The following is a 142,331-nucleotide window of genomic DNA, read 5'->3' as shown; positions in this document are numbered from 1 at the left end:
TGGAATTCCCACCTTGCCCTATTCTGTGCTGCAATAGGGCCAGAGCAGCTTCTTTATTAACCAATGGTATTCACAGCATACGGGGAGAATTCCATATCACTGTGTAGCTTTGGAGCCTGTCCTGGAACTTATTCTGTAGACCAGGCTGGCCTTGAACTCACAGAGATCCGCCTGCCTCTGCCTCCTGAGTGCTGGGATTAAAAGTGTGTGCTACTACCACCTAGCTTGTTCTACTTTTTGAGACAGGGTCTCATTAAGTCGTTCTGGCTATCCTTAAACTTTCAATCCTTCTGCCTCGGTCCTTGAAATAGTTAAGAGTGCAGGCCTGGGCCATCAGGATGGCTGGTAAACACTTCTGATTTCTTTTGTAAAGATTTATTTGTATCTTTTATTTATGTGTCTGTGTGTCATGTGAATATATGCCATATGTATGCAGTACCTAGAAGCCGGAAGAGGGTGTCAGAGCCCTTGGAGCTGGAATTACATGCATGTGGTGGTGAGCTGCCTGGTGTGGGTGCTGGGAACTGAACTCCAGTGCTCTCAACTGCTGAGCCATCTCTCCAGACTGGGATAAATACTTCTTTAATTGAACAGAATACCGAGCCTTCCAGTTGGTTCATTCAGCAAATGAAATTAAATCTCTCTTACAATCATAGGTTCAGAGAATTGAAAAGCTTAATTGCAGGATATTTTCCACCTGATACTTAGATAAATAGGACAAGAATAATCCAATTATAACAGGCTTTGTATTTCCTGAAAAGACAAAAAAAAATGTGAAAAGGAGGAAAATGAGTTTTTCCTTACATAAAGTGAATCTGGGGCTTGTTCATGTGGCTGCTTTTGTATTTCCCAGCTGCCTAGTCTAAGAGGCCTGGTTTCTACACCCCATCTGTATTTGAATATTTTTAGCACGCCTCAGAACTAGTGTTGATTTAATTTACTGTCACCAGGGATTTGTGAAATATTTTCCCAAGTTGTTTTGATCCAAAACAATTCATCCCAGAGGCTAGCAGGTGGTAACTTCAGGGAAGGTGTTTCCTATATGGAGACCCCCCCACACACACACAAATCAAAGTAGGGAGAAGGGGGTTGGGATTCCCTCCTGGCCTGCCTGCCTGCCTGCCTGGGCACCCACTCCAGGCTTCCTGGGGGTTCTCTGTACACCTGCTGTCGGAGACTGCGTCACTGAAGGATGGAGCTGGGAACCCTGGTGTGGCAGGATTCCCTGATAAGTGGATTCTGTCTGTTCCATGCTCAGGTCTGACTTTGCTTTCATGTTCATCCCCCTGGATTCCCCCTCCAGGCCTCAGGAAAGAGGTGCCCAACTGGGTCTAACTGTTCCACTCAGCTTCTCCGTTGAGGCCAATAACCAGCCTCCTTGCAGTTACACTAGGCTCATATCCTAGGAGGTCAGGCCTTTGCTCACTCCCTGTACCCTTTCTCGGCTTCAGGCCTATAACGGCTAGTTTTAAGTTGTCACAGCCTAGACTCACCTGGAAAGAGAGTCTAAATGAATTGTTGGGATCAGGTTGGCTTGTGGCCATGACTGTGAGGGGCTGTCTTGATGTTAATTGGTATGGGAAGATGCAGCACACCATGGGCAGCACCATTCCCTGGGCTTGGTGTCCTAGACTGTGTAAGAGAGGTGGAATCTAGCTGAGCCCAAGCAAATAAGACAGTTAATGTGGATTCGTTTCTCTCTGCTCTTGACTGTGGTGTCATGTGACTAGCTGTTTGAGGTTCCTGCCTTGAATTCCACCCAACAATGAGCTATAACTTGTGATCTAAATAAAACTCTTCCTCTCCTAATTTGCTTTTTGTCAGGGTGTTTTATCAGGCAACAGAATCAAAACTAGGACAAGATTCCCCTGTGCCCCACTAGCCTCAGGCTAGAGACCATGACCTCTCTCTCTCCCAAGACTTAACAAAGGCTCTTCACAGACAAAACCTCACTTTGGTGCTGCTTCTGAGACAGACTCCTGTGATGGGGAATCTTTGCCAACGAATTATATTTCAGAGGTGGGACCGAGTTAGAGTTTGGCTTTCTGGGACCTGAAGAAAAATGACACACACAGGTGCCCTCTCTGTGTGTGGTTCCCTCTCAGCACAGCTGAGTTTTCCCCTTATAATAACTAAAAATAGAATTGTGTTATCTTTTAGCTAGCCTGGTTATTTCCCAAATTGAGCTAACTTCACTCCTGGATGCTCACTGTCCTTCACAGCTGGTATGGTAGTTTGATTGAGAATGGCCTCGGTAGGCTCATATATACCTCAGTTGGCAGAATGTTTTGGAAGGATTAGGAGGTATGGCCTTGTTGAAGATGTGTCACTAGGGGTGGGCTTTGAGGTTTCAAAAGCCCACACCAGGCTCAGTCTCTCTCTCTCTCTCTCTCTCTCTCTCTCTCTCTCTCTCTCTCTCTCTCTCTCTCTCTCTCTCTCCGTCAGTCTGTCTATGTCTCTGTGCGTGTGTGTCTGTCTGTCTCTGTCTCTTTCTCTGCCTCCTCTGAAACTGTAGGCAAGCCAATTAATTGTTTTCACTTATAAAGTGCCTCTGTCATGGGGGTCTCTTCACAGCAACAGATATACAAAATACAGAATACCAAGGCAGCAGTATACAACAGTAACTACGACAGCCAGTATCCCCTCACCACTGTGCACCATGGTCCCCAGCAATCGGGTGCCTGGGCTCCCTGACGAGGAGCTGTTTGATGTAGACCCATGATTACAGTAGTGCCCCTTCTACCATGGAAAACGTTCACTTCCATTTCTGATGTGGGATTCTCAGCTGTATGCTGTGAATAAGTTTTATTGTCATTCATTAATAAAGAAGCTGTTTTGGCCTATGGCAGGACAGCATATAGCAAGGTGGGAAATCCAAGCAGAGATAGAAGAGAAAAGAAGGTGGAGTCAGGGAGATACCATGTAGCTACCCAAGGAGAAGGACACTGGAACCTTACTGGTAAGTCACAGCCTCGTGGAGAAACATGAATTAATAGAAATGGGCTAATTTAAGATGCAAAAGCAAGCTAAAAATATGCCTGAAGCATTGGCCAAGCAGTGTTGTAATTAATACAGTTTTTGTGTGATTATTTAGGTCTTTGTGACTGGGAAACCAAAAAGCAGTCTTCATTTACACATTACCTGGACCCATCCTCTTGGCATTTTTGACACTGAATTTTTCTGTTCGTCAGGAGAGCCCTGAGCCAGGCTCTGTGCCGAGCTCTGGAGACCCAAACATTCAACTTTGCAGCCACTCTCCCCTGGGAGCCACATCAGTCATGACTTTGATGACTCATAATGAGACCTGGGCCCCATGTGTCCTCCACTCTAGAGCCCAACATCTCCCAAGGTTCAGGGTGCATCAGGGGACCAGTGCAGTGAGACCGTGGGTGACTCTTCAGTGCCACATGCCACCTGGGCCTTGACTTCCCCAATCTAAAGTAGGCCATCCTGCTGGGGATGAGCACATGGTCTCTCCTCCACTGTGGATCTGTAGTACTCAGGCCAGTACCAGCAATATCTGGGAAGGGTTACATGACTGAATGTCACAGGGTTGGTGGCAGGAGCACATGTGACCTAAAATACTCAGGGGGGTGGATCTTGGTACCTAAGCCAAACCTGAGAACAGGACCCGGTCACTCTGTGGGGCTTTGTAAGCATTTGCAGAGGGAAAGACGGGACTCTAGCTTCACCCCTATTCTGTCTGTCTGGTGTTCCTGGTGTAGATGGGGTTCAGGAGCTTGGGGAGTATATTCTGTCCTGCTACCATGTTACTTTCAGAGACACTCCCATGCCCCATGGTAATTATTTCCTCTGTTTCTAGGACCAGCCAATTACATTTTATGGCAGCCCCTGGGCAGACACGGCACAGCACTGAAGCCCAGCATTCCGGGGCCTGTGCAAGGGAGGTGCTGAGTCTGAGCGTTTGTCAGAAAATAGCATCCGAATCGCTGAATAATTTATAGCTCACTATCCCAGCTTTAAAAAGCCTCCTTTGCAGTGATTATTCCTCCTCCAGAGTTGCATAGACACGTCCTGCTCATCTGGAAGGCAGCGAGGAAGAGCGCCCCCACCTTCCCTGCTGACGTCTGCCCCCAACGCACAAGCATGTGCGTGTGCACCTGTGGTTGACTGTTGTTAATGTGACCATTCTGCCAGCATCAGCTTTTGTCACCATTAAACCCGGCTCCCCCAGGGCCCTGCAGAATTAGAGATGATCTCCTAAATTAGAGCAATTTATCCTGTGTCTGGGATTTCGAAGCTTTCCTCATGGGGTGTCCAGAGAATGTGTGCCATGCAGGGCCCTTAGGCTATTTGTCACTGGTGGGTGGGTGGGTGCAGAGGCTTCCAGTGCTCGGCTTAAACACACCTTGTCTTAGCTGGAGTATCTATGGCTGTGATAAAACGCCATAGCCATAGGCAGCTTCTGACTGGGAATGAGTTTAATTTGCTCACAGATCTACGTCATAGTTCATCACCGAAGGAAGTCAGGGCAGGACTCAAAGATGGCAGGAACCTGGTAGCAGGAGCTGATGCAGAGGCAATGGAGGTGTGTTATTCACTGGTTTGTTCAGCCTGCTTTCTTAGGGCATCCAGGGCCACCAGCTCAGAGGTGGCATCCCCTGTTGTGAACTGGGCCTTCCCCAATCAATCATCAATCAAGAAAACACACTACAGGCTTGCACACAGGCTCATCTGGTGGGAACATTATCTCAGTTGAGGTTCCCGCTTCTAAACTGACAGGGGCTTGTGTCAAGCTGACATAAATCTAGACAGCACACACCTCCCTTCTACCTGGTCACGTTTGCAACATAGTAACCTCTAGGAAGTTGATTGGTGTCCCTTCTGGAGTAATGGGGTCCTATGGGGGCAGGGTCCCTTCCAAAAGATGCTCTGTTTAAGCCCACAGCCCTGAGGAGATGAGGTGGACAGGCCTGGATGACCCTGTCTCCCAGCGCCCTCATGAGGATTCTCCATGTAACACCTTACCACCAATGCATTTGTTCCTCCAGCATTTACAGTTCCAGTCTGGAGTTGCAGTGAAGAGATCCACACGTTTCCCCCTCAGAAGCTCACAGGGAGCGGGAGGAGAGGCAACTTCCTTTGTGCCATGTCTGGGAGTACTGTGAAGGAGGAGAAGGCTGGGGACGGCTCATACGTGGGGTGGGGATTACAGTCATGGGGAGCATTCAAGTATCCAGGAGTGGAAATGACTTCAAGGGACAGTTTTTAAATTACACAAAGGAGCAGTGCCTAGGAGCTGAGGATGCATTATTTTGAGTGTGTCTAAGTGTGGTTCCAGAGCCGAGCGGAGCATGCGTGAGTCTGCTGGAATGACTGGGAAAGATCTGTGCCAGTCTGGGCAGGTGCTGCCTAATGCCCCAGGGAACCCAGAGGGGACAAAGTTAGCAGACAACAAAGGGGCAGGAGATCCCCAAGCAGAAGGGAAGTGTGTATAACGGCCTTGGTCTGCGGCTGGGCTGGTAGTGTTGGAATCATGAGGACCAATGGAAGGATCACAGAGAGGATGAGGAAGGGGCATGAGGCTTGGTGTGTTGTGTATTTTTATGTCAACTTGACACAAGCTAAAGTCATCTGAGAGGAGGGAGCCTCAATTAAGAAAATGTTTCCCCTGGGCTGGAGAGATGGCTCAGAGGTTAAGAGCATTGCCTGCTCTTCCAAAGGTCCTGAGTTCAATTCCCAGCAACCACATGGTGGCTCACAACCATCCGTAATGGGGTCTGGTGCCCTCTTCTGGCCTGCAGGCAGACACACAAACAGAATATTGTATACATAATAAATAAATAAATATTTTTTTTTAAAAAAAGAAAATGTTTCCTGGTGATCAAGAACCATAGACTAGATAGCCCAGGAACCTAGGGTAAAAATCAAATACTACTGGTCTTAAAGACAAAAATAGTGATAAAATGGCTCCTAATGATATTCTGCTATACTCATAGGTCAGGGCCTTGTTCAACCACCATTAAAGAAGCTTCCCCCACAGCAGTTAGGAACCAATACAGAGACCCAGCATCAGACATTACACAGAGAGTGAGACCTTGGCACACTCGGTCACAAATGGGATGTCTCCATCAGGCCTCCCCCCCAAGAGCTTCAGAAAAGGAGGCAGAGTGTAAGAAGCCTGTAAGAGCCAGAGGGGCTGGAGGACACCAGGGGAACAAGTCCCTCTAAGTCAATATGAGCAAAGCTCATATGAGCTCGCAGAGACTGAAGCAGCAAGCACAGGGCTAACGTGGGTCTGCGCCTGGTCCTCTGAGTATATGTCATAGCTTCCAGTTTAGCGTTTTAATGGGATTCCTGAACGAGTGGGTCTTTGCTTCTTGTGTCTCCTCTTGGGTTCTTTTCCTTCAGTTGGTTTGACTTGTCCAACTTCATTGTGATAGTTTTCTGTTTTATCTTATTCTATTTTATTTTGTTTTATTATTATCTCCTAGAAGCCTGTTCTTTTCTAATAAGAGACAGAAAGGGAGCAGATCTGGATGGGAGGGGAGGTGGGGAGGGAGGAGTAGAGGGAAGGGAAACTGATATCAGGATATATTTTTGTGAGAAAAGAGTGTTTTGTCAATAAAAGGAAAAAAATATTAACAATGAAAAAGAGAGAGATGAAATAGTCAGCTGGGGTTAGCAGCATGTACCAGCTAGTCTTATGTCAAATTGACACAAGCTAGAGTCACCAGAGACGAGGGAGCCTCGATTGAGAAAATGCCTCTATAAGATTGGACTATATGCTAGCCTGTAGGCCACTTTCTTAATTAATGACTGATGGGATGGGGCCCAGCCCTTTGTGAGTGGTGCCATTCATGGGCTGGTGGTCCTGGGTTCTGTAGGAAAGCAGGCTGAGCAAGCCACAGAGAGCAAGCCAGTAAGCATCACCCCTCCATTGCCTCTGCATCAGCTCCTGCCTCCAAGTTCCTTCCCCATTTGAGTTCCTGTCTGAATTCCTTCGGCGAAGAGCAAAGATGTGGACATGTAAGCCACACAAACCTTTTCCTCTCCAAGTCACTTTTGGTCATGGTGTTTCATCACAGCAACAGAAACCCTAACAAGGACACTGGGGAAGAAGTGCCCTGGGGACTTGCCAGCTCATTTGCTGGGGGAAAAGGAACTCATATTTGTTTACTTTTTAGTACTGAGGATTGAACCTGGGCTCTTGGCCACGCTAGGCAAGCCCTCTACCAGGGAGCTACAGCCCCTGCCCTGGTTCTTTAGCTCTTACAGGTCTGGGCATGCCCATAACCTCTCCTGGAGCGATAATTTCCATTTCTTGGCAGCCTGTCTCTCTGTTTCTAGGTGTTTCTCTCTGACTCCATGGGCAGCACTGTGATCTAGTTCCTGCAATGTTTCGGTTGGTTCCTTGGATATTTTTTTACTGGACACTACAATTCCTCACACACTTTTTCAGTCTATAGCTGCTTGTTCTGTGGGTGGCAAACGTATTCTTCCTGCTCCAGGCTGCTCTTTGCACCTGTGTGTAGAGACTTTGCTAGAGCTGAAGGTGATTTTCTTTGGCCATTTTTGCTTTGGGGTTGTTGGCAGAGTCCTGTTCAACCCCAGGGACATGGTGGTAGCTTTCTGTAATGTCTTCCAAAAGCTGTTTGACTTTCCAGTCTGATCCTTAATTTACCCATGATTCATTTTTCTGTAGAGCTTGAGACAGGGTGGGACTTTCTCTCCTTCCAAAGAGAAAGCAATACTCCATCACCGTCTCCTGAGTGCCCCTTCCAACCTTGAGGATGCTTCCAAAGAGGTTTGACTGAAGAGATAGCCTGTGGGTCCCACAGGCTGGAGTCCCAGACTATACAAAGCAGAGAGAGAGAGAGAGAGAGAGAGAGAGAGAGAGAGAGAGAGAGAGAGAGAGAGAGAGAGAGAGAGAGAGAGAGAGACATGGGGAGTGTGGAGCCCCCGCGTCACATTGGGTTTTATTTGTCTTAAATATAAGGTAGTTTCAAAAAAAGTACAAAAGACTCTTGGAAAAAAGTTCAGCAGACCAGGGATGGTTTGGAAAGACACCTTCTGGTGACTCTGTGAACCCAGGAGGTGAAGAGTGGGTGCAGCGAAGATGTGGGCAGATAACATGTTTGGATTTTAACAAGGCAACGCGCCTAACAGCCAGGCAGGGTTGCCTGCACATTCCAGCATGTTCTGTTGATTTATGGTGTTGCTAAGCAACAGAGTACACTGAGGTGGGTGTGATTTTAAAGCGATGGCTCCTGACCAAAGAGAAAATCATTAATGGGGGTGGGGGAGGGCTCAGTGAAGCCTAGAGCACTTGAGATGTTAGAAGCAATTGGAACGGTCTCTACCCCTCCCATCCTCCAGGCCTTCAAGGGCACGTTCAACTCCAGGTAACCTAGAGCTAGCTGCTGCTGCTTCTTGGGAAGGCTCAGTGTTGGATGTATCCTCTATTCTGCAGTAAATACACCCAATGAGTGTCACATTTCTGATGTCACTCCCCAGGGTCCTGACTGCAGCATGTCATATTGACGGGCAGATTGGTGACCGCTTTGCCGTCACCCACAGCTCCCATCCCATAGCACAATTCACAGGCAAGGACAAGGGTGCTGATACAAAGGACTGGCCTGGGGACAGTGATAAAATATATGGAGGTCACAAACCCAGCATGAAGCTGGCATTCAGATTTGGGAGTGAGGGGTCAGACAACAAGGCAGTGGTCCTCAACCTTCCTAGTGCTTTGGCATTTTAATACGGTTCCTCACGTGACGGCGATTCCCCCAACCATAAAATTATTTTCATTGCTACTTCATAACTGTGATTTTGCTGCTGTTATGAATCGTAATGTAAATATCCGATATGCAGGATATCCGATATGTAACTCCAGAGGAGACTCCAGAGGGGTCATGAGAATCACTGCAGTAAGTAAGATTAAAGACCAAAGGGTGTCTTAGGATGTTTGTTTCCTTGTGGTGCTGGGGTCTCAGGCATGCTAGGTAAACACTCTATCATGGAGCCCCACCCCCTGCCTTCTGAAGTCAGTAAAAAGGGATAAATACTAAGTGGTAGACCCTGGTTAGCCCCACTGAGGTGACCCCTGAGGATATCTTAGGGAGATTAAGCCCTGCAGGGACTTAAGAAATAGTGATGGGGTTGAGACTGGGTGGGAATTGGAAGCAAAGAGTACCAAGGCCTGAGGCAGGGCATACATGCTGTGTTAGAAGAATAATGGTGGGGGACAGTGTGGCAGGAATGGGAGGGTCCTATAGGGTCCCCAAGTCACTGTAGATCATTGTCACCTTGACAGGTTGGAACTGCAGTTTTTCTAAATCTATTCCCCTGGATTTGGGGAGATGGCTCAGTGGTTAAGAGCACTGACCCCGGTGTCAGATTTCCAGCACCACATGGAGGCTCCCACCATCTGCACACAGGGAAAACACCCACACATATAAAATAGAAATAAATAACCCCCAAAGTCCAGTTCCCCTACTGGGATCCAGGGCCTGTGGCAGAGGCCCTGACTCTGAAGGGCAGTTGCTCTTCTCCGAATGATCAGGTTGCACCTACTGTCTCTCCAAAATGTGCCATGGTTTGTGGTTCCCAGAAGCTTGGGGGTGTAGGTAGTTCATTCAGAACATATCAGTATGTTCTCAATATAGAGAATGGGGAAGCTGATCCCACCAAGAAGTCTGCAGGAGGCTCTCTATAAGTGAGCTAGCTACAAAGGACAGGTGGGGAGGAACAACTCTGGATCTTCTGGGTTCAGGTTGGTGGAAGGTTGCTATGGAGGCTCTGGCTTTTCCATGGTCTGCCATGCACATGCTCATGACCCAGTGACCTCAGAAATGCCTGGGAGCTGGACATGGAAAGACACCAGGTGTGCTGGGCAGGGTCTGAAGCCTCAGGCCTTTCTTGTGGCACTCCCTTTCTGACTAAACTGGTTCAGACTGCCTTTCTTTCTCTTGCAGAGTCCCCAGTTAAGCATTTTTGTTGTCTCTGGTGCAGCCAAGTTCTGCAACAACGTCAGCAGGTGACACTGACTCACGTTCTTTCCAAGCCTGCTCCCTGAAGGTCAGTTGAAGCACAGCAGGCTGTTGGGCGGTGCTGAGGAGGGACTGAAGCATAGACAAGTCCTGCCCATTTGCCACACGCTAGAGATTCAGGTTTCTGGCCTCAGGCCAGCACCCGTTAGGGCAGCATTAGGTCAGCACGTGTGGCTAAGGTGACCTAACACTGTTAGGCCAAAGTTTTCCTTCAGTGACATGGAGATTCTGAGTCCAACCTGTGGGGTCTGGAGGCAGAGTTAGGGTTGGAGTATTTTCACATTCATGGAGTGGGTATGGTCCTTCAGCCTGGGCCACTTTTCAGACACTGTCCCCTGGGACGCTGAGCTAAGATGGGGCACACCTCATTCTTGGGGATGTATGGTCTATGATGTTTCTTTATTCACTGATCCCTAGCCACCTCCTTGGTTCTATGTTATGGTTGTTGTTGTTTTAATTTGTTTGTTATGTATTTGGTGTGTGTGTGTGTGTGTGTGTGTGTGTGTGTGTGTGTGTGTGTGTGAAGTCAGAGGACAATTTGTGTGAATCAGCTCTCTCTGCTGTGGGATGTGGGAATGGGTCCCATGTCACCAGCTTAACAGTGCACGCGCTTTTACCCACTGAGCCAGCTGCCCTTCTAGCGCTGACCAATCATTTAAAAAGTAAATGAACAAATTAATTCAACCAGGACTTAGCAATGTCTGTGAGCACTGAGGTAATAAAGAAGGGCTCACAGGAGGAAGTGTCCTTATGGATGCAGCTGGACAAAGTGACCACTTCATTGATGGACAGAGTGTGACCACAGATGACAGGCTGGCTCCTCGGCCATGATACCAAGTTCTCAGGAGCCCACCCGAGAGCCTCTCTTTTCTTCCTGACATCACCAGGCCCAGGTGGCAAGTAGAGTGAGCATGGACCTGGAGTGTGGCTCACGATGCCAGAGCTGACGTGGGGGCTCCACGCTTGCTGGGCTGCAAGTGCTGTGAATTATTGATCACCAGAGCGGCACACACAGACGAGGTCACATCTCTTCTAGTCCAAACTGCTCGATCATGCTTAATGGCCAGTTCTCCAAATTTCCCCAGGGCTAGCCTCAGGGAGGGATTAGCTGTGTGCCCATTTATTTTTCTTGACTTGGGTGTGTTGGGGACAAAGGGACACCTTGCACTTTGAGTTTGAAGCCTGGGGGAGGACTGGAAGGGAGTGCCTTGCACATCCTGGTAGGGCAAAGTCAAATGCCCCTCTGCCCCACAAATCCCCAAGTAACACCCACGGCCTCCTTTTCTTCTCAAATAGTCAATTAAATTAACTGTGATGTGCTAAGAGAACAGAATCCCCCCAAAAAACTGACCAAGCTGGGGCTGGTGGCAAGGTCCTTCCACCTTCAGTGGGCAATGAAGGAGGCTTGGAGAGGATTCCACTTGGAGGGGTGATACTGGGATCCCACACGGTAAGGGGAGGGACCAGGGGGCCTGGCTTCCTCATACTCAAAGCTGAATGTGACTTCTGGCTTCTGGCCAAGAAAGACGATTAGGAGAAGAATTTAGGGAACAGCATGGAACCTTCCATCATTCTCCAACAGCTGAACACCAGGCCGACATTACCCACCTAGCCCCGTGGAGCTTCTGAGCTGAGTTGGGTGGGCGAGGGGGTGTCACCAGGCAGATGGGTGGAACGGAGAGAGTTTCTGATGGCAAAGGGCTAGCCTGAGTTCTCTGATGCCCACAAGCACACACTAAGGAAACTACTAAGCCGGAAGAGGAAGCGGAGGGACCCAGGGAATGGTGTGCAGGCTCACCCGACTGAGGACAGCGCTTGCTCTCATCAGCCTTGTGAGAACACTCCCGATTCACAGAGAGTGGGGACATTATTTGGTTCCAGACTCTGGTGACAGAAATTAAATTGTGGAAGATCTGAGTAAATGAGGAGAGATTATTCTAGTGGATTGGAAGGCTGGGTGTTGCTAATATGTCAAGTGTCTCCAGATTAATCCGTAAATTAACATCCAAATGAAATCAGGACAGGACAATTTTTTTTTTAAAAAAGAAACTGACAACTGAATCTAGAAGTCATCGACAAACCCCAGGGTCCCAGCCCAGCTCTAGCTGTGGAATAAAGACACAAAGCCGGAGGACTAACTGAGCCTAGTCACAGACTCAGGTTACTGGTGCCAAGACATAAGTAGGTCAGTGGGAAAGACCTGAGGCCAGAAACAGACGACTCACTTGCTATGGGGCCTCACACACCTGAGTTTCAGGAAAAACAAGAGGATAAAGGCAAGGATGAAGACTTGAGTTCAGATCCCCAGATCCCACAGAAAAGTTGGTGTCCATAGAAACGAGGGAACTGATAGAGGAAGACATTCAGTTTTGACCTCTGGCACACACGTGCACATGCACACGTACGCACACACATATACACATACACGCACACACATACATAGACACACACATGCATACACACAAAAATGATTCTTGTAGTGATATTTCATTTGTACTTTAATAAATAGAACTTGCCTGAAGATCAGAGAGTAAAACAGCCCCACTGGTCAGCCTTACAGACCAGGTAGTGGTAACACACACCTTTAGTCCCAGTAACCACACTAGTTTGCCATAGAAACCAGGTGATGCATGCCTTTAATCCCAGTGGTGCTCACCTTTAATCCCAGCTCTAGAGAGAAATACAAGATGGGAGGAGACAGCTCTCAGACACAGCCTCATTCTGAGATTCCTGGAGGCAGAACCACCATTTCGGACTGAGGTAGAGGTAAGGGCCAGTGGCTGGCTGTTTTGCTTTTCTGACCTTCAGGTTGAACCCCAATTTCTGTCTCTGGGCTTTTATTGTTCATGATACAGATTGTAGATAATATAGAAGAGCTTAAGTACATACTGCGCACTATATAAAAAATGAAATCAAAATGAATCATAGATCTTAATGCAAACCATAAGTCTATGAATGTTCTCATCAGGACCCTTTTCTTAGAGGAGTGGAGTATTTTAGGATTGTGGGTCTTGTGGTCGCTGGTGACTCTCTACACGTCTGTCACAGTGCTGTCAAAGAGGCTGCAGGGAATGCATAAATGGATGGGGACAGCTGCATCCCTCTGACATGCTACAGCTCAGAATAAACAGCTGCCAACAGTTTGCCAGCTTCTGCTGTAGAAGAAAGCTGGGTACACACCTTTGTGATTCTGTGACCTTGAGTTATCCAAATGTTTCTTAGATTCAGTGTTTGAAGCAGGATTCAAATAAGAAGAAAAACCCTAAGAACTTGGACTTCCTAAAAATGAAAAACACTTCACCTTTGGAAACCATAATGAGTAAACAAAAGGTAAGTACGTGTTGGACTGGAAAAAAAATCTTTGCAAAGCTTATATCTCACAGTGAGTTGCATTAAAACTACGGGGAAATCTTTCAAACTCAATAATAAGAAAACAATGAATTAATTTGCAAATGGGCAAAATGCCAGAACTGACACTTTACCAAATGACAAGCAGGAGAAAGGGTGACTGCTTTAGCCACAGAGCAAGGCACTAAAGCCACAGTGAACTGCTCCCCTGACCCTGCTGCAATGACCACAGCGAGAAGCCGGGAACATTGAGTGTTGGCAAAGACGCAGGGAAACTGGAGCCTCTAGCCCTGATGACCGATAGTGTAAATTGTACAACCATCATGGGAACAATTTGGAAAATGGCCTTTGTTGCACAGTACCTAAAAGTGTGCAAGAAAGTTCTTTAGCTGGTTTCCTGAAGACTGACCTGCTAGAAAAACATAGGAAAAGAGACTCCCTAACCAGTATAACTTCTACACCTAGATGCAAAATTCAAAAATAATATCAAAAAGAATCTGTACATGCGTCTATTTATTTCTGTTTTGACCCCTTAGGGTCCTCTACGACTGTGAGGCTGGTTGAAGGCAAAGTTTCTCTCTGACTCACTCTCAAAGGCACATGATCCCAGATACAGAAAAATCCAGTAACCAGACTCTCAGAAAACCAGGGAGTTCAAGGCCAAACCAAATCAACCAACCAAATATTAAAAAAAAAGAAGTAGAGGGGAAATGGGTGGGGGAAGCCTGAGAATAACTCTCAAGCCATTAAAATTATACAGCAAGTCAATACAGATGTTGGTACTGCACAACAGAAACAGGCAGTGCTCCTGCTGGACAGTGGTGCCAATCTGAACAAGTGAGCAGGGGACCTCCATACAGCGGCAACAGTCCCACACAGACTTATCACAAATGCTAAGATCCCGTGTCCCAGCTTTCTGGGAGGTGGTGGGGAGTGGTTCAGCAGGTCAGAGAAGAGTCCCCATCCCAGACCACCTGGCTTCAGGTCACTGCTACTTTCTGGTTTTCATGAATTGTCTAATCACTCTGTACCCCAGTTTCCTCATATGTAGACGGAGATCATAACAATATTTATCTCAGAGAAGAGTTGGGGAGATTAAGTTAGATGTGAAGTTGAACTAAATGCTTGATATTATTAAAAAAGATTCATTTTTATTTTATCTGTATAGGCATTTACCTGCACACTGTATGTGTGTGCAGCGCCCTCAGAAGTCAGAAGAGGGTGTTGAATCTACTACGTGGTGCTGGGAATGAAACCTGGGTCCTCCACAAGAACACCAAGTGCTCTTAACTGCTGAGACATCTTTTCCAGTCCCATGAGTGCTGTTTTTGCTACAAAAAATATCAGATTTGCCGAGCGGTGGTGGCGCACGCCTTTAATCCCAGCACTCGGGAGGCAGAGGCAGGCGGATCTCTGTGAGTTCGAGACCAGCCTGGTCTATAAGAGCTAGTTCCAGGACAGGCTCCAAAGCCACAGAGAAACCCTGTCTCGAAAAACCAAAAAAAAAAAAAAAAAAAAAATCAGATTTAATTGATGGGTATGAAAGAAAATCTAATGAATCTACAGACAGACCATTGCACTGGCTCCTTTTCTATCTCTGTGGCCAAATTCTTGATGAGCAACACCTCACAGTTTGAGGGTACAGTCATCATGGCAGGTAAGGCACAGCACTGGGAATGCGGGGTGGCAGCCACATTGCATCTACAGTCAGAAAGCAGAGAACAAACAGGAAGGGGCCGGGCTACAAAACCTCAAGACCCACCTCCAGTGACCCACTTCCTTCAGTAGGGCTCCACTTTATAAAGGAGTCATAACCTTCCAAAAACAGTGCCACCTAGTGGAGACTTATGGGGACATGTCAGTCAAGACACAAAAGCCATAATCCATGGGATGGGTGATTCACAAGGACAGTTATTTCTTCTTGGCTAATTATAAATTCATTCTGATTTCAATGAAAATAGCAGCAAAATTATTTTACTTTATTATTTTAGAAAAGATTTAGTTTATTTTTAATTATGTGAATGTGTGTGTTTGTGCGTGGGTTATGTGGATATGAGTGAAGTACCTGCAGAGGCCAGTAGAGGGCATCAGATCTTCTGAAGCTGGAGTAACAGGTAGGTGTGAGCCACGGGATGTTCCTGTGGGAACTGAATGAACTTGGGTCCTCTGCAAGAGCAGTGTGTGCTTGTAACTGCGGAGCCATCTTTCCAGCTCCTCAAAAGCACTTGTAATGGGATCTGAATGGTTAGAAATCTACGTAGAGAGTAGAAAGCTCAGGAGTAGTTTAGACAATTCTGGAGAAAAGCCGATATTCAGCCTGTGGTTTATCAGATATCGACTACCATGAAGCTATACTACCTAAGCGGGGTGGTACCGTCATATGAATCAGATAAAAAGATTATTGGAACAGAACAGAGTCCAGAAGTAGACCTATATCTGGTCAGGGACCTCATGCAGAAGGTAAGTGATGTCATAGGTACGTGGGGAAGGGATGTATTGTTCAATGGATGGTCTGGAATTAGGTTCTTTTACATGGGATGTTGGTAGTGTTCGAGATGGAACCCCCCAATACATGTCTTCACCTGTGAACATGGACAGAATACACTCTGCAGACCTCCCTCACAGTCTAGGGTATGGAGAGTATGGACCCAACGGGAGACAGAAGGTGACATATCCAAATGACACTGATAAATTTCACTGCATGAAGTTTAGCATCTTCTACGAGTTCTTGCGGCGGGGACTCATGCCCTGCAGCAGGAGGACATTGTTTCTCAGTGTGGCAACGAGCAAATGTTAAATACACACTTCACTGTTACCCAGAGCCCCCATTCCACATCCCCAAAGCCTTTACCTTTGGGTGTGGGGACCTGTGTGAGAGGCTGGCACTGCAGGCTGTTTGCAGCCCCAAGAGCTTGGAGACAAGCTAAATGCTCGTCAGGGTGAGTGAAAGCAGTGCTGGAGAAATGACAGCCTTCTGTGGCCACAGATAAGCACTCAACCTTCTGTCTGGAGAGAAAAACGTAAACTTGTAGCTTTTACCAGCTCCTGGGATGGAAGTTCTTCATGGTTGCTGATTTCCTGCCAGCCCCATGATGATACTGAACATGGACTCAGTCAGGGTGCACACAGCCAGATATGTCAAGAAGGTTCTCAGAGCAAGTGTGGCACAGACACCATCGACTGCTTCCTTCCTGCACTCAAGATCAACAGGGGAACTATGTAGGGTTGAAAGAAACCATGCTCTGAAGAGGGGGAAGGTAAAAGCAATTTGCAACATGGGGCATGGCTGGGGAGGCATGAGATGTAGAGTTGATGATCCCAGGCCATGCTGACTGTTATGAGGGCCAGACCAGAGGGTGCTGGAATCAGCGGTGAGAACAGTGAGTAGCTGACCCCACAAGCCATGGTAACAGCTCTCTGAAGGAGGCTGGGCAGCAGGAACATAATTCTCAACGCTTAGCATCCGTAGCTGAGCGAAACACCCACAAACCATGCGAGTGTGGAGATACAGGAGACTTGACCACACAGCTTTTAAACCAATAGCCACTGTTCACGCCCATTAAAACTGGGCAGACTGCAGCTCTGAAATGGAAAACCATCCAGCAGAAGCAAGAACCAAAGCACAACTACATATCCAAGAGTCTGAAGGCGTCTCCAAGACATTACAGCAACCAGCAAGAGAGACAGTCAGATGTTGCAGAATATTTGTTTAACTGTGCAATGGAGTGTTGCATCTGTTTACCTTGCCTGCCCAAGGCACCTGATTGGTCTTATAAAAAGCTAAATGGCCAATAGCTACACAGGAGGTATAGGCGAGACTTCCAGGCAGAGAGAATAAGTAGAAAGAGGGATCTAGGCTCAACAGAGATAAAAGGAGACAGAAGGGAAAAAGAGATGCCAGGGGCCAGCTCGTTAGACAGGAAGCACAAAAGTAGGACATACAGAATAAAATAAAGGTAAAAAGCCTTGAGGCAAAACATAGATGAATAGAAACAGGTTAAGTTAAAAGAGCTAGTGGGACAAGCCTAAGCTAAGGCCAAGCATTTATAATAAGTCCTCGTGCCTTTATTTGGGAGCTGGTTGGCAGTCAAAGAAAATGCCAACTACAGTCAGATCCCATAAGTCTGTTTATAGGAAGTCCGCAAACTAGTGAAAGTGGTCAGAAGTCACCCTGAGGTCATCTATGGGGTGTTTTAACAAAGGCCCCTGTCAGAGTAAGCTTAGTTGTCAACTTGACAGAATCCAGTCACTTGGGAGCAGTGAACCTCAAAAGAAAAATTGTCCAGACCAGATTGGCCTGTAGCCTTATCTATGGGGCTTATCTATTAGCCTTATCTATTAAGTGCTAATCGATGTAAGAGGGTCCAGACCATCATGGGCAGTGAGTGCCATCCCTAGTCAGTGGGTCTGGGTTGTAAAAGAAACTAAGCTGAGCGCACGCCTTTAATCCCAGCACTCGGGAGGCAGAGGCAGGCGGATCTCTGAGTTCAAGGCCAGCCTGGTCTATAAGAGCTAGTTCCAGGACAGGCCCTAGAAACTACAGGGAAACCCTGTCTCGAAAAACCAAAAAAAAAAAAAAAAAAGAAACTAAGCTGAGAACAGGGCGGTAGGAGGAAGCACTCCTCTGCCTCATTTTGACCTGGGAGTTTTCTTTTAAATGCTTTAATTTTATTTTATGTAGATTGTTGTGTGGGTTTCAGATTCCCTGGAACTGGAATTACAGACAGGTGTGAGCTGCCGTGCGGGTGCTGGGCACTGAAGCTGGGTCCTCTGGAAGAGCAGCCAGTGCTCTTACCCAATGATCTTCCTCTCCAGTCACAACCTTATCACTTCTTAAAGACCCTCCTCCTGACACTGACAGACAGGTGACTTAGGAGGGACACTCACATTCGGGGCAGAGTGGGTTGGGATAGGCCTAGAGAAGCTGTATCCCTATCCTGGCAGAAGAGTCGGTTACGGAAGAGAGGACACAGCAAGTGTGTCAAGTCACTTTGTGGCTGCCCACTGAGGACATGTAACCTTTGTAGACATTCGTCAACTATAACACGATACCATGGACTGGGTGCCCTCAGCAGTAGAAATGTATTTTTTTCCTAGCTCTGGAGGTTGCTGTCCAAGATCAGGTCCAAAGTGGAGATTTTGGCCAACATAATTCTTCGGAGAGGGCTTTCTTCTTGGTTTGAAGGTCGTCCACATCTCTCACCTGGGGAACTGAGCAAGCTTTTCTGTCTCTTCCTGTAAAGTTGCTATCCATATCATTAACCCTAAGCCTTCCCAAAGGCCCCGTCTGGAGATCCAGGCCTCAGGATAAGGGACACATCTGTTCCCCACCCACCAATGAATGTTCTGGATGTCAGAAGGAACCCAGAGAAAACACATACTGCACAGTTTCTTGGAAGGAGCCATGGGAGAGTTGTGGCAGCGAGAGGGTCAAGGAAGAGGAGGCATCTGTGTAGATCCCTTTAGTGTCGGCCACGAAACGGCTGGAGCTCATGGGTGTATGGAGGCTGCTCTTTATGTGGAGGAGAGGGAGGCTCCAGTGGATCTTGCAGGTGCATCTCTGGCTTAGCGCCAGCTGGCTCTTCATCGTCATGACCCGTTGAAGCAGGGTGTTTATCTGTGCCATTCACGTTCTTCTGTGCCACTATGGGGAATGACTACACGGTAGGCACATAGGGAATAGGGAACATTCGCTGTGAATGCAGAAAGGCAGAAGCCCATGGAGAGAGGACATAGGGGCGCATGCTTCTGCTGGGAGCAGTGATGAACTTGCACAGGAGGAGAAGAGGGTCAGAGGGCTCTGTGGCTGAGAGGTGCAGGTGTCAGGAAGGAGGCAGGAAGGGGAGGTCTGGTCTGAGGGCCAGAGTGTTGTCCAGGACGATTCTCCATGCCAAGCTCGACATCATTGGGGTCCATCTGGGCCTGTTTCCAAAACATCATCCCACCCTGGCTTAGTTGACTGCTGATGTTTCCTCCTAGGAGGGCTGGGAGGGCTATAGGACGCTCATTTGCATATCCAGCTGCCCCTCCCAATCGGCTGTAAGCAATTCTGCTCTAGTTACATATGGCCTTAAGGAATGGAGGTTCTCAATGAGGTGCTAGAGAGTACAAGTGAAAGCTGTGATATTTTATTTGTGCTTTAACAAATAAGTTTGCCTGAAGATCAGAGAAGCAGAGCAGCCACTAGTCTTTACCTCTACGAAATCTTCAGACCTAATTGGGTATCCTGTCTCTAGAAGTCTCAGACTGAATCCTGAGCTCCTGGCTCCTCCTGCCTTATATTCCCCTCTCTGCCCAGCCATTTCAATTCCTGTCTTTACCTCCCTAGTACTGGGATTAAAGGTGTGAGCCCCCACCGCTAGGACTAAAGGATGCATCTCCATCATCTCTGCTGGGTGCAGACCTCCCAGCATGACTGCTTTAAGGTCGCCCACACCCCTCATTCACTGTTCTATAGTTAAGCCTAATACATCTGACAATTCCCAGGGCGAACTTAGGTGGACTCCAACATTTTATCACTGGGGCCTTGGGAGGGGGGATGTGGATGAAGATGTTGCCTAGTCCCCTCTGCCTCCCCCAGGTAAAAATTCTCACAACACCGAGGCAGTGCAAGTGAGCCCTGAGGAAAACAGGATATTGAAGACGCAGAGGGACTGATGCCAGCTTGGAGCCCATGGGAGCTGGGATCTTCAGCATGGCTCAGCTATGGCATTAGATCATGGCAGGCTGCATTCTGTGTGGTCTGGGGCATCCAAGCAGATAAAGCTGGACAGACAGGCAAGAGGGAAGTAGGGATCCCTTTAAGACTAGGGGATAGGGATGGGACACTGTGTGTGCGTGTGTGTGTGTGTGTGTGTGTGTGTGTGCTCATCATGATGGTAAGATGAGGCCAGGCTGCAGAGTAGGGGTGCTAGGTAAGGATATCGAGTGGGCATCTAAGTAGAGCGGGTGTTGGCCAGGGGAGAGCATGCCAGGTCAGGAAGAGACCATGTGTTGTTTGCTAGTCACTTTCCTGTGGGGAGTGAGCTTGTCTGAACGTTTTGGCCCTGACTCTGCACGCAGGCCAGGAGGAAGGCAGTAATGGCCTGCTCCACAGTGGAAAAGCTCAGGCTGGTCACTCAGCAAGCAGTACAGGCCAAGTCTGGTAGTCTAGTCCTCTCTCCAGTACCCTGCAACACTCTGGGGGCTCTTGCTCCACCTTACAGGTCCTCAGCACGGCTTCCTATGGAAAAGAGTTCTGTCTCTGGATGTCTTCATTGTCCAGAAGGAAATTAGAGTCCCTCTGACCCACCCCCTCCCTTTCAGCACTTTCTGGACTGCACTGGGGAGAAGGGTGCCTGGAATCCCACAGGCCACCAGAAACAGCGTTATGGAAAGGGGAACAGCCTCAGAGCCACTTGCCCCAACTTGCGCCCAACGCCTCAGACTCCAGGCCCCTCTCTCTACTTACCCTAGTGCCCAGCCTCTCCCAAGGAAGGCTAAGCTGCTGTACCTGTCACAGGAGGGTTCACTGAGAACCCAGATAGACTAGGGATCAACACTGCTGCCTGCCCACTCCCCCTCCCGCGCATCCCTCATGCACTGAGGACTCCAGATTTCTCAGGGTAGGAGTCAGCTGGAGGTTGGAGGAGGTGGCAACTTGGTAAAAGAGACACCCACACACACCCTCAGGGCCCTGCATATGCCTGGCTCAGGTAGGATGCTGGAAATACCTGAAGGGCTAAGGAAAGGAAGAGGAAAGCAGAGAAGGGGGAAGGGAACAGAAAAAGGAAGGAAAGAAATAAGTACTGAAAAGGAAGGGAAAGGAGGAGAAAGGGGAAGGAAGGAGGGAAGGAAAAAGAGGAAAGGGAGAAGGAAGGAGTACTAGAAGGAAGGAAGGTGAGAGATGGAGGGGCGAAGGGAAGGAAAGGAGAGAGGGCAGAAGCCCTGCTTAGCAGGGGCCAAGCTCAGTCAACCTTCCTTGGAGTGCTCCCATGCAGGTGTCACATCTCACCTGTGAGTAGAAAGGTGGGCAGGACCGGTGACAACTCACCCTCAGCCAAATTATCCAGCTCTGCCTTGTGCGGGTGCTGACCTTCCGCTCCCCAAAGGCGAGCTGGGCAGGGCAGCCCTCCAACCCGCCCTGCAATTGTCAGACCAACCTACATCTTCTTATTAAAGGGACGCGACATCCTCCCAATCCCCCTAAGTCTCTCCTCCCGCCTCCATGTCCCTAATTGGAACACCTGGCCACCAAGGTGGCCTCCACTCAAGATAGGTGCTCTTCCCGGGTGGCGTCCCAGGCTTCAAAGGTGACCGCTGTGGCCGGGGCTCAGTGCATCAGCTCCACCTGCGCTGTGGTTGCGCGGCCGGGGGCGGAGAGGCGCGCGGCGGAGGGAGGGGCCTGCGACACGGCCCCGCCACGGCGCAGCCGAGCTCAGCGCTGCGCGCGTCCCCCTTACCGCCGCTGCCGCCACCGCCAGGCGCTCGGACGCAGCGCGAACCAAGCGTCCGGGATGCGCGCCCCGGCCCCGGCCCGCCCCACGCTGCGGCCACCGCCTGTCCGCCGCACGCTCGCTTGAGCGCGCCGCCCGCCTGTCCCCGGCCACTCGGCCGCGATGCCCGCCCTCCCGGGCCCCGGCGGCCCGCGACCCTGCTAGGCTGCGGCGGCATGGCCCGTGCGCCCGGCGCGACCTCTGCGGATTGCATCGGTGTGCGGCGGCGGGGCATGCCCAGGGCACCGGGCGCGGCCTTCAATGGGCGAGGACACGGACACGCGGAAAATTAACCACAGCTTCCTGCGGGACCACAGCTATGTGACAGAAGGTAACGTACGTGTTGTCTGAGACCCCCTCCGGCCGGCCGCGGCGTGGGGATGCCGTCGCACCGAATGCCCTCCGAAGGTTTGGACCGCGCGCTGTGTGTCGTGTCCCCCCACCCCCACCCCACCCCGACCCCGGGCCGGGAGGGAGGGACCCGGGGGCTCCAACCGCTGCCCAGTGCCCTCTTCCGTGTCGCCCTCGGGAACACAGCTGTCTTTCCCCCGCCGGGTGGCACTGGATCGGGCCCTGACTATCATTTACAAAGCCCAAGCCTGCAACAAATCTGGTGTGGAAATCTCCGGGACGTGGAAAGGCTTAAAAATCCTTCATTTGCCCTTTCAGCCTGACCAGAGCCCGCAGAAATTTCTAGACTGTTCATTCCCTGGAGAGGGACCCAGGGGGAAAAATTCCATTGCCAGATCCTCCAGGGTTCAGCTGCCCTGGCACCTCCCTGGCCTCCAGAGGCGGATCCCCTGCGTGGGAGGGGGAAGGAGCTCGTTCCAGCTACTGTTGTATGCCTGGGTAGTGCTACTGAGACATGAGCTGGGCCAGACCTTCATGGTTTTCCGGAAAAAGTGGGGCATGCTACCCCAAACAGGCTCTGCGTGTAAAACCCCCTAAGTTGGCCCTGTGCGTCAGTCCCCACCAAAGGCTGGTGGGATGCAGAGGATAAGTGCCCTTTGCTAATGTGACAGTAACTTCCGGGGTACCCAGGCCCTGCCTGGCAGCAGAAACGGTGGGGACAGGTCGAGCTTGCAGCTAGGGGCTGGAGGAGTGAATCCTCTGTAGTGGGAGAACTAGACCTGGCCACAGCGGCCCATGGACACCCTGGTGCTGGAGACCTTCTCGGGCAGTGTAGGCGCCTCTTGCTCCGGGGCTGCGGGCCTCACCGGGAGGTGTCTAGGGCATAAGCAGGTGGCTGCCCAGGTGGGAGGGCGCCTGGCACTGAGACCCAGGGACCGGTGTACGTGGGTTCCTGATTCAAGGAACCTACGTGGGCCCGGTTTCCCCCGTGCCTAGCTCTGCCGGAAATGAAGCGGACGCGGCGACTCCCTGCGGGTGCGCGGACCCGGGAGGCAGAAGCTAGGTGTGCGACCCAGGCGTGTGGATGCTGAGGGCGGTGCTCCGCGCTCCGGGGAGAACCGCTGAGTCACGCGTTGCCGCGCGGTGTGCGGGGAGAGGGGGCAGGGCTGTCAGGCCCGGGCTGGGTGGCGGCACTGCTCTAACTCGGCTTTCGGAGGCCCCTGGCGCAGAACTCAGTCCTTTGTCGCCCGGTGCGTGTTGCGGAGGAGGGTCGCACTTCGTGAAGATGATCTTCTGCTCACAGCCTGCCTAGTGGCAGAAGGCAGCCTGTGTGGCTGGCGGTGCTTCGGAGCTTCTTGGCAGGGAGTCGTGCGCAGGGCCAATGTTGGTTGGGCTTTCTTGGGGAAAGCCTCAGCTTTTTCACCTGCACACTAGGGGTGAGTCAATGGGCCTCTGAGCTTATGTGTATCAAACACAAAATTCATGATGCCCACCTCACAGTGGAACAGGCAGTTCAAAGTGTCGCTCTCATGCTCATCCTTCTTCTTCTTCCTTAATAAAATCACCTGGGCAGGGTCTGCAGAGGAGGAAAGACCTTCAGGGTTCAGCAGCTCTTGCTGCTGCTGTTGCGATCCCCTGAATCTTGAGGTTCCAACGCTGGGGCGGGATGAAGGCCCCCTGCCCTCGTCTATCCCATGTTCTATCTGGAAAGGAACCCTGTGGCCTGTGGGGGAATCTCATGTGCCTTGTTTTATCTGTACAAAGGGAGGGAACAAGGCCCTTCCCTCAAGCCTTCAGGCTATGAGAACTGGGTGAAGATGGTGAGGAGGGGCTACCTCCGACCTGTAAATGGTGATCGGTAGCTGAAATGTATTGAGCACCTCTTGTGTCCCAGGGCCAGGTGGAAGTCTCCTCATGAACTCTGGCCATTGAGCAGTAGGGGGCTCAGGCAAGGAGGAACCCCATCAGATATCCCTACCCTTTCAGGGATGTATAAAGTGAGGCACCTTTAGACTCTTTCTGGAAGGAGATGAAAATTGTGGTCTCTCTAAATAAGGACAGGACCCCATACACACACATCCCAGTCACACTAGAGTCCCGACTGAGTTATGCTCGAGTTCAAGGTCAGGCACAGATTTGTCAGCTGGCAGACTGACTTGTGTTCAGGTTCTGTGTATGGTTTACCACCTGCTGAGCTTCCCTGAAGAGTCACTAAACACCCCTGGACTTCAGTTAGCTGCTCTATAAAGGGAAAAGTCACAGTGACCTCTGTCTCTGGATCATTGAGATGTCTGTGGTCCTGAGAGTGTAAAGTGCTCACAGAGAGGACTGGGCATCCTGGAGACATTTCATAAATCACACCAGCTTCTTGTCCTAGGAGTGGATTTTGAGACTGTAAAAACCTAGGTGTATGCCTTCCCATCCCACGTGGAGGTAGGTCCTTACTCACTTATACACTCCAACCATGCGATTTATGGCTATTCCTTAAGCCAGCACTGGCCCTGCACATTTCCTGACTCAGGGGCATTGCCTATCTCTCTGTTCTCTCTGGAAAACCCCTCACCCCTTTCTCAATCCCCAGTTTAGTGTCCTCTTTGCTAGTGAGAACCCTGCCTAAGTTCCAGAGTCTCCTAGTAAATACTCTCTGTCCTTAGAGCAGTCAGAGTTCTGTTAGCCACTCCTCCTGTGGTAAATTGAATGAGAATGGCCCCCAGGAGTGGAACTGTGTAATAGAATTGGAAGGATTAAGAGGTGTGGCCTTGTCGGAGGAAGTGTTTGCCTGAAGGTGAGCTTTGAGGTTCCAAAAGCCCACGCCAGACCCTTCTCGATCTCTGCCTGCAGGTCAGGATGTAGCTATCAACTGCTTCCCCAGCAACATTCCTGCCATATTCCCCACCAGGAGCATAACAGACTAAGTAAGCATTTGAAACTGCAAGCAAGGCCACAGTCAGAGGGCTTCTCTAATAAGAGTTGCCATGGTCATGGTGTCTCTCTGTGGCAAATAACAGCAGCTAAGTCAGAGGTTGGGACAAGGGAGCAAAGTATTGCTGTGACAGGCTTGTCCATGCTGTTTGTTAGAGGACTATGGAGGACTTTGGGGCTTTGGACTAGAAAAGTAGGGCTTAATGGTCCATCCTAGTAGGGACATGGGAGATAATGCTGAGGGCAGTGTGAACTGCAGGGGCCCCGCTCAAGAGGTTTCAGAGGGGAAGGATATTATTAGCAAGTGGCCAAAAGACCATTCTTGTGATATTTTGGCAAAGAATGGGGCTGCTTTTTGCTCTTTTCCTAAAAGTCTGCCTGAAGCTAAATTGAAGAGTTTTTGGATTAACGGTGTTTGCAGAGGAGGTTTCAAGACAGCCAGTATTGACTCTGTCCTGTGGTTATTAGTAATCACTCTTATGCAGACCTATCATGAGAAGAAGCAAGCCCGTTGGAGAAAAATACAAAACGTGCAGTTTGAGGAGAAAAAAAGCATCAGGAGTGTAACTGACCCAAGTGACATTTTCAAGGAGATAAACAGTTTAAAGAAAAGCATGATGCTAAATGGAGTGAAGGGAGTGATAACCTCAGGGCAAGTCCCCCGCTCAGCTAAGGTTCCAACCTGTGGAAAGGAATTAAGGAAAAGCTTAAGCACAGAAGGAAGCAACAACAGAGGGCTGATGCAAAGGTAACTGAACAAGGGAACCAAGATCCAGCCCCAACCAACTGTAGAATTTGGCACTTCCACTGGTTCTGGCTTTAGAGTCAAGGACGCAAGAAAAGGGTTGTGGAATCCTCCTCCATGGCCAAGGAAAGCAGCTGAGGCCAGGTGTGTGTCAGTGGTGTCCCTATAGAGCAGGCCAGCATAGGTCACTGCTTGAAGTTGTGAATGAGAAGCCTGGATCACCTTGGAAACCCTGAGATGTTGGAGATGCCAGAGCTATACCTGCTGAGGAAAACTGCAGGCTGGGTGTGGAACCGGCTCAAGAGAGAGAGAGAAGTGTTTTGCAGTCAACAAATCTGGAAGGAGTGGGAGTTCGGAGGAGCACTTTGACATTGGACATAGAGATTTAGAATTTGGAGTTGGCCCCTCTGATTTTTGGTCTTGCTTTGGTCTAGTATTTCCTCTCTTTTGGAATGGATGATCTCTCCACATAGAGACACCTCACTCAATGATACCAGCAATGTCTCAGTTCCTTTGCTACCCAAAGGTGTGCCTGTTGCCCAAAGAGGAAATTGAATCCTTTGGAACTGGATTTACACATGATTCTGAGCCATATTGGGTTCTGGAAATTGAACCCAGATCCTCTAGAAGAACTGAAAGTGCTCTTTACTGATGATTTATTGCTCCAGCCCCATATTTATTTGTTTTTCGGGGGGGATAGGATCTTCCTGGAGTTTATTGTTAGGCCTGACTAACTTGCCAGTGAACTCCAGGAATCCAACCATCTTTACTTCCTAATGCTGGAGTTACATGTGTTTGTTCCTATGCTGGGCTTTTATGTTGGTTCTGGAGATTGACCTCAGACCCTCATGTTTGCATGCTGACCACTTTATTGACTGGATCATCTTTCTAGCTCCTATATTCAGTTTCTCCCCCTAATTCTGGAGGTCTCTCTACAGACTACTTGGGTCCCAGACCCCTCGCCCAGGGTACATTGTACCGAGACCCCGTTCCAGATGACCCAGTGCTATGGGCCAGCCTGACTAATGAGTCACTGAGAAGAAAACTCATAGCTTTGTGTTGATGTAGCAACCTCAACTCTTCGGAGGAGAAGAACTTTGACAGTCATGTGGCCACTTGCTAGTTAGCCATCAGTGTGGAGAAATCTCAGCTCCACCTTCTCATCTAGGGTAGGAAAGGCAGATTCAATGACCTGTAAGTTCCCTTCTCATTTAGAGTCTCTGAGTCTAAAGTCAGAACCAAAAGTTTTATCTCTTTTTTCTGGGCATATTCTCCTCATCCTTCGTTGGCCAGGACTAGCCTCCAATCCAAATACCTGCCATTTTGTGGCATTCAACTGTGCCCGTGTGCAAAAGATCATTCCAACTGGGTTTGTTGGATATTTATACCCTCGGTAGAGGAGTGGGGAGAGCCTCAAGACCCTCACCTGAGTATCCAGCTGCTCCCTATCCCCTCACTTACTCCCTTGATGTGAATTAGAATAGCTTGGGTGGGTTTTTTAGTGAATGCTTTGAACTGAACTTAGCTCTGTTGAGGGCTGGTGTGGTCCTTGGTTGTGGATGCAGGGCACAGAGAACTTGGGAATAGAGAACTTGCTAGTAGGGCAGTGGAGGGATCTGAGTCTGAGAAAGGGGGCAGGGCTCCAGGATGGAGTACTCTGGGGAGTGTCTCTCTATCAGACATTTTATAGAACTGCATACATCTCTCAAAGGATTCTGCTGGGCTCAGTTTTGAGACAGGCCCAAGACAGCTCTAGACTGAGTAGGATGGGCATGCCCAGGCTCGACCAGACCTAGCTCACCCATCTATTCTTCTCTTTGTGCATTGGCCAGCATAACTTCTGGGTTGTCCACAGAATGCAGCTGTGGTCCTTGGGGCAGGGGTTCAGCCTAGGGGCAGTTCCAGCAGTGACCAGTCGCTCTGTGTTCCACAGGGTAGGTGTCAAAGGAGCATGGTCTCTTATTAGTTCCTGGAATTCCTCAGCCACCATTCCTGGACGCAGGTGTCGCTTTACCTGTGCCCATGTGTTCTGTGTGATGTTAGAGTTGTCTGCCCTTCCAGAACTGCACTGGCTTTATAGCAGAAGGAATAAAGAGGCTCAGGGGAGCAGGGGTCTGGCCGGTGTGTGTCTAGCACATCCACCGAACAGCCAGTGTCTAAGCTGATCCCTCCAACATCCATCTAGCCTTTCTTCGGTGCCTGTGCACCTGTGTGGTCTAGAAGGAGGCCACATACAGTGACTGCACTGATTGGTCCAAAGGTAATTTCATCATCCAACAGCTTCCAGAATGGAAGCAGGAGTTAGTTTTGGAGGATGAATGCAAGATAAAGTACATAGGAAAGGGGCCTTCTTGGCAGAGTACAGAAGACCCACGGCTTCTGATAGCCATCTTGGCACCCTGGATGGGTTGTAACTGCGAGCCTCCATTCGGTCTGTCTTAATACCTGGGTCTGTTTTTAATATCAACAGTAATCTCATTATAGAAACAGGATTGAAGCTGCTTTTCTAACTTAGCATGAGGTCCTGTGGTTTTCCAGGCTTGGCTGCAGGGCTGATCTCATGGTCCATCACCTGGGCAGCCGAGAGGACCCGGCACTAAGTGTGCAGGGCTTGACTACAGGGCTGGTCTCGTGGTACATCGCCTGGGCAGCCGAGAGGACCCGGCACTAAGTGTGCAGGGTGGATCTAGCTTTGCCGTCCTGTTTTGAAATTTCCAAGCATTTCTCTAGGAACTGGAGTTCTAGGAAGGTTGGTGGCAGTGCAGAGATGTCTAGGCCTGATGTCTACCCCAACCCTTCTGTCAGGAAACCTGAAAGAACCCTTTAAGGCTCAGGAGACTGAAGGGAGGGAAACTGGGAGGGGTTTTCACCAGCTTCTTCTTTGGAGAGCCCTCCTGTGTCTCCTGCCGCTTGCATCAGGGCTGTCTGGACCTGGATTTTCCTCCATGGTCCTGGCTGCTGCTTAGATCATTGGGCAGGAGGAGTGTACTGCTACTCATGTACTTTCTGTCTCTATGAGCTCCCACTCACCACTGGGAAAATCATTCTCAATCTACCAGGGCCTGGAGCTCAGGGCCCCCCTCCTAATTTATGTACAGATGAGATATGGCTGAAGCCAAAATTGTCCTCAGAACCCTCATCAAACTGGCCAGCCAAAGCCCCACCCTCACCTATGGGGAAATTGAGTGTAGGTGAGGGCTTAGTGGTACATACACGCAGTCCAGAAAGAGCCAGTCTTTGCTGGATTTATGTTCCCCTTGCTTCTGTTGGAAAAGCTTAGTGAGTCTCGCCAGGCTCCAGGGAGGGGAGCGTGCAGAGTCAGGGTCATGTCCTTCAAATCTCTTTGCCTCTCTGGGCCTCAGTGTCTCCATGCTGCCTGGTATCTCAGGTGTGGTAATACTCAATGAACAAAGTGCCATGTGGATACTCCAGTTAAACTTGGGGAAGACAATCACCGCTCTGGCTTCCTTAAACCCATGTCTAGACCTACCCTGCCCCATGTAGCCCAGGCTGGCCTCTACCTCATGGTGTAGTGGAGGCTAACCTCAAATCCTTGACCCTCCTACCTGTATCTCTGTTGGTACAAGTGCTACCGTCACACCTGTCTCCTGGGTTTCCTTTTTTGAGCTGATCAAGCACAGCTGGTACCTTTATGCCCTTTTTCCCCCAAAACAAGTTCTGATGGATTCCCACACTGGCTCCTAGCTCTTGCCTTCTCCTTCTAGCTTTTGGGTTTTGTCCTTAAAGCTCCAGGAGCTAAAGGACATTTTGCTGAGCGCTGTTCCGGACCTTGGAAAGTGAGCAGTTTTGCCAGGCAAAATGCTGGGGTTCCATGGAGAGGGTAGCAGGTGTGGAAGGTAGGAACTGGCAGAGGAGATGGGCAGAGAGGCTGCCCATGCCAGCAGTCTGCGAGTCTCCGTTCGGTCTGCCTTAATACCTGGGTCTGTTTTTAATATCAACAGTAATCTCATTATAGCAACAGGACTGAAGCTGCTTCTCTAACTTAGCATGAGGTCATGTGGTTTTCCAGGCTTGGCTGCAGGGCTGATCTCATGGTCCATCACCTGGGCAGCCGAGAGGACCCGGCACTAAGTGTGCAGGGCTTGACTGCAGGGCTGGTCTCGTGGTGCATCCCCTGGGTGGCCGTCAGGACCCTGCACTAAGTGTGCAGGGCCATTCTAGCTGTGCTGTCTTGAAATTTTCAAGCATTTCTCTGGGAACTGGAGTTCTAGGAAGGAAGTTCAAGGAGCTGTGGCTTGGGACAGGCTCCTTTTTGTCACTGTCCAGGGTTGTGGACCTCACATGACCACTCTGCTCTCCTACATCAGTGGTTCTCAACCTGTGGCCTGTGTAACCCTTTGGGGATCACATATTAGGCTATTTACATGACAATTCATAACAGTAGCAAAATTGCAGTTATGAAGTAGCAACAAAATAACTGTAATTTTGCTACTGTTATGATTGTTGTTGGGGGTCATCGCAACATGAGGAACTGTTGCAGCATTAGGAAGGTTGAGACCCACTATCCTGCATGGCCCCTTGTAGTATGTCTGTATTGAAGGAGCCAACTCTGCCCCTCCCTGAATCCAGATCTAAACAATTACATTCTGAGACATGAACCCTCAAGAAAACGGCCTTTAAGGGTGAGGACGTGGGATAGGGAGAAGGGATACCCACCTTTTCCTTTTCCCCACACATGAGGCAAGTGCCCCACCTCTGAGCCACGCCCCAGCTTTCTTACTTTTATTTTGAGACAGTTCACCAAGTTGCCCAGATGGGCCTTGGACTCTCAACCCATCCTGACTCAGCCTCTGGAGTAGCTGGGCATCTTTGACTTTAGAGTCCCAACTTTAAACGTCACACTCTGAAGGCAGGTGGGAGAATGGTCCCAGCTTTCTTCCAGGTTCTCCCTGTGGCAATCACCTGTGAATTCTGCCCTCGGCATAGAATGGCCATGGGCCTGCAACTGAGGACCCCATCCCTGGTGACATAACCCACACTGCCCAGCCTGAGCCTGTGGGCAGCCTTTGTTCTGCTACAATAGGCCATTCAGCCCCTGTCCAGGAGGACAATGGCCCTGCTGTGCTAGGATCAGGGCTACCATGGCTCTTTGTGTGTGTCCTGTTCCCTGGGCAGCAGGCAACTGTCTTCTGGGCTCAGAAGAGGAGTCCAGACACGGCCAGGCACAAACACTGACTGTGGACTGGCTGTCCTGCCTGAAGGTCTCTAAAACCTCATAGCCTACTGCACTACCATCCCAGACCTAGGGAATGATGCTCAACCTGCAGCTTCTGTAGACCCTGCCTCCCCTCCCCTTGGCACCTCAGGGACCCTGTCTCCAAGGAGCCCAGAACTGCCAAGTTGCACAGACGGCTCAAACTCAACCTCCTAAAGCAGAGTGTGTAATCAGAAGTGAGCAGGCCAGCTGTCCCTGCCATGGTGGTCCCAGTTACTAAAAGTGGTGGCCAGGCCTGTGGGCAGATGGCTTGCCTGCATTTAAACTCCAGTTTTGCTCCCCGTGAAACTCAAGATGCTAGGCAAGTGCCCACACCCCCGTTTCTCCCTCTGTAAAATGGGGGTATGTAGAACATCCAGTACGATGCCCAGCATCCTGCCTGCTCAATGTGTGGCCACTCAGAATCCTGCAGTTATTGAACTCTAAAGGCGCTCTCCGTGTTTTCAAAACACAAGGGCTGCCGACCACCAGGGCTTCAGTTGGAGGTTTTTGAAACGTGTAGAAGCAACACAATTGTCCCCCAAAACTTCTCGCGCAGACTGACGTAGTGACTGCAGACAGACTGGTTGTGAGACCTGTACTGCGCATCTGCCTGGGCCTCTCTCAGGTGATCCAGGTGGGGAAGCTCTCCATTTTCAAACTGCCGACCTGCTGAAGGTGCCTGATGTGTCTCTGTAACGATCACAGTGCCACCTCCACTGACTCCGGTTCGTGCCCAGTGACTGGATGGCTGGCCTGTCACCAGGAGCTGGTTCAGACCTGCTCAGTGACTAAAGGGGGCCTCTGCTAGGCCACGCCTGGTGACAGCGTTGGAGATGAGGAAGAGTGAGTGTGGTTGACCTCCTCTTGAGGTGTGGTGAGTGCTGTGTGGGGTGACATATGGGACAGGCCTCCAGGGCCTGGCAGAGTGGGGACGAACCATCTTCCTTCCCAGGGTGAAGGCACCACAAGGACCGGTGCCGTAGCCACCTGTGTGTGTTCCTTCTGCTGCTGGGATATCCTTGCCCCAGAACCGTCACTTTGTGGGAACCAGCACTCTGAGAGCCGCAGAAGGGCTCCTGGGGTATGGATGCCAAGGACTCCCCATTCCAGAATGTAGTGATACCATCATTAATACCAGTTCCATAGAAGCCACAGACCCGGCGGCTGAAAACCATGGCTGCCTATGTCCTGATCAAGTCCCTTATTGTCGTTCCTTTTGCTGTGGTAAAACGTTCTGAGAGCCACTCAAGAGGACAGGGTTTATTCTTTGGCTCACAGTTCAAGGTACAGTTCACCTGCTGTGAAAATCAGGGCTGTGGGAGCTTGAAGTAGCTGGCCGCACTGTGTCTACACTGAGAAGGGAGGTAAATGCTGGTGTACATCTAGTCCTTCTAACCCAATGTTGGTGCCTCATTCAGTCCAGGGCCCAGCCCATGATCCCACCCATGTTCAGGGTGGGTCTTCCTTCCTCAGTTAACCCAATTAAGAAAGTCCCTCCCTTGGTTGTTCAGAGACCAGGACACCAGGTGATTCTAGATCCTGTGTAGTTGGCAATTAACTGATCATCACAGTTGTGGCTAGCCTGCTGGTGGGCAGCATGATGGGGTGGGGGGTCCATGTTCTCCTATCTGTCATGCTCCTTCATCCCTTGTATTCTTTGGTTTATAAATACATCTCACTGGCCTCCTAGACGTTTTGGCTCACAAGGGACACTTTTCACTCCCCCCACATTCCATTGGCTGGAGATATAAGGGGAGCTGGACGCTGGAGTCCATGATTAGGTAGCCTGGGTACGATGCTAGTATTAAGAGAGCGTGGATCTTGGTGGGGCAGCCATCTTTGCCACATGACCTGACCAAACAAAACCTCATGCTTTCCCTCTCAAAGGCCCTGTTGAGGATTCCTTACCTCTGGGTATGGTGACACACGCCTTTAATCCCTGCACTTTAAAGGCAGAGGCAGGAGGAGCTCTGTGAGTTTGGGGCCAGCCTGGTCTACATAGTTCCAGGATTGCTAGAGCTACACAGACCTATCTAACCTGCCCCTCCAAAAGAATTTCACACTAGGTACCCTCACCCAAACCCTGCTGGTCTCTGCCCCTGCCTCAGTGCATGGTGATGAGGGGCCAGAGCCGAGATGCAGAAAGTTCCTCAGGAGGACAGGGATGTCTGAGCTGAGTGCTGGAAGGTTGAGCCCAGATGCACGATGATGTGGACACAGGCATTGGATGCGTGGGCGTGAAGGTTGGGAGGGGGCATCCTTGCAGGAGCAGTTTGTGGGATCATGAGGTTTGGGGGAGGCAGTGTAGGAGAGAGACTTGTGAATGGCTTTAAATGTCCCTAATAAGGAGTTTGGATTTCAAACTCTCAACCTCGAGGAGTCACATAGAGGTGGCTCTGTCCTTGCTGGAAAGCATTTTAAATTCTGTTACAATGTCACGAAATATATGTGCATGTTAGCAAAGGTCAGAAAATACAGGAAAAAAGGAAATCCTACTACTGAAAGAAGTTTGGGCTTTTTCCTTTATGTGGGTATTCTCTATCTACCTACCTATCACCTATTGATCATCTATCAGCTGTCTATCTTCCATATCTATCTGTCTGTCCATCCATCCATCCTTCCATCACCTGTCTGTTATAGCTAGCAATGCTTTTTTCTGTTTGTCTCTCCAGTCCGTCTAAACTGAAACATGCTTTTTTATTTTTTTGTCATTTATCAAGTGCTCATGCTGGGTTTTGCTCTTTAAGATCTCCCTTAATAACGTGCCTTGACAGTTCTCGTGTTAGAGGGGCACAGTCTTTGGTCTGCGCCTGCAGATGTGGCCATAGGAAAGTGTTGTGAACAAGGCAGCTTAAACGGTAGCAGTGTACCGGCCCACAGTGCTGGACATGACAAGTCCAAGGTTAAGGTGCTGGGAGGACTGGCTCCTCCAGAAGCTGCCCTCCTTGGCCTATGGACAGGGCTTTCTCCCGACGTCCTCATGTGGTTGTCTCTCTGTGCTGTGTCCTTGCAAGGACACCGGGCACTTTTGATTAGGACTGACCTAGAAGAGCATATTTTACCTCAGCCACCTCTTTAAGAAATCTGTCTCTTCTGAAGGCCTGGGGTGGGGCACAAGGCTTTAACATATGAATTCTGAGGACTCCTTTGCCACTGGTAGGGCTCTTCCTCGGAATTTTAATGACTTGCGGGCTAGTGGGTGTTGTAGAAGCGCCATCTGCTAGGGGTCACGCAGGCCTCCGTGAAGGGCTTCTCTCACTGGATACTGTTCAGGAATACCTTCATGGACCCCCACTTTTCCCAGGAATCTCACTCAGCAGTTCCCCCAGAGCCTGCTCCAGTCAAACCTCCCATACTTGTCAACGAGGCAATAAAGAGGCGGTGTTCTGAAGTGGCTGTGGGGAGGCGAGGCTTCCTCGTAGGTGCTTCCTCACCCACCATGGCGTCCGCTCAGCTGTGGGGTCGTGCACGCCCTCCTCGCCTGTCCGTCTGGTCACCTATCACCTCTGCTGCAAACACAGTTCCTTGCTTTCTCATTTGCTCCTGGTGGTGTCTGATTTTAGGTGGTCACTCATGTGGCTGTCATCTTCTGAGGAAAACCAATAGAACACAGAGGAGGTGACTCTGTGTGGCTTTGAAGGCTGGCTGTGCATCAGGCCAGGGACTGCTCTTTGTGGCTGTTGGGTTTTGGAAGCAGCCATTTTGGGAGGAAGCCCAAGCAGTTTGTGGAAGCTCAAGTGGAGAGGAGCCAGGGCTTCTGGCAAAGCCAGCATCTAGGGTCACTGTGCCTGTGGATGAGCGACCACTACATGAGTAATGATGGCCCTGCAGGAAAATACACTAGCTGAGTCAAATCAGCTGTGTGGGAGGGAAGAGTGGCCCCTGAGGTCTGCCCAGACGACAGATAAATTCAGAGTGACAGATACCTGACCAGTCATGAGTTCTCATACTGAATCCCCTGTCCTGCTCCTCTGTCTCCTCCCACTTGGGCAATAATGTGTGTGGTCTCTCTGTGGCCCTGCTGGCTCTTCATACAACCCCTTCCCCCACTTCCTTCTTCACTTGTGTTAGATTGTGTCAGTTTCTGGTACTGATAACTGTGAAACCCAGGCAAAATACTCAGCTCCCTTAGGGAGAAGTGAGCCACCTGAGGCAGTACTGCAATAGCCAGGGGTCCTGTTTCACACCCTGGCATCAGGCACCATGTCCGCTGGGTATGTCTGCCACCTCTGTACCCAGTTTGACACCTACTATCTACTAGGTCCCAAAACAAGTGTCTGAGGAAGTAGTGAACAAATGGCTCCTTCTCACACCTGGCCTCAGCAGTGCAGGCGAGCTAATTACCAAGTGTCACACTTGCGCCCTGGCCTAATCCCGCAGGACAAGCAGTTGTTCATTTATACGTGAAGTTTTGGTAAATGAGGGTTTCGTATGTATGTATGTATGTATGTATGTATGTATGTATGTATGTGTGTGTGTATGTATGTATGTATGTATGTGTGTGTTTGTGTGTATGTATGTATGTATGTATGTGTGTATGTGTGTATGTGTGTATGTATTATGTATTTGGTTTTTCGAGACAGGGTTTCTCTGTGTAGCTTTGGAGGCTGTCCTGGAACTTGCTCTGTAGATTAGAGTGGCCTTGAACTCAACTCACAGAGATCCACCTGCCTCTGTCTCGCAGTGCTGGGATTAAAGGCATGTGCCACCACCGCCAGGGGAGAATTTCCTTTATAAGGCTTAAATATCACAGTCCTGGACAGCAATGTTCAGAGCTCTCTCAGCAGTGTGGCAACTGAATCATTGCATTAGAACATCCAACTTTGGAGGGCTCCTTGGGCCCTGGGCACAGTCAACCTTTTGGGCCCTTGTGCCACTTCTCTGGCTCCATGTGGAATGTTTGTGTCCTCTGCAAGTTTGTGTTTAGTCCAAACCTCTGTGCCAGAGCTTTTGGGGGACATTTCAGTCCCAAGGGTTAGACCCTGATGAGTGGGTTAATCCCCTAGAGGACTCCTTTGCACCTTGACTTGAGAACACAGTGAGGAGATGCTGGGAATCCAGAAGCCGTCACCAAATGGAGTATTGGCATTGACCTTCCAGACCCCAGACCTGTGAGAAGTCATTGCCACCCAGGCTGTGGCATTTTGTTATAGACAGCCTGAGTGGACAGAAGCACTCCCCTGTGACAACCCCAACCTGCTGCTTTACAAAGACAGACAACTCAGAACAGGAATTGGCTGATGACGTTGCAGTCAGCAGGGCCATAAGGAGAGATGTGCCAGGCTGGGGGATGTCCTAGCTCAGTGCTGGAACACTTGCTTCTGTGTGAGCCCTGAAGAGAGAAGGCTGAAAGTTTGACTGAGTAAGTCAGAGGCTCGGCCCGCTAAGGTGGATGATGGCCTCGAAGTGGGTCATCAGCAGCCAGGGCTTCATGAAGAGAACTCAGGGCTATAAAAAGGAAAATAGTGTGCCCCAAAGATGGAGGTGCTCCAAAGATGGAGGTACCCCCAAGAAAGTGAGGCTGGGGAAAACACTCCATGTTGAAGGAACTGTCAAATCCAGGGCTTTGGGTAGTCCAGGCTGGTATGCTTCCTCTGAGCCCTACCCCATCCAAGTTTAGTAACTTAAGGTACCCCATGAAGTGGGAAGTCACAGTTGGAACCTCACATTGCTCTAGATTTTGAAAGGGGGTCTCCCCAGCATGGAAGGCCTTTTCCTCAGGTTTAACAGCCTGGACTCCAGCAAGGCAGAAGCCAGTGTGGCTTGAACCACTATCACAGCAAAAGGAAGAAAACACTCGACTTCTTGAAATCCCCAGTGTTTTCAATTCTAGTGTCCTGAGCCAAACACAGGGGGTGGGGCAGTAGTTGATGGTGCCAGCCTGCAGTCTCGAACCACTGGAGAGAAGGGCCACTGGGCATGCCTGTGGGAGAGTATTGTGGTTGTATGACTATTGAGGGAAGAGCCTCGTAACCGTTCCTGAGCGGGGCATCCTGAACTGTATAAGATGGAACCAGCACTAGGAAGTCTTCATAGCTCTCTGTTTCTTGGTTGTGTCTGTGATGTGACCAGCTGCTTGGAGTTCCTACTGCCTCACCCTTTAACTGTGAACAGGAATAAACCCATAAGCGGCATTTTGCCAGGGCATTTTATCCTAAGAACAGGAAAAGAAACTAAGCTGGTGGCTCACACCTGTCCTCTCAGCACTCTAGAGACTGAGGCAGGAGGATTGCTGTGAGCACAAGGCCAGGCTGGGTTACACAGACCTTTCTGGGCATCTATCCACCTGCCCCCAATTACAGTGTCCTTAATAAATAGCGGCTTACTTACTAAATTCCCTGTACATTTTAAACAGTCCGGATGAGAGCTCAAAATGTCTTGTTTAAAGGTCACAGGGCGATCGTAAAACGCCTCCCTGAGGGCTGAAATGACCTGGAGCTGAGTTAGGCTGGACCACTACTTCCCCATATTGCTGTGTGAAGGGGGAACAGCAAATGCCCTTCCAGGTGTTTTATGCCACGCAGGAAGGCAGTAACCTCACCCCTTGCCAAAGGCGGCAATTGAAGAGGGTCAGGCATCCGACTTCCTTGCTGTGAACCAATGTGGCCCACAGCCCGGCCCTGACAGGGACTCTTCTGTCCTTCCTTGATGTTCTTGTGGGCACATCCCCTGCCAGGCTGTGCGCTTTGGGCCCATCTGGTGTGGAATGGCCTCGGTGGAGTGGACTGAGTGGTAGCCATTCCTATGCCAGCTCTTCACCAGGAAGATGGTAAAAACACCATGAATATTTCATAGTCCTGAGGAGAGGTTAGGCACTTTATGGAAGTCACGAAAACACAGTCCGTCATCCCGCTCCCCACACTGTCAGGCTGGGCATGGTGGTGGTGGGAAAGTTTTAATTGTACTTCTCTGTAGTCTGTCGTACGATAGAAAGGCTTGAAGGTGCAGAAAGTAGAAAATGGTGCATGTACGGGGGTTAGATATAGCCTTGATTTTACCCTAGAAGCATTGTGTGTGTATTTTGTTTTAAGCCCCCAGATTATAATATACAGTTTTGTTTCTTTTAGAATATTAAGTACACTGTAAACATTCCCCTGTTATGTGCTCACAGTGAACAATTTTATGGGCTGTATAATATTCCATCAAGTAGAGATAGTTACACATGGATTCACTCTTCACATTAATGGGGCCTGTGGTAGGGATGTAGGGGGAGAGTGTACAGAAGGAAGGGTTATGTAGACCTATTCCACAGAACCCTTGGAGACAGAGATGCAGCCGATGGTCCTGATGCAGTACAGTGATTGTGCAGAGGTGCTCAGGCTTGGAGACGGCCTTGAAGCAATTGTGTGGCACAGTAGAAGGGAAGCGGGGGTCTCAGGTGTTCAGGTCAGAGGGACATTGTGTGTGAGGCACACTGGTCAGGATCAGCTGGTGTATCCTCTGTTACGGAGCCATTGCTTGGCAGTCGTGGAGGTCCTGGGCAGGCATGGTGGACTCTGGAGGGATGGAATGGGTGGGATGGGATGGGTGCTTCTTGCAGAAAGCCCCAGTGATGTGTCCTAAACTGTGGTGGAACGGGTGTGGCACGGAGAGCTTTCCCAGTTGGTGGGAGGAGGACCTGAGCTGCCTGGCCTGGTCCTTGCGGAATAGGAGGCCTCAGGCTGGGAAGTATGGGTGCTGCAGAGGAGGGTGGTGCTTAGGCTGTGATCAAAGAGCTGCCCAAAGCAATCCAGGAAAGGGTTTGCCTGGGCTAGCAGTTTAGTTAGAGGTGAACGGTGGGGTAGCTGGTCGCACTGTGTTTAGAGCCAGCAAGGAGAGAGAGAGAGAGAGAGAGAGAGAGAGAGAGAGAGAGAGAGAGAGAGAGAGAGAGAAGATGCTGCTGCTTGGCTCACTTTTTCTACTTTCTTCAGCCCAGGACCCCAGCTCATAGAAACACTATCACAGCTACATCCAGGACTGTTTCCATGGTGATTCTAAGTCCCATCAGTTTGACAAGATTTACTGTCACTGATGGAGAGAGCATCTCCCCTGCTGTTGACGCCCACTAGCCAGCTTTTGCTGGTTTAGATTAAGATATAATGAGCATTGTGGGATACACTGAGCATTCTGGGGTATGCTGAGCCTTATGGGATACACTGAGCATTATGGGATGTGCTGAGCATTCTGAGAAGGTCTATTGGCCTGCGTCTCAGGTGCTCTTAATGTTGCCATTCTAGGAGTGTTGAATCTTGTTAAAAGTGTTGGGTGTGCTTCTTAAGGATTGAATAAAATTGGACATCATGCTGTCCACCACAGTAAACTTCGCTGGCCACAAGCGTTTGTTCTGGGTGTGTTTTAGAGAGGCAGCCCTTTAATCACTATGGCAGGAGGTTATCTGGAGAACCCAGCTGCCCATCTGCCTCTCTGCTCTATCCGAAGGATTAACCATAGCTCTACCACATGGAGTCTGTGGCCATGCTTGCTTTCACTAGGTGGGGTCTTCCGAGGTGGGGCTGGGCTGTGTCCTTGACAAGTTGGAATGTCACTGGCCTGTCCGTAGCTCTAGTTTGTTCTCATAGAAAATGAGTTCGGAGTAAGTGTAACCAAGGATGTCCTTGTATCTCAGTCTCTGCTGCAGAAGGCCATGCCTGTGGTCCAGGCAGAACTTTGGGAACCCTCTGGGAGCTATAGGGGTGGGCCTACTGACACCTAGGCTTTGCTGCACATGCCTGTCTCTCTTCAAGAGCTGTAGTTATTAGGGCTGTGTGACAGGTGATGTCACTTAGCAAGGCAGGCAGCAACCACTTTTTTCTGCCTCCTGGTTCTGAAGGGTCAGGCAAAGTGAGGCTGTCAGTCTTCCCTCTGAAGGGTGCCTGCTGTGCCTCTTTTTTTTTTTTAAAGATTTATTTATTTATTTATTATGTACACAACATTCTGCCTTGATGTATGCCCGCACGCCAGAGGAGAGCGCCAGATCTCAGTACAGATGGTTGTGAGCCACCATGTGGTTGCTGGGAATTGAACTCAGGGCCTCTGGAAGAACAGCCAGTGCTCTCAATCTCTGAGCCATCCCTCCAGCCCCCTGCTGTGCCTCTTTATAAACAGTGGGTGGGCGGGTGATCACGTGGTGGTGATGGTGACGAATTCTGGAGGATCAGGCTGCCGTCCTTAGCGCATAGCTCTAGGGCAGTTGGATTCCTTGGGTGGCCCTTGGCTTTCCAGGGTCAAGGTCATAGGGTCTTCCCTGACTTTCTCAGAAGTCCTGGGTGTTCCTGTCATTTCCCTGGTGTGAGTTGCAGGCTAGCCCTAGTTGAAGGGAATTTAGACTTGAGTCGTGGGGTGGAGGCCAGCTTGAGAGCAAGAACAGACAGGTAGGGCCAGCGATGGTGCTAAAGCCTCTTGGTGCCTTCAGTCTGCCCCAAATGGCCTGGGTGGTGCCGAGCCCTGTCTGACCTTGGACAGGTTCCTGTGCTGTGCACATCCATCTTCCTGCCGAGACAGAAGTACACATCTTTCCCTCCCCATCCCAGTTCAAGGATACTGACAGCATCCCTTAATCCCTCATTAAACATGCAGACCAGGGCAGGTGACTGGAGGCTTTCTTTAGAGGGCAGAATTGACTGGAGACAGTCCCTGGTGTTTCAAATACACAAAGTTCCTGTCCTTACCCTCTCCACTCCTGCATGTTTGGGTGGTCCTCAGATAATAGTGGTCAACGTGAGACTAGGCAGGCCTTCTTGCCAGGACACCTAGTGGAGAGAATGCAGAGTGGGAATAGGTAAGCCAGGCTGGCCTTTCTGCCTCGCTCATCTGGTGCCAGGAAGGACACACTAACCTTCCCAGCAGCAAATTTTCTCAGTGTCTTAGAAGCAGCTTTATTGGAAACCACTCTAGCCCTTGTGGTCCCGCCCCTGTTGTGTTGTGTGAAGCTCCTTCCAAAGAGCCCCAGGGGGCCACATTCTGCTCTGTGGACCTGCTGTATCTCTCCAGGTCATGAGGGGAAGCTGGGACAGGCTTGGGTAGGGTTGGTTCCTGGTCTCTAATACTAAGTCCTCCGGCTTGTCCTTCCACGCACACTGATTCCTGATGTTGTGCATCTGGGAAAGGCTCAGGCCGCCCTGCGGCTCCCTTTCCTCGGTGCACACGTGACTTGTCCTAGCCCCTCCCAGCAGCCCCATGTCATCTTTGGGTCTAGGTTAGTGACTAGAATGTCCTTTTGGGTTCACTCTAAGAACATACAGAGATCATGCATGCCGGTGCTAAGAAAATTCCTCCCCCACGCTGGTCCTTACAGTGGGCAGTAGGATCATGACAGAGGGATGTCTGTCCATGCTCTATAGCCTGTGTAGAAAGATAAGCCGCCCTTCCTCCTGCCTCCCTCTGCAGCCAGCCAGGGTGAAGCTGTGCAGAGGGTCAGAGACAGCAGAGTGTCCCCAGGGTGGGCAGCGACCCCAAAAGCATGGACTGCAGTTAGCAGCTCATCGGCCCCTAATACCCATGTTTCACCTTCTCAGGGAGGTGTCAGACTCAGGCTGGAACCGGTGTCATCCGGATGATATCCCATAGAGTCCCAGACAATCCAACACACAATACTCCAGAGCACTGCAGGTGAAGGGAGGGGCTGACCCAACCCACACACTTTCCTTTGTCCTCCTGCCTCCCTGGCCACCCCATCCTGGGAGGCTGAGGATTAATTATATGTTGTCTCTGTAAGCAGCTGGCTATAAAAACCTATCTGCAGGCCAGTGCCTTCTGCAACAGCCAGACCCGGTTGGATTTATCACCTCCGCCTCCTCCAGACTGTTCAGGGAGGCCAAGGAGGCTCTGCCTGCTGCCTGCCCCCAGTGTGACAGAGCTGTGAGCCATGCAAGACACAAGCCACAGAAGGGAATCTGTGTACAGTAGCAGAGTGTTCCTTGGAGTTGGTCCCCACAAAAAAGGTGACATTATCTGGGTCTGTGTTTGTCTAGGGATGAACAGAAATAGATGTTTTAGGAACAGTGTCTGAGGTATCTGAGGGCCAGCAGTTCCTGGTCATTACATGGGTTTGTCGCTATGGTCTGCAGGGTACCTGGTGCAAATTCCATGTCAAGGGCTTTGAAGGGAGGAGGACTGTGGTAACAGATGTGATTGACAAAGTCTGTGTCCTGAGATGTCCCCAAACAGACTGAGTGGTCAGCACAGGCTCAGTGGAAGGAGGCTCCCACAGGCCAAGCTGCCCAGAGGAAGCATCTCATTTGCCTCGGTGATGGGCAGTGCAGGTCAGGGAGGGTTTCCTAGAGGGGTGAATCCAGGCCTTCTATAGTTAAGCAGGAGACTGGTGTTAAAGAAGAAAAGAGTCCCAAAGTCCCAGTGCCTTCTGGATGAGGGGCCGGGCATAGGGTGTGGGTAAGTGAGGAGCCTGGCGTCATGGAGGGAGGCTGGCAAGGACCCGGACTGAGGATGCTGCCACTGCCAAGTGCAGGACTGTCATTTCCAAGTGACAGAAATGGAAGGGAGAGAGTCCCTAGCTCAGAAATGGATGGGCTTGAACTTGAACTCAGACATGACAGGCTTTGTAGCCCTGAGGCTCTGGGTGGCCTCATTGTGTGAGGGTTGCATCTGGTCACTCACAGGCTTTTGGGGGGCCTCTCCCCCTCTATTATTTGCTTGGCAGGTCTGGTGGTATTGCTGACCACAGAAGGCCAGAATCCCCCAAGCTGTCCTGCTGAGCGTGTCATCTGGCACTTCCTTCCAGCCCTTGGCTAGCTTAGACAGTGAGGCCGGGCCACCTCGTTGTGTCTCTGCGACCCAGATGAAAAACGAGGTAGACATTCAATGCCAAGTAGAGCAGGACTCTGTATTTGGGTTAAAAATGGAAGTGCTGAGAACAGGGGAGGCAAGCCAGTGTCTGTGTGTCCACGAGGAACTGGTTTTGGATGCTTGCCAGGTGTGTCTGGTCCTGACCCCGTAGACCTCCATGGTTGGTGCGCCTGCTCCCACTCTAAAGATAAGCGCTGATGGCACCACAGGGGCTTAGGCCCAACTCAGGGCTGCACAGTCCATGGTCATAGTGGTAGGGCATTGAGTAGCTCACCCTGATCGACAGCTCCACAGATGGGATTCCTACAACACCCAGCAGCTCCCAGTGCTAATTTTGTTGCTCTTGGAAGCCACAGTCCTCTAAGCTATCTAGGACAGGCAACCGAATAAAAGAGAATTAGGGGGAATCCTGGGAACACAAGTCTGGCTTGTGGAGAGTTGAGGGGAAGCCTTGCAGGGAATTCCCTGGGTCTTGAGGATGTGGGTGGGGCTCTTTTCGTTCTCCCTTGCCCTGGTGAGTCCCAGACTCCTCTGGGAGCCTGTACTGCATGCACACCTGGCTAGGTTCTGAAAACTTACCCTCATTAGGACTGACTTCTTGAGAACATTCTGGCCCTGTGAGGAGCTACTACTTTCTAGACTCCCCCGGGGTGGGGGATGGGAGAGGGTTGGATTGCAGCCTGTGTTTTGCCGGGGGCCTGTGTGTGGGACCTAGAGACCTGTTAAAGTCACCTGTTGTTATCAGCATACCTGCGCTCAAGGCTCCAGGCTGTGCTCTTGGTGTCTCACGTACACACTGAGTGAAAGACGTGTGTTTGTCTGAGACAGAATCCTAGGAGCAGGATAAGGTGGGCCGGAAGTGGGTCTTGGTCCTGGTCTCTGGACAGCTAGGTTCTTACGTGGGCTGGAGCCCCTGCTGATTCCCCGCTGGTGACTTCAGCAGGGTAAGATGCTGAGTGATACTGACCAGCACTTATGCAAAGACCTTGCCCTGATTCATTCAGGTGTCCTTCTGCATCCAGTCCCTTTGGGTAAGGACCACTGGCTGTGGTTCCTTTGCTCAGTTGTGGGGAGAGGACACTCAAGAACAGATGAAAGGGTCTTAGATGGTGGCAGTTCTGATCCTTGGCCCAGGAATTCTCTACTGGAGTCCCTAGAGTATCGTGTAGTGTCAGAGATTTGAGAACTGTGTTCCTGGACCCCATCCAGTGGAGGAGAACCATAGACTCTGGGCCTGGAGGAAAGGGGAGGGGATAGTGTGATGGGGCACTCACCAGGGTCTGCCTGAGAACCCAGCTTGAGCTCAGTGGGTACAACTGGCCCTTGACAGGGTGGAGAGGGCCCAAAGCAGTCTGTTTAGTGGACTAATGTCAGGACACTTGGGCTCAGTTCTGTGACCGTTCAGTACCTGTTGGGGAAGCCGACCAATCCCTTGTCTGAGGGGCGTGACCCCTCTGGGCCACAAAATACCTTTAAAAGATTCGTGTTTGTTGTTTTGGTCTCTTTGCCTTCCTGGGCTCCTCGCTGGAACCTTGGCTTTTGTAAGTTCCCCTTTTCTCTCCTTTATTAAAGCTGAATATTATATATTAAAGCTAGTCTGGTTAATCATAATTACCGATCAACCATGCCCCTACAATTTGGCGTCCAACTGGGGCATTTGGGAGCCTTCAGCTCCAGATCCCTTCATATTGTTCAGTAAGAGACTTTTGAGCCCTAATAATGGATGCGGGGAGGGCCTTCCCAGAAAATGGATGGAAGGGCTTTGCACAAAAGCTCAATAAATATTTTCTGCTTTTCCGTAATGACCACAGTTTTCTCTGGCAGGCCTGGGAAGCCTTAGAATGTATAGAAAGCTAGGCAGGGTGGCTGCAGTCCCAGCATGTAGGAGGCTGAGGCAGGAGGACTGGCATGGGTCCCAAGTTACCCTGGGCTATAGAGTTGAGAAAGTGTTTTAAAAATTGAAATAGAAGGAAAGAAAGAAAAGAAAAGAAAAAGAAGAGGACCCAGACCTTTCTTAGGCCCCTTTCCAAAGGTGTGGTTGGGTGCCTGCAGTTCTGAGCACACTGGACTTTCAGGCAGCTCCGCCCTGCCCACAGGGGAGGAGCCTGTGGTCCTGAGCGGTGGGCGTTGAGTATTAGGCCGATGCTAGTTAGAGCCTGAGAATCTGAAACACTTGTCGAGGTTTCAGTGTTCCTCAGAAGGAAACCTTGGCAGTGGCCCTGCAAATAGGCCTTGCTGGGTCTCATGAGTCCTCTCAAAGAGAAGGATGGAGTTCCACGGTGTGATCGCCAGTTTCCTCTCTTCCATTAAATTGCCAAGGAAGCAGTCTCTCATAGATGGGGACAAATAAAGGTTATGTCTCTCTGAGGCCTGATACCACCCTTCATAGGGGTCTTTGGGAGCCCAGTAGTGATGGGACTCCAGTACCTGAGACTGGATCTGGGGCCTCAGTTTCGACAGCGTCCTGGGTGCCAGCAAGTGCTGCCTCCTTCCACTCTGTTCCTCCCAGCTCTTCCTCTGCAGGGAAGAATAGCAGCCATTGCTTTGGGGTTATTTCAAGGGGATCCCCATGGAAACGGAGAGTGGGCGGCTCCTCTCAGCCACAGAGAGAGAGTTGGTTGCAGTGCAGCCTGTCCTACCAGAGGGTATGAGGGACCTACTTTGACAGTGGCATCTGCAGAGGCCTTGGGGGGGTGCTCCCTCTCTCTCTCTCTCTCTCTCTCTCTCTCTCTCTCTCTCTCTCTCTCTCTGTCTCTCTCTCTCTCTCTCTCCCTCCCTCCCCAGGGATCCCCAAACTGGGCTCCACCTGCCAATCACCTCTTTTTTTCAGCCAGCTTGGACTGGGGCTATTGGAGGCTTCCAGTGTCCTCCTACCTAGAGCTCTGTATTTTGAGGCCTGGTTTCTCTCAGAATCTTTTCCCACCGTGGACTGGATAATTCCCAGAACTCCTTTTTCTCTTTACCCATCCCCCCTTTCTCCTCTATCGGCAGAGAGTTATCTCTATAGCTAATGGCATGCCTCGCCCCAGGAAGGTACTGCAGAACCTCTGCGGGCCTCACTTCTCCCATCTGACGAATGGGAGCCGTGGTGCCAGCCCTGCCCAGCTGGTGTGGATCAGTTCAGCAGTGGAGAGGGAGTTGCTTTGTGGCGGTCTGGATTTCCTCAGCCCTGGGTGGGCAGTGGCAGGTGAAGTCTATGAGGCAGGGAAGCCACCCAGGAATGCAAGATGCAGGGAAATGCCCTCCAGTGGAGCCTAGTAGGATCCCTTCATCCCTTTATGAGTAGTAGGCTTCCGGGCTCTAGGTATCTCTGTTGCTTCTGCAGGGTCTGGTGGGGGGAGGAGGGTGGGAGGCCAGATGATGTTGTTGTTCCTAAAACTGAGGGGACTGAGGTCCAAAGAGGTGCTGTGATCTTGGCTGAGCTCAAGGCTTGGTTTCACCCCAGGGTCTTTGAGGATTCTGCCGCCCCCACCACCACCCCATGGCCTAGCTGCTGGACTGCCGTGGGGTGGGGCTGGGAGCTGAGGAAGAGGAGGACCTCGAGCACTGCCAAGGCCAGTGATACTTGATGTTGGGAAACGGTGAGGAAACTATGTAGGGGGTGGCGAGGAAGCTGGAGGGATGCCTCTGAGTTCTGGGGTCTTGGAGTTTTAACTGATACGTTCTAAATGACTCCCGAGGGTCAGGTGCTGCTCAGGGTGCTTGGATGTAGACTTCATATGCTCTAAGGATCTATACCTTTGTTACTGGCTTTTAAGGACAAGCAAAGTAAAGCACAGAGAGGTTCAGTGCTGTGCTTGGTGGCGCTCATCCAGAACTAGGATTTGAACCAGGGCCAGAGGCACATGAGACACCAGTACCTTGGGTCCTGAGACAGGGGCTAGTGTAAGCATCTAAACCAGGAGACAATACCCATTGATTGAGGCCATACATTGATAGGACCCAGAAATCCTCCTGGTCCTGGGCCCTGAGGGGTGAAAGGCAGAGAGATGCAGAGCCCCTGTCTTGTGGAATGAGGTTGTTGAGAGCTGGTGTTAAGTCTTGGACTTTGTAGCAATCATCAGTTTGTTTATGAAGTGGTACCTGTGAGGCAGATGGGCCATTGCTAGTCACCGTTCTGGGGGTTTGATTAGCAGGTAACAGGCTGAAACCCCTTGATATTCCAGCCTTAGTTCTTGACCTCCCTTATAGAGTTTCCAATTGGAGGAATTGGGTGCATGGTTGCTAATACATGTATGCATGCAAGTGCTTCCGGTAGGTTCTGTCTTACCCACAACTATCTGGAACATTCTTAGCTATTGCTGTGGGCTGATCAGGAGTCATGCTAGAGAGGTATAGAGAGGGGTTTGGAATGGACTGGGCCATGGATGTGAGGATGTCCCCAGAAGTGACCTTGGAGGACTGTATCTTTGTTTAGGGTATGGTTCCCATCTACCAGGGTAGTTACAGCGAAATTTGTGTACGCTGTGGATAGCAAGCAAGCCCGTTGCAAGGTGTGTGTGCTGGGAGAGGGGAGATCTCTGCCTTCCCCTCATGCACAGCTTCCCACAGTGTAAAGAAATGGGGAAACTAAGGTGTCCTCTGCAGCTTTGAAATGTAGAGGCCTTTTCCTTGGCATAGAAGGATACAGGAAAGGTGTGTGTGTGGGGGGGGTTGTTGATCATTCCCCCAAACCTCAGAAAACTAGCATCTGGGTCTGTGCAGGACGCCTGAGAGTACCCAGGGAAGCCATGTGACCTCCCTAAGTGTCAGTCTCTTGGCTTTCATAACCAATGGAGTCAAACGCTCAGATGTTTTGGGGGAGACTCGGAAGACTTGACTGCGCAGGTGGGCGGGTCTGTTCCCTCAGATCCCCACCCTCCTGTCATGGGCCTCACCTTCCTGTGGAGATCACCTCTGGCTTAGGGACCTGCTCACTTCCCTAACCAGGTCTTTGGACCAGCCTGGGGTCCTAGACACTGCTGTTGGCAGAGGGTTGCAAGCAGTAAGTGCGTGACCAGGGTGCGTCCCCATGGTTGCTGCGTCTCGGCTGCGTGGGCTGTGTGAAGCGTCCCAGTAAGCTGCATCAAGAGCCATCTGTTTGTAGCCCGTGGACCAGATGGTCTGTTAGGACTCCTGGGGGCAGGGTGGGGAGGGAAGACATTTGCCAAACACCCAGCATCTTCTAGAGCCTCATCACAGCCCATACGTAAACAGACCAGGAACGGAGGGCCTAGACGGGCTCAACTACAGGCGAAGGTCATGTAGCTAGGAGGTAGCAGAGGTGACATTTGAACCTAGGGCTTTCTGACTTCCTGGGCCCCTGAGGGCTGTGACCTCAGTCCCAGTGTGTCCTCGGACCTTGTCTGGAAGTCTAGACTGTACCCAGTTTTATTGTGGTCAGACAGACAGGAAGATTGGGTCTGTTGCGGCTCTGTGTATATCCTAAAGCACCCTTTACCTCTTTTTGGCTTTTTGAGACAGACTTTCTCTGTGTAGCTTTGGAGCCTGTCCTGGGACTCGCTCTGTAGACAAGGCTGGTCTTGAACTCATAGAGATTTGCCTGCCTCTGCCTTCCATGTACTGGAATTAAAGATGCGTGCCATCACCACCTGGCCCCTTTGCCTCTTAAAAAAATACAAAACCTCTCCAAATAAAGTTGGGGGGGGGGAAGGGAGACGTCTACTCGACATCATTGAAGAGGCAGACTGCCAGGAAGGCAGGCGAGAGCCTTGTGATGATAGGATACAGGAGTGTGAGAAGAATAAAAAGAAGAGTTGGGGAGAAGGAAGAGAGCAGGGGGTCAGGAAGGGAGAGGCTTCTGGAGGTGAGAAACTGGGGCTCTCTACGGGGTCCTGCTTTGAAGGATACTGAAGGGTGGGGAACAAGGGTCAAGTGCACCATGTGTCATAGAGCGGGTTGTGAGCTTTTGGAGCTTGGGTCTCCTTGCTGTGATGGGAGAGACCACAGGCATGGCGCCTCTCTGGGGTGGCTGTTCTAGACCTCCGTACAGAGCACAGCCTCCCGGGAGATGGCTGCTCCATCCTGAGCTAGTGAGCACCAAGGCTCTGGAGTCAGGATGCTTCCACCCGAAGCCCCACAGCTGTCAGTCCTGTGCCCCAGTGAAGCTGCCTAACTTGTCTGTGCCCACTTTCTTTCTCTGTAGGATGACGGTAATAGAATTGTTCCTCCATGCTAGGCCTGCTGGGAAGGTAACCTTCACCACACAGCCGCCAGTTTCTCATGGTGTCTTCATAGTCGCCACGGTCGACGCCATCATCATCATCGTCTCCTCTTTCCAGCCTGTAGGCCATGCTTTGTGGTACACACTAGGGCCTGAAACCGTTTGGATTAAGCTGAGCCTGTGGCCCTCTGTGGTCATGGATTGGTGACTCCAGAACTGGAGCGGCCGCCTAAGGGCAGATCCCTTTCCCTTTCCACGGGGTTCTGCCGTTTTCAAATAGGCTGTTGTAAAGCCGCGTGTCCTTTGCTTCGGGTAGGCGCTATGATGCCTCCCAGCCCCAGGCAGGAGGGCCGTCTGCAGCCTGTGGGTGGGGAGGCCTTCTGCTGGGGGCAGATGGCTGGAGTATAATCCAAGTGCTGGAAACGGAGGCAGGAGGTGGCATGTTAGGCACAGTTTGGTAGCCTCCTTGAAGAGCAGGGTCCCTAAGCCACTGGTAGTCTCCGAGTCACATCAGAATGTGATAGGCATGGCTGGGTGGTATAGGGACAGTGTGACCACAGCAGGCTGATCACTATGGCTCACTGCCTCCTCTGCTCCCTTCTTCTCTCCTTTCCTGTTCTCTTTTCTCCCTTCCTGTCTTCTTCTGTCCTCTGCTGTCCTAATCTGTCCTCCCTTCTCCTCCACACTCAGGCACAGACTGGATTTGTTCTGTCTGTCCAGTAGTCAGTTGCTTCCCTTGTAGGCTATGTGCACAGGCAGGAAGGGAGCTTTGGTAGGCCGAGAGCTGCCAGGCACCAGGTAGTTCTTTCTTTTTTAAAACTTACTTATTTTTTTATCATGTGCATTGGTGTTTTGCCTGCAGGTATGTCTGTATGAGGGCTTCAGCAGGAGTTACAGACAGTTGTGAACTGCTGTGTGGGTGCTGGGAATCGAACCCAGGTCCTCTGGAAGAGCAGCCAGTGCTCTTAACCACGGAACCAGCTCTTCAGCTCCAAGGCATCTGTTTCCGATGCCAGCAGTACCAGGAGGAGCTGTAACTGTGTTGCAGAGGGAGGCTGGGTGGTTCCTACCTGGACATACAAGTGAGTCGGAGTGAGAGCTTGCCTGGGCATAGTAGTCTCCAGCCCCCACCCCTTCCCACAGTGCTGCCCATTTTAAAAATCCCTTTTTATCCTTACTGGGACAAAAATGAGGGAGCAGAGAGAGAGAGAGAGGCTTGGGGGTGCAGATTGGAGGGCTGGACACAGGTAGCTGCAGAGTCCTGGGTATGCTGAGCAAAGGTGGCAGGGTGCTGTGAGCCAGTTGGCACCCCAGGGAGGGTCACAGCATGAGCGGAGGTGCAGGGAAGCAAGAGAGCAGGTGTGTGGGGATGAACAGGTGAGGCCGCAAGCACCGCTGGAGTGGTGCAGGCTTGGAGCAGGCAGAGGGGTGCAGATCCGTGTGGCCGAGATCAGTGGGTGGAAAGGGTGGAGTCTGCTAGGGCTTTGAACTGAGAAGCAAGAGATGGGGGCCAGTAAGGAAGGACTCAGGGAAGAAATAGGTCATGGCTCTAGCTGATGTCATTAGCGCCGCGCAGATCCCTTTTGGGTCCCATTGCTGCTTTCTCTTCCAGAGCCTGTACCGGTCACCCTGCAGGAGTCTGACCTTGGGCTGCTGGAGCCCACGCTGCCTGTGTACTCAACAGTTATGAATCCTGGGAGTTCATATTCTCTGGCTGGCTTTTAGCAACAGTGGGAATACAGCCCAGGTCCCAGGGTCCTGGCTAGGTTGCTCTGAGATGCTTCTGGGACTTGTTGCAGTTACTCTGCTTGGCTGTCTTCTTGCTCTGGTTCCATTTCTTCACAGCTCCTCTGGTTTCTGAGTCTGCTGCAGGGGAGCCCAACCCAGATGCTGGGGAAGATATGGCCAGGTCTAGGAATAGGAACGATGGAGTACAGGCTCAGGAGAATGAGGCAGACAGTTGGGTATGTGTGGCCCCAGCCTGGGTGTCGGGCAGCATCACCTGGGTGTTTGGTCTCTGCACAATGTTACAGAGATAACATGCTATGTCCAGTCTGTCCTGCTGCTGAGAGGTCCTGAACTGCCGTGTTTGGGAAGCAGTAGTCTCCCTTAGTGAGCCTTTTCTGAGCCCCCACAATCACCCTACAGATGGTTGGCCATTAGGAAGATTTGGATTTTCACTTTCTTTTTCTTCCATGTCCTGGGAAATGGTGCAGACTTGCTGGGATGCTTCGGTGTAATGCCCTAAAGATAAACGCCCTCTTTGGATGACTTTATGGATGAGGCCTCATGGGACATCTGCTCACCTGTCCTGTCCTGCATCTTGTTTTATTAACCCCAGGAATACATAGGTCTTTTAGTTCATTATGGATGTCCTAACTTGGGCTGGGAAATGGCAATCAGGAGGTTTTTTTTTTTTTTTGGAGGCTGGAAATCTGGGATTGAGAGCCAGTGCCTGTGGAGAGGACTCACGTGCTATACCATCTCACAGCTGAAGGCAAAAGGGCTTGAGGGGCCAAGCTTTAACAGTAAGCCCATTCTCGTAAACTCAGCCCGATGGTGACATTAATCTGTCTCTGACGACCAAGCCCTTGGGCCAGTCACCTCCCACCTCTGTTTCACAGGAGGTTAAGTTTCTCCAGAGCAAACTTGAACTGGCAGTTGTGGGGAGGTAAATTCAGTGGAGAAGACGATGGTGGGGAAGGTGGGCCATACCTTGGTGTGGTGGCAGAGCTGGAAGGCAGGGAGAAGAGGAGGACACCAGGATGCTTCCTGGGAACTGGGCTTGAGCTGGGCAACAGAGGTTAGTGATTCTTCCACACAGGAAGGGGGTGGGGAGAGGGCAGTCGGGGGAGGGTGGTTTAAGTGCAAGCTGAGATGGGCTGTGGGCATGGGTTTGGCTAGACAGGACTTCAGAAAATCCCCTCAAGGCTTTTGGACTCCATCCTGAGGGGACACTCTCCACCTGGGTCTAGGAGAGTTAGCTCAGTTGGTAGAGTGCTTGCCTCCCATTTGTAGGGCCCTGAACCAGACCCTCAGCACTGTGTAAACTAGGCATAACAGAACATATCTGTAATTCCAGCGCTTGGCAGGTGGAGGCAGGAGGATAAGAAGTTCAAGGTCATCCTTGGCCAGGCCGGGATATAAGAGAGTCTATTTTGTAAAACCAAAATAAAACCCACCATAATATGATGTCACATTTCCAGGTTAGGAAGATCTCTCCAGACATAGGGGTGAGGAGAGGGATGTGTTGATGGGCTGAAGACTCTCACCAACCCAGATCATTTTCCCTACCTCAGGAGAACATCAGAGGCACGGTCTTTCTGTCCTGTTTCTCTGGGATGAAAATGAGCTTCTGAGCCATGCTGAGGTTACAGTTCCAATTTTCGTTTAATCTGTGGCTCATTTAGATCACTAGGAAATAAAATCACCACCGTCCAAATGGAGCGCCATGAATCAGTGCCCGCCACCAGCTGCAAAGCCAGCCAGGTTGACTTGTGTTCACACCATGCGTTGATGGTGGCTCTAACTTTGTCTTCGCGGGCCTCGGAGTGGAGGAATTAGTCTTTTCTGCTGATCTTAGCAGAGAAAGCACCAACACGTCAGGCGAAGCACATTTCTCTGGACCGCTTTTGCCGTTATGTAAAACTGCCTCTTCTGCCTGACTCTTGCAGGGAGAAATGTTCTGTGACTGCATTCTGGCCTTTCTAGAAACGGGCATTGCAAAATAGCAACTTGTGGCATTTCTTGGGCTCTTCCCACATCCCTGTACGCAGTCCCGGAAGGAGAGAATTCTTTGTCTACATGGAATCTGCCCAGCATGTCAGGAGGTTCTTTGACCCACCTGAACTCATAACTAACTAGCTTCTCTCTGTGTGCCTTTACCGTCACGATCCTTACTCCTAAACACTAGTCAGCCAAGAGCCACCTGTATACCATGTATATATTAGTCACCTTCTGGTTTCTTGGTACGTGGCCCTCTCCAATTAAGGGAAAATAAGCATACAAATGGAAGCAGCAAAAGATCATTTGGGTATCTCTCTAAACAGCTGCGGGCCTTGTCTCTAACCAGGCACTGGCTCACAAGCAATTGGTCTGGGGAGCAAGGCACGACCAAGGTTGGCTTAGAGCCCTGGAAGCCTACACCATATTTCACCTGACAGGGACAAAAGCATGAATCCTTTGGAGATCTGGCACAGTTTATACAAGGTTATTTAATTCCCAATAAGGAGATGGGGCAGTAATTAGAGAGTTTAATCTTGAGGGGAAGAAAGGCAGCTGGATGGAAGGGGCTGTAAAAAGAGGAGCTGCTGAGTAAGGGATGGCATTTGCTGTAAGCTTTTCTCTGCAAGACAGGGGCAGCTTCCGAAAAACTGTGATTCAACCCGACCTTCACCTGGTACTGATTGCATCCACCATCTACCATTCACGTGATCAGGCTGTTTTGCAGAAGTTGGCCTTACAGGGTCACAGGTAATGGCAGAAGGACTGTGACCCAGGTGTGCTTTTGCAGTTGCCAGCAGGCATAAGAACGGGGCGGGGGATGTTTGTTATGGAGTGGGGCCTTGCAGCACCCTGGCTGGCACGGTCTGTGTCACTCCTGTTCCCTTGAGTAGGGAGGCTGGAGAAGCAAAGAGCCATTGAGAGTCGCTTGGTGCACTCATCAATATCACAGAGGAAAATGTCAGAGGGGCCCAGGCCTGCAGCCCCTTGCATCTCCATTCCATCTCTAGGGAGACAGGGAACTAGGGAGGCTCTGCCAGCTGTGGGCTCTGCTGAACATGTTTGGCAGAGAGACCGACCTAAATTGACGCAAGGCTATTTATGGTCTTTGTTTCTCGCAGGAGTGTGAATTGTCGTATGTTTGATGCTTGAGTTCTGTCCCAGATCTCCTGGGGCTGACGGATCCAGCGGGTAGTCACATACTGTATTACTACTTTCCCCATCTGGAACATTCTCTGCTCTGAAATGCTGGGTCTGGCCCAAGGGCTGTGGGGCTCTCCACCTGACCTGGACTCAGAGCTGCTTCACTGTCCCTGCAGGGAGTTGGGAGGGTTGGTAGCTTAATGCCCAGCTCCTGGGCAGCAGCTGGTGCAGAACAGAGGCTCCTGGCTTGCCTTGGCCTGGGTGAGACCCACTTGTCCATGGAGACCTCCTGCAGGGCAGGACATGCTACTCCTACAGAGCATCCTCTCCCTGGGCTTCTCTGGGCACTTTCCTTGTTAACAGCTTGCACCCCGATCCTTGTCTAGGGGCCTTTTCTGGGGGCTCAAGCGGAATACCTCTTCCTAAAGCTCTCCAGCCTGCCTCGGACACATGTTCCAGACTCTCCGTGAATCTCTTACCAGCCCCTCAGTGATACAGGGAATGTGGGACTGGATTCCAGTTAACTAGGTGATTGAGGACCTAATCCCAAGCTCTCTGGAGTTCTGGTACTAGCTGCTGGCACTCCATCTAGTACTTTACTCTCAGAGGTATGGTTCTGCTACCAGGAGCTGGCACTTGGCTCGCTTGAGCTCCTGTGTGCTGACTGTGTTTGGTATGAGCCAATAGGTTAGGTGGGTCTGTGGTTGGTCATGTAATCAGCAGTGCAGGGATACACACACACACACACATATATACATATGTGCAAGTACACACACACACATATTCATATGTGCAAGTATATATACACACATACACACATATATACATATGTGCAAGTACACACACATATATGTATGTGCAAGTATACACACATATATACATACATACATATATGCAAATACACACACAGACACACAGACACACACACACACACACACACACACACACAGGCACTGGAGGCCAGAGCATGGTGAAGTTTAGAGCCTGACCCAGCCATGGTGTCCTGTTCTTGTCAACTGTCTTCCTCAAAGCTTCATGACCAAGCCAGGCAGTCCTTTGGGCTTACAAACAGCCACCTCTATCATCTGACCCCCAAGTACGTTCCCCCAAGGCCATGCTTCTTAAAGTGGGTGGACATCAGAGCACCTCAGGGCCATGGGAAATCTCTTCAACCCTCCTCCTCTGCTGTGCTTTATGTGGGAGCAAGCAAGATCACTTATCTCTCAAATCATTATTTGTGGAAAGCAGGAGCCAGCGGCTCCCGGACTTGGCTTGATTTCTCTAAGTAGGCATGTCAACCCATCAGCTCCGAGTGAGCTGGCAACAGGCCACTATTGTCCCAGCCTGCCTGGGGCCGGCTGTCTTTTCTGAGGGTCAGCACAACGAAGAGGGACATCTGGCCCTGGGTCTTCCTTTTTTCATGTAGAGGGGAGATTCTGGGGACCAGTTCTCCCCAGTGTCTAGGGACAGGAGTGTCACATAAGGAGGCACTACTTTTTCGAGCCTCTGACTCTCATTTGGCCCTTCCTTGGTTTAAGGATCTCAGTGGAGCAGAACTTTCTCCATGTCCCCAGGTGAGTGGCTCCCATACTTGCTGGTGCTGTCTGGCCCACCTGGCCCTTTTGGATACTGAAGAAGTCTCCCCTATCCAGGCTTGACAGCCCATTCCAGGCAGGGTGAGGTCATGATCTGTCCTAGGGTGTGATCCACAGCTGAGTCTGCTGACCCAAAGCGGACCACTGTGGATGGTCCTCTGCTGAGGCCCTGATGTGTATTTGATGAATCGGCACTGCCCAAAGAATCTGGGGCTGCTCTGCTATCCTCTGGGGGTAGGGGATATCAGCATACTCCCATGCATCTCTGCCCCTCCCCAGTGAATTATTTGAAAGATATTAAGTATCATTTTTTAACATAGGCTTTCATCCTTGACTTGTGAAACCACCCACTGTCCTTCCAACTGTGTGCTCTCTCCCTTCTGTCCTAGGTCAGTTCACTATTCCTTCTGCCATCTCCTCCCAGGGGGCCTCCTTGGTTCTTCAAGCCCTCATGAACGTCTCCTCAGCTTCAGCCTGGGCCCCTAGCATCCTAACAATTTCTGCAATGGTGTCCTCCCCAGAGGCCTGTGCCACTGGACTGTAGTTTCTTGCTATATTTCCTGCTGACCACCCAGGCAGGACCTGGGGCCGTGCAGGTGCGCTGCAGCTCCTCTGTACCTGCCTGGGAGGAGGCAGAGCATCTCCTGGGATGTTCTAGGAGTGAGTAACAATAAAGCCTATCAAATACCCAGCAAGTGGAAATGACTAGGTGCTTGGTGGATGCCAGTTGTTGAAGGTGTGGCATCTATTGGATCCCACTGTGTATGTGAAACTTTACACATTATTATGCGCGCGCGCACACACACACACACACACACACACACACACACACACTCTTCCTATGTTGAAGTCTTAGTCTCCCAGGATCTCAGAATGTAACTGGTTAGAAACAGGTTCTTAAAGAGGAGCAATCACAGAGAAATGAGGTCCCTATGATGAGTCCTGTTCCAGCTGGCTGCTTTCCTTACATGTCCAGATCAGGACCCAGACACTGAGGGAACCCCAAGAGTGGACACACAAAGAAGGCGCCGTCTGCAAGCCTAGGACAGTGGCCTCACAGAAGCCTCAGAAACTGGATGGTGAATACCTTGAGCTCAGCTCCCAGCCTCATCAGTAGAAGATAGGTGTCTGCCTTATTTGCTTAGAGCTGCTCCCGAGAGCCTCAATCTGGAAGACTTCTCCCATCTTTAAGAAGTAGGGGTGCAGCTCAATGTGGTGGCACAGACCTGTAATCCCAGCACTTGAGAAACAGAGGCAGGAGGATCAGTTCCAGGCCAGCTCCTGCTACATAACCAGTTCAAGATAACCCGGGGCTATCGGAGACTGTCTCAGAGAAAGAAGGGAAGGTGCGGAGGTACAGTCCTCAGCTGTGCACCCTTCCCTTCCCTCTCAGACCCACTGAGGCCAGCCTGTTAGCTTGGTGCCATATGACCCACCTACCAGTGACCAAGCAGAGCCAGGTCTGGGGATGTGGCAGTCATGGTTGTCTGGAGCTGTCTGTCATGTATCCATAAACACTCCACACCTGGGTACCATTAGGGTGATGTGAGTTGCCGGAAGCAGGGATGCACCCTGGCTCCATCTGGGACTCGTAGACTCAGGGAGGGCTGGAAAAGCAGTCTGTGAAAATGTCAGCCTGGAAGCCCCAGAGCAGGAGGTCCGTGGCTGTTCCAGTAGTACAGACACGATATCTAGCCCTACCGTGGCTCCCAGGATCAGCCACGGTGCCACAGCTGGATTTCCAGTTATCAACCCTTTTTGGAAGTTTTTTGTTCACCAGGCTGGGTGGGAATATCTGACAGGTCCAAGAACTTCAAACAGCTAATCTTATCACAAGCATAGTCAAGAGCAGACAGAAATGAATGCATGCATGCTTGCTTGTTTGTACCTGGCTTGGTTTCTCCATGCTTATAGTTCAGGATCCTCTGCTTAGGGAATGGTGCTGCCCACAGTGGGTTGGGTCTTCCCACATCAATTAACGCAATTAAGTCTATCTCCCACACACAGGCCCATAGGCCAACTCAACAAAGGCAACCCCTATAGAGACCTTTCCCAGATGATTCTAAATTGTGTCAAGTTGATAACTAAAGCTAACCATCACACGTGTCTTAGTCCATTTTCTGTACTTTAGCAGAACCCTGTCGACTGAATAACTTATAAAGAGAAGAAATACAGTTCTCAGTTCTGGAGACCCAGAGGCCAGCATCCACCATGCATTTATTTGGCAGATTTCCTTGATGAGGGCCTTCCTGCTGTGTCACAACACAGCAGAAGGCGGCCCGTGGGTGACCGGGAAGGGCAGATCTTGCTTTATAACAAGCCTACTCTCCTGGTAACTAGTGAGCCATTTGTTCCTAAAGGCAGAGCCTGGTGACGCAGCCAACCAGATGCCCTCAGCTGCCAATGTCGTTGCTCTGGGGACTATGTCTCTAGCTGATGAGTTTTGAGGTACATCCTCAAACTGTACTAGTGGGCACTTTTGAAAAGTATATGGACCCAACTTCACCCTTTTCTTCAGTGTTTCCTGCAGCAGGCTAGTGAGCAGGTCGTGTGAAGTCCTAGAGGGGCGTCCCACATAAGAGCCCCACAGAGGGCAATTCCTTTTCTAGATTTAAGCGAATCCGATGGAGAGGCAGACAGAGAAGCTGGGAGGGGACCTGCTTGGACCCTAAGGCTGGGGCAGGGCTGATGTTCTGCAGAAAAAGTGTCTCTGTCTCTTTAGAACCAGAAGCCTACAAGGCTCTGAGCGCCATCTCTGAAGCCTAGGCTAGCTATGTAAGCTGCTGGCAGCTGGCCCCACAGCAGACAGGATGCCGGTGGGCCACACACAGCAGAGGTCTCATTCCCACCTTCATCGCCACTGGGTCAGCCCGGTGCAAGGATACACTGGCAGTGGGACTTGGCAGGAGACAAGTCGTTTGTCATGGCTGCATGCCAGCCTGCGGGTTGCCCCACAGCCTGTCCTTGGGATGTCTTGCTCACCTGTCATTTGGAGTAGTGTGTGTGTGTGTGTGTGTGTGTGTGTGTGTGTGTGTGTGTGTGTAAGGGGAGTGGATTAAAGGAGGAGGAGGTGTCCACATCCTGAGAACACAGTCCTGCAGAGGACACAGAAATAGGAGGTTCAGAGTAGAATATGTTCCATATTACAGAACTTCTCCAGATTCCCAAGGATGGGACTCTATTTGCGATGGCTTCCTAGTGATGTTGCCAGTTAGAACGAGGCTACAGTGGGTTACATGGACCCTATGATTGCCATCCCTATGAAAGGAAGGGAGGAGAGAAAAAGGATAGAGACGAGAAGGTAAGTGAGCACAGAGGCAGAGGTTAGAGCAAAGCAGTAACAGAATTGCTCCACTCAAAAAGTTTTGAGAAAGCCTGGAAGCGCCCGCATGTCCAGAGGGACTGCCCTGTGCCACCCTGCTTCTCTTTTCCCAGAGCTGGAGGAGAACTGGTTACTGCTGTGTTGAGACAATGGACTTGCTGTCCCCTGCCACAGGTTGGTGATGTGCAGACCTGCCTGCCCATCCCAGTTGACCCTGGGCTCCCAGCTGCAGGCTGAGGCTTGTCCTGAGCCACGATCATGCCGCTGTGTCTGTAAAGGGCCGGGGGACTCGGAGCTGGAGTTCCTTGGGCATACTTTTCTGTTTTGCGGTTCCACAACCCTTTCAAAAAGTGCTCTCCGCTCTTGAGCCACACCTGTGAGCTGCAGTTTCCCATCCTGGATTGGAGTCATGAACTCAGACTTTCCTCATATGCATAGCCTGTTAGCACGGTGACTTGGCCAGACTCTACCATGAGGGTGGAGTGAAGTGTGGGTGGGGTGTCCTTGGTATCCCTGTTCATCCCGGGTCTGATCCTGGTGGGCCCTGAGCAGAGAGGGTACTGGTGGCTTGGGTGCTCCGTGGGAGTCATGAGAAGAGTGGCTCTAGGGTGTGGCCATAGATGTGGGTCCTCAGAGCCTCTGTGGGCCTCAGCAGGTGAACGTGTTTACTAAGAACCAAACAGGAGCATCCAGAGGGAGCTGGGCCAGGCAGGCAGCACATCAGTGGCTTTCCCTTGGGATTCAGGGAGCCTGGCTCAGTCTCAGCATGAGGCAAGAAGAGGGTGGTTCCTTAAGGAAGGCATAGCATGGTCACCCCAGGGAAGAACAATAGGTCCCGCGCGGCTGCTTGTGCTCAGTGGAAGATTTCCAAACCCAAGGTCATGGAACTGGAGGTAATGACTTCAGGCGCTATGCTGTCCAGCCACAGCGAGCCTGTGCTCTGTAACACCAGAGCTAGGCTACCTGTCCTTCTATCCTCACTACCCCTCCCTGACTCTCAACTCCGTCAGTAGGGTCTACCAGAATTCTGGGAAACGGCTCTCTTCACTTAGAAGAACAACTAGAGGAGCAGAACTAGAGGAGCCTAGTCTCGTCCTTGTCACCATGTTATTGCTGTTCCTGGGTACTCGGCTTGGGCATGGTGGCCATGGGGGCCCCTTGAGACCCTTCACCCCCAGCTGGTATGGTACATCCATCCTGTGCTGGATGGCAGAGCAGAGTGACTTCCAAGAGGAGGGTGATGGATCTTCTTACCAATGTCTTTGTAAAAGAAAAACCACTCCTAGGAGAATGTGGGGAAGAGAAAGAGGCAAAAGAGCCTCCCAGGGCCAGGTATGGGCATCTGGAAGGAGATGTGGAGAGGCTCAGAAATAGCTTCAGGGCAGCTTCAGGTGGCAAATTGGTGTACAGGCTTCAGGGGTAGTAAAGGGGCTTTGGGACAGACCTCTGCTCAAGTCCCAGCTCCCATCTTTGGTCTCTGTGATTTGACTCGGTTATATGACCTCTCTGAGCCTTGGGTTCCTTATCTGCAATGTGGGGAGGGGCCCTAGAAAGCTGTATATCTAATGTATCTACTCCAAGCCAGAGCACACAGGGGTCTTCATGTCAGTACTGTCCATGCTGAGGAGAGGAGTGTTCCTTACCCAGCCTTCCAACTGGCTGAGGGGTGGGAGTAGTGGAGGAGGGGTTTGTCTGTAATATGGTCAGCTGGATCCTAGGCGTGTTGTTTAGATTGCTGGTGGCAGATCAAAGAGATGTGTGGTCAGAAGAAATGGCTAGAAATTTAGGACAAGAACCTGGTGTTGGGGGTCTCCATCACTCATATGGATAGAGACATGAGTTGAATGCTCTGTCTAGGCCTGGTTGGCAGGGCTGGACCAGTTAGGGAATCTTATAGTAGAGAGACTTGTGGAGAGGTGTTTAAATGGGTAAGCTGTGGAAATGGTAGTGAGCGTGTAGGGACATTTCATTTGTATTTTAGTAAATAAAGCCTGCCTGAAGGGCAGAGCGTAAAACAGCATCACTGGCCAGCCTTACAGACCAGGCAGTGGCAACACACACCTTTAATCCCAGTAGCCACACTAGTTGCCATAGAAAATGGGAAGTACATGCCTTTTATCCCAGCTCTAGAGAGATTATAAAACAGGAGGAGACAGCTCTCAGACACAGTCTTATTCCGAGATTCCTATAGGCAGGATTGCCATTTTGGACTGAGGTAGAGGTAAGAGCCAGTGGCTGGCTGCTTTGCTTTTCAGACCTTCAGGATGAACCCCAGTTTCTTCCTCTGAGTTTTTATTAATTGTGCTTCAGTTGCCTAAGGTAGAAAGTTTCTTTGTTAACTTCATTGGAGTACTCAACATTTGCGCACACTTCCACACACATACACACACACACACACACACACACACACACACACACACATGCACACATGCACACACGCACATACACACACAAGTGTGCCATCATTACATCGCTCAGTAGATCTGGACCATTTTCATCTGGTAGATGGTGCTGACTGTGGAGCTCCAGAGCCATGCTGGTCCTGATCATAACCAAGAACTCATGGGAAAATAGGGAGAAGCTGTAGGTGACCTTGGTGGGCTAGCAAGGTTGCTGTCTCACATTGTCAGCCTGGGGGCAAGCTAGAAGGCCAGAGTTATGGCCACCCTGCTTCCTCGGCCCTTAGCATCTCCATCTGCCCACAGCAGGGCTGCTGGGGTACCTAGATATAAAAGACACAAGCCTTGGCTTCTTAGTGGAATGTGGTAGCCCTCTTGCTGCCTGAGAGGCTGAAGGGAAAACTCTGATGTTCACTCCAGGAACACGCCCTCACACTTACCATGCACACACACCTAACACATGCAATCTCAGGCTGAGGTGAATGTGTATGAGGTACCAGTGATGTACCTGGCAGCTTAAGGAAGGAAGGTTTATTTGGGCTCACAGTCTTAGGGTACCGTCCACTGTGTCTGGGAAGGCATGGAGGCAGGACCTTGATGTAGCTGGTCACCTAGCATCCACAGCCAGGGAGCGGAGGGAGAAGAGCTCCCTGGTGCCCAGCTTGCTTTCTCCTTTCAGTACAGGCCCCCACTCCCTGGCATTCATTTCCTGGTCTCGCTCTGTTCCTGGAGTTAAACCTGCCTGGAGACACCCTCCCGGACATACTCAGAGGTGTGTCTCCTAAGTGATTCCAAATCCTGTCAAGTTGACAGTGAAGCCACCACACCACCCCAGAGCTCCACCATGGAATGCCATTGACTATGAGTTCAGGGATTAAATTTCTAGCACAGAACCTCTTGGGAGACACATGCAAGCCACACCACAGTGCAGTGAACACGTCAGAAGATCACCAGGCACCAAAGGGAGGGACAGCAGATGGTGTCACTCCGCAGCCTCTCACCAGCTCCGGTAGTCACCCCTGCGCTCCAAAGCTGACGTCGTGGGCCTAGGGAATCAGGACTGCAGTAGCAGACAGTGAGAAGGGCCGAGGATGGAGACCTGGGCACACCCCTTCCTGGCTGGGTGACTGCAGGCATGCTGCTGATCCTCTCAGATGCCATTGCAAGAGCAGCAAATATGAAATGGGTTTGGTTTATAAGGACGTCAGGATGGCTTCACACTTCTGAAGGGGTGACATCCTCTTACTCGCTGAGATGTGACCGGGTAGAGCTGTGGCTCACTGATTCTTCCCAGTTCTCATCGCCATGTGCTCAGCTGTGTTTGTTCCACAGGGCAGACCATCCAGAGTGACCTGTAAGGCCCAATATTACACTCCTGGCACGAACAGCCTCTGCTCTTTCCCTACATTGACTTTGCCATCAGGTGTGCCTCTCTGCACCCCCCCTCCCGAGTATCATTCCAAGACGACCTTCTATATGAATCTGAGCTCAAAGCCCATCCCCCACTAGCTGTGGGCACAGAGACCCCTGCCATGCCAGCGTCTAGAGCATATACAAATGATCACCCCTTGCCCCGCTCCCCCATCAGGCCTGGGGAGTCTGCTCCATGAGTGGTGGGCGACGAGGGCAAAACCAGAGCAGAGGGCTAATTAAATCATGAGGTACAGCTTTGTAGAACACGGGATGCCTCATTAGGCCCTGAGTGAACAAGCACGCACGCCTGCCCAGGCCCCAAGTGCCTGTGAGCTCATGTAATTACAGCTCAGTCTCAGCCTCATTAGCTCCGTGCCCAGGGAGGGCTTGGCCTGGGGGGCTCCATGGACCCACTGGAATCTGCTTCAAGGTGGGCGTGGCCTGCCTGCTAGGCTGTGCGGAGTTTAGCCCAGTGAGATTAAGGGCATGCAGGGGACTGTCAGGTAGATTTGACACTGGCGGGCTCCCGGCTTGTATCCACTTCCTTCGAAGTCTCTGTAAACTCTCACACCAGGCAAGTCCTCAGGTGGCAGTCAAGCTAGAACTTTCATTAAACAGACACAGGACAGATAGGCGGATGAGATCTGAGGAAGGGGACCAGGGCAGCAAGGACTTGGGAGATGAGGGTCCCAGGGTGGGGAAACAGCATGCTCATGGAGGCCAGAGACCTGACCCCTACTTGTTTCCACCCTGTTCTATCCATGGGGTGAATCTTGGGGTGCCTCACCTCGTGTCCCAATCAGTAGCAGCCTCTGGCTGGCCAGTGATTACTCTTGGCTACAATCGTCCTGTTTTTTTATGTTGGCAATGTTATTTCTTGATTCTCCAGGGAGACCCTCCCTACCTGGCCACCACTCCTCACATTCAAATTCCTGGAAGAGAATAGGATTGGTTCAGATCATCTGGTGACTGGCTATTTGTAGACAGGCGTGACTACCTCTTGATTCAATCATCTGAAGGCAGCGTGGGAGTGGCCAGTGTGAAGCTGGGTCCAGGCTGAGCTGACCTCCTGGCGGAAACAGCAGGAAGAAATTGTTTATGGTTCTTTACATGTCGGCCTCCTTACTGGAGTCCCTTTTGTCTGAATATTGGATATGTGTGTGTAAACTAATCTGAGGTCACATGGCTCTTTATTTAAATCCCCTGTGCTGGGCTTATCAATTTCCAGCAGCCTGTGTGAGTGCGCTAGGCAATGGGAATGCACTGAGACCATGTATGTAATTGAAGATCTAGCAGTCCCCTGGGCATGGTGGCTCATACCTGAAATCTCAGCACTTGTGAGGCAGAGGCAGGAAAGTTGCCTCTAGTTTGATTGCCACTACCCACCATGTACACCACAGCTTCCTTAAGGAAGCATCTTTTCTCACATCAGAATGATCGAAGGAGTCTTCAGTGCACTTGTCTAAGTCTATTTGACGTTAAAGTGTAAGGTTCCACATCTTCACACATGCAGGGGGGCTTGCAGGACGAAGGCTTGCCATTTTGCCTTGCCGTGTCCTGGCACCATCATGGTTCATATGCCGCAAGTGAGCCCATTCCTCCACAGTGACTGTGGTAATGTCAGTGCTCATTGGGTGGCTAAAAACCCCAGAATCTCTTCTCTCTGGTTCTGCAGAGAAGGTCGCGTGGGGCTGCTAGCATCCCTTGACTTGCAGCCATGTTCCTCTGGTTTCCCACCACATCCTGTTCCTCTCTACTCCGTGTCTTCTTGTAAGATTATTCACCGCATGCTTTAAGGTCCACCGGGGCGACCCAGGATAAATTCCTTGGATGGTCCTCTGTTCAATTATATCTGCAACAACCCCTTTTAAATGAAGTCACACACACAGGTTCTGGGGCTCAGTGGGTAAACTTGTCACTGGAAGACGTCATTCAGCCTCTGTTTTGGACCGAGATGCAAGGAATTAGCAGTTTGTTCTTTTAATCCAGGAAATGTGCAAATGACCGCAGGTCACCTATCTAGTGGGTACCATTGCCCTTCTTGGCTGGGGCTAGGCTACTTTTCCCAGGGCCAGCAAGGGGCAGGGTGGGAGAAGAGGTCATCTGATGAACATTTAGGAAACTGAGAAAGCCTGTAACGTCCCAAACAAGCACACTTCTGTATACCACACCCCTGTCCCTCAGATACTCCAAATCCCACCCAGTTTCACCGTGTAGCTAAATACTGCGTGTGTATCCATCAACTCAATAATAGATGGTAACAGATGAACAACAATAGACCATAATAGATAAACGAAGCTCAAAGTGCCCCTGCTGGAATACACAGCACAGCCCAGTCAATAAGTCAACAGCTGGGTCTCCGTGCTGGCAGCCTTTATGAGCTCGGCCCGCTCCTCTTGATCCTGCCATCTCCAGTCTTGCTTGCTCATGGCTCCAGTTATGTGTGTGCCATCCTTCCACGACCATCAGGATGGCACTATTTGCGATTGCAAACAAGGTTCTTGGGATGTTATCTCAGTGTCTGGATTGAAGTGGCTGCTTCCTGGACCCCATGCTCTGGGGGTGGGAGTAGCAGGCTTGGCCCCTCCCCCAGCTGATCGCTCCCAGGGAACCTGGGGATGTGCTAATGGGCCCAGGAAGCTGTGAGCTGTAATGAAAGCACTGGAGATGAGGCTCAGCATGGGGCTGCCCGCATCTTCCTCATAATTAAATCGGGGATCCTCCTGCTTTGGGGTGGAAGGAAGGTAGGCTTCCCTGTGGCATTTGTTAGGCATCAACCCCCATTCACTTATTTGTTTCCCAAATCACAGCTGGTTGCCTGCTGAAAACCAGTTCTGAGTGGACCGGTGGAAGGAGAGAAGGGCCATCAAGCCTGTGCTCAATCTGGGGAGTCCCTTTAGCATTCTGTGAGATGATGTCATTTACGTAACAACAGTTGCTATACAAGTGACTTCAAGAATCCAAGGTGTGGACAGAGGTGGCCTCCCACCCAGTCTGCCACAGGGCAGTAACAGAAGCCAGGGCTCTCACACTGCACTTAGCTTGTGCCCATGCTCCTCTGCACACCTCCTCTGTTTCCTCTTTTAGCCCTTCTAGCAGCTCTCTGTAGGATCTTGCAAGCATCCTTCATATTGGGCTGCTGTGGCAGTTGGGGTCTGGAAAGGACAGGGGTTCACTCAAGGTGACACATACAGAATGGGAGTACTATCTATGGTTGGCACGCCTCTGCCTGCTCGCAGCTCTTGTGGGACTCCTGCTCATCTGGGCTGCCCACACAGGCCAGACTACCAAAATTGTCCCGGCACATGAAATAACACAGAGAAAGGTCCTCCACTGGTTAACATCTGAGAGCAGCAGGACATTGCTGTGGGGACCGTGATATCTGCAAGGGGGTTGAGGCAGGCCAGTTTTAAGCTACGGTGTTGGTTGGCTTTAATTTAGGCAGTTACTCCCCCACCCCGGACTTTCATCCCTTTAAAGGCCAAGGCTTATGTAAGGTATTTTGACACAGAAATCCTTGGTTATAGACATCTTCCAGGTGCAAGACTGAGGCTCGGGAGGAGTCTTTTTCTGGTCATACCCACATCCTCAGCACTTGGGCTTGGCTTCACCTGGCTTTTCTGTGTCTTTCACCTCTGCTACAGGTTTTGGTTCCTGCCTCAAGAGGAACCCTTCCTAATTACCGATTCCCATTGCCCCCGGTTTCACCAGCTAGAGATCTCAGAGCCCTTTATTTCCTGGCAGGCCCTGGAGATGCTTCTGATTTGCTGACTGGATAGAACCCCCTCTCTCTAGGATACTTACGACTGTCCCTTCAAGTTTGCAACTGATGGCACAAATACTGCACCAAACACAAAAAGTGAAAATGTCCCCATTTGCTGAGGCATGGTGAGCGGCAGGGCCAGAAGCAGCCTCAGCTCTTTTGGCAGGTGCCTTCTGTCAACAGGGAGGGCTCATGTTCTCATCCTGTAGACCTGATGAGACCAGGCACATTCAGGATGGTATAGCCATAGACAGAGGGCTCGTGTTCTCATGCTCGGAGATACGGCATCCAGACCAGGGGAAAGGATGCTCCCTGGATAAGGACAGTAAAACCCTTGGCAGGACATCCCTCTAGCCTGGGGATCAAGGTCCTCCTTTGCCTCCACACAGGGTGCCTGGGAGTTATATTGTTTTAATTCATTTGCTCAATCAAACAAGACTCTGGGGAGGCAGCAGACAGAGCCCAAGGAACAGCTTCTGTGACTCTTGCTTCTGGACCATTTCTGAGCAGGCTCCCATCTGCAGCGCTGAATGCCCCACCCACCTTAGCTAGGAAGCTGCTCTTGTCTGGCCTGTCTTTAGCTGCCCAGAGAGTGCCAGCCTGGTGGGCCTAATCTTCACCTGCATGGGAGGCACCATCCTGCCAGGCACCATAATTGAAGTCCTTGGCTGTTCGGTTGTTCTAATTAGCTGAGAGGCGCCCTCCTGCCTCCTGGCTTTGCTAGCTGCCTAAAATAAGGGCCTAGGGTGCTAGGCTGCCTAGTTGAGGGTGGGGTGGGTTTCCCTGGTGGTTAGGTGGTTATTTTGGGTTTGCAAGAAGCTGGTAATCCAGGATCTAATGGGGCCCTGCCTCCCTCCGGAATGGCTGCATACATGGACACCCTTCTGTGGTCCTCCACCTGCAGCATTTCTGCTCCTATGGGTTGATAAGCCTTGTCCTTGTTGCAGGTGAGGACACAGGCGACACTGGCAGCTGCCAGGTTCCCGTGCTTTCCCTGTAGCATGAACAGGGCGAATTTGATGCACTGACACATGGAAGAGAGCGTGAAGAGCCTCAGTAAGGTAGTTAGAGACCAGGGAGGTGTGTGCTGAGCCAGCCTGCTCTACAGCCTTGGCCAGGACATCAGCCTGGCAACCTTGGCTTTCTCACGCCCTCTCTGGGCTACTGGTTGGAATGAGAGCAGCAAACACCACCCCTTGGAATTCCAGATCCTTTCCTGTGTTATTACAGCCTCAAAGGACCCCATGAAAGCTCACTCACCCTGTCATGAATCCTAATCTGAAGGGGCTGTGTTTAGGTGTGAACAAATGTCTGATAACCCCAGATAGGACACTGACTATATACCAAAGAAACCCAATCACGGGTCACCTTAAAACAGCCGGAACAGGTGGAACCTCAGAGTTCCACCCACCAGTGTGGGCAGTGCCTCCAAAAGCAGAGTAAATAGCGCATCTCTTCACTTGATCTGCCACCCCCCCAATACTCTCTAGCTCCTTTAGAGGCAATCAGTAATCCTGTGTAATCATGTATAATCCTATCACCAGGACAGGATTACAGAGGGCTGGGAGCAAGGGCCAGGGGGAAGTAGGTGGAATCTCAGGTGAGAGCCTGAGGAGCCTCTGCACCCTCCTTCTATACTGGACAGTCAAGGGGCCTGATCTTGGGAGGGTCCCTATCCTGTGCTAACCACAGCTACTCAGATGAAGATGGTCACAGCCATGCCCAGGGGACACTGTTCTCTGACAGGGGAGTGCTATTGTTCAGAGAGGATCATTTGCTGTCCCCAATCCACACAGCTGGTTAGGGACAGTGTCTTAGTTAGGGTTTCTGTTGCTGTGATGAAACATCATGACCAAGAGCAACTCGGGGAGGAAAGGGTTCATGTCCCGTACACTTCCATGTTATAGTCCAGCACAGAAGGAAGCCAGGCAGGAACTCAAGCCGGGCAGGATCCTGGAGCCAAGAGCTCATGCAAAGGCCCTGGAGGGGTGCTGCTTAGTGGCTTGCTCCCCATGGCTTGCTTGTTCAGCTTGCTTTCACCTGCCCAGGGATGGCACCACCCACCATGGACTGGGCCCTTCGCCATCAGTCACTAATTAAGAAAATATCCTACAGATTTGCCTACAGTCCAATCCTATGGAGGCATTTTCTTAGTTGGTTCCGTCCTCTCAGATGACTCTAGCCTGTTTCGAGTTAACATAAAATTAATTGGCACAAGCAGTCGGGGAGGGGTGCTGTCTGGCTCTCATCTACCCTAGCCAAAGTCGCCATGGAGAAGGAATTCACTAGGGGATCCCCGAAGCCCCTTGCCCGGCACCCAAGGCTGGCAGACCCACACTGCCGGAAGCAGTACCTCTACACTAAGCAGCTGAACTCTCCATAGCCAGCCAGACCCTGGCCATGGTTGATCCTCATTATCCAGGTCATTGACCAAAGCAGGAGCATGGAGTGGGGGTCTGACTGTCCTTCAGGCCCAGTTTCCTGGTTCTTGTGTCTGTGGTGTTGGCTAGTCCCTGGGGACTTTGTAATGGTCATGCGATAGCCACATAGGGTACGGTGAGAATCTGAACTCAGAGTGACATTGGCATTCAGGGCCGACCATGAGGTAGTATGGGCTGATGTTCTGGGTGGGCCGCCGCTTATTCTGGCTGTGGCAGCCATCTGTATTGCTTCAGTTTTTCAAAGGCAATTGTTAAACCACAGTGGCTTGGAACCAGTTTTAAAGGTCACGAGGCTTGAGAAGCCCAGTGCTGTGGTCGGGCTCCGTAAAGGTGCAGGGCCCTGCTACGGTGAAAGGCTCGGGGACCTGCCTGCATGGTGGTGTTGAGGGTTCTGGCCCTGGAGGTCAGCAGGTGTGAAGTAGCCACCCATTCCTGGGTTAACTCGTCTTGTGTAATGCATCTGTGTAAAGCCCTTTGGTGTTCAGGGGAGGGGCCTCTCCAAAGCCACTATCTCCGTTGCTATCTGTCTGGCCAGGCTGTGTCAGCAGGGGCTGGGTGGGTGTCAGCAGGGAAAGAGGAGGAATTGGGCAGAGGCCAGCATTGTTCCGGGCTGTGTAAATGCTTACAACATGTGAGGACAGCTCCTCTTCTGGCACACTTCTGAATCCTTGTTGTGTAGCATAAGGTCTGGCGCTTAGTAGGTGAGCGATGGATGCTTAGTGGGTGAGCAGTAGAGGCCTGTCTCTTTTAGAGCACCAAGGGGCTATAGGACAGAGCTCATTGTGGGAGGTGACGAGAGGGTGGGGCTGTATCCCAGAGGCAATGGGAATCCACAGAAGGCTATAGGAAAGTCGGGATAGGATGCTGCTGGTCACGGCTTGAACCAGAGCTGGAGCAGGAGAGGGGGAAGAGATGGGCTGGTCCTGCCAACTGTGACCTCAGCACTCAGGACTCCACAGCTCAGCGCCTCACCCACCCTGGAGCAGACAGGCCTTGGGAAGGTCTGGTGGACACAGTGATGGGATGAGACTTGATGGTGCCAGATCGGCGTGGTCCCCACTTCCTTCCTGACAGCTGCAGCCTGAGTGGGGACTGCAGGTGCTGGAAGGGCTAAAGCCGGCCCCCAGCCAGCCAGCATCAGCTATCTGGGTGGTCAGTCCAAATCAGTGTCAGTGTCCCTCCCTCTGGCACAGCACAGGGCGGCGCCCCCAGCCTTGACTTTACAAACGGAGTCACTGAGACTCTACCGAAACCATGCCTCAGGGCCAGGTTAGATTCAAACCCAGGTCCCTAGCAGAGCACAGCAACCCGCATCATCTCTCTCCGGATGTCTGTTATTCATGTGTCAGTATCATGGTGGCCATGAGGTCAGGTTTATGCTCAGAACGGTGGTGATGCTGATGGCGCCTGTCTTAGCTTAGGGTTTCTGTCACGGTGATGAAACATCCTTGCCCGAAATGCAAGTCAGAGAAGAAAGCGTTTATTTGTCTTCCAGTTCCACATCATGGTCTACCAGGACCATGCAACCAAGGAAATCAGGATGGGAACTCAAACAGGAGCTGATGCTGAGGCCGTGGAGGGATGTTGCTCACTCCCCTACTCAACGTGGCTTGCTCAGCCTGCCTTCTTATAGAACCCAGGACCTCCAGCCCAAGGGTGTTCTCATTCACAATGGGCCCCTCCCCCTTAATCACTAATTAAGAAAATGCCCAATATTATGGCGGCATTTTCTCAGTTGAGGTTCCCTCTTAGATAACTCTAACTTCTACCAAGCTGACATAAAACTAGCCAGCACAGTGGTGATGGTGGTGGCATGCTAATTGTACCTAACCATGGCTTCTGGCCAGATGATCCCCCTCCAATCTCAGCACACAGGGAAGAGTTGCCCCTCTGCAGATTCCACGTCTCGTCAGACCCCCCCCCCCCCACCAGGTCAGGAAGGACTCTGGGATCTTCTTTGGTAGAGAAGCTGGGTACCATGGAAACCCTTCCAGAGCTGGAAGTTCAGGGAAGCAGGTGGTGAGCGGAGGGTGTTCTCTCCATCTCCTTCACCCTGTTCTGTCCTGAGGCCAGAGGCTGGCCTCAGGCCACCTGGCCATGAGGCTGGAACCAGAGCTGGGTGTCCTCCTGCTTTGAGCACCATCCAGCCTGGCCTCAAGGCACAGCAGGGTGACCACATGGTGCTGACCACGGGCAAATCCACAGCTGCCTGTCTGCCTTCCAGACCCATCTGTTGTTGAACCAGTCTGGCCAGCAGACATGCCATGGGCAGGGGTCAAGTCATCTGGCCTGGGTAGGAGGAACTGGCTGTCTGGGTCCCAGACATCTCCACCCTGTCCTTGTGAAGTGGGAGGGGCAGTAGGTTCTCGCTTCCCACTGACTCCCTCAGCATCTGCAGCCCTGATCAAGGTTTGGTGGCTTTCAGAGGCTCACACCCCTGAGGGATGAGGAATGTATCTTAAAACCATCACAATGGCAGTGGAGCATTACAGTCTCAAAGGCAACTGGGTGCTAATGAGTACAGTGTGCTCGGACCTCACAGACCGCATGCACCATGAGATGCTATTTATGTAGAACGGCGGTGGTCAGTCCCACAGGGACAGAAGTGGATGTGTGACTCCTGAGCTGGACTATGATGCTGCTGGGTTCTGGAACCTTCTGGGAGATGGGAGTGTGAGTCAGATGGCACCGTTGGCTTCCCAGTGTGTGGAATCCACAGAGGGAGAAGCACACTTCAGGAAGGGGGCCTTTGAATTAGCCGAGAACATGCTGACCTCAGAACAAGATTACCATGCTTACAGGATCCCACCATGAAGGAGGTGGGGAAGAGTCCAGGCTGGGGAAGGTAGGAAGGACGATAGGCAGCATCCTAGCTGCAGGGACTTTGCCTGCTCTGTCATTCTGACAGGTGGATACGGATGTCCGTTTCTGTCACAGATCCCTTCCCTTGTGTTCTGCCAGTTCCCCACTGTCCAACAGATACTTGCCCAGGAATCACAGCTGTGGCCAGCAGTCAGTTGTGACCTGAGGTTTCCATGCCGTAGGGCCTCCTTTGCATCCCTGTTTTGGCTTTTTTTTAAAAATTTTGTTTTGTTTTTGTTAGAGTTGGGGTCTTTCTACATAGCCGTGGCTGTCCTGAAACTCACTACATAGATCAGACTGGCCTTGAACTTGCAGAGATCTGCCTGCCTCTGCCTCCCAAGTGCTGGGATTAAAGACGTGCCTACCGTACTCGACCCCAGACATCTGAATTATTTATAAACCTGAGGCACAAGGTGGCCAGGTGAGGATGACAGTTCCTCTTCTTATCCCTGCGTGGTCTAATCTGAGATGGGTGAAACACAGCTCGGGAGTAAGGGAGCTCAGGCTGGGTTGCCACGCCTTGATGAACCTCAGTGGGCATCTCAGGTCCACACGGCATGATGTGGAAGGCCAACCTGGGCACAGATGGGGATTCCTATGTTTTCCAGAGCTCGTGGCTGCATAACATCACCACAGCCTGAATGTGCTGAATTCTAGGGCCAGCATCTCCAACTTGAAACAAATGACACGTATCCTCTGAGCACTAGAGGCCAGAAGGCTGAAGTCCAGGTGTCCACAAGGTGGTGCTGGTGCTCCCTCTATAGGCCCCAGGCTAGACTCCACCTGGCCCCTGTCGGTAGTCTTTAGCTTGTAGACTAGGGTCTGCCTGCTGCTTCTCATCATGTGGTCCCTTCCCCATGTCCGTGTGCCTCTGAGTCCTACTCCATCTTCATGTTAGGTCTTTGTGCTTAGAGCTGGTCTTCCTAGAGTATGACATCTTTATCTTGACCATCTACAAAGACTCCCCTTCAGAGCAGTCTGCTCCCTGCAGGGCCCAAGTTCAAGCCTTTGTCATATCTCTTTAGGGGCTGCAATACAACCCATGCCACTATCTTTGCTCATCTTTGCCTGTGGTGGGCAACAGTCTGTCATTGCATGGCCACCAGAGATAACACCTCTCACTTCTCAGGTGTTCTCAGGTAGACCCTGGGCTGGCTTAAGGTGCTGACCAGTGGCGCCTTGTCCACTGTCCCTGTTGCTAGCTCCCTGCATGCCTGCCAACTCTGCAGAATAGCCGAGGGCTAGTGGCATTCCACATGTCTGTGGCTGCATAGGTGGTCCCCACTCTGAGGCCAAGCCTTGAGCTTTTTCCTTTTGCTGACCCAAAGGTTTCCTAGTGTATGGTTCCCCTCCAGCGACCACGGATAGTTTGGTTTTGTTATTTGGTCATGGGTTTAGACCCTGCAGTTGTCACCCTGAAAGCCCAGCTCCAATAAGGGTTCCTGGGCTAGATCAGCGCTACCTGGAGACAGATGGCTCCCAGGAGAAGTGGATGGGATTGGCTGCAGGCCCTGCTGCCCTTCATGGTCAAGACTAGAGGTAATGGGGACACAGACTGCCAGGGAGCATGAGCTTAGGCCTTCCAAGAGGCACACTTTGATCCTGAGCCCACGTCTAGAGAAGAGACCATTTTATTGATATGGAGTATGGTGGGCAGGCGCTTCCTGAAGGAGGTGGTACTAGAGCAGGAGGTGTCTCACTTTTACTAGGAGAAAAGGTGACCTTTCTCTGCAGAGGTGCTTCCCAATGACTGTGCTTGGCGTTGGTGGATGGTGACTCTTGGTACTCTGAGGTAGCTTTGCCTCAGGCAAACCTTTGGGACCTGTGCCTTAAGACAGTAGGCATGATCCCCCCGTCCCTGCGGTCCTTGTTTGGAGAGCTTGGCAGGGCCCTCGTCCGGGTAAGAAGGTCGATCCTGGGAGGTCGATACCTGTTCTGCACTGGTATTCAGAACCAAACTGTAGGACTGGAGGGGCCGGGCTGTAGGCCTTTACTTCTAAGCACTACTGCACTTTCTAGGAGCCGGAGGCAATGATGGCAGAAGGCTGTGGCTCTCTAAGAGGTAGATTCTTTTTCAGCCCATTATCCCTCAGAACCCTAGTTGGTCCTCCTTCCCTGGTCTCCCCACTGCAGTTGCCTCCCTCTCCTCTGTCCAAGGAAGACCATACATCACAACCTAGGCACAGATACCCACCCTAGGCCACACAGCGAGCTGACTGTGTGAGCCAGGATGCTAACCCAGACTTCTGACTGGTCTATGGAGAGCTCCCACGGCTTTGCTGTGGAAGGAGCACTGTCTTCCTGCCACCAACTGTAAGTCACACTAATCTCTCCCCCGGGTAGGGTGGGGGACGCTTTTGAGGCTCCAAGGAAGCAGTGGACATGAAAATGACATACAAATTGTAAATTGCCCACAGACATTAGTGTCTGTTACTGTGGTAACCATCCGGCCTCGGTGGACCTCAATTGCTCTGAATAGTGAGGTTATGTCAGCATTTTAATTTAATTGCATTATTTTCCCATCATAAAAATAACGAGCGTTATGTATATACCCAAACTCATCAAGTTGTCTACATTAAATATGCCGGTTTTGATGTACTGATTACATCCTAATAAAGTTATTAAAATAATGTAGCTGCATTACAGAACATCTACAAAATCAGGAAGGGAAATTTATTTTGTTACATCCATTCTACATTCTTTGTTGACATTCTGGAAAATTCCATCCTCCCACTTTAGCTTGTTTGCTTTTTTAAAACAAGGCTGTGATCACTGGTCTATATAATTAAGACATTTTGTATACAATTTTATATTCTGCTCTTCCCCCCTAGGGAGTTTTAACGTGAAGTAGCAATAGCCACTGCTTCATCTGGGAGCACAATACTGCAGGGTTGAGGTCAACCCAGAATGTCCCTGGGCCAGGGAAGGTGCTGTGTGGAGGGATGGGGTCAGTGTCCAGGACAGCTTAGTGTGTGTAGCAGGCACTTGCCTGGTCCCCTCTATTTAAATTTAAAGGGGTATGTTCCACTAACATCCTGTGTCTATAACCTAATTGGTTGTTACCACGACTGACATTTATCTCAGAGGCCCAGTGTGCATCAGGGGCTCCCTCTGGAGGGCACACATTAGAGCTGGGTTACAGCTCAATGATGGGCTATAAAAACCCTAGGTCCTATCCCAGCACCCTCAAATTAAAGTTTTTGATAAGCAAAAGGTTCGTATTAAGTAGACACACACACTATACCAGACGCAGGCGCCACTGAGGTTTTGAAGTACATCTCAGAGCTCGGCCATCATGGAACCAGGCACCAGACACAGACAAGGAACACTGCATACAGACTGGGCCAGGGGAAGAGGGCACAGGATGAAGGGGTTCAACAAGGTGGGCACGCTGGCCCACTGAGCAGGCTGCCCATGTGCAAGATGAGAAGAAAGTCTCTAGGCTGTGCTGTACTGATGTCAAGGGAGGACACCCAGGCCCAATGTCCAGGCTGGGCACTGACGTCAGCTGGGATGAGGAGGCTCCTGGGCAGACATGGAATGATGGCGAGGTAGAACAGGATAAGGCTTAGAGGATGTCTGTCACTGGCAAACAGTTTGTCATGCATCTGCAGAGACTGAGTTTGGGCTTGTATGTGGCCTGCTCCAGGCTGGGCTTGGCCAGCAGCTCTGTTGCACCTGCTCCTGTAGAGACTGGCAGACTGGCCTGGGCAGGTCCCTCTGCTGGCAAAAGCAGAGGCAGCAGGCTAGAACTGAGTGTGTGAGGCCCTTTGGGCCCTGCTGCAGCTCTCCAGCTATTGTCTCATAGGCCCAAGCAAATCCCAGGGCCCAGCCCAGAGGCCAGGGCAGGTGGGGTTTACCGTCCATGGGGAGGCATGTGAGTTCTGAAGAGGCAGGCACAGGGGACGTGAAGGTCTGGGGTCCTGACGTGCACAATTGCAGACAGCTCTGAATGTGGGGTCCAAGGCTGCTAGGAGCCTTGGGCAGGGAAGTGACACATCAGAGTGTCAGTCATGGTGTTGCTGGGCCCTGCCTGTTGTTTCCCTGCAGCCTGTGGGGCACAGTGAGCTAGGTGACCGTTTAGGAGGAGCCCAGGCCCTCCTTTGCAGGACAGGTGTGATTGCCATTTTCTTTGAGTCACCAACCAGCTCTCAAATAAGGACACAGAGACTTATTATTAATAATGAATGCTCGGTCTTAGCTTAGGCTTGTCCGACTAGCTCTTTTAACTTAATTTAACCTGTTTCTACTCATTTACGTTTTGCCTTGGTGCTTTTTACCTTTATTTCATTCCGTATGTCCTGCTTTTCTGCTTCCTCTGTGTCTGTCTGCCTGGTCTCCAGCATCTCCCTGGCATCTCTTTTTCTTTATCCCCACCCCCTAGCCTAAATTCTTCCTCTTCCTTACTCTCCCTGCCCAGAAGTCCTGCCTGAACCTCCTCCCTTGCTACTGGCTGTTTAGCTCTTTTTAGACCAATCAGGTGTCTTAGGAACACAAGGTAAAACAGCAACACATCTTTGCACAGTTAAAGAAATATTCTGCAACAGACAGGGAATAAAACAGGGATGTGGGTGTCTTGGAAGCTAAGCTGAGACCTGGCTGTGGGGATAGGGAGGGGCTGTTTGCTACTGCTAAAAGCCAGAGAAGAAAATCAGGTTTGGGAACTGCTGTGGATGGAACATGAGGGAAGATAGCAAGATTCAAGGGTATAGGCCTCTCCCTGGTGACTATCTGAAGAGTAGAGTAGGCAGGGAGGCCTACTGGTGCCCCACTGGGGTCCCTGGAGGGCTATCACAGATCGTCCTGTTACCACAGTTGGGGCCAGAGATTTTGGCAGTGAGAGAGCCCAGGCCAGGAATGTGAAGAATGATCAGGAGCCCATTTACAGAAGTAGGCTCTGCCCTGCCCGACCAACAGTTGCTGCTTGGGCCTATGGGTCAATGTTGTAAAACTTTCTGTGTTTCATAATATATAGGAAACAATTTTTTTTAAAAAAAAAAACAACAGAGATGCTTCCATCTTTTCAATATTAGGAATATGTTTAAATTAAAAACAAAGACCATTTTGGGGTTCCAGTAAAGCCTGCTGGTAGGGCAGTCTTGGGTTTGGGGCTGGTGAACTCTGGAGCTTTTTCTAGAATGAAGAACTTTCCTTCTGCCAGGCCAGGGGCTAGCCTTCCCAAGAATGGCCCTAGCCCTGTGGCTGGCTGCCTGAGATGTTCAGGCCAGTTTTCACTCCATTTTCATAGAGCCTGAGAAGATTGGGGATAGACTGAGAAGGTTGCCCTCATTCCCAGATACTGAGATTGGAGTCTGGGTTGAGTACTGTGGGCTCTAATCAGACATCTGCGCGCATAGGTGGGTCAGACACTCCAGTTACTGGGGTGACTCCATGAGGAAGGCCTCTAGGTCTCAAGCTGAGTTCAGACTTCTAGAGGCCTGCCTGGAGGTGAGGCTCTGAGGTAGAGCAGACAGTTCACCCCAACCACTACCAGGTACTGTGCTGTGCTGATGGAAGAAGGGCTCCTTTTTTTCTTTTTGTCTGCCACAGGTGTTAGGAGTGAACATGAGGCCTGGTTCAAGAAAGGAAGGCAAAGGAAACCCAGGTGGCTTTCAATGTCACCTTCTGTCCCCAGTTTGTAGGCAGACTGCGAGCCATGGTGGTCCCCAACTTTGCACCCATTCCTTATCTGTCCCAGTGCAATGGCTTTGACTTTAGGTCTAGATCTTAGTTTCCCCAAAGGTGCCCATTAGAGACACAAGCAAGCCACCGTGTCTTGACCCCTGGTCCCTACTCTCCCCATAAACAAATTGCCCTCCCTTGCCTGCCTTCCAAGGCTGAACAAGCCTGACTTGTGGAAGGCCCCGATGGCATCCAGTGCTGTGGAGTGGTGGTAGCCTCCATGCTCCGATACCCATCAGGCCTCAGGCCCTCAGCAAGGCCCCACACTGTCCCCAGTCCTGTCCCCTGGGCCTGGAACCCAGCCTAAGTGTCAGATTTGTACTAGGGACCTGCTGAGCACAGGAGGAAGCCTGCCTGACGCTGTGTGAGGGACAGGGTATAGGGAAGAGTCACACACTCCTGCAGGAGGGTGGGGACCCTCAGCATGCTCTGTTTGCCTGGGCTCCCGCCTGCTCCATGGACCCCCAGGGTTGTGGGGTCTGCAGAGCAGAGCCCTGTACTGACGCTGACGCCGCTGTGTGATAATGCGGTAGTCTGAAGATGCTTTCTGTGTTGCTTCCTCAAGCTGACATCATCTCCACTGTCGAGTTCAACCACACTGGGGAACTGCTGGCCACAGGTGACAAGGGTGGCCGCGTGGTTATCTTCCAGCGGGAACCAGAGGTATGTGTGTGGAGGGGTCACGAGGGAGGTCGGAAGAGGACTGGCAGATGGCTAGAATGCGGGCGTGAGGGTGGGGTCAGGCAGGTGCAGGTGTGGCAGGGTGCAGACCGTTTTCTGGGCAGGATTTCTGGCCTACCTTGCCTAAGTGTTCCATCCAGTCCCTCACTGGCTCCCCTCTGTCACAAGGTCCCTGGGGCTGCAGGGAAAGGGATGGACCTGGCAGTTGGACTGGGTCAGCTCCTAAAGCTGCTCTCTGAACCCCCCGCCCCCCGCCCCCCCCCAACAGGAGTTTGTTGACTGTTCACTGACAAGGCTGCAGTTCCAGGCAAACCAACAAGTCCCCAACCTGCCCTGCCCGTGTTAGGGAGGGGGGACCGCCACCCCCACCCCATCCAGCTTTTTGCTGACCCTGGCAGGTTTTGCACAGGCCTTTACCCTTCAAGCAAGTCTCCATCTGCGCCTCTGTCCTCCCCAGTTGCTATGCAGTAGCATTCTGAATATGCCAAGAACAACCTGAGACCAATCCCCCCGCCCAGGAGGTCATTTCTGAAACCTCACACCTTCAAGGAGGACATAATTCATGCAGACACTGGGCTGAGCAGTCCATTTCCATATGGTTTCTGCCTTGGTTCCTTCTTGCTGGTCCCCAAGGGTACAGATGCACACCCATTTACAGACAGGCCAATCAGCAGCCAGCCCCATGGAAAGATGCCAGGCTCTTGCTGCCTGGTCATGTACCACCCCAGCCAGGGGCCTCTCAGCACTGAATGTTGAGAAACCAGGGAGGGGATAAGGGAGAGGCTCAAGGGAGGCAGGACTAGAGAGAGGAGCTGAAGCCAACTTTGACCCCTTGAGCGCGGTTCCCGTGCTTCATAGCGCATGCAACCCCGCGTTGCAACCCCACCAGGCAGAGAGCTGCGGTCACCCTTCCTCTGACAGCTCAAGAAGCGCAGCACAGAGGGCTTAAAATAGCTCAGCAAGGGCAGGCGAGGGACAGCCCGATGCGCACAGGTGTCGCAAGGCAGACCATCCCACCAGGCCACATCAGCGTCAGCCATCGTTCTGCCTGCTGCAAAGAGAAATGAGCTCAGAGGTTCTGGCTTTTCTCCTTCCGTTTGTCTCCTCCCGCTGGTCCTGCTGACATTTTCGCAACTCGTGCTCATGGGAAGAGGAGGCAAAAGACGTGGAAGGATTTTCAAACAGATCCTAACGCAAGACAGAGATGGAGACCTAAAAATAGACACTTTCAAAATGAGCAGAAAAGCCTGACGCTGGGCTTGGCTGGCTATTTTCCACTTGTTCCCAGCTGTGATTTCATGTTGTCATAGAAACTTGACTTGTCTGCTGGAAAAGTGATCCCCGGTGCTTATGGCAGGTCTAACACTCAGTGTTTGGGGTTCTCCATTGAGAGGAGATTCATAGTAGGAACTCTGCAGCCCAAAATGCCATCATAGGGAGCAGGGTTAGGGCCAGACAGATGAGGGTAGGTAGAGCCTTGACATTGGCATCTGGTCTCATCGGGGTGAATGGTGGCCATGTCATGGATACATGGGGTGAACCCTAGCCTCACAAGCATGAAGACCTAAGTTTGATCCCCAGAACTGACATAAAAAATACATATGCCTGTGATTCCAGTTTTGGGGAAACAGAGACAGGCAGGCCCCCAAGGCTTGCTGGTCTAATTGGTAAGGTCTAGGATAATGAGAAACCCTGCCTCAAAGAGGGTAGACAATGTTCTGAGGATGACATCTAAGGTTGTCCCTTGTCTCTGTATGCATGCTCACACACATGCATGCACACCTACATCCTTATACACACATATACACCTGTACACACACCTGCATGTCTCCTATATACATGCACACACCCCTGCAATACAGCCTATACACACATCCCTGTACACACACACACACCTGCACATACCCACCCTATACACACACACACACACACACACACACACACCTGCAATACGATGAGTACACTTGCACTAGCAATCTTCCTTTGGTGGTGTGGATAGCACCCCTGCCGCAAGGCAGATTCAGCCTGGTCTCATGTCTGCCTCCATCCGCCTTGACTGCTCCTGTGGCTCATCCGCGTTTGGGTTTCCCTGCAGAGTAAGAACGCGCCTCACAGCCAGGGTGAGTACGACGTGTACAGCACCTTCCAGAGCCACGAGCCCGAGTTTGACTACCTGAAGAGCTTGGAGATCGAGGAGAAGATCAACAAGATCAAATGGCTCCCGCAGCAGAATGCCGCGCACTCGCTGCTGTCCACCAATGGTGAGGCCTGGCGGGTGGGGCCAGCCTGACCTCACACAGGCTTCCTGCTTTCTCTGTGGCTTTAGTGACAACCAGGCCATTCTCTTCAGCTTTTCCTGGCTGATTGTAAATACAATGGTCATGGATGTTTTCAAGGTAGAGATGAAGTTGAATATTCCAGAAACAGGGACCAGGGCCAGAAACCAGCGACCACCAGATACAAACTGAATTCTCATTCAGAGCCACAAATCACCCAGCCTGGAGCTCCCCTTAGTGGTGGGGAGAATAGACAGGTGGCTGGTCTTTGTCCCTCTGCTTCAAGCAGGCTGTGATCTCAGAAAGCTGTTGCTACATGCTAGCTCTGACTGCCACCTCTAGATTGGGTCTAGGCCTCTCAGCCCCTCCTGGCCACCTAGTTCCCACACTTGCCCTGCTGTTCTCCATGAGCCTGGGCCAGGAGTCTGGTGGGACAGACTTGGGTCCAGGCCAACTCTGTGGACTGGGACATGTGGTCTTAGATTCATTAGTCTCGGTCTGCACACTGCTCCCTTCTGGGGCTATGAGATATGATATCTATCTGGTGCTCTGAGAAGAGTAAATGCTGAGTGAGCCTGAGGGAGGCTTGCAAGATGGCATCACCTCTGCATTCCTTGAGGAAGTCCTACTACTGAGTGGGCTTCAATGGCTTCCTGAGAATTACTTAGCTTTTACCTCCTGCCTACCCCCACCACAATCTCTCATGTAGTGACTTCCCTCCTCATCCCCTCTCCATCCACTGGATAGTGCCCTGTGAAGCCTGCCCTGATGTCTCACCTCTGCTGGACCATCCCTTGACAGGACACTTGTCATTCTAGCTGTGCATCTCTGCCGGGCTTTGAGAGGACAGGATCTAGCTGGCCTCCCAGAGGTCTGGCTGTGATCAGCTCAGCACACCTGTACTCTGGGGTCTTTATCCTGTGTGAGCATGGATGGATAGTCACATGGGACCAGGAGCATGTAAAGATGACACTAAGTTTGTGTGTGTGTGTTGCGCACGTGTGTGTGCACATGCTCGTGTGTGTGCACACGTGTGTGTACACACGCTCGTGTGTATGCACACATGTGAGCACCCATGCATGCATATATGTCTTCAAAAATAACATCCTGCCATTCTGGAAGGAAGGCCAGCCGTGAGAGTCACCCACTTCTTAGTCCCACAAAACTTCTAGACCTTCTTTATACTCCAGCTCCACCCTGTCCTTACAGAAGACTGAAGACCCTTATAGAAGGCCCCAACTGAAACCTCTCAATTCCTCCCATGCTTACACTGTTGTTTCTTTTGACTGCTGAGGTTATCAGGGTTCTCTGTAGAAGCCAGAGAGAGGACAGAGGGAAAGAGGGAGATGGAGAGGAACTTGCCCCTGTGCTTGTGAGGCCAGCAGCGCACAGCTCAAGCCTGGAGGATGTCTGCTGACAGAGGCAGCACTTTGGTTCTGTCAGGTCCTTTAGCAGTGATGCAAGGCCCAGCTCCTGATGGCAGCTTATCTGCTCGCCAGATTTAAATTTTAATTGCATCTGAAAGACCCTTCCTAGCAAGAGACAATGTATTTTGGATGGTGTCTGTGGCATAGCCAAGGTGAGCCATGAGGTTACCATTACCTACACTTCCTCCTGTGAGGTGCAAGAGAGGAGTGCAGAGAAGAGAAGCCCCTGGAACTGGCTTTTGGGTGGCAGGTACCACTGAGCTAGCAATGGCAGATAGGCCACCCCCTTCTCAGGAAGACATAGTGGTACAGACTCAATGTAGAAGTCAGTAGTGATCCTTGCGAGGACCATGCCCTTTGACCTAGCAGCATCCCCTGCCAGGGACTCAGAAAGATGGGCTGAGGATAGAGTATTCATGTGTAGCGGTATTTTGAGTAAGGCATTGTGAGGGAGAACCTGGCTGTGTGAGAACGGGGGTGTGGGGTGACTCCTGAGGTACATGTCACGTCCCTCTGGCTATGACAGACCTGGGCTGGGCTGACCTGGTTGTAACAGGGTGCCTTATTCTTCCTGTTCTATTCTGAAAGATAAAACTATTAAATTATGGAAGATCACCGAACGAGACAAGAGGCCCGAGGGCTACAACCTGAAGGATGAGGAAGGGAAATTAAAAGACCTGTCCACGGTGACGTCGCTGCAGGTGAGCTTCATGAACAGAATGTTTGGCACTTACGTTCTCCTAAGCCATGAGACGTTTAGAACTTTTGGTGCCAGGGCCAGAGCCATACTGTTGTGACATTATTCCTGGGGTGATGAATGAACATTTACTTATCCTAGATGACAAACCAATGACAGACCACAGTACAGATACTACCAAGTCCACCATGGTGAACCAATGAGTTTGGTTTTTTTTAATTGTTTGTTTTTGTTTTTGTTTCTTTGAAACAGGGTTTCTCTGTTTAACAGCTTTAACTGTCCTGGAACTTACTTTATGAACCAGACTGGCCCCAAACTCACATAGATTCCCCTGCCTCTGTCTCCCGAGTGCTGGGGTTAAAAGTATGTGCCACCTAGCCGAATCAATGAGTTTTTTTGGGGATTACTTCCAGGAGCAGAAATGAATGATAAACAGATATCTCAGCAAAGCCCACCCCAGCATGGTGACAGCTCACAAAGCTGGGGACCTGGAGCACACTGCACGCCTGCAGGCAGCTTCCCGGGTGCTCTTTCCAGGTGACTTGGCTGGTCTGAGTCTCTGCAGGCTGCCGGCCCAAGCCCTTTCTGAGCCGAGCAGCTCAGCTCGTTGGAGAGCGACTCTTTGCAGCTTTCCTGTTTATATGCTCCAGGAAAAGGAGGGACTCGGCAAACCTGGTCAGTTTCAGGGACTTCCTGAAGCTATCATGGGTTGTTTATCTACTGTCCAGAAGGAGCTTTCCTGCAGGATGGAAGTGTTTCACCTCCTTATAGACCAACCAGGAGTTCTCAACTTTCTCCACGCTGTGACCCTTAGTACAGTTCCTCACGGTGTGGTGACCTCCAGCCATAAACCTTATTTTTGTTGCTACTTCATAATTGTAATTTTGCAATTCACAACTGTTATGAATCATAATGTAAATATGTGATATACAGGATATCTGAGGTGAACCCTGTGAGAGAGCCATTTGACCCCCAGAGGGGTGTCGACCCAGAGGTCGAGAACTTAGAGCATCCTGTTGTTTTACCTCCTTGTAAGCATCCTGTCCTAAAATACCCTGTTGTTTCATTTCCTTTTACATCCTATGTCTTCAGAATTCCTCCCAAGATGAAAAATTTTAATCCACTATACAACATACACCCTGGATACTTCCTTACTGCCCTGGCGTGGTGGGCTTTGTCTATGAAGGGCTCTTCACCTGCAGTTGAGGGGGATAGCAAGTCAGAAAATACCCACACAGAAAGGAGAAACTGAGGCCCAGTGTATGGCCACACTTCTCCTACAGTTACTGAGTTGAGCTCCCCAGCCCTGGACTATTTATTGGGCAGAGGAAGTTGGGCTAGATCTTTGGTGCAGTGAGGTCCAGAAGGTGGCGCTGTAGAGTTGTACCAAAGTCAGCGTTTGTCCTGCTTAATTAAAAGGCATAAGAGCTTGCATCCTTCAGCAGAATGTGGAACTTGCAAGAAAGAGTTCAGGGGGCTGGAGCGATAGCTCAGTGGTTAAGAGCACTTGCTCTTCTTGCAGAGGACCTGGGTTGGCTCCCAGCACCTACATGGCGGCTTATAAGTTACAGCTCTCTATAACTCTAGTCCTAAGCGATTTGATGCCCTCTTCTGACATCCCTGGGTGCCGGGTGCCAGGCACACACACAGTGTATATGCACACATGAAGTCAAAATGCTCATACACATTAAATAAACGAAATAAAATATAAAAGGAATGAGAAAGGGAAGAGAGAGGGGGGAGTGTACACCCCCCCACTTCTGTTCATGTGAGGTGGGTCAGGTTTACCACCTGAGCCCCTTGTACAGGCCAGGAAACTTTGCTCACAGTTGAGCAGCCGTATAGAACATGCTGCATGAGCCTGGCAGGTGAAGGCCATTTGCCAACTGTGATCACTTATCTCACACTGTGACTGTTTATTTCACACCTGGCTCCCGAATGAGTGGTGCAGTCTCCCATGAAGATCGTGAGTCCTCTGCCAGGCAGTGGTGACGCACACCTTTAATCCCAGCACTCGAGAGGCAGAAGCAGGAGGATCTCTGTGAGTTTGAGGCCACCCTGATCTACGGAACGAGTTCCAGAACAGGCAGGGTTACATAGAGAAACCCTGTCTTGAAAGAAAACAAACAAAAAAGATTATGTGTCTCCTGACACTTGTCCCACGTGACTCTGCTTGCTTCTGCTCTGCAGGTGCCTGTGCTGAAGCCCATGGACCTGATGGTGGAGGTGAGCCCGAGGAGGATCTTTGCCAATGGCCACACTTACCATATCAACTCCATCTCCGTCAACAGCGACTGTGAGACATACATGTCGGCGGATGACCTGCGCATCAACCTCTGGCACCTGGCCATCACTGATAGGAGCTTTAGTATCCTTGGCTTGACCTGCAGGGAAGTGGCTTTGGGCTGGTGTATAAGTGTACTGACTCTGACTTCTGGGGCTTCAGGCTTGGTGACTTCCTCATTGAAGAACTGTCCCATCTAGAGTGTAAAGGAGGCAAGGTGTGGGATCACAAGGTGTCTGTTTATGAACATTTAAAGGACACGGCTGCTGTGAAGGCTCCATCCCACCCCGTGCCTCCTTAGGGTAGCAGTGGTCTCCATCACCTGGGTCCCCATAGGAACCATGAAGAAGCAAGAGAGCTAGAGACATCATGCCCTGAAGGAGAGGAGGCTGACCCCCCCCCCCCCAGGACAGCTACCTAGAGGTTGCTTCCCCTTGTGCTGGTCCAGTGTGTGTCACCCTGGATGTAGAGTGACAACTGGGGTATCAGAGACTTGGGTGTCTGAAGCCAGGCAGAAATGGGGTCCTGGTGTCAGAACAAGCTAAGGACTGAGCACTGCCCCTCCTGCGGCCTGCTAAGGAGAGTACCACCTACAGGATGTGTGGGTATAGCCTGCACCAAGCTGGGGAAGGTCAGGGCCAGTCCAGGAAGGGCAGGATGCTACCTTGTCACTGTTGTGGGGACTATTAATGACAGCCATGCTAAGTGAAGCTTTACGTGCTGGGCTTTCACTCAGTGAGGCAGACACTGTCGTCAGACCCTTTCCAGTAAGGGACCTGAGTCATAGAGCCTGAGCTCATAGATGACAAGTATCTCCTGGGAGAGAGTGAGGGGCAAGGAAGGCTATAGCTGCTATGGAATGGAGACAGTAAAAAAAAAATGTTGACTTCATCATTCTGGGTTGAGTTGTAACTGTCTTTGAACCTGTGTGGCCACAGGACATTAGAACAAGTTAGTCGTGAATGAGGAAAGAGTTGGTGACTCCACTGAGACCTGTCTCTTTGTCACTGACTTCCTTTTTCCATCCAGAATACAGGACTTATGCTCACGCATGCGAAGAGCACAGCACTCACCCGCAGGTGCTTATCAGATACCCACTGACATGCTTGAAACTGGCACTGGGTACGCAAGGCCCTGGCATGCAGGAGTCTTTTGTGACCAGTACTGGGGTCTTGGACACAGACCAGCATATGCCGTGGGTCATGGGCAGCAGGTTGGCAGAGAGGAAACCGGGGGGGGGGGGGCTTTGCCATGTGAATCTGTGGGCCTGGAGCAGATGGCGTGTGTGAAAGTGAGTGGGATTATTAACCGGAGAACCTGGGCTGCTGAGACAGAGTGGAAGGGGAGCGTGTCAGTGGACTGGTGGCCCTGTGGGAGCTCGAGTGGACAGGGAGCAGTCAATGGACTGGTGGCCCTGCAGGAACTCGAGTGGACAGGGAGCAGTCAGTGGACTGGTGGCCCTGTGGGAACTCGAGTGGGCAGGGAACATGTCAGTGGACTGGTGGCCCTGTGGGAACTCGAGTGGACAGGGAACATGTCAGTGGACTGGTGGCCCTGTGGGAACTCGAGTGGGCAGGGAACATGTCAGTGGACTGGTGGCCCTGCGGGAACTCGAGTGGACAGGGAGCAGTCAGTGGACTGGTGGCCCTGTGGGACTAGGGAACTAACATGGTTGTTGTGGAACTGTATCCAACTTGTGTGTGGCTCCATTTTGAAAGTGCCTGGTAAGCCGGTGACAAGAGATGCCTGGCTTGTTCGCTGGAGGAAGGGGTGTGTGTCATGTGCTAAAGACCCAGAGGTAGCTTAGGGAAAGCTAGTATTTAAAACAGCCTCCTCCTCTCTGACTGACAGGTTCACTGGGGAACCGTGCTGCCTCCCTGTGGCTACTGATGCCAGGCCACAGAGGGATGAGACTCAGACACCTGGGGCAGAGCTCTGGGCTCATTCCCTGGAGGTGAGCCTCCCTTAGCAGAAAAGGGTCTGGACTCTGGGCTACCGGTGTTTCCACAGATCTAATGGCAGCTGAGTCACTGGAGATGTCTCACTTCCGGCATGGACGGGGCCAGAAGATGTGTGACCTCATGCTGAGCTGGGATGGCTCTGAGCTTATGAGATACCCTGTGAGCAGGGGTTGCTTGGAGGATTCTTGCTCATTCATCCTGAGGAAGAAGCTGAGGTCAGGGTTGGAGGCCATACCGAGTGCAGGAGCTGGGCTGGGGCTAGACCAGAGCCAGGGTCTTGCGTCCCTTTCTTTCTTGCTCTTGTCAGCCTCTGCTCAAAGCTCCCAGGGGTTCCTTTGGCTTCGAGACTGCTCTGTGCTCCTCAGTGGTGGCTGGTGATCCTCGGTAACATGTCCCTCATCCCCTTCCCCAACTCTCAGACTTGTCCGTCCTTCAGGGACCCATGGGGCCCGGCTCCACTCTCTGCTGATTCCCCTGTCACTCTTGGCCTCTTGACCCTTTGGTCCACAAACCTCTGTCCACAGTTCCATGGCCCACCTGTCCTTGCCGTGTCCCTCCTGGGCTGAGAAGACCCCTCCTGGGTCCCATCTCCTCTGATTTCTGGCTACACGCGTATGTCTGTGGCTGCCCCTCTGCCCACAGTTTTTGAATGAGACTTCCCTGTGTCCCACACTTCACAGCCCAGTGCAGAGCTACTGTGAGCATTTCTATGCAGAGCAGGCAGATGACTTTAGAGTATTGAAGCCACCACTAGCATGTAGCTCTAGGACAGCCACTTTCCTGCCTGTTTGAGACCAAAGTGACTCAAACCTCAGACCCTAAGGAGCTAGAGGTCAGGCTATGCCCCAGGTCTGGGAGCCTGGACTTTCCTTTCTGCTTCCTCTCAGGGCCATCACCTTCCAGAAAGGTGGAATGAGCAAAGCCAAGTTCTCCTGAGGGGCCTGGAAGCAAGCCAGGCCCATGTGCCTACGCCTCTGCTCCTTCCTAGAAGCTTCCCTCAGCCCCATCAGCCTGTTTAAACCATCTCATGTCCTGCGACAGTGGCACTTGCGGTGTTGCATCCAGAGGCCAGATTGTTTTTTAAATGCTTTACAGAAGAGATCTTTTTATAAGTTGCACAAAGACACTTTCGCCGTCAGAGAGCGATTCTGCACAGAGACTTACGATGCTGCTGACGTCACGCTGTGGCCCTCATTGGTGTTCTGAAACCCTGTCCAGAATCCCAAGATGACGCTGATCTGCCATTAGTGTGTTTAGGGGTTGTAAGCTTATAATCAAGCCCTAGGGGTCCAGTATAGCTGGTGGCCTTAGCTGAAGAGGTAATGAAGATGTTGACTCAAGCTTGGACCAGCAGGGGTAAGGACACAGGGAACAGAGCAGGTGAACCCTGGAAATTCCAGCAATAGGGCCTTGGGGGACTTATTCCCTGTCCTTACCTTAGCAGTGAACTTCTAGCTTCCAATATTCTGAGAGCTAGGTGCCTGAGGCTTGATGCACTCACCTTTGGCTCTGAGCCATGGCAGCCAGGACCTGGGTCTAGGATATGACAGGCTGTGCCTTGTTTGCAGCCAGGTCATCTGCTGAAGAAAATTTGGAGAGAAAAACCAATTCTATTTTTAGACCACTTCTATGTGCAGAAGGCCTTGGGGGCACTCCACAAAGGAGGCCCTTCTGCAAGGTTTTGGCAGAGCAGCCTCTTGTCTCACTCCAGTCACTACTTGGTTGCCATGACAACATCGGGTCTTGAGAGCAGGCTCCTGGGAAGATATGCGGATGAGCCTCATGCTTTTCCTGGTGCAGTCTGGAGCCCCATGAAACTTCCGCTTGCACTTGGCAGCCATCTTGGTGTCACAGCCATAGCCACAACCTCAGGGCCCTTGGCCTGCTGAGGCTGCTGGGAGGCTTGCCCTGCCCTGATGTTTGGCAGCCAGCTCTTCCCTCTACAGCTCCACATGTGGCTGTGGGTGTGGCTCTGCTCACCCCAGCCTCCCTGCTTTCTTCAGGGATGGGCTCCATGCTGCATTATACCCAGGGCTACGTCTGGAGGCCCAGTTCATTGTTGCCAGCCTAGCTTCTCTCCTGGTGTCTCCATGAATGCCCATGTGATGGGGGTTGGCGTTGGTTCTCTGCTCTCTGTGCCTACTTCTCGCTTGGTATTTTGCTAGACAAATCAATGATTCTCCAGCTTGCAGTCCAGACTCAATAGACAGTTAGAAGGAACTCACCTGTGAAGGAGGAGTGGCCCTTAGTCCCCACCACTGCGTAGCATGGATGCTGAGACTCAGTGAATGGAATTCATGGGACACCCAGCCCCTCCTTTTCACAACTCACCCATCCAAAGTGATAGCAAGATCCAGGCTGAGCTTTGGGAGATCAGGCAATGTCTTTGGTGACAGGTGATGAAGGACAGCCTATAAAAGTCCCTACAGCCGTACAATGCTGCAGAGGCCCGTGTGGCTCATGTTTCCTGTGTCCTTGACCAAGGACCACAGATGTCATTCTGGAGCCTGGCTCTGCAGTAGCCGGACAGTCCCTCACCTGACCCGCAGCTCCACCTGTCTTTCAGGGCTGTCTCTGGTGGTCTACCCTCTACCATCTCTTCTAGTCCCTGGTGGCAGTTGCTGTCCCCATCACTGAGTCACTTGGTATGTGCCTGTCTCCTACCCCCAGCACTCTGTGCCAGTTTTTCTTTCGTATGTGTCTAATATGGACACTTGGGTTGGACTCCAGGCCACCCGCGGAAGCCAGGAGTGCTGTCACCTCAGCACCCTCTCTAAATTGCAGAATTGTGTTGCTGTCCCCATTTCCCAGTCTCTGAGGGTCACTTCCTTTGGGGAGCATCTTGGCTTATGGCCACTCAGGTCAGTCCAGTAAAGGAACCACTATTTTCTTTTCTTTTCTCTTTCTCTCCCCCCCTCTCCCTCCCACTGCCCTCTCTCTTTTTCTTTCTTTTTTGAACCACTATTTTATAATCACACCCAAGCTCCCATTTTACATATGGGGAAACTGAGGTTCCCATGTGGCATAGCCACATGGAAGGGTCCTAGTTGAAGGTATCTGGAAGGCCCCGCTGACACGACCTGCAACGAGAGTGTGCGCCGTGCATTTGTGCTGTGTGTTCCTCCCGCAGCCACCCCCTTCTCAGATGTCTCCTTCAGTCCCCTGCTTTAGGATAGATTCAGTGAAACTTTGTGGGATATGTTGTAATGATTAATCTTGATTGTCTACTTGATTGGCTTTAGGATCACCATGGAAACCAATCCCTGAGTCCATCTGTGAGTTTTGGTTAATTGAGGTGGTGGGGAATAGCCATCTCAGATGTAGGTGACACCATTCTCTGGGCTCAGGTCCTGGAAAGAGTGAAAAGGACAAAGTCAGAGCCCCCTTTCCCCTTTTGAGACAAGGTCTCACTATGTAGCCCTGGCTAGCCTGGAGCTCACTATGCAGACCAGGCTGACCTACAGCTGCCTCTGGAGTGCAGCAAACCCTTGCTTCAAGCCTGGACAGGCAGCCCAGTAGAGAAAAGGGGTCCTAAAAACTGTCAGGAGTCCCCCCCCCCAAAAAAAACCAAGCCAACAACTATAACATATGCAGAGGTCCTAGCTAAGACCCTTGCAGACTCAGTGATTGCTGCTTCAGTCTCTGTGAGCCCCCTATGAGCCCTGCTTAGTTCCTCAATCCTTCTGGCTCCCACAATTCCTCCTCCCGCTCTTCCACATGGTTCACTGGGCTCCGGGTGAGGGACCTGATGGAGACCTATGACATGGGCTCGCTCTCTGCCTAATGTTTGACTGTGGGTCTTTGCGTCTGCTCCCATCATCTGCTGGAGGCAGTCTCTGATGACAGCTGGACTAGGCACTGATTTTTTTTCCTGCCAGTTGTGTTTGGTTCCACCCTGTGTCTCTGGGCTATCTAGCCTCCAGTTCCTGGTCATCCAGGCAGTGTTGGGCATGGGCTCTCTCTTGTGGTGTGGGCCTTAAATTAGATCATCCATTGGTTGGTCACTCCCACAAATTCTGTACCACCATTGCCCCAGCAGATCTTACAGACAAGGCAGATTGTAGGTTTTGTGTAGGTTTTGTGCCTGGGTTGCTGTCCCAGTCCTACTACCTCTAGAAGCCTTGCCTGGTTGCAGAAGGTAGGCGGTTCAGGCTCCGCATCCTCCATTACTAGGAGTCCTCACGAGGTTCACCCTTGTAGATTCCAGTGAATTTCCACTTCATTAGGTTTCCACACTGAGCCCCAAGTGCCCCCCAATTCCTGTCGTCTCTCCCAGTACTCTCTTCCTCCATCCCTTCCCCAGCCTGATCCCTCCTATTTCCATCCCCAACTGCCCCAGTACACCTGTGAAATCTATTCCACTTCCCAGGAAGATTCGTTCATTCCCTCCTTGAGCTCTTCTTGTTACTTAGCCTTTCTGGGTCTATGGATTGTGCATGATTATCAGTTACTTAACAGTTAATATCCACCTAAAAGTGAGTACTTACCATGTTTGTCTTTCTGGGTCTGGGTGACCTCACTCACCATGATTTTTTTCTAGTTCTATCCATTTGCCTGAAAATTTCATGCCATTTTTTTTAAAGTGACACAAACACTGATGGTAGGATGGAGCATCCTGTGGGTGTGTGCCCAAGAGTGGTACAGCTGGCTCTTGAGGTAGATCAATTCCCAATTTTCTGAGGAACTGCCATATTGATTTTCATGGCGATTCAAGTTTGTGCTCCTTTTGCTCCAAATCCTCGCCAGCATGAGCTGTCACTCGTGTTATTGATCTTAGCCGTTCTGACAGGTGTAAGATGGAATCTCAAAGTAGTTTTGATTTATATTTCCCTGGGGGCTAAGGATGTTGACCATTTAAGTGTTTCTCAGCCATTTGAGGTTCCTGTTTAGAGAATTTGAGAATTCTCTGTTTAGTTCTGCACCCCATTTTTTAACTGGATTGTTTGGTTTGTTGCTGTCTAGTATCTTGAGTTCTTTATATCTTTTGGATATTAGCCTTCTGTCAGATGTGGAGTTGGTGAAGATCTTTTCCTAGTATGTAGGCTGCCGTTTTGTCTATTGATGCTGTCCTTTACCTTGCAGAAGCCTTTCAATCTCACGAGGTCCAGTTAATTAACTGTTGTTTGTTGTGCCTGTGATATCAGCGTTCTTTTCATGTTCCTCTCTCAAGTTGCTCTTGCCAGGTGTTTTGTTGAAGCCATGAGAGATGGAAGTAATGCACAGACCCTCAGTACGTAATAACGTCCTTCCCAGTGGCACCTGACAGCAGCCAGGCAGTGGCACTGGCAAATCCTTGAGTCCTAGAGCCATGCACTTAACTGGACACCTGCAGCCTGTAGGCCACTTTGATGTCCAACAGGTACTGACCATTCCTAGGCTTCACGACCATGTAGCCAGATAGATGCCCACAGCCTGAATACTGTGGAATGCTCTTTTACCCTGCAGCCAGAAACTGGGGTGTGACTCCAGGCCCCAGAATCCTCTCCTCTGTTCCCATCCAACCCCAAGGAACCTGTATCCCAGCATCCTTGTATTCCAGGTTCTGGAGTCTCCAAGGCATAGGTCAGAGCCGAGTGGGGGGCTGGCTGAGATCAGAGAACATTTTTCTACTGGAGAGTCTTGATACTGTGGGTAGAAGGGGAGTAGCTGCTGCGGCAACAAACCTATGCACATGGTCCAGACACAGTTCAGTGGGGCAGTGATGTGAAATTACTCACTAAAGGTGCCCATGCCCAGCATGTAGTGGGTGTGTCTGTTCATCACCTGCTGAGTCTCCATGACCACAGCCCCTCATGGAAGGAAAGGGTTGGTTTGGGTCCACAGTTTGACCCGGGCAGGAAAGGCACGGTGGAGGAACATAGTCCATGACCGTGGGAGTGTGTGCCAGAGCCTGCTTATATTAGGATGACCCAGGAGAATGAGAGTAAGGCAGGAACCAGGGGCAGGTCTTATCTTCAAAGGCCTGCCCCTAGTGACCCTCTCCAAGCAGCAGCGACTGGAGGGCAAGCATCTAGTGGGGGGACAAGCCTGTGGGGGACAGCTCACCATGACAGCACACACTCAGCACCCCTTTTCCTTGGCTACTGAGAGAGGAAGGTGAGCTGTCAGGAGAAGGCCATGGTGACTGCAGGGCTGGGCAGTCACTCTTCTCTAAGAGGGTATGAGTTCAGCTTTGCAGGGCCAGTGGGCAGGTATTGGGGAGGGGCGCTAGGCAGCAGTCTTCCACGTGAGTATGTGGCTTGGGGGACTAGGGACTGGTGTGTTGGTTGCCGGGTTGGGGTGGGGTCTTAAAAACAAGACCTGCTTGGGCTTGGCCTGGGCCTTATGGAGGGAGAGAGCAAAAGTGCCCTCACTGTTGCCCTTGACCTTGCCAACCCAGATATCGTCGACATCAAGCCAGCCAACATGGAAGACCTCACGGAGGTGATCACAGCATCCGAGTTCCATCCCCACCATTGCAACCTCTTTGTCTACAGCAGCAGCAAGGGTTCCCTGCGGCTCTGTGACATGCGGGCAGCTGCCCTGTGCGACAAGCACTCTAAGCGTAAGTTTCTGCACTGGAGCAGGTGGGTGGGTAGGGATTAGGTATATTGGGATTGGCATGTGGGTGCACCAGCATGGGTTGGGGGTTGTTCAGGCCACAAGGTACCTCCCTGAAGCACCGTGAGAGCTCCTTGGAGGCAGGATATATAATGCTCACCCTCGTCAGGGGGCGTCTGCAAGGCCCAGGATAGAAACGAAAACAGCAAGAGTCATTTCTGAAACCTCTGGCCAATCTGCCACACTCTACCTGTCTCAGGTGATGGTCATATTGCTCCGAGGGATCTACTGAAACCAAGGAGGAAACTGAGGCCCCAAGGATGGGCCCCAAGGCTTCAAACTGTGGCCCCTACCAACAGAGAGGACTTTGAAGGGCTGCCTTCCCCATGATACCCAGGCAGGCCCCAGCCGGGAGGATAGCCTGTAACCCTCTCGTCTACCACCAGCTGTCCCTAGTGCCTGTGACAAAATCTGGGAACAAATGGGTGATTCCAGTAGGTACTAGACAGGTTTTGGAGAAGCAGAAGTGCAGACAGTCCAGGCTGTTGAGTGATGGAATCTTGCTTCTCCCCCAGAGGCCAGGTTCTGCCTGGTAGTGGAGTCAGGCTGAGCCCCCAGTTCCATTCCCATCCCTTGACCAAGTCCTGTCCCCATGTCCACCCTGCAGCTTTCGAGGTTTGTCCATACCCGTGTATCAGGAACACTCAGTAGGCATGGGTCCCTGTCATGGGATAGTTAGAGCACCCCCACCCAGGAATGGGGTAGTAGAGGGGCAGGGATGGCCTCACTCATGGGCTACCCAGGAACAGACCCTCTGGAGAGTAGTCATGGAGGCCTTGGAAGGAGGGAACCGCAGGAGCACATGATTTAAGATGGAAACTTTACCAAAGATGATGTGGGCAAAGAGAAAGGGTGGAAGGGGATCTGCGAGCAGGGCAGGGCTACTGGGGCATTGTCCCAGGCACCTGTGCCCACTCCCTGCCAGATTGCACGAATTCCTCAACCGGGTCCATGTTCAACTTTTTGTCAGACTGCAAGAAAAGATGGGGAAGAGAGGGGAGCCTGGGCCTGCTCTGGGTCAAGCCCTAGGGGAGCCTGGGCCTGCTCTGGGCAGAGCCCTGTCTGAGTCCCCTGGAGGGAGCAGAGGCTCTGTGAGGCCTCCTTCAGTGTGGGTAGAAGCCAGAGTCACCCCACTGGTCCAACAGAGTAGATGACACCTTGACAATGGTGACACCATATAAGACACACTTAAGTCATTCAAATATTTCGAAGATTTTCAGTGACACAGGGAAGCTATTGCACTGACAGGTTCAGTGGGGGAATGAGAGAAAGAGCAATACTGCTTTGTTCCTAAGATGGAAGCAGAAGTACCAGGAAGGAAGGAAGGAGGGCGATATGGCCATGAGACAGTGATTGGTGTGTGCTGGCATTTGTCTGTGTATCTGCGTGTTAAAAAGGAGGAAATGTATGTATGTGGGGGGGGGGGGAGAGTTAGTCTCAGGCAGGGAGAGGCTTTTGGTACTGTCTGTGCTCTCTGCACTGTATGTGCTTTGGTAGAGGTGGCAGCCAGAGCCACTTGATGTCTGCAGTCTGTGACACCCAGATTCCTGGGGTGGGTGGGGGTGGAGTGAGAAAGCAGCACCCAACCGGGGTAGCTGCTGAGAGTCCCTTGTACATTTCCTGAGCCCAGACATAAGAACTTGCCCTGCCATGTGACTGGCATATGCCTGGGGTGGCTGGAGCATCACAGGGGTCAGGCATGGGAGCGGCAGAGCTCACTTTGTTCACTCTCCATTCATCCCATGCATGCCTTCAGGGACGTGCTGAGCATTCTCAGGCTTGCCTCTGTGGTGTGCTGAGCTGCAAGCCTGCAAAGCTGCAAGGCTGCAGGGCTGTAAGACTGAGGTGTAGAAGGAGCCACCACTGAGGACTTTGAGTGGGGCTGGCTGTCCTGGGGGCCAGGTCTCTTCTGAGGAGTTCCCAGAACTCATTGCTTGGGTGCCCAGTAGCTCATCTGGGAGATTTGGCTCCATCAGCATGCCTGGGCCTCTCTGCAGGCCAATGGTCCCATGCGTCAACAGGGCTGCACAGCACACGACAGTCTACAGGTTTAAGAGCATTTGTATATGGGTGCATAGGTGACGCCGGCTTGTCGTTTTCTCTTCCCGCGCTCTTACTGCACTGCTATTATTATCATTCTGCCCTCCTCTTTTCCCTTTTCTTTTTTCTTTTTTAATTTTTCAAAAAAAGTAAACAAATTATCTTTTTCATTATACATACCATTTCAAGTTCCCACTCCCTCTCTCCTCCCATTGCCTTCACATACCTCCCACTTCATCCCCCAGCCACTCCTCAGAGAGGGTAAGGCACATTGCTTTGTGGAAGGTCCAAGGCCCTCATGCTATATCTAGGCTGAGCAAGGTATTCATCCAAAGAGAATAGGTTCCCCAAAGCCAGTACAAGCAGCAGGGATAAATCCTTGGTGCCACTGCCAGTGGCCCCACAGTCTGCCCCAGCCATACAGCTGTCACCCACATTCAGAGGGACTAGTTTGGTCCTATGCTTGTTTCTTCCCTGTCTGGCTGGAGTTGGTGAGCTCCCATTAGCTCAGGTAGACTGTTTCAGTGGGTGTCTCTATCATGGTCTGGACCTCTTTGCTCATATTCTCATTCCTCCCACTCTTCATCTGGACTTTGGGAGCTCAGGCCAGTGCCCCACTGCAGGTCTCTGTCTCTGTTTCCATCAGTTGCTTGATGAAGGTTCTATGGGGATATTTAAGATATTTATCAGTCTAATTACATGGCAAGGCCAGTTCAGGCACCCTCAACTCTAGTGCTTAGGGTCTTATCTGGGGTCATCCTTGTGGATTCCTCGGAATTTCTCTAGACCCAGGTTTCTTGCTACCCCATAATGGCTCCCTTAATCAAGCTATCTCTTTCCTTGCTCTCATCTCTGCTCTCTTCCCTTTTTCTGAGTTTGGCATCGTACAACCGTCCCCCAGGGTCTTGTATGGGTTGTGTGTACATCTGTCAGGTGTCCTTTTGAGGGAGAGACATGTTTTTTTTCTATTAACACAAGGGTTTATCATATTTTAATTATATGTCTGTATCTGTCAGTTAGGTGTGTGCATACCAGTGCATTGTTTACAGAGACCAGACGAGGGCACCATTCTTGGAGCTGGCCTTGCAGGCAGTTGGTGCGAGTGCTGGGAACCAACCTGGGATCCTCTGGAAGTGCAGTAAATACACAACCACTGAGCCCTCGCTCTAGCCTCGTGGTTTTGTTTGTTATTGCCACCGAGTTCAATTTCTCTCTCGGATTAGTGGTTATCTTTGCTCCTTTTCCTGTTGCCGTGGTAACATACCCTAGAAAAGCAATAAGGCAGAGGAGGTTTCCCCTGGCTCACAATTTGATGCTACTGTTCATTATTATATGAAAATGAGGACATGACTGCTCCAAGCTATGGTTGAGAAGAAGGTTTTTACTGTAGATGTGCAGGAGAGTATAGCTCGAGGCATCTGGAAGAATCCAGACTGAACTGGGCTGTGAGAGGAGAAGCGGGAAGAGCGTACATGACCAAAAGGGTCATATAGGAAAGAGAAGCTAGGGGGAGGGAAGTGAAGTCCCTGGATTGGAGAGGTTTAGGATGGGGGCTGGAGTGAGAAGAGCCAAAGGTATTGAGGGAGCCTGGCAGCCAGCACGCTCTTTCGTATGCTAATAGGCACCTCAGTTAGCCAAGTGTTTGTCCTGGATTTCTTTGGAACCTGACACTGGGGAGATCATGGCAGCGGAAACATGAGGTGGCTAGTCAAATTGCATCTGCAGTCAAGAAGCAGAGAGAGACAAATGCCGTGTGTTCAGTTAGCTTCCTCCTTTTTATGCAGTCCAGGACTGAAGCCTGGGGAATGGTGCCACCCACTTTTAGGATGGGGCTTCACGTTGCTATTAACCTTATCATGTAATCCCTCACAGGTATGCCTAGAGGTTTATCTCCTGGGTGATCTTAGGTCCTGACAATTGACAGTCAATATTTGCCATCATAACTGTACCTCTTGCTATCTCGACACCCCAACACATTACTTCTAAGCCATTCTTTTTTTTTTTAAAAAAATCTCTCATCTCCACAGGCTCATAACCATCTCATAATACAAGCTATGTTTAGTCCAACTTCAAAAGTCCCCATAGTCTTTTTAACATTATGCCATCATTTAAAAGTCTAAAGCCCAAGTCTTATCGAAGATGCAAGGCAATCTCTTAATTGTGAACCTGTAAAATAAAAAATAAGCCAATGCTCCCAACATATAATGACAGAGAAATGAGGGAAAGAGTGGAGTCATACATAGCAAGGGATAGCTAACTATCCCTTGGAAGCTAGGATATCTCTTGGAAGACCAAACTATCAGGGTAAATACCAAATCTGTCCACTCCATGCCCAGTATCTGGGACCCTTGACAACAGGGCAGCAAAGAGCTTAAGTAGCCATACCTACTCATCTGTTGCCCACAGTACACATAGCCTCTTTCTCAGGACAGGTCTATTCCGTAACTATAGCTTTCCTTGGTGGATGCCCCCTGGTCCTGGCATCTCCAGTATCCTTGGGTCTCCATTGCAATGTTGTCTTTATTGTCTGAGCTTACACTGTGACCTGCAGGGGCCCCTTGCAGGGGAGGTTATACTAACACACGGTCTGGCTTCAGTGGCTTTCTGGAATCTTGGCACCAGCTTCCATGACCCTCCTCACTCTCAAATATTTCATGCCTACAAAACCAGCTTCCAGTGGATGATGCTGCCAGTTCTGCTGCCAGTGTGAGGTGTGGCCTGGCCTCCTTGGACCACAGCTGGATCAGATTCTGTAGGCTGATCCTTGTGGGAGAGATGGAAGGTCTCGTGGCAGTGAGCAGGGAACCCTCCAGCTGTACTTTCCTTTGAGACACTTTGAATTTTCTTGAGTTTGAGCCCTCAGGGCATATTTTTCTATTTTTTTCCAGTGCCAAGCTGGGACAGTCTCTGTAGCAATCCTAGTCACCTTTCAGCTCCTGCCTCGGATGCACCTTTTAGCTTCCTTGGACTCTTTTTCTTCTTGACAAACTACACATTTAAAAATATCTTTATGCAGCCGGGCGGTGGTGGCGCACGCCTTTAATCCTAGCACTCGGGAGGCAGAGGCAGGTGGATCTCTGTGAGTTCGAGACCAGCCTGGTCTACAAGAGCTAGCTCCAGGACAGGCTCTAAAAGCTGCAGAGAAACCCTGTCTCGAAAAACCAAAAAAAAAAAAATATCTTTATGCTCAAATTGTTAGGTTTGTGTGTGTGTGGGGGGGGCCTATATAAATGCAGTAAACAATCATGCCAAGCTTAAATGCTTCTCTGTCTTGGAATGTCCTCTACCAAACAAATTAGTTCATGACCTTTAAACTTTGACCTTTGTGGTGCCTGCACCACCTGGAACCATGATCGGGCAAGGGCCTGGGGATTAAAGAGCACACAGAGCCATGGGTCACTCTTGAAGCAAGAATGCCGATTTTATTGTGTTCCAAGGCAGCTTATACAGGGGTCTCCTTGATTAGTGGCCACGCCCTAGCTCTCGGGATTTCCCACTGCAAGCCCATCAGAAACCACTTCCTTGTTATCAGGAACTCATGAGGGTTCCGTGCTCAGAGCAGCTGCAAGCATAGAAAAGTAAATTGTTTACTCCGGCAGGCAAGGGGTCATAGAAAGTTCAGGGTCTGAGGGTCTGCAGCTCCCAACAGACATTTATATATAAAGCCAGAATCTTTGCCAAATCTACATGAATGTCCCCCAGCCCACCCCCTGATGGAGTTCTTGTTCCTTTTGTAACTTCATGAGCCGGGGCCTCCACCGTCCAAATTTATCTTAGCGTTCCTGTCTTTCAAGCTCTCACTAGAATAGCTTAAGCTCTGCTTACAGCTTTCAAGGGCTTTTTCAGCCCCAACCTCCAAGCTCTTCCACATTCCTCCTTTACGTCAGTTCTAGAGGCCTAAGGGCCGAGTGGTCACGTTTATCACAGCAACAGCCCCGCTCCCTGGCACCAGCTTTCTCGATTAGTTATGTTTCCTGTTGCTGTGGTTAAAGCACCCGTTTGAGGGAGAAGGGTTCATGTTGGCTCACAGGTCGGGGCTACAGTCTGTGGTGGGGAGGAAAGCTTGGCAGCAGGAGTCTGAGGGGCTGCCCACATTGCACCGCAGTCAGGCAGCAGAGAGGTCTGCGGCCGCTCAGCCGGCTCTCTCCTGGTGCAGCTCTGGATTCGAGCTCAGGGAATGGTGCCTCCCACTGTTAGGATGAGTCTTCCTGCCTCAGAGAACTTAAGATAGCCCAGAAGCCAGCCCAGCCAGCTAGGTTCTCACCAGTGCCTGAGTGTTAGCCAACACGGTGCTTCACACAGGGGTTTTGGTTTGTTTTCCATTTGGGGTTTTTTGTTTTGATTTTTTTTTTTTAAGACAGGGTTTCTCTGTGTAGCTTTGGAGCCTATTCTAGAACTTGCTCTGTAGACTAGGCTGGCCTTGAACTTAAAGAGATCTGCCTGCCTCTACCTCCCAAGTGCTGCGATTAAAGGTAAATGCCACCGCTTCCCAGATCATATGGGTTTTTTTGTTGTTGTTGGTTTGGGGGTTGTGTTTTTGTGTTTTGGTTTGGTATGGTTTGGTTTGGTTTTGGTTTTTTCAAGACAGGGTTTCTCTGTAGCTTTGGAGCCTGTCCTGGAACTAGCTCTTGTAGACCAGGCTCATACAGATTTTCTCTTGCAGTTATTCTATATTTCATATTCTTACAGATTGTTTTTTCTCACCCTCTAAGTCACCTGTTGTAGAATCCAGAATCCAGAATCCAGACTCAATCTTCACCTGCCTGCCTTCCGACCCGAGAACGGATGGGACCCTAGCCAAGAGCATGCTAGATAACGCTCTGACACCAAAGCACGTTCTTTGCCACAACATCTTACACTTGGTTGCTGCTACAAGGGCGACTGTCCCTAAACTGTGTGTCTCATCCTTAGTGTTTGTTCTCAGTGTTCACGAGAAGTCAAGCAGCTGATTCCCAGTGGCCAGGCACATGTCGTTCTTAAATAGCCATGACCATCATTCCAGCTGTGTTTGTGTAAGAAGTCTGGAGCTTAGTTAGGCTGGTTCTCTGCCTCCCACTCCTATGTTCAAAAGCCAGGGTGTAGCTGTCAGCAACTCCCCCAGGGTCCTGCCCACAGCTTCCTTTCCTAATAGGATGACTCTGTGGTTTTCTTCTCACTTAGTGAGAAGCATTGCGGACCGCTGTGTGCTCATCATACCTGGCACTGAGCAGATGAGGAGGCTGGAGGTCAAAGGAGCACAGGAGCTCCTCAGACCTGTCTGAACCAGGTCCGGCTGGGGTCTACTGGCTATCCTGTATCCCATCCATGGCTTCAGCTCTCTTAGAAACTCTAGACGAAACCCAGGTTGTTGTCTGCTAGGCACTGTGACAGGGTAACCATAGAAACAGCCATCCATGAATCTTCAGAATAGACAGTTATTTCTGCTTTTTGACAGCAGAGTCTGCAAGAAGGAAGGGCTGAGCACTGAGCATGCGCTTGGTCAGAATGGGTGGGGATGATGGTTCGCCGTCATGGGACTCCAGCCACGTGAATGGCAAATGGCTGGGACACATGCAGCTGACAGTGGCTGAGTTGTTCAAGGATGGCACACCATCAAATGCTCAGAGCCTCCCAGGGTAGAGCCATGGATACCCCTTAACCCATGAAGGGCACATGCTCTTCCTCTGCTTCCTGAAGCTATCACCCTGGAGCCACGAGAGCGCTTTCTTCCCTGTGGCTTAAAACAGCACATGTGTGTTCTGTATAGTTGTGGAGGTTAGAGATCTAGTCAGCGTGTGGGCAGGGCTACCTTTAAGAGTAGCTGTTCCTTTGTCCTTTCCAGCTGCTGAAGCCACCACGCCTCTCAGCTCACGGCTGTCACTCCAGTCCCTAGGCAGCCAGTGCAAATCCCCATCCCATCTCAAGATTCAAGAGAATCTTCAAGATTCTCAATATAGTGTTCTTTTTAAAAAATCTATCTATCTATCTATTTATTTATTATTATTACCATTATTTATTTATTTATTATGTGTACAGCATTCCTTCCATGTGTGCCCGCAAGCCAGAAGGGGGCACCGGGTCTCATTATAGATGGCTATGAGCCACCATGTGGTTGCTGGGAATTGAACTCAGGACCTCTGGAAGAGCAGTCAGTGCTCTTAACCACTGAGCCATCTCTCCAGCTCCTCAATAAAGTGTTCTTAACCAGTGTGGTGGGAAGGGGCCGCTCTGACAGAGCAAGCCTGGGGGTGAGGCCCAGAGCTTCCCCGGGGGTGCCCTTTGCATGCTACAGTATAAGGGCCAGTGGGACTCAGAAATGGGTGCCAAATCATGTCAGTTCTTGAGGGGCCCCAACTAGAGACAGATTTTACTTTGTCTCATGGGGACCAGTTGTATGAGGCCGATGAGGGAATGACAGTTGTCAGTCAGTAGTCAGGGAGTTTTGCTTACATTCAGCTTCTCAGTGCTTCCATCCCTTCTGGGCTGGGCCACTGCTGGGAAGGGGCGGGGGTTAATACCGGGGCTGGGCTTGGAGAAGAGGGTGTGCAGCCTCTTTCTCCTGGCATGGCTTTCCCTTTCCAGGATGCCTGCTTCTTCCCTCTCAACCCTTCCCCGACCCTTGAGAACCTTGTGTCCTGGAAAGGGCTTGTGAGTGATGGGGCTCAGGAGGGGCGGCAGGACTGGGCCAGGCTCCAGGGTGGATTGCCGCCAGCTTTTCCCTTGGTCCTGGCACACCCTGTTGGCTGCAGGGTGGAGCAGAGCTTTGTGTCACTCACCTAGTACCTTGAACAGAGCCCAGGGTGTCACAGGCACTCGGCGTGGGCTTGTTGACTGAGAGTGCCTAGCAGGGAAGTCAGAATCTTCAGATGCTCTGTGGGACTCTGGACAGCTTAGGGCAGCAATGATATGTGTGTTGAACAGGAGGGCAATGGCAGGTCCCAGATGAGAGACAAAGGGGTGGGACCCAGGAGGCCGGCCATGACACCTGTGCTTCCCCAGGGGCTCACCGGAAGGGTCTGTCCCAAGTCTCTTGGGAGCTGTGGCCAGCCCTCTTCTTCTAGTGAGGCAGTGGTCAGGGCTATCACTCAGTGGCTTCCTGAGGCTGGCTCTACAGGTTGGAGATGCTTAGATGATGGTTGGCTGCCAGTACCCCACCCCCACTCCACCCCCTGTCTGCCCACAGAACCCAGGGAGTTAATGCCAACCCCACAGCAATCCTGGTCCCTATCTGCTCTGCCACCAGGGCTACTTAGGGGCATGACCTCAGGCATCCACTGTGCATGTTCAGAGGCAGCTTCTGGCTTGAAGACCTGGGACCAGAACCACATCAGGCCCAGCCTAGAGACTGCCAAGAACCCTTCAGCTCTGCACTGCCAGTAGGGGGCAGCAGAGCATTGCAGCAGGTGTCGCTCTGGGTTCAAATACCCAGTCTTCATCTGCCTCTGAGAGCTGCACGTGGATTTGCTCTCAGCCTCAGTTTTCTTGGATATAAAATGGGGACAATTAGGCTACCACCCTGTTGTTTTTATTAGGGGATTAGATGAAGTCGTTCACAGTACAGTAAATACTCAATTAACATCATTCCACAAGGAAGCCCTTTCAGGGCTTTTCCTTTTTGGAGGGTTCTTAGAGCCAAGGGTTTTGGTAGGTGTTTAGGGAAAGGCTTGACAAGTGAATGAATGATGATGGTATAGACGGACAGCTAAGCCCGATACAGTGGGCTGTGTGGTTCTGACTGTGAGCAAGGCAGCCGATGACAGCCGCTGATTCTCTCTCCACAGTCTTTGAAGAGCCCGAGGACCCCAGCAACCGCTCCTTCTTCTCAGAGATCATCTCCTCGGTGTCCGATGTGAAGTTCAGCCACAGTGGGCGCTACATGCTCACGAGGGATTACCTCACGGTCAAGGTCTGGGACTTGAACATGGAGGCGAGGCCCATAGAGACCTATCAGGTGTGTGTGGAGGTCTAGCAGCCTCGGGGCCCTCTGCGTGGGGTGAGATCTCCCAGGAACACCCCTCTTCCTTGTGCTGACACCCCCACAAGGGGCTGCCCAGCCACAGGGGCTTCCTCTGCTGCATTGTAGATGAAGCTGCAGAGAGTCTTCCAGCCCAGACACTGGGGTGCTGAGGAGGCTCCTGCATGGGACTGCCACCTGCATCTAGAACCCCAGTTTCTGGGAAAGGAGGGGAGGGAGAGGCAAAGAAAGGCATGAAGCCAGGCCTGAAGTCAGAGTGCAGTTGCCACCCCCAGCACCCACAGCCTTATAAGTAGGTAAGCGTGACTCCGCCAGAAACATCTGGGTGTGGACTGTGTTCAGTGGCTGCGTGAGATGTGTTTCTAGACCCTCAGGGTAGTCTTTTGAGCCAGTGTGCAGGGTGGACCTCTGAGCACTTCTGGGGAAGCTTCCTTCATTCCTCACCCTGCCAGGTCTCTTGGTGGAGCACGGGATAAAGCTGACTTGCTGTTAAAATAACACATGTGTAGTGTAGCTTGTTGGTGTCTGGCTCATGTTGGGGGCGGCAGGACAGGGCTTTCTGGAGGCAACTGAATTTGCACTGGGCCTTGAAGGTCGCCTGGAATTTGGATTGGCAGATAAGGAATCAACCAGAAACCCCACCCGCACCTACAGGGCTGTGTGTGTGTGTGTGTGCGCATGTGTGTGTGTGTGTGTGTGTGTGTGTGTGTGTGTGCGTGTGTGTGTGCGCGCGCGCGTGTGTGTGTGGTGTGTGTGTGTGCGCGTGTGTGCGTGTGTGTGTGCGTGTGTGCGTGTGTCCGTGTGTGTGCGTGTGTGTGTGCGCGCGCGCGTGTGTGTGTGGTGTGTGCGTGTGTGTGTGCGTGTGTGCGTGTGTGTGTGTGTGTGTGTGTGTGTCCACACAGATGCCCATCGCCTGTTTTGTCCTGCTCCAGCAAAGACGATACTGACTGCCCGTTCTGCAGACAGGGACACTGGGAAGTTGGAGGGTGACAGAGGCGTCTCAGCCCAGTGGTGGCATGCCCAAAGCTCAGCCCTTTTCCTCTCCTACCAAAGCTGAGGAGGTGCACCCAAGGGGAAAAGCTTCCAGAAGGAACTCCTAGAAGCCACATGCTTGCAGGACACCTTCTATTGACCCAACCGCCCCTTTGTGAGCGGTGGGCAGGACCTGTGGCTCCCTACTTCTCTAAGTCCTGCCCTGTACGCTCTAGATAGGGACAGGCCCTCTTGTGTCCCCTGTGAAAGTGTCAGCAGCCCAAGACTGAGGTCAGAAACGACCTTCTGTGAGGTGTGAGCTGACTGAACCAGCACCTTCCCAGGTCCCTGCAAAAACTTCACAAACGATTTGGCGGGCGACTTAGCGCCCTGAGGTGTGGGGAGGGGGAGTGCGGCGGGGCGCGCGAGCCGCGCGGGGCGCGGAGCCGAGTACCTGGCTATTGGGACGCACTGCGAGCCGCGGTTTCTGGTCCCGCAGCGCGGAGCAGCCCGTGAGGCCGGGCAAACAGCTCCCGGGCAGAGCAAAGCAGCAGGCCTGGTTTCAGGTGGCTTGGCGGGCCGGGGCAAGCCGCGGTTTCGTCTGGGAGGGAGGGGGAACGCGCGCTCGCGGGACGCGGGGCCGGAGCGCGTCGCGGTTTGTCCCACGTAAGGTTTTTAAGTGGATTTAGCCACGTGGGCGCCAGATGTGCCGGCTGCCAGCGGTCGGAGGGGTTATGAAATAACCACGATAGTCTTTTTATAATTACTCAATTTTAATACAAGGGGAGATAAGGGAACTCACAGAACCAAGGGTCCAGTGGAGCAGAAGGAGAGCGCGGGCGAGCGCCAAGAACTGGGCGCCTTCTGGGCCCCCAATCCTATTTAAAGGGAATGCTACCCCGCTGGAGCAGCCACGCCCCTGAACGCAGGGATTGGGCCAGCTGCCCCAACACATCACAACACTGCAGACAGCACAGGCCTAGGTGTATAAATGTTTTCTTAGGGGGGGGGTGAGTGTGGAGGCTCTGGGCCTCTGAAAGCCTGGGGGACCCCATGAAGGGGCATCGTTACTGTTTTCACCAGTGCTGAAGCTCAGTGCCTGGCTTTCTGTACAGCTGACCTACAGACTCCAAAATAGCAGTGATTAATGACTACTCCCACTCATGTCTTTGGAGGTGACTTTTGTGTCCTGGAAACTGTATACAGTGGGACTGTGCTTGGCCAGCTTGCAGAACTTGACACGTGAGAGCTAATCCATCCATCAAAAAGAGTCTTGGAATGGGCTGCAAGGCGTGGGATTGTCCCAAGACTTCACCATCTCCCTCAGCCCATGGTTCTTGAAGACGCTGGGTCCGGCTGGGTCCGTAGGCATGGAATATCCTTCACGGCAGGCCCAGGAAGTCTGGTGCTCACTCTTTCCCTATAGCTGAAGCATCTCCTCCTTCCCCCGGGGAGCAAACCAGGCTTGGCACGCAGGAGAATCTGCCACACCTTGGACCTGCTCATGACCGGTGTGCCTGTGTGAGCGGACGGGAACTTAAGGACCCCTCCTGCTGGCAGGGTTGGCAGCACCATGGGGCCCTTTGGTTTTGGTCAGTGTACTGCTGGGTGCTGGCCTCAGGGGATCAGAGAGATGTAGAGCTTTGGCTTGGTCCTCTGGGGTCCCAGGCAGGTGGACCCATGGGGGACCAGGCAGGTGACCCAGCACGGTAGGGCCATGAGCCAAAGTCTAGAGCAGGGGGAGTGGCCCTCTAGACTGTAGACAGCAGTGCCCACCCTTTGCCACCTCACCAGTGACAGGCTCTATGGTCTCTGAGCGGTGAACGCTCCCTTTCCTCTGTGGATGCGGCTCCCTGGTGCTGTCTCCGTGTCCCACCGCTCCAGGTCAGCTGTGTGTTCAGGGCTATGCCAAGACTGTCCCATGGAGGTGTCAGTGCTATTTGGTGTCCATTGCTTAGCCTCTACCCTCTTCTCTCCAGGTCCACGACTACCTGCGGAGTAAGCTCTGCTCCCTGTACGAGAGTGACTGCATCTTTGACAAGTTTGAGTGTGCGTGGAATGGGAGTGACAGGTGAGCCAGCTGCAGGCACCCAGCCTCAGCCACCCTGCCGTGCCCCTCACCCTTCACCCCTGGAGGTATCTTTTCTGTCGTCTGTGATCACAAAGCTGCTCTTTGCCAGGTCGCGGTGTGGGAGGTCTCCTCCCTAGCAGGCAGAGCTCTCTGACTCAAGTTCAGGGCTGAGAAGTGAGCTTTGCTTCACCCCTATGGCTGATACTGACACCCACTTTAACCCCCTATCCTAGGGTGCTGTGGGATTTTAGGTCAGGATCAGCCAAGTGCCTCCCACACCCCAGGCCCTCGGGTGAGGGCTGTAGCCCAGTATCTCCATCCCCAGGAGACAGAAAGGCATTGGGCCACCCACACTTTCCTCCTGACATTGCTCTGGCAGCCTCACACGGGTCCTCTGGGGCTCACAGCTTGAACTGGTGACCTAGTGGTGATGCACCTCTCCCATCCCACAGCCTGGAACACAGCCCCTAGTACATGGCACAGGCTCCTGTGTTACCACAGCCTGGACCCGGCACAGTGATGTGGATGGGCCCATTGAGTCCTTCATCCTACCTGATTCCCCTGCTGTACCCAAGAGCCTGCCTTCCTGTGTGCCTGCCCCCAACCCCACAGCTCAGAAGCTTTTCTACTAGGGAGGAGACATTGCTTCCCTGTCCCCACTCATGCTTTCTTAGGCCCCACAGCCCTCAGGCCCAGTTAGTTACCTGCAGCTTTTCAGTGCAAAGACTGGTAGGTGAGCCTCTCAGGGTCTCCTGTGGATGGACAGCTGCATATCCTCCCGCCCAGATGAAGGAGAGAGGCTCCAGGTGACCAGGGCAGCATAGTACCTGACATGTGTTTGTATCAGAGCCTCTGAGGCATCACCTCCCTCCCTGCGGTCCCTGTCCCTCCATCGGCAGGTGAGAAGTAGTGGCATGAGAGCCTCAGCCCAACTCCCCTCCCTCCAGGGGGTGGATCTACACAAGTGGCATCTGCTTTGCCCTGCACCTGGGTGGGCAGGATGCTCCAGAGCTTCTGAGCTGGCCCATAAGAGTGGCTGTGTTCAAGGCTGAGCAGTGTTCAAGTAGGGGTGGTGGTGACAGCGAGTGAACCACTCTGAGGAAGCCACTCTGAGCAGGCCTGGACCCACATGGGAGCTGCTGTCATCGTAAGGGTCCGCCAGTTCTGCAGGGGCTTGTGACATAACCATGCTGAACAGAGCACGCGTGTGGTGGTCCAGAGCGTCCACTGAAGGACAATGCTAAGGCCAGATATTAGGGTAGATGGCTGAAGTTACCACCCACTGCCTGCATTTCATGTTGCCACCAGGGGGCGCATGTAACCAGACAGTCCCCAAACCCAGCACAAAACCCAGCAAGCCTCTCTGACTGATGGAGGCCCAGCACCAGGGCTCAGCAGTCTACTTCTGCCTAATACTCCGCATAGATGTGCCCCACGCCTCCTTTTCTTCCTTCACATCCACTCTCCCTGACTCTGGGATCCTGCTGAAGCACATGCTACCTAGGCTTGCTCCACCGCCGTCTCCTCCAGGAAGCTGTCCTGGGGCTTTCTCTGCCTTGCCCCACAGAATCCTGGGCTTTCTTCCTGCATCTCGCTATTTATGAAATGACAAATTCTCGCCACCTCTGTACTTGTTTCCCCCACCACCACTGGAAGAGATGTCTGGCGGGAGGGACCTCAGGAGAGTGTCCCGTCAATAGCTATCCATATTTCTGAGTAGTAAACAGCAATCCGCCCTTCCTTCCGCCCCTGCCTTCCTCTGAGCCTGCTACCTTCTATGGGGTCCAGGGCTAAGAGGAGAAACAAATTGCCCATCCCTTTAAGGCAAGCCTGAGGACCACAGTCCACTCTGCTAGACTCAAAGGGGGTGTCCACCCCTTAATAAATGGGCCCACTGAGGGCTGCTGTGTCGTTCCCTGAATGAAGGTGATACCTTCATTCCCCTCCAGCATCGCTGAGTCGGGGCACGGGACCCAGCTTTGGTTCTAGTCCTGATCTTTTACTCCCCGACTAGGACCAGATGAACTCATCTGCGTCAGCCCCCTGGAAAGTGGCTTTCTGTAGCCTTGTGCCAATGTCTTAGGCTGAATGACAACCCCCCCTCACACACACACACATATGCATACACACAAGGAAGTGGTGTTCTGCGACCTGTATAAACAAAACTGGTGTAGGCCTATGTTCTTCATCAGTCTCTGAAACAGTGGCTATTCCCTCCTCTATGGAGCCCTCTGTGGTAAACAGCTTCCCCCCCCCCGCCCTGGGCTTTTCCTCCTCCCCTCCCCACAGCGTTTCCAGCCTCCCATAGGCCCAAGCCCAAATCCTTCCTCTAGGCCCAGGCCTGCTTTCCACATGCATCACGGGACTAATCTACACCATGTCTCACTAGACGAAGTCCATGGAGCAGAAGGCCTAGTGAAGAAGTCTGCTTCCAGGGTCCCCTTGTCTGCCGTGGTATGTGCCTCACTCCGTGTCATCCATGGCAGCGAGCACTAACTAATCCATTGGCTTAGCCATTCACGTTGTGGAGGGGACATAGGCCTGGCAGGTACAGAGGCTCTGGGACAGCCACGGTCACATCGCAGTGTCATCCCTGTCTCTGCTGCCCCTGGGGCTACAAGCAAGCCTTGTGTCTCTTAGGCCGGATGGGAAGGTACCCATAGTATTGGAGCAACGTGAAAGGGTCCTAAAGTAGAAATGGCAGCTGAGATGGAAGGGGGGGGGGGGAAGGACACCGGCAGAAAGGTGGCAGAGAGGCAAACAAATCGCCTTGTCCCAGGAGTGACAGCCCCTCAGTGCCCGTGTCCCCTCTGTCTTCCCACACTGCGTCCTCTTCTCTCCCAGTGTCATCATGACAGGGGCCTACAACAACTTCTTCCGCATGTTCGACCGCAACACCAAGCGGGATGTGACCTTGGAGGCCTCCAGGGAGAGCAGCAAACCCAGGGCAGTGCTCAAGCCCCGGCGCGTGTGTGTGGGTGGCAAGCGGCGGCGCGACGACATCAGCGTGGACAGCTTGGACTTCACCAAGAAGATCCTGCACACGGCCTGGCACCCAGCCGAGAACATCATCGCCATTGCGGCCACCAACAACCTGTACATCTTCCAGGATAAGGTCAATTCCGACATGCACTAGCTGGCCTCCGTGGCCCTCCTGGCCACCTCTGTCGGAGGGCAAGATGAGCGTGGTGGCCATTGTGGGGACCTGAGTCCCTAGGCTGCAGTTGCCCTGGATGGCTATTGCCGGTTTAAACGAAGGAAGGAAGGAGCCTCAGTCGCAGGTGATAAATGGATGTACCTGGTGGGCCTCGGTCCAGGGTTCCTTTGTTTCCGGTCCTTCTGCCTCAGGCTGGGCCTTTGTTTATTATCAGGACTTGATTCAGGTCCAGGGGTGATTTTTACTGCAGTGGGTCAGTTCCTATCAGGGAAAGTCAAGTTGGTCCCTGATGGGGCTCCAGAGAAAGAGTGAAGCTCCCAAGCCAGGCAAGATCTGTGGGTCCTCAAAGGAGCCAGCCACGTGCCCTGGCTCGGAGCTGCTGGCTCATGTTGGATTTTGGACAATGCATTTTTACTGAGCGCTGGCAATGCCAGCTCCCCACTGGGGTGTTTGGGATGTCATTCCGTATCCTAGGTGCCAGGCCGGGGCAGGTCCTGAGAGGCAGAGCTGAAGTCCTAGGGTTAATCTGGAGGCAGGGCTAGGTTCCTTGTGTGGCTTTTCCAGGTTGGGGCAAGTCCTGAGAGGCAGGACCGGGGACCCTGTGTGGCTGTAGCCTTACCTCACTGCCGTCCGTTTGTGAGTGCCCACTGCACGCTGGGCATGGTGCTCAGTCCATAGTGGCTGTGGATGGATCCCCACAGCCCACTCTGTGGTGGTTTTGCTGTCACCCTCCCATGCTAGCCAGTCATCTTCCCGCAGCTGACAGTGGGTCCTGTCCCTGACTGCAGAATCCTCAAGCCATGAGGCATGGGGTGTAGTTACCATCCCCTTTGTACATAGGAGGAAACTAAAGCAGAGAAAGGGGGTGCCTAAGGAGTCACTAAGGGCTGAGTTAGGGTCCCATGCAGGTCTTTCCATGGGCTCTTTCCGGCCCACCACATTGGTGACTGGTTTTCAAGTAGCATCCCAATGGAAGGTTCTGGAAGGGAAGCATCTGTACTTGGTGAAGCCTGAGCAGGTACACCGGTGACAAGATGACACGGGAGAGAAGACGGAGAAGATCGGCAGTGGCTCCCCGCTCTGCTTGGTGGCATCCGGGCATGCCTCCCAGATGCACTTCGCCTATGTTGTCCTTGTAGCTTTCTCCTCGCCCTCCCAGCTGCTCTCCGAGGAGGTTGCATGCAGCCAGGCAGCCCTCCCCAGAGCCACAGGTCAGTGGCCACTCGGCGACCCCTCCCCCATCCTCCCTCCTGGAATCCCAGAACTGCAGGACTTGGCATTTTGACTCTGGAAGCAGCGAGCAGAGGGGCTTTCGTTTTTACAACATGGATTGAACTGCCGACCAGGAAACAGATGCAATGGAGCTTTTTTTTCTCAGTGGATCAAGGTATCCTTGTGTGTGTCAAAGCACAAACCGCATGCACACTCACTTCCGGCCATGTATTTACACAGAAACTGGGTCCATTACATTTTTTTTTTTATTTTTTAATCAACGTGAATGAAGAATGTTTATCCATCACTGTAAAATCCAGGCACTCTGGACAGTATTATATGTACATATTGACCCTGATTAAAGTGAGCAATCAAAAGATCAGGCGACTTTCCCCTCTTGTAAAGAAGTTGAAGAATGTGGCCAGTTGTACAAAAATCTCGTTGAAGCCAAAATCCAGGTGAGAGGGCCTTACACGCTGGCCTGGATCTCTGGCACACCCACCTGCCTTTGCAGTTCAGCATTAGAAAGGATACTTGTCTTGGGAGCTGGTTGCCGCTGTGAGATTGCAGGTATCGAACTTCAAAGTTCGATCTCACACGGTCTTCAAAAGGAGGGGTCTTTCATATGCCCCTCGTTTCTAGACTTATGTTTTAAAAGTTGGGTACCAAAGTAGGAAGGACAAAGAGACCGAACACGATCTCAGAAGAAAAGCATGTCTTTGGAACCGCAGGACATCACCCAGGTCCAGAGCAGACTTCAAATAGCGCTGCGGGTCTTGATTGAGGACAGAGCTGCGGAGGGGGGAGGGGCAGTGTGAGAAAGAGGGACCAGAGCCAAGCCACAGACTTTGCTACCTGACTCTACTTAAGTTCTCTGGTCTCGAATATGTGGCATTCCCATAATCATCGCAACATCGTTGGGGGTTTTGAGTTTGTCTCTTCTGCTTTGGTTCTTCTCTGTGGGCGAAGGCCTTGGAGGGTGTTGGGTTTGTCCGTGCTGGTAACATAGTCAGGCCCAGTCATTTGGGGTTCCGTGGCTCACAGGTGCATTCTCGTTTTCTTTTTCAGTGTCTCACAAACTATCCAACTGTTGAATAAAATTATAAATATGTTAATACCAGCTTTTTCCAATAAAATAACAAATGTTACATCTAAGACGAGGCTCAGAAGGCTGCTGATTAGACAGCTGGTCCAGGAGGGGGGCTAGTGGGGTGGGGGTCACATCTAGCAGCATCTTTTTGGCCCTGGTCCTAACCCAGGTGGAGGAAATGGTCGGTAGGGACACCAATCGTATATGTGCCTGGGGGAGGGGTCCCCAGGTGCAGCCTGCAGAGCCTCTGCCTGGCCTGTGTTCTATGACAGGCGGCCCATCTCCCTGTGTAGCAGGTGTGTATGACTCAGTACAAACACAGGGAAGGAAACTGAGGCCCGGAGAGGAGCATTAGCCTAGTATCCCGGCTGCGTGTGCTCTCTGGGTTTGGCCACAACTCCAGAGTCCCTTGGTGGGCCCCACCCTGCAAAGGCTTTGGGTTCTGGGAATGGACAGCTGGATGGAGGAAGTCAGAGCTCCCGGCTCCCTGTATGCCCCGCAGCCCAGACCTCTCACACTCAAGGGCCTTTGGGTTCAGGAGGGCGGCAGGACTAAGATCGCCATCTGTCCACAGCCTCCGTGTCAGCGTCACTTCCTGGCCATGTGTCATTTCGCTGACCTCTGACCCACATGTATAAGCCAGAACCTGGCTCCTCAGGACCTCTGGCTGACGAACGAGATTAAAGCTCTGTCATGGAAGCTCTGTGCCCCTTTGCAGGCTGTGATACAGGATTGGCTAGCCTAGGCTCCATAGGATGCTTCTCATAGAGTGTGGACAGAGTACTATCCCTACACCCATGTCCTATACGGAAACACCGAAGCTCAGGGGCGACTAAGGATCATGTCTGAATTGACAAAACCAGTAGGAGGTGGGTCAGGATTCAAGCTGTTACGGCCACAGTGCTAGCACAGAGTGGATGCTCAGTCGGAAGCTGGCATCAGATACTGTGACCTCGGTCCGCTAAGTCCAATTTCAGCTACAGTGACAGAGCACCATCATTGGTGTTGGCGGCTATTCCCGAGCCCTTGAGGTAGAGAGACAATCCTGGATGACCCGGGTGGTCCTATCAGAACTCCTGAGCTCTCCATAGTGGGGGACATCAAGGAAAGCTTCAGAGAGGCACCATGTGAAGATGGGGCAGCATGGCTGGCTGTAGAGATGGAGGAGGAGCCTCAGCCACACTAGGAGGCCTCTAGTCTCTCATTGGCCTGAGACTTGCCAATTCCGGTAGCTAGCCGGGAATCCTCCCTTCTCCTCCAATGGTTTGACCTTGGTTTCCTTGGGTTCCAGGAATCTAAGTTGGGTCCTCATGCTTGCCCAGCAAGCATTACTGACTGAGCCGTGTCGCTGCTGGAGCCTCCAGAGGACTGGCTAACTCCAGGTTAGCTCAGCCAACCTTGACTTCTCCTACTGAGAGCCACATTGGACTCAAGACCTCCCGACTGTGCAGCGATCAATGTGTTCCTTTAAAACACCGAGTTTGTGGCCATTGTCCCAGAAGCCCCAGGCCAGCACAACAGTACCTTCCTTCAGGTCACGTAGGAACATTCCCACCTCCCTCACAGACAGGATGCTCAGGGAGGTCCCAGGACTTGCCCAAGTTGCAGAGCACAGAGCAGGCAGCAAGGGTGGGAACTGGATCCACTCAGACCACACCGAGGCCTTCCTAAAGGGGAAGATGGTGGAGCTCCCCTGAAAAGCTGAGTGGTCAGAGGTGGGGGAGAATGGATCCCAGGGCCAGAATTTGAACAGTAGAGGGGCAGCCGGCCAGACCTGCCATAACACTGCACCCTGTACAGCAGACTGGGCTACCCTGATGCCCTGGGCAGGAGCTTTCCAGGCCTTCCTGAAGCAGTGCTCAGGTTCAGACTTGGGTTCCAGAGCCTTTCAGCTGCCATCTGCCCTTTGAAAACAAGCTTGTGTGTTAATCTCTGCACAGCTCTGTGAGCCCCGGAGATCCCTGCACCTGTCAGCCTCTCCACTCCGTGTCACCGGTAAGAATAGGGACTCCTCCAGGTCTGGAGAGATGGATCTGTCATCTGATGGATGCTATGCAATCCTGGAACCCATGGGGGTAAAAAGCCGATCATGGTGGCACACACTTATAAACCTGGTACCAGGGAGGATTCCTGGGGCTAGTTCCCTCCCTGGGCCAGCTACTGGGATCATTGGCCCCAAGCTAATAAGAGAAGCTCAAAAAATAAGGTGGCAGCTTCTGAGGGACAGTATCCAAGGCTGACCTCTGGCCTCCACATGCCCAGGCACACATGTGCACTCATGTGAGCACACACACACACACACACACACACACACACACACTGAGCAAGGATGCCTCTGAACCGTGTGTAGTACTAAGGGCTGTGTGCATATCGCAACCACCAACATGTCATCCTACAGAAGATGGTTAAGTTGTTCAAGGCTACTCACTGCCATGTTGGTGCCAGACTCTGCCCCCAGAGCCCCTGGTCAGAATGCCCATACTGTGCTCTGGGACTTTGCAGCTGCCCCAGCAGCATGGGGCCTGCAGGTGTAGTGGTGGATGTTTAAGCCACTGTCCAAACTTCTGCCATGCCCGGAGCTATGTGGTAGTGCCCACTGATGGAGACCCGATGGGCCTGGTCACTGAACACTCCTTATTTCTTCTTAGAGTAAACCCACGCTTGGTACTGTTAGTCCTCACACTGCAGAGAGGAGGAGCTTGAGGCTCAGAGAAACCTCGGGTCTGCCCATGGCCACACAGCAAAGGCAGAGGCCACAATGGAGCCTGGGTTCTGACACCTGCGCAGGCACACATTCTAGAACTGAGATGAGCATGGGAGGAACGTTCTTCCTGTTTCAGAGCCTTGATCTTTCTGCTCCGACACTTGCCAGCTGCAGGATGAATGCTCAGCCAGCAGCGCGAGCCAAAGGGAATGTTTCCATTTCTGTGGGCGTCTACTGGCTTCCCGTATCTGTATATCACAAAAGGTTGCTACACAGTGCCTGCGGCCACTCTGATGAAAACCGCTGTTGCTAAAACCCAAATGGCTCCCAGGCCTAAGCTTAACAGAGCACCCAGGCAGAATTGCGCTCTCTCTCTCTCTCTCTCTCTCTCTCTCTCTCTCTCTCTCTCTCTCTCTCTCTCTCTCTCTCTCTCTCTCTCTCTCTCTGTGTGTGTGTGTGTAGATCACAGTCAGCCCTGAGTGCTTCAAGATGCTCCTGTCTTTGCCTCAGCAGCACTGGGATTACAAGTCCACACCACCATACCACAGTGGTGGTGGGTACTGAACTCGGGTCCCTGTGCTTACTCAGCAAGCCCTTTGCTGACTGGACCCCACACTCACCAAGTCCTAATCAAGCAACCCTGTGGAATCTTCAACATAGCTTTTTCTCCTCTGGGAACTTCAGTTTATAAGGCACAAGAATGCTTGTGGGAAGGCCACATCTGACCCCGACAGACAAAGCCCAGATCTCTGTCCCCATTGAAGGGGTGTCAGGGCAGGAGGATAAGTGAGGGACACATGACTGACGGCTTCCACATCTCTATTCTGTGGCTTAGCCTCAGGATGTCTGAAAATTGCTAAGTCCTGGCAGTCAGGAATATTGCCTCCTTAAACTTCAATAAACAAACTCTGAGACAAGAGTGATGGAAACTTTTAGAAAAACAATTTATTTAGAAAAAAAGGCAAGGTGCTGTGGGGTCAAAACATTCAAGGCTCCTGGGGCTTGTCGGCGTTTATCTGTGGATCGTGTGTGTGCAGTACCTGTGGAAGCCAGAAGAGGGCCGTCAGCACTCTCAGGAACTGGAGTTAAGACCAGTTGTGAGCCAGTTCCCTTAACACTGAGCCATCTCTCCAGCCTTTGTGGGGACTTTTAAGGGGTGAGGAAAAGAACCCAGAGGACTGCAGCTGATTCCTAGGGAGCGCTGGAGAGTCCTTAGCTGCTGAGTAACAAAGTGTCTGTCCCCAAGCATCATAAAGGTATCACCAGTCATCACCTCCCAGTTTCTGAAGCCAGGCTCCAGGAGAAGACAGGCCCTGGCCAGAGGGATTCACAGTCAATCCGCATTTCTGGAGTGGGAGATTACATGGATGGAGGCTGTTCCATTTGCTTGGCTGGCTGCTGGCTTGAGGGCTCAATCCATCACCATGCAGGCCTCTCCATAGAGTCATCCAGAGCCACTGTTCTGGAAGGAGCCTTGCTCAGAGCCACCGCCCCTTAGAAAGGGTCTGCTCTCTTTGTCATGTTCTGCTACTCAGAGACCAGCCCACTGCACTAGCGCGATTGCTGCAGGTGTGTGGAGACCATGGACCATCGTGGAGGACCTCAGCAAGAAGAGACAAGTAATATGGCCTCAAGTTATTACGCTCAACCTGGGCCCTGGTGGCCACCCACCATTAATGGGGCAATTATACATATACGCATGGTGAAAAGCAGAGAAAGGAGATTAATTTTTACGGTGGCCACACTGGAAAGAGGAACAAAGGTGTCCAGTGACATCCCCCTCCACCGAGTCCATTTTCAGGGTTCTGTCATGAAGTTAGTTTTAAGTAGAGAGAAAGAGGTCTGCATAGCTGAACAGTCCTGGTCAAGGTGTGGTCCTGCCCATCGCTGCACCATCATTGTCTCAGCTCCAGTATCTTTTGCATCATGGTCTGACAAGTTGTCAGAACCGTGTAAGATCTCTTTCTGGGAGACAAATTTCCCCTCTGCCTGGCACCAGGCTCCAGTCTTTTCCTTCTCCCAGCATGAGATTCCTGGGCAATTCCCATAGCTTGGAAACCATTGTTTCAAGAACCTCATAGCCAGAAGGAGGGGTGCTAAGGGTCTCTCTAGAATAACTTCATTTCTGCAAGGATGATGACATATGACACCAGTTGCAGGACACATTTGATTCTGTTGGGAGCCTTCAAGACCCAGCACCAAGCTACTTGGTGTTCCAGGATGAGATCAGCCCAGGGATATGGAAGAAAACCCCTGGGCTACAGTGTCCCACATAGTAACTAGTCCTAATGATTAATTAGGAAGATGGGGGCTGGAAAGATGGCTCAGCAGTTAAGAGTACTAGTTGCTCTTCCAGAGGGTCCAGGTTCAGTTCCTAGCAAACACATAGTGGCTCACAAGCGCCTGTAACTGCAGGTCCAGGGGATCCAGTGCCCTCTTCTAGCCTCTGTGGACACCAGGCTCACCATGCACTGTATATACACAGATGGAGGCAAAACATAAATTTTATATATATATGTATATGTGTGTATATATGTATGTGTGTATATACACATACATGTTACACACACACACACACATATATATATATATGCACACATATATTAAAATGGGAAGAAATGAACCTTTGTTACTATCTGAAAAAAATATCCTCTAGTCAGAATGAAGCCCAAGCCCATTGCGTTTGGTTCCTTCCTTTCTTGCTTACCTGAGTCCTTCCCTAGTTTGGTTCCTTTTCACCCAGTCTACCTTTCAAATCAACACTACTCAAGTTCAACCACTTGATGCACAGACGAAACAAAGGTTCCGGGCCTCCAGCACTGTTTCCTAGCAACCCAAGCTTTCAGAGTGGGGGGGGGGGGTAGGAATCATCACTGGAGTGCAGAATGACTGTTTCAATGACGTCCCTGGAACAGCTATCTTTTCCCGTCACTGTCAGGATTAGTCAGCCACATGGCCAGGACTTGACGGGTCTCAGAGAGAAAGTTAGGAGTCTATATAAAAGAGTGGTGGGAAGCTCAACTATCAAATCCGAATCCCCAAAGTCCAGACATGGGAAATGAACAGGATAGTCAGAGCAGTGAGTGTTCGTGGTATCGTCTGAAACACTATGAAGGGATGGACGATGGGCAGTGCCCTTAGGGACATCAGTGTCTGTCTGCCACCACCCAGCTGTTCATCCAACACCTGTCCTCAGGGCCTACTGAGCGCAACACAGGGAGGGAACTTGGATCAACACTAGCTGTGGACCTGAGGGGTGTCACTCCGACCTGCTGAGTTCTACCACTTCTTGCTCCTGTCTGCAGACCTCAAAACCCTGCGTTGGGGGGCTGCTGCTCCCCCTACCTTGTGCCTGACCCCTGCAATCTCACCACATAGATCCCGGCTGTCCCAGAAAAAAGTGAGACCGTCTGTTAGTGCACGCTGGGATTTGGAGGCTGCGGACAGTGGGGGGAACTCAGGAAGAGGGTTCCTGTAGGGCAGGGAGGGAGATTTGACTTGGAGCCTGGAGCCAGTGCCAAATGAAAATGGCATATGGTGTCCATATGCATCTGCCAATGCAGGGTCTGGCCACGGGTATTTGTTGGTCATGGCCACTACATCCCCACTCTGCTGGGTCTGGACTGATGTGAGGCGTCTCCCAGGAGCTGGAAGATGAGGACTGTTGGTTGTGAGACACCACGTCAGCCCTGTGACTCTACTCTTTGCTGCTGCTGAGGTTTGTCTTCGTCCCGACAGTTGGTCTGTAACGACGTATGAGCATAAGGACAGCGGGTCCTCTGTCTCTCAGTGGTATGACCTAGACACTGACTGTCCATTCCTACTAGTTCCCCGGTCACAGGGAGCTGCAGGTGTAAAGGTCCCTGAGGTGGGGGATAGAGACACACCTGAGCTGACATTTCTATGGGGTTGGTTGAGCAATTAGAACTTTATGATTGCCGGGCGGAGGTGGCGCACACCTTTAATCCCAGCACTCGGGAGGCAGAGGCAGGCAGATCTGTGAGTTCGAGACCAGCCTAGTCTACAAGAGCTAGTTCCAGGACAGACTCCAAAGCTACAGAGAAATCCTGTCTCGAAAAACCAATAAATAAATAAATAAATAAATAAATAAATAAATAAAATAAAAAAAGAACTCTATGATTGTGGAGCGTTAGAATGTTGCAGATCCAAGCCAAATTATCATGGAATGTTTGAAGTTCCCTTACTGGCTGTTCATGGCCCAACTCGGTGCCCTACCTAACATCCTTATGATTACCAGATAAATCCTTCAGAACACATGCTTAGCAGACTGCTAGCTTCCATCAACCAGGAAGCTAAGCATTTCATCAGATTGCAATCTGAAGCCTGTAGCAGATTTCCCCATTGGCTGTGGGCTGCCTATCCCCAGGCCCCCACACAATGCCTTCGTTTCTTTTTTTTTTTTTTTTTTGTTCCACCCCACCTCCCTGGTACCCCCAATGCCTTCGTTTCTGACTTCGTTCTGCAACTAACTCAATCTCAAGTGACCACTTCTATGGTAGAATAGGTCTTTGAGGACACCCTGAAATGGTCATAGCCCCAGGCCCAGTTACTCATATTGAGCTCATAATAAACTCTCTTTTATTCCTTTTGAAGCAAGAAAGAGCTGGGTTTTGCATCAACACAGGGGCAACTTGGTTATGAGATTATTTTTGGGCAACAATAAAGCTGACTTAAAACCAGGTCCTCACAACCATGGAAGAAGGGGCCCTCGGGGTCACTTACCCCACTGTTCCTGCCTCTGACAGGCCAATGGTTCTGTTCACTAGGGTGCTGCACCCCAGGACTCCCACAAACCTTGGATTTCAAGCTGGATCCCAGCAGCTCCAGCAGGATGTTCGGGGAAGGCAGATTCCATCCCCATGGTTTGCTACCAAATGCTAGAGGGCAGTCAGAGCTGTGATGCCTGTTTGGGAGAGACACAGACTACGGAGACAACAGGCCCGGAGAAATTGGAAGAACAAAAGGCCGGGGCCATGATGCCAGCCCGAGGGAGAGCTTGTCTCTCCAGAAAGATTTTCTACAATTCTGACAATTTGTTGGATCGCCTTGCAAGAGAAATTGGAGCTGAGACAAGGAGTGTGACGCCCTGACCAGGACTTGTGCATAGCTCTGTCCCTCTATTGAAATCTCAAGTCCCCTAGAGTGGTGGTCCTCAACCTTCCTAATGCTGTGGCCCTTTAATACAATTCATGTTGTGGTGACCCCCCAACCATAAAATTGTTTTTGTTGCTACTTCATAACTGTAATTTTGCTACTGTTATGAATCGTAATGTAAATCTCTGTGTTTTCCAATGGTCTTAGACAACCCCCGTGAAAGGGCCATTCAACCTCCAAAAGGGTCACAATCCACGAGTTGAGAACTACTGCCTTAGAGGTACTTAGGGAGAAGTGTCAGTGGGCATCTTCTCTTTCCAGTGTGGCCACATAAAATAACCCCCTTTCTATTCCTTGTGTGTTTAATTGGCCTATGGAGGGTGGTGCCTAGGCCTGTGTGGTGAGGGCTTGCAGGACCCAAGCTCTGTCCCTCACAACTCTGATTCTCGGGATGGAGCATGAGTCAGCTTCTGGACCAAGAGCAAGCATCCTGATGACAGTCCTCCCGAGACAGCTCTACAGTAGATCTGCCCGTGGGTGTGGGGCCGTTGGATTGTTGGACAGCAGGACCCAGGGCTGTGCAGGTCTGAATGAAGGAGGCTGCACTCCCAACCAAGAGGAATGAGACCTGGGCCAGAGACCCTGCTTTGGCTGGGGGGCCTCAGGCCACACACTGGGGTTCAGAACCCACTTCCAAGGACAGCAGGCAAAGAAGAGACCCAAGGATGTCTCCGGTGAAGTTTTAGAGTGGGGAGGGCAAGAGCTGGGGATGGGGATCCTGCCACGAGCCCCACTTTTTCTCAGGTCTCCCTAATGGTTGATGGGATGCATTCAGGCATCTAGCTAATGCAGACAAGGAATATTTCAGACAGTAAGACACAGATACTGGCCAAGGGGCTTTGATTAGATGGCCGGGAGGAAAGGAGGGCTGCTTGCGTGCAGACAGCTGGAGCCAGGTCCTCTGTTTGGATCTTGTCATTTAGCTCAGCTCTAATCTAAACATTGCTGTTTTCAGCTTTAAATAGGGAACCAGCAAGGACGTCACAGTGCCTCTGGCCCAAGGTTCAGACATTCAGGAATGTTCTCCTTTTCAAAGAGGACCTCTGTGTATGGAGGTCTTGTGATCACCTTCCCAGACAATCAACGTTTCTTCCCCTTCAAAGCAGCCTATGAGGCTGATGCTGCAGGGACTTGCTCAAGGTTGCTCCACTGGGAGGGAGCAAGCATGGGGCTGAGCAGCTGCCCACGGGCTGGGGCCGCTACCTCCAGACTGGAAGGCAATGCTTCTAGCTACACAGCAGGGTGCTGTATGACATTCTATTTCTGCATAGTGGTCATTGCAAAGGTGTGAGAAATGCCATCCCAGACAGGGACATGGAGGCTGTGGGCAGCTTCCCTGCTAGTTCTCTTGGCCACACAGGAGTGAGAAGTGGTACCCAGAATCCATGACTGGCTGGGGTTCTCCCAGAGGATACCAGTCATGAGGTGATGGCAGCAATGTGGTGGCCAGGCCAAGCCTATTTGAACCTCCTGACTCTCTGACCCTTGCCTTTCTCGACAACTCCCATCCAGGCAAAGATGAATCGAGGTTATCTGTGCTTTGGTCCTAGAGTCTCATACAATCAGTGGCGTGATGACGTCATAGAAATCAAATGGCAGCTTGGTGGCTCATCCTTGTAATCTCAGGACTTGGGGGATCTGAGGTAGCACGATCACTGACTTAGGAGCCAGCCTAGGCTATACAGTGGATTTCAGGCCATCCTGAGCTATGTACACAGCGAGATCCTATTAAGTTAAACAAAACAAAACTCAGCACCAAAGAGGGGCCCATGCCTACACGGAGCACATCCTAGTTAGCTTTCCCTGTCAGCTTAACACAGACTTGAGGCACCTGAGAGGGAGTCTCCACTGATTGCCCAGGTCGAGTGGTCTGTGGCATGCCTACGGGGTTTGTCCAGACTGTTAACAGATGTAGGAGGGCCCAGCCCATGGTGGGCAGCGCCATTCCCCGGACAGGTGGTGCTGGGCTATATAAGAAAGTTAGCTAAGTGTGGGTCTGTGAGTGAGCCAGAGAGCGAGCCACCAAGCACAGTTCCTCCATGGTTCCTGCTTCCTTGGCTGTGAGTGAGGAATACCAAACAGGCCTACCTTTACTTCCTGCCCTGCCCTCCCTCAGCAATGGACTACGACTTGCAAATATAAGGTAAATAACCCCTTTCCTCCCCTAAGTTGCTTTTGGTCACGGTGTTTGCCACAGCAATGAAACCAGCACAGCGTCCTAACTTGTCCAGGCCCCATGACAAACTCTGACTAGGCCCCCGTGGAATTACTGTTCATGACTGCATACGGTCAGTGGTGCAGACACCAATCGTGAGTTGTGCAGACGATCCAATCAGCGACCTGGGTTTCAGTGACCATTGCCACAAAGCACTTTTCATCCAAAAGCCAGGGTCCACAGCTGAGCTGACGCCCACGTGCTGATACCAGATGCCTGGGATTGTGGCTAAGACCTCGGAGACTCTCACACCTGTGTGGGTCCAGCCTGCTACTCAGCAGATGCAGTTAACTGTGTGGACATCAGTTCTGCCCTCAGAAACCCAAGGGGCACTTTCTCACTCAATCAGACATCTTCTGATACACACACACACACACACACACACACACACACCGGACAAAACTCCTTGAAAGCAAACCAGGAGGAAGGGGTGTGGGTTTCAAAGCTTTTTATTTCGGCTGCCTTAGGACCTTGCTTTCGGCTCTGCCATACTGAATATGGCCAAGTTTACCTGTGTACAGAAAGGGACACTCTTGCACCATTTCCCAGGCCCTGGGAGATGCAGAAGAGGTGACCTCACAAACTCCCTACCACGCTCCAGAGACGGAAGAGCTCCAAGGCAGACTGTAGTGTTCAGAGCCCAGTTTGGACATGCTATCCCCAGGCAGGAAGCCAGGCAGGACGTGACCACTGGGGACAGCTACTGTCAAGGATTAGCAGCAACCAAATAAATAAGAACTACCATGAAGTCTACACAGACACATATTTGGTTCTTTGAAAAACAAATCCAACACACACAGAAAAAAGAGAGGGCAGGGAAGGCATGAAGGGCTGAGGGGGAGATTCTTATCTGTAAAGTGCTCTTTGGGGTGGAGGGTCTTTGGGGCCAGGCCCAGAGCTCCAGCTTTGTAGGAAAGGGGCAGGATTGTGAGAGAAGATAGCATGCAATTTTCTTGACACTTGGCATTCAAAGTGGACAGAGCTAAAGAGAGCCACTCTCCAGCAGGGTCTGCAGTCTACAGGTGAGCACAAGGCCCCTGCACATGGGATCTACCCACATGAGAGCAGAGACACGTACACACACACGTACACGCACTCACGCACATGCTAGCACAGCACCGCTCCAGCTGGCTGGAGGGCCCCACGGCAACATGCATTGAAGCCTCCTCTGGGAGCGGACACTTCTCAGGCAGCGGACAGGAATGGGAAGAAGAAGAAGTCGAAGGCAAACTTGAGGGCACCATGCACCGTGCTGCGCCAGTCCTGCTCGATCTTTACATGGCGCCGGGCTGGGGACAGCTGCGCCATGCAGTTGAGGCAGCTGATGGCCTTGAGCTCGAAGACGGGCCACTTGCTGCCCAGGCGGCCCTCGAGGATAGTGCTGAACTCAATGAGGCTGCCCTGGCGCAGGTTCAGCAGCACATCCTTGAACTCGCTGCTGGCCCGCAGAACAATGTCCTTGGTGATGTCGTCTTCTTCGTGGCCGCGGTTGCCATTGGTCCCAAATGGCATCCCCACCGTGATCTCAAACTTGTACCGGTCAAACCTCTTGATGTGGCAGGGGTGCTTAGCTAGCTGCTTGAGGCGGCAGAGCTCCTCCTCGGCTGTGGATGTGTTGCCGGGGCTGCAGGATGGGTAGGCCTCGCCATACAGACAGCGCATCCAGTCACCCAAGAAGAACGGGAGCATGTTGATGGCCGACTCAGCGCTGTTGTCGATCTCGGTCACTCGGACATACTTGAAGCGGCCTGTCCACGTGACCCTGTGGCCCTCCAGGTGGCTGCAGAGAATCTGGGTCCGTGCCATGTTGGTCTCCTTCCAGGCCCGTGGCCCGCACAGGAAGCCGTACTGCTGCCAGGTAAGTGTGGAGTTGTAGACCTTCATGCCTTCTGAGCGGTACACATAGAACCAGCAGAAGAGCAGGATAGCCGTGAGCCACACCAGGATGAGCTTGACCATGGAACTCCGAGTCAGGGACTTGACCATCTCCACCACTGAGAAGTTGGCCTTGGTCCACCATCGGACAAGCAGAGGCACGCCACAGATCACCGTGGTAACCATGATCTTGGTGAGGTCCAGTGACAGGAACCATCGGGCAAACTGCACCATGCCCATGAGGACAAGGCCAGCCACCAGGATGGGGAGGGCAAAGAGGAAGAGGAAGTAGCCAATAGAGGCGCGGACCAGGCCCAGGCCGGTTGACTGGAGCAGAATGACCACAGACAGTTCACACCACATGAAGCACACCAGGTAGGGCACCAGGTAGCAATAAGTGCCCTTGAAGTTCCTCAGCTGAGCCATCCGGAAGAAGAGGTAGAAGAGGTAGACATAGAGCAGGCAGGGGAGGCTGACATTGAGGACGATGAAGTGGCCAATGGGCACCGTAAAGAATGTCTGGCCAAGCACTTTCAGGAAGCGCCAGTCCACAGGCATGGTGGGCAGAAGGGACAACAACCCAGCAGCCACCTCCGTGACCAGGGCCCGCCTGGTATAGGGCTCGGCAGAGCTGCTCAGGCTCATGTAGCTGGTCACCGTGAAGAAGGTAGAGACGACGGCCAGCTCCGAGCAGGGGATGCAGTCCTTGCTGGCCAGGGGGAAGGAGAAGATGACGAAGACGACTGACAGCAGGAAGTGGACATAGGGCTCCAGGTGGTTCCAGCCAAAGTTGACTTCTGCCTGCTCCACGTCTAGGTTGGGCTCAAAGCGCAGCAGCAGGTCGGTGAGCGTGCGGAAGTTCTCCCAGGCCTTGCTGTCCTGGAACACCTTGAGGGTGCAGATGACCATGGACACAAAGGACAAGTAGAAGACCACCAGGGGGATGAAGAAGGCGAAGAAGTCGATGGTTAGGTTGCTGATGATGAAGAGAAGATGAGGGCATTGATGTGATGTGTGGGCACGATGGTGGACAGCCAGTGCATGCCTGCCTTGGAGGCCAAGTCGATCAGGTACTCTTTGATCTCCATGATGGCATGTAAAGGGTACTTCATCACCTAGGGCGAGACAGGCAGCTGGAACTAACCCAGGACAAGAGCCCCTTGCCATCCGACATGGACACTCTCCAGTTCTGTGATTCTGCACAAGGTGAATGATCACTCCATTTTCCCCACCCCTGGGCCTTGTCCTAACAGGTCCAACCACCAGGAGCACCTCTCCCACTTCAGTGCCCCCCGTACTCCACAGTGCCTAGGGGTCCGCTCTCTTCTAAGCCCTATACCTTCGTGCTGACGTACACCTTCCCACTGTGTTATTTGAAATGAGAATGGACCCCATAGGCTCACATATCTGAGTGCTTGGTTCTCAATTAGGGAATTGTTTAGGAAGGGAGGTGTGGCACTGTTGGACGAAGAAGTGTGTCACTGGAGGTGGGCTTTAAGGTTTCCAAAGCCCACACCAGGGCCAGTCTTGCTCTCTGTCTCTGCCTGCAACTTGCAGATCAGAATGTAAGCTCTCAGCAATTGTTCTGCTCCGGCGCCACGCCTACCTGCCTGATGCCACGCCTCCTGCCATAGTGAGAACGGGCTTACCCTCTGAAACTGTACGCAATGAAGTGCTTTCTTTTGTAAGCTGCCTTGATCATGGTGTCTCTTCACAGCATTAGAATAGGAACTAAGACACCTTCTGCTAGGGTGATCAGGGATTTCTTTGCACATTCCTACCATATCTAGGGGAAGGCGCATGGGTCCCTAGCTCACCCTCTTCCCTCACACCTCCTGCTTTGATATACAACAGCACTGAGCCGCCCGTCAGAAGTGTGTCACTCTCCTGGGTATGGATGTCAACTCCCTGAGTCTGTTTCCTCAGTTGCCAAAGGGACAGTAACCATCACTTCACTAGGCTATACCACACACCAGAGATGGCAGCATGAACTCTGAGGAAGGATGGTGAGCTCTGGAGAGCTCAGCACCCAGTCCTCCCACTGAGACTGGAGACCAAAGCAGAGGGTTGCAACCCAAGCTGGCACGGAACATGGCCGCCTTTAACTGGCATGCCCGAGGCAAGCGGGAGGAAGCTGAAAACTGAGAGAAAATGTCCATGTCAGATTTTCCATAAGTTAATGTAAAACATATTAGGATTTTAAAACATTAAATTTGCTCTTAAGAAGCTACCCTGCTTCCTCAGTCTCGAGGAAAGCTGCTTGGCAGCTAGAACATTCTGTGTGGGGGTCATCAGTTTAAGGATCCTGTTATTCTCTCAGGAGTCTCTTGGTCCCCAGCATATCCCCTGCAAGGCAAGGCCCCGAGGGCTGAGGCAGCCTGCGTATGGAGACTCATGTGAGGGCTCACTGCTTTTTTTTCTGCACAAGACTCCTAAGGACATGGTGGGAAGAGACGAAAGGGCCGGGATGGCTCCAAACACTACGGCATGGACTTTCTCTCCTTAAAAGGACTTCTTGACCTCACACAGTTCAGGCTCAGGTCACTGGGAAGTGACAGGACATACACTCAGACTAGGACGTGGCAGAAGGAGGCATTGCAGTGCAAGCTGGGACGCTCTGGCCTGAGGGTCTTCTCCAATTCGTCCTTTCACCTTGACCTCACTAGCAAGAGTGTGTTATGGGGGGGCCTCCTCTTTGCCAAGAACTATATGTACCCCGGCTTCCTCCTCTCATGGTAGGAGTACCATCTGGGCATCCTGTCTGTGAACATGCTCAATCCGGTCCAGCTCTGGGTGGACCTTCTTCCCAGCCATGAGCCTCTGTACCACACTGATGCTCAGCACCTTCAGGGTAACAGTCCTTTCTGCTCTGGACCACTACCCGTCCTCAGTGGGGAGAGTGAGGCTTTCCCGTCAACAACCCGGGGCAGGGCTCACACTTGGGTCTCATCTCTCTGGAATGTGCTGAGCTGCTCCCTGCTTTCTATCTTATTTCTGTTCTGTCTCCCTGTCCCCTGCGGCGACCTGCTCCACACTCCAGCTCCCTGTGGAGACTTTCCAGTTACTTCATGCCAGCTCATCCAGCTAAGTCATGTCATGTTGCTGTCCCCATTCTGACCTATTTGCCCCATCTTACTCATCACACGTGGTTCATCTCTCCTTGGTCATAAACACTGGGACTGCGGCACACATAGCTATTTGCTACATGACAATTCCTCTGGTGACAGGCCTTGGGTTTGTGGCCACACTGTACTAAACCATTTACCTGGATCAAACTGCCCAGTACCCAGTGATGCTCGTATTCCTGCAGAATAAGATATAGAGATATCTGGCCCAGCTTCATATGCTGACCTGGGGCAACTCTGCGATGTCCTAAGGCCACACCCTGTGTTTGTACTGAGTCCCAACAATGCGGAGACTTGTCAGAGCAGGGTGCATTTCTTATCCTCTTACCCTTCTTGTGTGTCTGCCCTCCCAGCTCATTCTTAGTGTCCCTGACTCAGCTGGCCCCCAGACCCTAGCACTGGGTTTTGGGAAGGCATATTTAGAAAGTGGCCTGTGTCCTGGGCCACAGACACCGTCGCTACAGAGTGACTCTAAATGAAAGTGCAGCTCCAAGGCTCACCCTGTTGCCCACGCACATCTGCCCAGGCACGAGGGCTGTGAAGAGTCACAAGCACCGGGTGAAGACCACCCCAGCACATCTGCATGACCCTGCCTCTGCTTTCTGGGCTCCTTCTGAGGAGTCAAGGACCCTTCTGACCTGCAGCTTCTGGGAGAAGAGCCGTTTGCCAGGCAGGAGCCACACTTACTTTCTGGCGCAGCGGCAGGTCGTCGGGGCTCTTCCCTGCCAGCTCATCCTCATCCTCATCCTCATCCTGCAGGAACAGGTTGGTGGGGATGATGCCCTTGGCATACTTCTTGGTGAGCTCCACGAAGTCATCCAGAGCAATATAGTTCTTGGCTGAAGCAAGGGGGAAAGATACCAGGTTCTCCAAACCCGCAAGCCCACTGTGACCCTGACACACAGGTGATGCAGGTGGCAACTTTGGGCCCTGCTGGGTTTAGGCATAGGACCATTCCTGGGGCAAGGGCATGGGAAAAAAAGGTGGTGGGGGAGGAAGCCGTGGGTCTACCATCTGTTACCCCACCTCTGCCTCAGACCTAGGTGACATACTACCTATGTGAAGTGACTTGCCTTCCTAGTCCTTAATGCCTGAGGGCCCCCTGACTCCTCAAGCCAAGCTCTACTGCTAAAACCGTCAGTCAGCCTGCATCCCTGGTACCCTCTGATGTCCTTCCCTCCTTTCCACCTGGTGAGGCCTCAAGGTGCCGAGGACTAGCTACCTGCAGTATCCGGGGGCCTGTGACTCTCTGACCCACGTCCATCATAACCCCCCAAAAGACCTACTATACACCCAATAACTCCTCCATCCAACAAGGCCTACCCTGTGTCCACCAAGCGCTCATCTCACAGGATCTGTAGAGGGCCAACATACGTTTGCCTTTTGCCCCCACCTCCACCGGGATTCCCCCGAGGACCCACCTGTGTCTGCCAAGAGCCTGCTAGGCACTGGATGCTTTCCTAAGCTCTGGGAAACACTGGGACAGGTGAAAGAAATGCAGCCTGTGTCAAAGGCTGTATTCCCAGCCTTCAGGGAAGACAAAGGCTAGATGCTGGCAGGGAGTCAGCAGAGCCATGGCATTGTTGAAAGCTCCCACTAGGCTAGCTTGGGGAGGCTGCTTTGGTGAGTTAATATGACAAGTCACAATTATGAGCCCCTGTCCCACCCGCTGGACCTCACAAGGATGCTCTTGACTCAGCTCTCTTATCAGCGATGAGAAGCCATAAGCCCCCTCTCACATGTCCATCTTCTTAAGGATGGGAGCCTGGGGCCCTTGAACTACAGATTTCATCCCCCACCCCCACCCCACATGGAGGGATGGTCTGGCGTCTTCAAATTCTGATCCCAGACATTCCAAGAGTGCCTGCAGCTCTGTGTGCCCCAGCCTCTCTCCTACAGGGATGCTGTAACACTCTATGTCTGCCTCAACATAAGTGCCCACATGGGACACATCCCCCACACACTCCCTGGTCCCCCTCTCCTTCTGTCTCCCTCACTGAACTTTCTGCCCACCCAGGTACCAGCCCCGACTCTGGCCTTCACTGGTTGAGGACTGTCATACTGTAATCTGCTTCCCACTGTAGTCTGAGCTCCCAATGTACAAGGCTCAAGTCCCAGGGATGAAAACACTGTCCCTCAAAGGGACTGAATGAAAGTCCATTTAAGTCAGAGACTCTGGCAGGCAAGCCAGGCTAGAATGCAGAAAAGGCGGATGCTGATCTGGGTGGTGGATGGGAAACAGACAGCAGATAGCAGGACGGGCGGCCATACTCACATTCACTGCTGACGAGCCGCTCCAGCATGCGCCTCTGCTTCTGCAGGGACTTGGGGACCGGGCCTGGCTGTGCCCCTCCATCTGTAGGATCAGAGAGGTTTGGAAGCTGGGGCTGCCAAGTTGTCCCTTCATGCCCCATAGCCCACCAAGCACATGTCCTCAGGATCCTGGGCTATTATGTGCTCAGGGACCACAGGGCTTAGGGTCCCATCATATGCCAGGGCCATATCCCTGGGTAGTCATCTCTGGACCATCTCACAAGGAGGAGCAGCGTGCTCGGGGCTGTTTCTACACAGTGATGAACACACCCTCCCCCTCTTTGGCTGGAACTGCCAGCTCTTGGAACTGCCAGCTCTTGACCACCTTTAGCCAGTATCATATACTAGTCTTCACCCTGGGGGTAAGGACCAAGTTTCTGTCACTCTCTGTATCTCTGATCCTTAAACCAGAAGCAGACCAAGATACCCTCAGATGAATAAGTGAACAATAAATGGATTTACAGTCTTTGCCAACATGCCAGTCACCTCCTAACCATGGGGCCCAACCCCCACAGGAAAGGCAAATGGGGTTGTAGGTGACGTGGCTAGCCTACCCTGCTCGTTGACCTGACCGACATTTTCCAGCAGCTCGGACACAGCCACCTGCTTCTTCTTCTTGGGATTGAGTTTCCAATACATGACCAGGGCAGCCTTGCGCACGGCCCTCTCTAGGTCGGTCTCAGAGGACAGCTGCTTCACCTCGGCCTCATTCTCAGAAGTGATGCCTGGCAGACAGACAGACAGACAGACAGACAGACAGACAGAAGCATTAGGCAAAGCCATGCCCCACAGCAGCCCCCAAAGACACTCCCAGGAGGCTGGGCACAGGGTCATGAGGGATCTGACTGGCTTCTTTGACTCAGGGTAGAGTGGATACCTGTCCCCAAAGTGTATCTGAGCCTATCCCTGACGGCATCCATGCTCCAGGTTGGAGGCCAGGCTGGTCTGGCAATGCCTGAGTGTCCACTGAGGCACAGAGCTGCCAGCCCTTCCTGGCTTGTTCCCTCTCACACTTTGTCCTCAGGGGACCCTCAGAAAGGACTACAATAAGAACAGGGTACAAAGCAAGGTTCTGCGGACCCAAGTCTGAAGAGGAACAAGTCACCTAGAATCTGGGTCAGAATCGCTGCAATTACCAGTGGAACCGTGGCAAGAAGGGGGCATCCCTATGCCCACAGTGTTTCCTGAGCTGCGACTCTACCCAGGGTAGCTGGGAACATGGATTCTTCCACACAGAACAAAGAAAGAATGCCAGATGGCCCAGGGGAGTGAGGTGAGCAGAGACGTGGGCAGCAGTGGCAAAAATGGTATGGCCTCTCTTTCAGGAGTTCTGGACTTTTTACCTGCTCAGGAATCTCGGGCAGGATTACAGGGCAGGGCAGGGCAGAGCGGGTGCTGCCTCCCCTTCCCACCCTCCATGGCTGTGTGCTTGCCCCTGCTCCTAGGCTGCCCTGGGAACCACTGGTTCCAGGCCACAGCCTCATATGACCAGCTCTAGGTTATTCTGCCTGCGGTGGCCTGGGCAGTTGGGCCAGGACACCCTGGCTGACAGAAGTTAATGGCGAAACCATTCTTGTTTTATTTTGTTTTCCCCACAAATGACCAGTCTAGTTGTCGAAGAGAAAAAAATTACGTATACTAAATGTAACTTTGAAAACACTGATATATACCAGAAGAAAAGATACAGAGTGCCTCCCTGGGCTTTGGTTATGAGTAATTTGTATCCTTGTGGCTTCTATATATTGCAAGTTTTATATAGCAAGCATAAAAACTTACAATTAAAAATAAATATCGAAATACACAACTACAACAAAAAACTCAGTGAAACCCTCATGTCACCTTCTGCAGACTTGGAGGCTACAGGACACTCACACTCCGGGGCACTTGGGACAGTTGCCTCCTCCTGACTCTAAGAGTTACTTCCCGATTTGGACTAGAACCCAGAAGGGAAGTGAGAATAATTAATTACTAATTACCTGCAGACACCAAGCACAGGACGAAGGACAAGGAATTGGCCTGGCTTGTGAAGTAGCTGGCAGATTTCAAAACCTCTTCAGGCAAGGAGGCAACAAAAAGACCTCTCCCTTCCCAATAGCATGGCCAGCACGGCAAACCACATACCCGGCGTGCAGCGGCTGAAGGCCCCACACAGTCTCACCTTTCCTGTCAGCCAGGCAGCGCCTCAGCAGCTTCACAGCTTCCCGCCTGCCCTGCTTGGCTGCCAGGATTAGCCAAGCCACAGCCGAGCAGCTGTTGAGTTCTTCGTCGACGTCATTGGCAAGTCGCAGGTAGTGTTTGCCCACCTGAGAGCAGAGACATCCATCACCCTCCAGCTTCCAGGACCCTGCTCTCCTCACTATGGGGCAGGATGACAGGATGTGGGCTCTCCACCATGCTTAGCTCCTTCCCTTGCTCCAAGCAGCTCAAGCTGGAGAAGGGCAGCCAGGAGAAGCCCTGGTCCTAGGCCAGATTACTACTTATTTTTATAATAGAATTTTAAAATAAAAAACATTACATTTATTTATTCATTTATTGCATATGCACATGTGTGTGCATGTATGCCAAAGCACACATGTGGCGGTGAGAGGTCAACTTGTGGGAATCGTTTCTCTTCTCCCACCATGTGGGTTCTGGGACTCGAACTCAGGACACCAGGCTTGGGGCCGCAAGCACCTTTACCTGCTGAGCCATCTCGCTAGCCCTGGCAGATTTCCTGAACTGTAACCATGGCTGCTTGCTTACATGCTGACATGACAGGTTTTCTGTTTGCCATGGAAATGTTGATTAGTTTAGACAGATTGTGGAGTCCAAAATATTTACTCTCTGGCCCTCTGCAGAAATGCTCACTAACCCAGTCCAATCTTCCTACTCTACAGATGGGCAAAGGGAAGCCAAAAACACAGACAGGCCAGGAAAGAGCTGGGCATGCTCCCTGAGTTCAGGAGGCTGCGGATGACTTCACAGTCCAACTGGCCCCTCGGATACAAACAGAAAATTTTCCTTGTGCCTCTACATAGAGACTTTCTCTCTTCTTTGAGGGTTGTAGGGTGGGAGACACCAGGAGTCACTTGCTTGAGCTACAAACATGGAAGTAAGGTGATCAGAGGTCACTCTCGGTCCCTTACATCACAGAGACCTCCCTGTAGGGTAAGCTGAGGTGAGGCTGGAGGCAGAGTGGGGCAGATGACCCAGGGATGGGAAATGGCAGGGAGCATGGACTGGTCTGGCTGTCTGCACAGTGCAGAAGGACCAACAGGAGGGGACAAAACTGTCTTGGCCTCCATGGCAGCCAAAACGCGAGACATCTGATTTCCACCTGCCAGGGCATCTTGAGGACAGAAATGATGGCCTGTCACCTGCGTCTCTGACACCCAGATAGCTTGTCCTTCTGAGCTCCTCTGCTTACAACGTTCCTGTCCCATGCCCTGGACACGGTGAGTCTGCAGCTGAGGCAAGCCCTCCTTAGGAGCAAGCCTGCTGCAGACAGCTGGAAGAGGGTACATGGGCAGGAAGGAGGGAGGGTGCCCTGGAGGAGTGCATGCCCAAGACAGGATGTGTGTGCTGGACCAGAGTGGTGAACATAGGTGCACCAAGAAGCAAAACAAAAGAAGGAACAAAAACAAACAAATAAAAACCACCCCAAACTAACCAATATGGAGGGTTACATAACCACACTAGTTCCCCACAGAAAAGGTCAGACCCCTACTCCACAAGCTGCAGGGCACCAAGTCAGGCTCACTGTGCTGGGATCACATTCTAAGATTTCCCCCCACCCCAGATGCTGCTCCTCACCTCTGTCTGTGCTTTGGGGTCTCCAGCCTTGGCTTTCTCCAGGACTTCTTCAAAGGGGATCTCCACATCTGCTTTCACGGGACCTTGAACATAAGGAGAAATCAGAATGTCACACAGCCAGACCTTACACCCGCCAGTGGAACGAGGGATGGCGGGACCAGGCTTCAGAAGTTCTGCCACTGATTCTCAGTGAGGCAGGAGGATGAAGCTGGGACAGAGAGGGAGCCTGGGAGACAGCGGGTTGCTTTCTGACACTGCTAGCAAGTCATAACGGTGGCAGCCTGTTCTGTACCAGGGGTGTTTGTCACTATGAGCTCTGTGGGTGTGAGGACTGGGAGTGGGGTGCAGACCTGAGTCTCACTGTCACCCTCCGGCTCCAATCCACTCACAGGGCTGCAGTCTATGAGGCCGTAAAGAGAATGCACAGCTTGCTCAGCAGGCCGTGCAGCTTGGGAGGACACAGTTGATGGGCACCTTTATTCTGAAGGGTGGGTGTCTTCACTCTCAGGGCTGCCCCGAAAATGTTGTAAACTGGGGATTTACAATCTGGAGTTCATCGTTTAGGGTTCTGGGGGTTGAGAAGTCCGAGTTCATGGTGCCAGTTGACAGATCTCAGGATCTGGTTTATAGCTCATGGTGGCACCTTGCCCTGTCTGAAAGGAGCAAGATAGCTCTGGGACTTATTTTATAAGGGCACTAATCTTATTTATGAGAGTCTAGCCTCATGATCTCATCACACTCCAATAAGAAATAAGCAGCAACCTCGCCAGGGGCTGTAGGGAAATGCGTGCAAGTCCACCTGGCACCTCCCATCCCCAAACAAGTGCATGGGATGGTTCAGGGATGGACTGTGTCAAGCCAATGGTGTCTTGTACTGGGTCTGTAAGAACAGCCTTCCTCTCATGCCAGATCGGCTCTGTGGTGGGGTACCCTATGGAAAGAGCCTACCTGAGAGAGAGAACACCACAGGAAGGTAGAGCAGAGTGGAGAGGGGACTGAAGGGGAGGATACCTCCTAGCGACAGTATATGAACCCTGGGTCCAACCTCACCTGGAGTCGAAAGCTAGAATCTCTATGGTATATGGTCTGGGGCTGGAGTGCAGAGGGTTAAGTTCAGAGTATTTGCCCCACAAGCATGGGGACTTGAGTGTAAATCCTTAGTGCCTGCACAAAAAAGCTAATCACGGCTGTGAATGCCAGCAACCCCAGAACTGGAGACCAGAGGAAGAGGGATCCTGGCCAGCCAGCCAATCTAGCCAAAACAAGAAGCTTCTAATGCAATGAGGGAACCTGTCTCATGGGAATTAGAGCAATAGAGGAGGGTGCCCAAGATCTTCCTCTGGCCTCTTGTGTGCACACCTGTACAATCACATGCACACACTCAACACAACCCCCCCCCCCCACACACACATCATACCACACTCCACATACACAGGAAGGAAGGATGGAAGGAAGGAAGGAAGGAAGGAAGGAAAGAAAGAAGGAAGGAGGGAAAGAAGGAAGGAAGAGGCCCTTACCATTGTCCCCCACTCTTGTTTCTGCCAGTGTGTACTGGGTTTCTGTCATCTGTGACTGAGAGGCTCCTAACTAACTCCAATCGGGTAGTCACATGTAATCAGTTACAGTCATGAGTAGCTCATATAATTCTGTGGCGGTCCTGACTTCTGTGAGCCCACAGACAGGGCCCTGCCATCTCTTTGGCTGGTGCTTTTCCACAGGCTCCATGTACTTGAAAGAGTCCTGCATGGCATGCAAACTTGGCAGTTCTGCTGACCATCTTGGGGAGGAGAAACCCCCAAGGTACACTGTCCTTTCTGCTGGCCCCAGCTCCTTCATCCATCCCAGTCCCCAGCAGTGGCGTGGTCCGCTGCACTAGGTCTGACTGGTCTCCATGCCCCAGGTTCCAGCAGTACAGCTCCGCGAACTCAGAACAAACAGGGCTAAGTGCACCGGGCTGACAAGGGAGTAGCTGTGTGTAGGTCTGCAGTGTTCTGGCCTTCACGTCTCGGCACACCCACCCAGCACTCACGGTCTGGAGACTGTGGTGCTGCCTGCAGGGCCATGCTCAGCCACGCCAGACAGCCTCTGACACTTCTCTACCCAGCCTTGACTGTACAGCCAGCACTCCCAGAGGCAGCCTCCGTATAGCAAGCTACTTTCTGTTTCCACACCACCGAGTCATCTTATACCTAACAGTTGCTTAAACTTCCTAAAGCATGTTAAACACTCTTAGAAGAACACAATTATAAACACACGGCCAATAAATCCGACACAGCATCCTGTCTCTAACATGTCACACTTCCTCATCATTGGTCCTGAGTCTTTGGCCTCCAGCATTTCTCCGTCCATCCATTATGAGAGGTTATGTTGATGGGCGAGAAGGGCAAAGATACTAGGGCCACATCACCCCTGTGGCCAGAACAGAGGATCATGTGTACTAGGGTTTTCCCACACTGGACAGTCAAGGCTACCTGGGTTGGGGGCTCCACAATAAAGAGGGTAACTGGGGCCACCCTGAACCAATGGAGTCTCCCGTAGAGAGATGGGGATACAAAGAATTAATAGAGTCCCCACATGGGGCACTCAGGATCACTCTGGGGGGGCGGAGGTTCTTCAGCACCTGTGGGACAGCAGCGATGCCACCCTTCTAGCTGGCAGAGCCACAGGGAAGGCACAAAGTCAACTGTTGTTTGGCGGCCTGAATAGGTTAAGACACTTGGCCCCTGTCACCTACCCAGCGGACGTGACTGAGCCAAGGAGCCATGGTCACAGCTCCCTCTGAGAGCCAGTGAGGAGAGCCATGGAGAATAGTCATGTTGTCAGCTCAGGTGACATGATCACTGGAGACAACGGCCCTGCCTGGAGAGACTTCCTGGAGAGGCTGACATGAGAGGCTTAGAATGCAACCAGAGACTGGAAGTAACAAACAGAGGCATGCTGCTAGCTTTCCAGAAGACACAGGGACCATCGGGGTGACCTCACGACACGGCCGCTGAAGCACAGGGTCAGTGTGTACTCAAGGACATGGGCCTGGCCAGGAGGAATAGAGACTTTGTTGCTTCCGAAACTATGGGACTCTGAGACCAGAGCTCAGTTGTGTGACCTAAGGGAAGCAGGGTCCCACACCCAATTCTACATTGGCTCCTCACACCTAAACTAAGCCATGGTTCTACCAGAAGCCCTGTGAGGCCCAGAGGGCTCCTGAGAGGCCCGGAGGGGTGAAGAGAAAGGGCTATTACCAGGCTAGAACTGAGATGGCCTCTGTCCCAGAGGTCCGCATCTGACCCCAGGTGTACCTGGGCCAGGGCTGCAGGTCCATGCAGCCTACTTTCCTTCCTCCGGTCACACCAGGCCAGGGGCTCTAGGCAGCAAGACAGTCTGAAGTCTCTAACAGATCCTGACCAGTGTCGCTTAACCCAAACCAGCAGCAAGTCTATTCAGTTCTGCCACCAGAGGGGCACACAGGCAGGGTTACAGATAGCATTGGCAGACCACACTGAGTCCCTGGCCCTCTGTGTCCACTGAGTCACCTAGGCCACCTAGGTCAATAGGACCAGGCTCTGGGCTTCTGCTGAGGCGAGTGTTAGGACCAACCCTTGAGGCCTGAAGCCCAGGACACCTATGAAGAGGCGCTGGGCTCCTGTGCTGACCTATAGGCTATGTGGCTATGAGCTCCTGCTGACTGGCTGGGCACAGCTGGACACAAGTCGCATGTGACCTGGGCAGCACTGCTGGGGCAAAACTCAACATTCAGAATGGACCCATCTCTCTGTTCAGCAGCAGCGCTGGGCCATACCCCAGGTTTTAAAAGGCAATTCGGATACCTTAACCCCAGGTTCCCTCAGGGGCTATAACCAAAGACCCCAGCACTGAGATCAATGCCAAGGATGCCATCCCTCATTTGTCACCATGCAGCACAGGTTTGGGAAGGGTCCTATAGGGCAGTCATGAGCCTTAGACCCTGTCACCAAAGCCTGGCAGGCTTCACTCTGGGGACAGATAACTGACTTGGTGAAGGTTCCCTTGGCACAATGGACTCAATTCAGCAGGCACACAGTATGTCCTCTGTCCTTGGTCACCAAATCCCTGGTGGCTCACTGGTAAGTACAAAGTCAAACTACTCCTAGTAGGGCCACAGCTTCTTTTTCCATCTTCTTTCTCATCTGAGAAAGGAGATGGCAGCAGATGACAGTGCCTGACCCCCCAGGCTTGTAGTGGGGGAGGGGCCGATGCAGTCAGAGGCCTAGAGAGTTACCAGGTAAAGCCTCATGTTGTAATTACACACCTGTATCTTAGAAGATGCTCCGTGAACCTGCAGGAATGTTAGCCAACTAGCTGAACTCTCCCTGGCAGGAACTCTAGGCCCCAATGCCCCTGCCAGCAGGGTGGGGCCTATTGTCCAACATCAGTGACCAGGGACAGGAGAGTTGAAGCTTGAACTTTTAAGAACTGGAACCTCCAGACTGCTGTCCCGCCTGGCTGGCTCTTCCCAGTTCCGCTGTGGGCAGAGCACACATGGCTGACACCTGCTTCCTGGTGGCATCTGAAACAGCAATCTGGGCCTTTTACTCAGATACCCACATTGAAAACCCAGCTTTCCGGCCATGGCCTCTGCCCTCAGAGTCACACGATATCAGAGAGAAGGGGTGGGTGGCATTTGGCGCTGGGCTTGGATCTGGGGCCAGGCCTTGACTACCTTGGAGGCAAAGCTGAGGGACACAGTGATCTCTTAAGAAGATTTATAAAGCAAAGGGCCTGAGCACAGGACAGCTGAAGGTGACAGTGGCCAGGCAGTGTTAGCTGCCCAGGAGCCTTAGCCCCAGTCAAGCATGCTGGAACCCCTTTAGCTCTGCCAGGGAGGTAGCCAGAAGATCTGGTCCCTTGATTCAGGAACTAAAACACCAGGCTGCGATCTGTGGACAGGCTGGCAGACCGTGGTAGACACAGGGGTGCACACCACTAAGCAGGTGCTGGGTGGGAATGCTGCTGGGTTGGAGCAGTCACTGAGGACTGCTGGCCTTTCTCAGAGAAAACAGAAAATGCCAACGGCTGCAACAAGGTGGCAGAACAACGTTGTGGAATATTACTTTAACTGTGTAAGGTGTGTTACATTTGTTTACATAAAGATGTATTGCATTTGTTTATGCTGCATTTATTTAACTATATAAAGGTGTGTTATATTTGTTCATGCTGCATTTGTTTCACTATGTAAAGATGTGTTGCTGTTTCACCTTGCCTGCCTAAGGCACTGATTGGTCTCATAAAAAGCTGAACCAATAGCTAGGCAGTAGAGGGATAGGCAGGGCTGGTGGGCAGAGAGAATAAGTAGGAGAGAAATCTAGGCTCCAGAGAGAACCAGAGGATGATACCTGGGGCCAGTCAGCCAGGCAGCCACCACCCACCAGACACAGAAGCAGCAGGAAAAGTAGGACATACAGAATGAAAGAAAGGTAAAAAGTCCCAAGGAAAATGTAGATGAAAAGAAACAGGTTAAATTAAGTTATAAGGGCTAGTGGGACAAACATAGGCTAAAGGCTGGGTTTTCATAATTAATAAGAAGTCTCCGTGTCATGATTTGGGGGCTGGTGGTCTGAGAAAGTCTGCTACAGAACTGGAGTCTGGTACAGGACTGGAGGTGGTACCCCATCACTCATACCTACCACCCAGGGACCAAAAGGAACCTCGCACTAACCCCCCAGGTATAGCAAGATATAGTCTCAACATCTGCATGGCAGCAGCCGAGGCCACACAGACACCACCTCTTTACAGCCCATGGAGAGAAGTAATTTGACACAAACCTTTGCCCAAAGATACAGCCCCACTCTGTGTCTACCCACCCCAGGAGGCAAAGGTCCAGTAGATGACATCACACGCTGGAACACAGTGTCAAGTGAAACTGTTGAGTCACACAAATGCCAGGGTGGTAGGACTAACTGGAGGGGACGGGCCTAGTACACGGGATCCAGAGCTGGAGTCGATGCTAGTCAGTTGCCACCAACAGGCAGCATTGTCCTCCTGCATCATGACAGGCCATGTCCACTCTCCACACATGGTCCTTGGGTGTGTTCCTTCCTGACAGGCTCCCATCCTCTGGCCCCCAGGGCAATCCTTGCAGGACTGACCCTGTCCTGCACTGCTGGACTCCAGCCTCTGCTGATAGTGTGCCTGGGGCTCTCATTCATTTAACTTGATGCTTATTCCCCCACCTCCCCCCACACACATCCTCCCACAATCATCCCCGCTTGGCATCTGACACAGGAGAAGGGCACATGCTGCCTGGAGGCACAAGAACTTGGGGAGACCAGAGGTTGACAAGAAGCCCCTATATGATCACATAGCTAGCTCCTGTGAGGCACAGAGTCCCACACTCAGCCCATAATTGACCTGCTGCATCTCAGGACATTTCTAAGTCAGAGGCGAGTTGCGACTATTCCCAAGGCTCAGTTTTCACCCAGCAGAGGCCCATGAGGTCAATTTAAATGCTCCCCAAAAGAAATATTTTTTAATTAAGAAACCAGGAAGAGAACATCAGAACTACAGAATAAGGAGGATATTTCTTTGGAAATTTCTGTTCCGAGAGAGAGAGAAAGAGAGGGAGAGAGAGAGAGAGAGAGAGAGAGAGAGGGAGGGGGGGGGGGAGGGAGGGAGGGAGGGAGGGAGGGAGGGAGAGCACACGCACAAGCACACGCACACTTGTACCCCACAGGTGCCAATAGAATATGTAGTTCTTCCCATGAGTTGAGACTGGAAAGAGGTTGCAAGGTAGAAGACCTCATGAGCAAATGGCATCCCAAAAGGTGCGGGTAAGCAGAGCACTTTGGGGGCAGGGGTTTCTCAGTGGGAAAAAAGGAGGTGAGAGACCATGAGGGCCAATCTGAAGGATGGCAGAATGACCTCAAGGTGCAGGGAGGAACAGGTGACAAGCCAGAGGTAAGAACACAGGGCTTGAACCACTATGCACTCAAGCCGCTATGAGAGCTGGGGGGTCCAAGTAGGGACCACAGAGACTTGCAGGTGTGACCGTGAGCATCTCTGAGCCATGTGGTCCACCTGTAAGTGAGGCTGCTGCCCAAGGAGAAAGATACTGACTGAAGGGGTTGATCATACAATTGACATCCACATGTACTTGGCATGCTGCAGCCCCCAGTACTTGAGGAACTTAAGGAACCCAGCCATGTGTCCACCCTGCTTCCCCAGGTTGCTGTGGGCTGAGGACTGCAGGCCTTCCTGGCCCTAACCCCTTACCAGTTCTGTGTACTCCTTCTCGGCTGCTGGCATGAGGGGCCCGTGGCTCTGAAGTGGTTACTTCCCCAGCACCTGGTCCAGCGTTGGGATCAGCTTGAGATCTGGGAGCATGTGGAGCCTCAACCTTTCCTGCTCCAGGGAGGCAGTGGCATTGAGCCGGGCCCGGGACCTGGGGCTGGACCTGGGGCTGCGGTATGGATGGAGGAGGTGGGCCAGAGGGGTCTTGGAGGTGGAGTGCCGGAGTTCATCTCGCCTGCAAACAAAGAGGAGGGTCAGGCACACAAAAAGGCCCTTGAACCGGACTGATGGTAAAATGAGGAATGGGTGTGAGCTGCCAAGCTTGGCAATCTTGTTTAACCTGACGACTCCGGGGGGCAGCTTCAAGTTCTCATCAGGTCAAGCCAGGTGACCCTGGACTTTTGTGCTTTCATTCGAGAAATGAGGATGATGCTGATGACACTCAGAGAGATGGGACACATGGTATATACTGAACACAGGTAGGGCTTCACCATGGAGGATGCATGGAAATCTACATGGGTCACCTGGCATCTGTGAAAAATGCGTCTTTGCCCAGGGACTAGCTGAACTGTTTGAATGAGATCATGTGGACTTAGGCTGGTCCTAAGTTCAGTTGGAGTTCAATTGGTGGTGTCCTTAGAAACAGACCCAGCACAGGGGCCACGTGGAGATGGACCAGAGTCTGCAGTAACAGAACTGCGAGAGGACAAACACCATGGACTGACGGACACCCCAGGAGATGGAGAGGTGAGAACAGCCTGAAGTCTCCAGAGGGACCAGGCCTGGACACATCATTTGGCTTCAGCCTTCAGATTTCACAACTGCAGACAACATACTTCAGTAAACACACTGATTTCTAATGGAAGCTTGAAGAAATAACACTGGGGCCTGGGGAGAAGGCTCGGCGGTGAAGAGCACTGACTGCTCTTCCAGAGGACGTGTGTTCCATGCCCAGCACCCACATGGCAGCTCACAACTGTCTATCTCTAACTCTAGTTCCAGCAGGTATGATGCCTTCTCCTGGCTCTGCATGCATGCACATGGTATACATACATGCACACAGACAAAACTCTCATCTACATAAAATAAAAACACACACAAAAAAAAACAAAACCTTTTTAAAAAAGAAACTAACACTCGGGTAGAGTAAACCCACGGGATGAGGCTGAGGTAGGGGGCACAACTGGTGAGCCCTAGAGACCAGGCCCTAGTCTCAGGATCATACATCCCAGCTTTTAATACACGATATACAAAGCCAGCTCTCGAATCGCCTGGAGAGCAGTCAGTATGCAACACTGGTGAAAGGGCTTGACGGGTCAGCAAAGGGCCTTGCATGTTGCTTAGCAACTTGGAAAATAACAGGTCATCGTCATTAAGGCAGTCATGAGCAGAGACCATAGAACAGCAAGCACTGAAGGATACCAAGCCAAGAAGGGCTTTGAAGGGACGGAGAGAGACCTTTGAAAGTGCTGGACCCCTGCATACAGGAATGTGGAGAGACCGTTCCTCAGCTTCCCAAATGACCCTCCATAAAGACAAGGCCATGTCTGTCCTCTTCATCACTTTTAAGGAAACAAGCTGGGGAGTCTGGCTATGAGGAAATAGAATTCTGACTCAAAGGATCCCTGATCTCTTGGTCTGGGCTACCAGTCATGTGATCCTGAACAACTGTGTCTTTCCAAACATCAGCACCCATATCTAAAACCCAGGACCTAGCTCCATGTTCAGGGTGACTGTGAGGACAGGGACCCAAGACCAAATTGCAAGGGACCAGGTCTCAGTATCTAGCCTTGAGCCTGGCCAATAGTTTCCAGATGGGTGGTTCTGCACACTGTACCACCAGAAAAGCCAGGAATGGACCCAGGCTTCTACGCTAGCCACAGACTCTTCCACTTCTGTTCCACCCCCAGCTACAAATGGGTCCCCTAGAAGGGAGCTGTGTCTAAAGGGAAAAGCAGATTTCAATCTAACGTTCTCCTGCACGGGGCAGAGTTCTTAATTCAATTTACTTTCTTATTTATGTTTTCTTGAGCCCTTATTTTAAAACATTCCCCAGAGATATTTAAAACCAAAAGCATGACCAAGT

At 51.7% G+C, this 142,331-nt stretch overlaps 2 protein-coding genes across 2 annotated transcripts; one reads left to right on the top strand and one right to left on the bottom strand.

Moving 5' to 3' along the window:
* The first annotated feature begins 22,099 nt into the window (after positions 1–22,099).
* On the top strand, positions 22,100–109,460 carry Ppp2r2c (protein phosphatase 2 regulatory subunit Bgamma). Its single transcript, XM_038342842.1, has 9 exons — positions 22,100–22,169; positions 77,927–78,024; positions 80,138–80,303; positions 82,334–82,446; positions 84,633–84,810; positions 93,067–93,231; positions 103,088–103,257; positions 106,233–106,324; positions 109,169–109,460. Exons 1-9 carry the CDS (start codon positions 22,100–22,102, stop codon positions 109,458–109,460), a joined length of 1,344 nt encoding a protein of 447 aa, XP_038198770.1.
* A 12,850-nt stretch (positions 109,461–122,310) lies between these two features.
* Wfs1 (wolframin ER transmembrane glycoprotein) lies at positions 122,311–140,475 on the bottom strand. The gene is given in 11 exon segments (XM_038313228.1): positions 122,311–124,741; positions 124,744–124,867; positions 127,565–127,716; positions 129,153–129,233; positions 129,745–129,915; positions 131,349–131,493; positions 132,983–133,065; positions 140,228–140,356; positions 140,359–140,407; positions 140,409–140,450; positions 140,452–140,475. Coding segments are annotated over 11 exon segments (2,679 nt in total). The 3' UTR covers positions 122,311–123,062.
* Between the last annotated feature and the right edge of the window lie 1,856 nt (positions 140,476–142,331).

The sequence above is a fragment of the Arvicola amphibius genome, chromosome 1, assembly GCF_903992535.2.
Source record: "Arvicola amphibius chromosome 1, mArvAmp1.2, whole genome shotgun sequence".
In the NCBI taxonomy this organism is placed as follows: Eukaryota; Metazoa; Chordata; class Mammalia; order Rodentia; family Cricetidae; genus Arvicola; species Arvicola amphibius.
The sequence above is the reverse complement of the archived record's forward strand: the minus strand, read 5'-3'. Positions and strand labels throughout refer to the sequence as shown.

Coding starts and splice junctions, on each gene's coding strand:
- Ppp2r2c (XM_038342842.1), top strand. CDS start 22,100: ATGGGCGAGGACACGGACACGCGGAAAATTAACCACAGCTTCCTGCGG. Junction 93,232..103,087: donor GTGCGACAAGCACTCTAAGC/GTAAGTTTCTGC, acceptor CTCTCTCCACAG/TCTTTGAAGAGCCCGAGGAC. Junction 106,325..109,168: donor GCGTGGAATGGGAGTGACAG/GTGAGCCAGCTG, acceptor CTTCTCTCCCAG/TGTCATCATGACAGGGGCCT.